Below are 120765 nucleotides of genomic sequence, written 5' to 3'. Positions count from 1 at the left end.
TTTATATTATTTTAACATGAAAATTAAAAAAATATTATTTTTATATATTTTTATATAAAAATTATTTTAAAAAATAATTGTTATTACATTCTCAAATGCTTTCGGACACTTAAAGGGATGATGTTATTTTTACCTTTTGAATTAGTTGTTTGTTATTCTCTATACTTAAATTAATTTTATTATAATTTTGTGATTTCATCTTTATTTAATATTATCATAAATGAAGGATTTTTCAGTGAACTATTTTAAAAAATAAGATCCAGAAACTAGACGTGGTAATGATACCAGCAGTATACATCTTCTAATACGTTAGGAAATATCCATAGCTGAAAAGAAGAAGAAAAGAGAGTAAGAAAACATAAAATATAAATAAAAGAATTTAGCAATCCATTTTAAGAAATTGAAATCTATTAGGTTTGAGAGAATATATTATAATATGAGATTTCATATATAATCTCTGAATTTACTATTTATTGTAGGCTAAACCCATAATTTGCCTTTTGTTTTATCCTAAGAGTGAAATATAAATTAGTCTCTTTAGTTTTTCAAATGAATTAAGTTGTTTTTCTAGTTTTAGAAATTAATTAATTAATCCCTTAACCAATACTGATCATTTGTAATTTTTTAGTTCGTTTTGCAAAACTAGAAATTAAGGTTAATTAATAATCTACTCTTATCCCTAAGCAGTCTCTATTCTGTTAATCCAATCAAACAAATCCATTGTTTAATGTTTACGAAAAATTAAAAAAACTGCATGGTCTCGAAATCTCTGTGAAAGTAGATTGGATTCTTATTGGCATATGTGCGATCATTAATTTATCAGCACTTTGAACTTTGAAGGCGAAGGAAAAGATAGGGTCAAGCTTTAGAGGTTCTTTTAAGAAGATCCTCGCCTTAAAAAAACAAAGAGACGGAAATGATTGATTGGCAAGGTTCCTAAAGGTGGTAACGACGTGGGAGGTGGATTACAGCCGAGTTTTGCACCTCTGGAGGTCCATGTGCTTTGTTTGGTTGGCAACCGGGGGCGGTGGCCCCGGGGAGAGACGGCTTGAATATATGCCCTCGCACATGCCGCCGTTCTATTTTTATTTCCCCTCTAAAATGGAGGAGATGCGAGGACGAGGGCTCCTGAGACTAATTCAAACTTCGAGTCTTATTTAGCCTTTAAATCTTTGTGTTAAAGATGGACAAGATTTTGAAATTAGTCTTGTCTGTGAAAATCATTCATTCCATTTATACGTAAGATTGTTGAAGGCACATGTTTTTGTATTCCCAGCACTATGTACGCCTGTCATCTCTGCGGTACTTTACCTGTTTCTAAACTTGCAGAATATCTAGTGGACTGTAGAAAATAATCGTAGTGCGCGCAAGCTGGTCCGGACACCCCATACAAATCAAAAAAAAAAAAGCCTAGTCTCCTGTAGATCTGGAAAGCCCATAGACACACACAAATAATAATCAATGTCCAAGGATGTAGCGGCGGCATCTCTCCTACAGCCATCCGTGAAATCATTTTGCTCAGAGAGGTTTCTTGTTAGAATCGTCAGAACGTAGAGAAGTACACATATAAGTGATCAAATCAGAGGAATTCTGGTTCAGCCGAAAATTAAAGACAACAATTAAATAAAAATACATAATATTTTAATGGGTGAAAGTAGCTTTATATAAATTCACAAATTTATTTTCTCTACAAGAATAACAATAAAATTTGCCTGTTTAGGAGGTTTATAAAACCTTAAATAAGCCAAACCCTACTTCAACTAGAAAAATAAAAAAACAAAAAAAATCTAAAATTAAAAAGAAAAAAAATATAAAATCCAAAAATAAAAAGAAATATCACAAAAATTATCAAAATCGATAAGCCTCGGCAAGATTTTCGATATACTAAAATTTGATGATCCATATAGCAATGCAGTAGCTATTATAGAAAAAACAACTTTTGAAAATTCCTGTAAATATTTGAGAGTGATCCAACAATCGGATTAAAAGTAACAGTCATTTTGAGTTGTTATTCTGATCTGACGCAACCATACTTCTTCTTGGATCTTGACATATTCTATTAGCCTATATATGCATCTGTTAGGCAATTCACATGATTAATATCAGGCAAATTCTCATTTAGTTATGGTACATTTATACCTGACTGCTCAAAACTACCCATTATTGCATACCTGACTGCATCATTCTTTATGGGTTGGAGAAAACTCGTCCTCGAGTTATGTTTCTTCTCCAAATAAGAAGTCAAGTGTTGGATATTAAAAACATCAAAAGTCTTTATATAATGAGGAAGACGAATCATGTAAGTATTATCATTTATCTTCTGCAACACCTCACAAGGACCTATCTTTATTTCCTTCAACTTGTTATACTCGCCTACTAGAAACCTATCACATGTAAGATCTTTCCATTACTAGGGTTTTATACTTAGATTGTTGTCATCGATAGTCTACTTAATCTACTCATGAATATATGTAAGAAATTTGTTATATTAGTAACTTTGATGCTTAATCATTCTATACGAGGAGTAGGAATTAGCTCAGTGAACCAACCGAGCTATTTTTTTTATTATTATTATTATTATCATGGTGTTGAGATCTGCTTCTTTTCTGGTTGTGTTTGTCATTATTATTCATTAAAAACTGATAATTTGGTTGATTGATAATGACTTGTGCTAGCTCCAAAAGAAAATAACACTTGTCTTTTGCTTAGTTGGAGTGTGTTCATCATTTATAATCAGAAAACTAACAGCGCTAGTGGATTTAAGATTTTTAGTGTTTTACACCTTTTCCTTTCTTTGTTTTTTTTTTAAAAAAAAAAGAGAAATGACAAAACAAACCATAGAATGATACAGGAGAAATTCGCAAGGATTATATATATTTGAAGCCAAGGGCTCTGATTATATTTAGTTTCAAGAAATCAAGTCCTATAGGCAGTAGTCTGATCATGCAGCTCATAAACCTGTTGTATTCGCTATTTCCTTCAATTCTAGCATTATGCGTCATCTTACGATATTATTCAAAAAACACACACAGACATTGCTCTGTTTTGGGCTTGGTAAATGCCATTTTCCTTATTCAATGTATTCTCTCCCTCAGAACAATGCTGTTTCTTGAGAACGTTCAACAAGATGAAGTGATCATCTCAAGGGTCTTTCTGGAAAAGAATGAAGATAATTCGGTGAGAACAATTAACACTAACTCACTCCATTTTAGGTAGCATTGATTGCATCTTTGTCACTGTTATGGCGTGGAACCCCAGGTTTCTTCTCTCCCTCTCCCTAATTCATGCGTGAATGTGAATGGAAGAAAAACGCTCGACACTTGACAGCATTCGGTAGACAAACGAAATGGTGAAGAAAGAACATACTCAGAAAACAGCCACTGATTTCCAATATTCCCTGCGGTCCCTCATAATAAGTGAGAGCATGAATCCTTCCATCTACCAAGGTTTTCTTTCCAAATGCATTTGCTCTCATTTCAGCTGCAATCCCTCTAACCGTTTCAGAACCAACCAAATTTTCCAATGTTAATCAATTAGTCCCAGACTCACGTATCGGCGTTGCAAATTAATAAGCAATAACTGCTGGCAAAAAAGTCAGTTACTGGTTTTTTTTTAATTCATTTTAAAAACAGACGGACGCTTTATTGGTTATTTTTTGGTTTCATTTTAAAAATAAATAGATATAAGATGAAATAAGATTAAATTCAGAATCCATTAAAAATGATAAAGAACATTCATTTCCCTTCCCAAGGTTGCCTAGTTTTTTTTCCAATTGATGCTATATATATCAAGTTCATTGTTGCTGTTCATCTTAAAAAACATTTTAATATTGTTGTTATTTTTTTTATTAACATGGGTGTCCAGGTCAGGTTACGCGCACGTCAACTAATCTCATGAGTCCTGAATCTAACAATCATGTAAGTCTTCAGTGACCCTGAGGTTTATGATATTTTAATTAATAATCTCTAGGAGATAAACCTAGAGCCTGACCAATTGAGTTACACCCTTCAGAATTGTATTATTGTTTCTCATTACACTAGACATTAAACTTGTGAACTTTAAATTTTTCATCTGAAATTTTAGGAAGAAGCTTGGTTTGATTTATTCACTATAAGGATGACAATAGGTATTTAAGAGTCTATTTTCAACTATATACATAAATGAGTAACGAAAATTCTCACTCGTACCTAATTCATAAAGATATCCATATAAGTATTTATTATTTAAAAACTATTTATTATTCAATATAAAATAAAATATAGTAATACACACACACTTAAGGTGTGTGTATTAAATGATAAAATTATAAATATAGTGTGTGTAAGAGAGAGAGAGAGAGTAAAATATTTATATATTAAATTAAACTAATACACAAACGATTACAAATCATTGCATGTATTACAAAAAAACTTAAAGAAAATGATAATTTTATTATTTTATTATTATACATGGATAGCATGTTGATAATAGATCTCAACAAAAATCGAGTTCAACAATTAAAGACATAATTGGTTGGAGAATTTAATATGAAAGACCTAAGACAATCAAACAAGATTCTAAAGATGCAAATTTACAAAAACAGAAGTAAAAAAAATATTTGGCTTTCAAAAAAGAATTATTGAAAAAAATCTTGCAACGCTTCAACATGTAAAATTGTAAGCCAATTCCAACCTCATTTCTTGTTAACTTCAAAATACCCTCATATATATATCTCCTAGCAATGAAACATAAAGGAAGGAAATGTCTCGAGCACTGTATTCATTAGGAGTGAGAAGTTTAATGCTTGTCATGATAAGTACAAGACTATATACATTGCACAAGTAGTGGGAATAGTTAGTTGATACATGACAAATCCTAGTAGAAAGCATTGAAACACCATTAAAAGGATTTTGAGACACATCAAGGATACCTCAGATGTTATATTATGTTATAGATAATTAAAATTCACTATTAGAGATTACATTGATTTATATTTTACAAGTGACCTTGAGAGAAGAAAATTCATTTAAAGTTATATGTTAATGACTGTAAGAGAAATTGTGAGCTGAGTTTCTAAATTAAAATTTTTTGCATTCATAATATAAGCTAACTACATGATAACTACCCAAGGTTGTAAAGAAGCAAAACAATGAAGAAGACTCATGGAGAAGCTTGGGCACAAATAAAAGAAGATTTTCTTGTATTGTGATAGAGAGTATCTTGCATATTATAAGAAATCCAACGTTTCAAGAAAAAAACACATAGATATCCAATATTATTTTGTTCATGTAATGATAGAAGATGGAAGTATGGGTTTTCAAAAAATTTACATCAAGAAAAACTTAATAGATGTTTAGACTAAACTAGCCAACACTAATAAGTATATATAGTGTAGATCCTTTTATGGCCTAGTAGAAACAGAAGTAGCAAGAAAATAAAAAGTATATAAAGAATAGAAAAATCATAAATAATCAAGTGTTAAGACATGATTAAAATCAAAAATTTGAAGTAGAAGAATATTGAGCGTGCATGCTTAGGCCTGTTCTTGGTTCGGTTCGGTTCGGTTTGAACCACAATAACCAACCAAATCGAATTTCGGTTCTGTTAAATTCGTTTTTATAGCAAAAGAAAACTGGAAAATCTAATCATCCCATCAATGAAGGAGACCTCTCCTAAATCAGCTTGTAAATTAACAAACTGTAGAGAAAAAAAAAAGAGAAAAGCAAACCCCTAAATCTTGTGGTTGATTGATTTCAGGAGGAGGTTAAGAACTTCAACATAGTAGAACCAAAAACCCATTCAAATCCCTGGCATCTAAACCCCTATAAGACTATAACTAACACCATTGAGTACTAATCTCCGATTTCTATCCCCAGCCCTTTTTTATATATAAATTTAACAAAACAACTAGTATTCAAAAATCATAGTTATCATCATCAAGCAACTGTTGGGTTCTCATCAGAGAAAAAAGCATCAAATTCAAAGAGGGAGCCCTTCTCATTGCAATCAGCAAAATCGTCATCACCATCAGGATCTCGAGCAGGATCAGACTTGTTTATGGCGGAAAGAGCCTTGTCGAGGAAGGGTTTAAAAGCCATCTCAATAGCTTGCCACCCAAATGCAAGAGCCCTAAATGCAATCACTGCCTGTAGTTGAAAACTTAAAAGGGAAAAAAAGAATGATTTTTGAGGTGAAAAGTTAGTTTGCATTGCAGTCTTTGCCACAGACGGCGGTTTTTTGTTAGGGAAGGGGAGTTTGTGAAGGTAGGGGAGAGGGGGGTTATGTTAGGTGGTTAGGTTAATTAACTATTTATACTCCTTAGCTACCAGCGGGTTTTTTATGATTTTTTGGTTGGTCTGGTCTGGTTTGTCGGTTTTATAATTAAAACTAAAATCAAACCAGATCTGTTAAAATTTATGGTTTTAAAAATCAGTTTAATTGATTTTTTATCTCAGTTCGATTTTTTCAATTAATTTTTTTTTAATTTTCTTGATTTTCTTGATTAATCGATTTTTTTAATCATACTTATGCATGCTGGTTGGCACTGAAAGTTCGATGCACCATTTGTTTGATGCCTTTTCATGAGGGCAAGATGGGAATCTGCCTTACATGCCTTTGATGCACAACATACAAGAGAGAAATACGAGTGAAGGAGAGAAATTTCATAAAATTATGAGATATTTGGGAGAATGTATGTGATATTTTTATTTTTATTGATTGAGAGATTTTTAATAATTGTTTTATTAATAAAAAGCGATTATAATTTCCACCCAGGAAAATTTTTTTATACTTACTCTTTAATATAGCTAAATTTAAATAAATTCTTCAACTTTTCTTTTTTTCTTTTCTTTTCAAAAGGTACATTCTGAGCTCCTAGCAAAAATCCTTGATCTTCGTAGCGCTGCCAGTCTACGATTGAAGGCATCGCTCAATTGTTTTACTGTATTTTTAGTGTATCAGCAGGTTACTGTCAAGTCTTTATATAGTAGCTCCTGCTATTAGATTGTTAGAATGTGCAAATCAAATAACAAAATTCAGTGTATTAAAAGTGTTTTAAAAGTATTTTTAAAATAAATTAAATTTTTTTATTTTTTTTCTTTGCTTCAATTTAATATTTTTTGGTGTTTTCGTATCATTTTGATATGGTGATATCAAAAATAATTTTTAAAAAATAAAAAAAAATATCATTGTAATGTATTTTTAAGTGAAAATAGTTTAAAAAGCAACCGCAGCCACACTTCCAAATAGATTTTTTCCGTGAGTGCATTTTTATAGACCAAACTATCCTTGCTTTTTTCAAGAAAAAACAATATTATTTCTTATTTTTTATAATAAAGACAAGTAGCAATATTTGTCAGGTGTTTACTGAAATCACCAAAAAAATAAAAAGATAATTTACCGGTGGCATGAAATTCCCTTGCATAATTTTATTTCATTAAACAGGATAGACATACCGTAATTAACAGAAGGGTTATCGGAGATCTTAGAATCAATTAAGATACAACAGGAATAATTAAGGGGAAATTAAATTTAAAAAAAGATAGATTGAACTATTTTCTTAAGAAAATATTCTATGATCCACGTCAATTATAGCAAACCAATCATATGATGGAAGGTCAAACCTTCAAATCTATGAAGCGGATTTTGTAGTACCAAACTATGAGGACATATAGTCAAAGTTGATAATATCTCTCAAGAATTAATGGGCATTTTGGTCTAGCTGAATGGATTTTAAAAGCATTTTGGTTCTATATCAATTTTTTCCGTCTAGCTTTCGGCACCCTTTTAACCACACTCGTCTAATTACCCAAAACCACGAAACGACAAGCACTAATACTATTAATTAAGGACAAATTAATAAGCCCTTAATTATGTGCTATTTGATGAATAAAATATTGTAAAGTGAAGAATCATTAATTTACGACATATAATTAATTGCAACAAGGCATGCATTAATTGGGTCAATTATTTATCCATTTTAGCATTTTAGTTGTTGGTTATTGTCTTATATTATTTTTAACTTGTTTATATGAATGGAATTATATCTTCACACAAACTCTACTAATAATATATATATATATATATAAACTCATTAATAAAAAGTTATCATAAATGTTTTTCCATATCTATATTTTTAATATTTTGTGCATGTATAATTGAAATAAATTCATTGAAATAAAAGAATTCAAACAAAAAACAGAATGCTATTATATCAAGTTTTTTTGATATTATATCAAGTTAAAAGTCCATGAAGACCTAATAAGATTTTTAGTCACTTATGTATTTGTGTTATATATGGACTTTGCTTTAACAAAGGACTAATTGAATAAAAATATAATTCACAAATTTGAGATATATTTTTATCATACAATCAAACCAATTTTTATTTTAAATAAAAATGACAAGATATTTTCTTAATTAAAATAGTTATTTACATGCATTTTTCTCTTTTTTTTCCCTTGAATGGACACAAAACTCTCTTGCGTGGTACAATATAAAGAATATTGTTTTAACAATGCTTATAAAATAAAATTATACTAAATTTCTAAAGCATATATTTTAGATTTTTCTTTAATTAACGTGAGTGTTCGAGTTAGCTTGTGCGCACCTCGACTAATCTCACTAGCTCTAAAGTTAACGACCATGTAAGCCTCCAGTGATCATCATATTAGCAACCATAGGGTTTGAACATAAGACAACAGGGAGTGCAACCCCTTGATTCCAAGTTCTTACCATTAAATCACCTACTAGATAGTTATATATTTTAGATTTTTTATAATATATATATATATATATATATATAGTATTTCAAATTAATAACTATTAAATTCATGAAAAAAGAGTAAAAATATATAGTTGGATGATATATTTGCAAATTACATGTCAAGAAAATTTAGCATATAATACTATTCGTTTCCGCAACACGTTGTATATCCATGGCAAGATCACAAGAACTTCTTGAATCCATACGTTTCTGAGTGTTCTGAGGTGGTGCCTAATAAAAGCACCATTCCTTTCAGTTTTTTCTTGGTTAATATCACGCACGTATGGTGGGTTGGTAGCTAGAGTCTCTGCGGTCATTTTTATGGCAGATGTGGACGGATGCTTGATTTTCTTTTTTCTTTTTTTATTTACGTGGGGTGTCCGGGCCAGCTTGCGTGTACCACGATTATTCCCCACGGTCCACTGGATATCCTGCAAGTCCAGGGACAGGTTAGGCACTGCGGGGGTGACAGGCGTGCACCGCGGATGCTTGATTTTCTGGTTGAGTGGGAGGGTGGAATTAATAGAATGTTTGTACTTGAGTGTGAAATTTAGTGGATTAATTCGGATTTTTGGTGGATCATACCCTCTTGAAACCTCGCCGTTATAGCTACAAGACACCTCGCATGGTCTAGCGAGGATAGTTTCTCCCCTTTCAGGGTGATTAAATTAAGAGTATTCCGATGAATGAAGGAGAAAACCAGTACCCAGATTGTATTGAAGTCTATTTCTACTGTTTTCGGATGTTCGTTCTAGTGATTTTTGTTCGGCTTCGCTGGCCCAAAGGATTATAAGTTTATTTCTAGGCATCTTGTTTGTAAGGCGGGAATCATGCTCGCCATTAGTGAAACTCCATTTTTATATATATAATGCACCTGGCTTCAATCTTTTATCATAAAGATTTTGGCAACTGGAGTTCCACCATGTACAGATACGATATCACGCAGCAAGATTTATGCTTCACGCAGCAAGATTTATGCTTCAATAATGTTCTGAGTAACGCTACTAAAAAAAAGATCATATAAAATCTTATTTAATTATTCATATATAATGTATAAAATCTCTTCAAAATTAACAATTTTCTCATAGTTTGTCTTCATGGAATTATAAGCATACCAGTGGTAAATTTATACTTTTGAACATGGTACTAATTAATAATTTCTAACATGATAAGCAAGTTTGCAAATTGCAGACCCTATCTTGTAATAACGACGAATTTTTTTCAATAGAGAATATGCTTTCAACTCTAACAGTCATTTAATAAATTATTTATTCAAAAAAAACTCATCAAAACAAGGAACATGTCTATGAAAAGAGTAAGCGTGAACTAAGTCCAGACATGTTTACAGTTTAGGTTGGTGCTAGCGCAAGCTAATCCAAAGAGGACCAGACACTTGTAGAACATGTTCACAAAATTTCAAATTAATTCAATAATTAATCAGATTAAAAAAAATTATACTTATTTAACTTATCCAGACTTTTTCTTAGAATTGGATTTTTGATATGCATCTCGTGCTAGATTAAAATATTTCAAGAGTTGAATAAGGCTAAAAAAAGATAAACTTGTTCTGTACTATTCAGTAAATAATTAGATTTCATTTTTGTCATTTGGGGTAAAAATAGGTATCATAAATATGTTAAATAATTTGACAACAATTCTGTCTTTCTAACACATTAAAAACTTTTTAAAAAAAAAGTACTGTTTGTTTTTATATTTTAAAAGTATTTTTAAAAAAAAAAAAAAAATTTTTAAATTAATTTTTTATATATATTTTTAAATTATTTTAATATACTAATATTAAAAATAATTTTTTAAAAATAAAAAATATATTATTTTAATATATTTTTAAATAAAAAATATTTTAAAACAAAACCTTAACCACAAATAAACACGTCTTTCTATTTATAGTTTGAACCAGTTTACTGGCTTTTCCTCGGTAAAGAAAGGCAGTGATATAGTTTTCACTTGCTATGTGGGATAAGACAGGGACCTCGAGGGAGCGTGGACAAGAACTGTTTACATTGACTGAATGGAGCTATAATCCAAGGGCCGGGATCTTCTGCTTCAGGCACGTGAGATGCACAGAGTCATTCAATGGATCGATAATACAGAGAGCGACAGCCTCATGAAATTCAGGTACGTATTAGCATCTTTCATTTATGAATCGCCACCCTTATCTTATATTACTGTATTTCATATTTATTTATTTTAATGGCTTCCACACCAATATAAGCATGGTGGGAGTTGTGGCTCAAAGCTTATGAGTCCAGATTTATCAACCTTCAACCACCCGCCGCACCCCTCTCTTTGCCCCTTAATTCTCCAGGATCAACTGCATAAAAACAAAACGGAACCAGAATAAATCAGAAACACACGCCCATATGGAAGGTATCTCTGCTAGCATGTACACGAAGATGAAAGGGTACTGGAGCAGGAGAGGGTACGAGAGGATAAATGGGTCGGGTCGGATTCGGAGGAAGCGGCCGGTGGAGCTAGGCTCGGGTAGCTCGACTTCAAGGGGGAGGGGGTTTAGTTTGCGGATCAAGATCAAGCCGAAGCTTAAAATCCTCAAAATGTCTTCTCCGAGGAAGTTCTTTGTTTGGCTGCGGGATGCCTACGTGAAGATGATGCTTGGGCTTGCTAATTCCAGGGCAATAGGTACTTCAGGGTACGGTGACGCGTTTGGTGCACGCCGCCCAGTCAAGGAGTATGATGAGAAGATGATCGTTCAGATCTACAAGTCGTTGGTGATGACACAGGGCCAGTTGGTGCCACGCGACGCAGCCAGGTTTGGCTCCATGTCTAAACTTACTGCTATTTCGGAATAGCTGGCAGTTGAGGGTTTTTTTTTTTTTTTTGTCTTTTTAATGGTCAAATAAATCAACCCAAAAGGAAATTGTTCATTATTCCATAAATCTCCCAGAGGAAAGAGGGAAAAGATTATTTTCGGGTTTATAATATAATGTCCTTGTAATTGCAACAAGTAGACTAATTCTTCAGGTAGCAATAAACCTAGTTTTTTAGTCACCCCTCACTCACTCAGATCAAGAACGCACGAAAGAGAAGATTTTATATTTCTTACTTTTTTACTAGTGGTTAGAGGGATCAGGCATTTTCCATGATGGTTGTATAATTAGTGAATAAAAAGATGAACTAAAAATATTGTGCAAGTCATGCGCATGAAGTGGGGCTCTAAAGAAAGACTAATTTCAATTCTAGAACAAGAAAAATGAAAATGAAAATGCCAATCCCACTTTCTTGATGTAGACCAGCTATCAATATTAAATGGCTTTGCTGCTCAGTGGTCCTCGGCAGGAGAGTGACCACTAAGCAGCAAAGCCATTTAATATTGATAGCTGTTCTACATCTTGTTTACGTACGCGACCAAAATAATAATGAAACATGAAAATTGTTTAAGCAAAAATCAAAATAAAATTGACCATTTGACGTGTCGCAAAATGGCTGTCAGAAATCTTGAAGATGGGAACCGGACATGTGCTGTGCACCGGTAAGCCGACTCCTGCCGGTGGCTTAGCTTACAGAGAGGAGGGCAATCTCTAAAGCCAAAGGATACAAGATTCATAGTCATGATGGCTTAAAAATATTTGAGCAGAATAAGAAAGATTAAGAATTTATAGCTGTTAAATGAGAATATCCAGGAATAATTCTATAGCATTGAAGATTAATGTTTAATGGGTTTCAAGAAATTATTAAGAATACATACCAAGAACTCGAAGCCCCATGATTCGGTAAAATCTTAAAGGATGCTTCATTTCAAGAACATGCAGGCTAGCTAGCTGGGGTGATCACACTGGTTAGGACGGAAGCAAATATTATTTCAACATTTGCATCTAAATTAGTTCCCACTTGCAGTCTCTTCTCCCAAAAAAACATTGTCCATTAAAATATTATTTCAATTTTGGGTATATACATGCCGACACAAATTCTTAATTTCCATGCTGGTTCCATTGCCCACGAAATTATGGTATTTTAATACACTCGCATTTTAACTCTATATACAAACCAGTCCAATTTGGACCAAACTATTTGATAGGAACTGGTAATTAACTAACTAACTATATACCAAGATGCTTTTTTATTGATCTGACCACATACCACACCGAAAAGGTTAAGAAAGACAAATTGCAATGGGATTGCTTTGTTGTCTTTATGTTTTTCATTGTTTCCTCGGCTGTCTCGAGTTCATTGGGTAGTCATCGTAATGCATAATAAGTGATGGCTGCAGCTCACCCATCGGGCTCAGAAAATTTTCTTGCAGGACTGCAGAGGACCCTTTTATGTTCATATCATATATTATGCAAATCAGCAAATGCTCTTTAGCCATTAAAAAATTAGGTCGATGTGAATTAGAATTGGGATTCACCAGCCATCCTCTTTAGCCATCACATATACAAAGTTACCAATGGTTTGCCCGGTCCAAGTTTAGGCCCGGCGGTTTGTTAGGGTATAGGTGAAAAGTTGTATACTTGTATCTATTAAGACTTTGCTTGAAATAGAATTGTGTCCTTTAATATTAGAAAGTTGTATTTTTTGTTTTAAAAGTTAGGTTAAAATTAACTGTTTGAATAGCCTATAAAAATAGATAATTTTGACATGGTTTTGACAATGAAAAAAACTTCTAGTCTTTCTAAAACTTTTCTCTATTTTTTCAGTCGAAATTCTTACAAAAAGTAACGTATAAGTTTTGGTTCAATGTTTATTCTTGGTTGTGCTACCAAGAATAAAAACTTAGGCAAGCTTGAATAATAATATTGCAATCACACTACTAGCTAGTAGAGAGCAATCAATAAATTGTTTTCAAGGCTAGTGGGTTGTTCAGTGCTTCAATTTACTTCTTTAAATTTATTTTTTATCAACAAGTATTGTAAGTTTTTTTTTTCGGTTGTTGGTTGTTGATTTATACGCATATTTTATGTTTTGAAGAAATCAGATCATAAAAAATGAACTACAATCTTATTCAACAATCTTAGAACAACTTATTTCCTAATATCTTTGTGGATGTGCATGATTATACATGGAATATATAATTTTTCCCAAAAAAATGATTATGTGTTGACATGGATAAAAGAAAATAATGATTCTAGTAGGAAAAGTAAAGTATATATCTTCTGTTAAATTCCATGACTATGTTAAATTCCCTGTTGTGTATTCCCTGCATTACCTGTTGTATTGATTCTGCGGGGAAAGAAATTTCGTGTTGCGTGATATTTTCCTTTTGTTGTTGTATTGATAGAAAAAGAAAGTTGCATATGTGGATAATAATTACTGGTGAAAGAATATCTTTTAAATGCATTTCTATTTAACTGAATTCTTTTGTTTAATTAGAAGTTTATTTGAAATTATATTGTTTCTGTTATAAGAAAAAATGTTTTCTGTTGGGAGGGAAAATCTGGTCTTGGATTGTTACTCTTGTTGTACTCCAAGAGGAATTCTTTGCATATATATATATATGCTGGGATTTGAACCCAGACAATTGGAGAAAACCCATCAGCCATTGCTGGGTGCTGCAAGGTGTTTGATGCCTTTGAAAAATTAATTTTGTGCATGAATCAAATAACAGTTTGCATTGTACAATTAGTGCTTTTGTTTTGCATAACCAGGGTGTTTATTAAATTGCCTAGCCCGTAACCTTTGGACTGCGATATGTTTTTTGAAATTTGCTGGCAGTATATTTATGGATAGATAACAAAAAAAAAGGTGTTTATTTAATTATTAAACACATTTTATTAAATTGTCTTTTGAAAAATTAGTGTGTTAATTTCTTATGGTTCATTTTAATTAATATTATGTGGATATATAATTGCAAAGTTAATCTTGTTATTGAGATAACATGTGGATAAAACTAGTGTTAATAATTTCAATGTACGATTAACCCGTTAATCTTTGTGGTCTCAATTGACCTGTTGGCTAACCCGATTCCTAAACAATCTCCACATAGGAGAAAACCTAAAATAATTTAAGTGGTATATATAGACTTAAATAGGAAGCATGACAAAGCAAGTTCTCCTAGACGTTCTAATGGTAGTAGCGGTGGCACAAGGAAGTTCAAAGAAAAGGGAAGAGTGCATAAAACAACATTATTGAGAAAGTTGACGGGGAAGCTACTAAGCTTATTGTAGCTATGTCAGAAGCAAACTTGGTAGACAATCCTAAAAGGTGGTATGTGTGTTTGATACGAATAATTTTCCAAGTATGCAACAATTGCTTATGGAGATGAGCAAAACAGTTGTTCATGTAAAATTCTTTTGTGCGAAAAATCCTTGGCCATGTGAAGGTAATGCTAAGGATGATATCTATAAGAAAAAAATATTTGTGTACAATGTGATTCATGCTTCTAATATTCAAAAGAATTTGGTTTCTTGTTTGCTACCAACTAAAAATGGGTTTAGTTTGATTCTTAAATCCAACAAGTTGGTCCTCACAAAGAGTGAGATTTTTATAAGCAATGGATATTTATGTGATGGGTTATTTAAGCTTAATGTGATGACTATTGTAGCAAAAAGCTAAGAAAACTAATAAAGATTTTTTTTTTGTTTAATTGGTTGGAGTCTTCTAATCTATTTCATGGACATAACTAGCGATTCTCTAGAATTGATTCACACCTATAGTTATAATTTAAAGTTTGTACAAACTAGAAGTGATAAAAGTACTTTTCAGTGATTACACAAGATGTTGTGTATGTCTATTTGCTAAGAAGCAAAGACAAGGTTTTAAAAATAGTTAACCATTTTAAAGTGACGTTGAAATCCAACTTAGCATGAAGATCAAGATGATAAGAAGAGATTTAGAATAGTGTTAAATGCAAGAACCGAACATTGAAAGGAATGGCACTGTTATGTTGATAATTCAGAATTACCTCAGAATTTATGAGTGGAGGATATTTTATTAGCAAATTATATTATGAATAAAATACATTATAAGAAATTGAACATAACACTGTGTGAGTTTTGGAATGGTCAATCATCATCCTATAAATACATGAAAGTGTGGGGGTTTCTAAAAAAAATTACGATTTCTCCACCCAAAAAAATTAAAATATAGATTGTATTATATGAGATATATAAGTTATACTTAAAGGGTATAGCGATGTTAATAAGATAATCGATATTAAAGATTCAAAATCCACAAAATGGGTTTATCTTTACTATTGAAGGAGTTATGGCCTATTGAAAATTCTCTAAATAAACATGAATATCCAAATCCATGAAGGAGTCTGAGTTTATAGCTTTAGATAAAGATGAAAAAGAAGTAGAGTAGCTTCTAAAACTTTTTTAAGGATATTTCAAGTTAGCCAAGATTTTATACCAACAATCTGTATACAATGCAATAACCAATTTGTAATTGGTAAGGCATAAAATATTATATATAACACTAAGTCTTGGTACAATTATCAAAGATACAATATCGTAGGATAGTTGCTTTTAAATATGATTATTTTTATTGACTATGTAAAGTTAAAGGATAATTAAAGCATATATCATCCTATATTCAAAGAATTTACATGATCGCAACCCAACTTAGTTGACGGGAGATCTCAAGATCTAAGTTTTAATGGACGATTAAATCATGTGTCAATTCAATGGTTACACTCTTACTCATTTCTATGACGAAAGTGATACATGTAGTGAAAATCATAAAAAACTAAGTTTTTAATGATTGATATAACTTGATATATTCAAGTGGAGTATTGTTGGATGTTACATATGTGAATGTGAAACAAGATCACTTTTATAAGAATTGAAAATGTTAAATTCTCTAAAGCATTCTCTAAAATCAGGACATGTTTAAGGTCAAAATAAACACAATTGTGAGAATCAAAATTGTAAGAAGAGGAATTGTGTGATTTCTATCACCCAAGTTTACATGAAAAACTTAACAATTCAAGATATCATATTCATTGGTTAGCCGAGTGAATCCAATAGTTTTCACTAAAAAAAGGTTTAAGACCAAAAGCTATCTTATCTAATATAACGATTTTTTGTTATTATTCTTTATTTTTGTGTATATTTTATATTTATTCTGATCAAATAATTTTTATTAATGTGAGTGAATGTTAGGATATAAATGAAAAATTATGTGTTAAAACTCATCTTGAAATAGAGTTGTGTATTTTTAAACTAAAAAGTAATATTATTTTGTTTTAAAAGTTATATTAAAATTAACTTTCGGAATTGCCAAAAAAAAAAAACAACTCTGGAATGATTTTGATTTTGACAATGAAGAAAACTTCTATGCTTTGTAAATCTCTTCTCTTTTACATTCATTCAAAATTCTTACATGTAATAATATATAAGCTCGTGTTCGTGGTTTATTATTGGTAAAGAATGAATAATTATAAGAAACAGTTCTTTTGAGGACAAAATGTTACATGGCACCGTCCAATCAAATTAGGTGGTGGAGTGGATCGTGATATGATATTGGTTTATACAGTGAACCTAAAGTAGGTGATTGTTCTCCTTTCCTTCCCTCGGCTTTTATGAAACGCAAGAGTGAAAATCTTGTGTGATTCCATTTGTGCCATGTCCCATCACCATTCTCCATTGCCCCTCCATTATTATTATTTTTTTTTTTTTGGCAATTATTGTTTTTTTATGTGTTTGTATATATTTTAATTAATTTTTTAATATTTTAAAATTAATAATCATCTAATGTTTTCAGTAGTCCTGATATTTATAATATTCAAACTGATAATCTTTAAGAAATAAACTCAAAAACTAATCAGTTAAACTACATATCTCCACTAAACTTATGTTTACTAGCTGCGGGTCTATGGTTTCCGTTGTTATTTTGCATTCATATTTAAAAAGGAACTATAATTTATTTATTTATTTGTGAATTTATTAGGATTATATAGATGGTTTGTCCAATTAAGATTTTATCAAGAAAGAGCTCAGCTGCAATAATAAAAACTAATTAATTGTATAATACCTTGATCTTTGCCGTTCCTCGTGGCGTGGAACCATTTTAACGAGAATAAACACATGCTTTGTCTTTATAGAAAATAAGTTTCTATTTTAATTCCTAAAAGAATACCATGCATGCGAATTGCAAATAAAATATAAATTTATTTATTTTAATCAAATTACCCCATACCTTAGAAAGTATAAGACACTCGAAATTATGATAATTTGTGCTCCTGCTTCATCTTTTGCGAATGCTTGCAAGCATACAGATATTTCCACTGCATATGATCATAACTTCGTCAGTCAATTACTTAAATTAAAATTATTTCGGGGAAATCTCTTTGTTTTGATACTTCTGTCACAGAAAAAAAAAACATGGCAAAGCTTTTGTATACTAGGTACTTGTTTATTTGATGAAAAATAATTTTTTTAATTAATTTTTTTGAAAATTAAATTTTTGAAAAATAAATTATTTTTTTATGTTTGGTAGTGTTATGAAAAATAAATTGAAAAATATTTTTCAATGTTTGGTTATGTCATGAAAATGACCTGAAAAATAATTTATTAATGTTTTATTTTTTTTCAAGTTTTTTAAAATAATAAGGAACAAATCTTACAAATTAAAAAGTTAAATGAAAATAAAATTGAAACAAATTCTAATTTTATAAATTATCTCAAATAAAATAAATAACAATCAAAATAATAGAGATCAAATCTAATAGATAAAAAAATTGAAAGATGATGAAATTAAAATAATTATAATTATAATTTCATAAATTATTTCAAATAAAATAAGTAACAATCAAAAGAATGAAGACTAAATTTGATAGATAAAAAATTTCAATTAAAAAAATAATAAGAGAAAAATAAATAACAATCATAAAAATGAGGACCAAAGTTTATATAAAAATCTAATTCTAAGGGATAAAATTAAAAAAATATTCAAAATAAAATATATAACAACTAAAAATTTGAGGATCAAATTTGATATAATCAGCAAATAATATGACGTTTCTAAATTTTTCACAACTTCTAAAAAATATTTTTCATTTAAAATAAAAGAAAAATACTTTTATGATAATCAAGCTAAATTTTTCATCGATTGAAAAATATTTTTTATTAACCAGTTTTTTAATAATAAATAAATAGAAAAAAGTTTTAAAAATAATTTATTAAAATTTACTTTCAATGGAACAAAAGAGCTAAAAGCAATTATCTCTTCGTGATAATGAGATTCCATTGATTATTATGAACTCAATGATTGAGTTTTTTTGCGCTCACTGTGTTGTTCTGGCTGTGACATATTTTTGCCTTTTGTTGATCTGACGTCATTGCTAGTACGTCATTGATCATGTTAACTTCAACAATCCGACGTCATTTTAATTATATTATTACAATTATATTATAATTACAATTACACTGTAAATCATCTTGATCATGTTAAGGTATATTTAAATGTTCATTGAAACAATGGAATGGAACTTTTGCTCTATCAAACAAAAAAATCGACAAAGCTTGTAATTGAGGATAAAATAGTCTTTCTAAAAAGATACATTAAACATTAAAAGATTAATTGAGGATAAATTAATATATATAGTGAAATGACTTTATTACTTTAAAAAACAAAAAAAAAAGTATAAGTCTTTAATGTAGGGGATTTTTTTGTCTTTTTAATATTATTTGCATAATTAAATTATGATGATACCCTTTATCATCCATGGTGACTGTTATAACGAGTCAAATCGTGTGAAAAATATAAAATTATGAGGGGAAAATTCACCATTTAATTTTATAATTACAAAAAACTCTAACTGGTTTTTTAAAGTTTCTAAATAAAAATCTGGTTATTCTAAAAGAAAAAAATTACTACCTCTAAATAATACTTTGACTATTCCAAAATTGAGGCTTCCTGGTCACAACTCTCGCTCTGGACAAATGGGAAATACTTTTCTCTCCTTTTGACTTGGACCCCCTCCTTCAATTAACGGTGCACCCATTATTTATATCACTTATTGCACTGGCAGTTGGGGAATTGCATTTAGCATGGTGCAATTACGCAATATCTGGGGGAGTGTGGTTTCACGGTATTTTTTTAATATTTTATTATTTTTTAAAAAAAGTTTTAAATTAATTTTTTTTTATATTTTTTTCTATTGTTTTGATTTCAAGGTTTCACAGTATTTTTTTAAGATTTTTTTTATTTTTTTAAAAAAGTTTTGAATTAATATTTTTTTCTATTGTTTTGATTTTTTTTTCCATAAAACCTTGTTTGTTTTTGCGTTTCAAAAGCGTTTTTAAAAAAAATTAAAATTTTTTAATTTTTTTCTTTGCTTCAAATTGCTATATTTTGTGTGTTTTCAAATCATTTTGATGCGCTGATATCAAAAATAATTTTTTAAAAATAAAAAAAATATTATTTTGATGCATTTTCAAGTAAAAAGTACTTTAAAAAGCAACCGTAACCACACTTCTACCAAATATTTTATACATATTTTTTGCTATACATAAACTTCAATTATAATTTTTACTAAACATGTATCTAAATCAAACTAACATCAGCTAGCCATATTTTTTTTAAATCACGACCACATAAGCTATTTTAAAAACAAACACGCACACTGCATTTAGTCCCCTTGTCCACCTTTACCTTTTTGGCTGGATTCAAATGGTTTTGAGTCGGTTTGACCACGCTCAAACAAAGTGTATTTTTGGACTCGGTTCTCTTCTCTTGGATCAGTTTTATTAGATCAAAACCAAACTCATTTTGAATTCAAGTTAACATTTTTTTATGTTTGGTATAGCCGTTGTCAAACCAAACTTAATCAGGCCTCCGTTAAGCTTGATTCTATTGAACAATCCTCTTCTTCTCTTTTTCATCTTTCTCTCTAGTGTGTTATTATTCACGTCAACATTTACGTAACACTTTTAGCCCATGCAGTATGGCTACAATTCGAAAAGCTAGCTGCATCTTAGAAGCTGCTCCTATATTTTTCTGAGGCTGCTTCTTATTTATATATAAAAAAAAAGGTAAAGCAGGAAGGAAGAGGATCTGGAACCATCTTCTTAATTCTCACTTGCTAGCTGCAATTAACATGAGCATCCTGCACTACCACGCATTGGTTCCGTACCCACTGCCTCCTGCAGTATGTAGCAATGCCCATAAACCAGAACATTGGTTCTAGCTCACGAGCACTATGACGCCAACGGGCTCGCCGGTACACCTTAATCCAGCATTGGAGACTGGAGACCCGACCCGTGTTTTCGACCGAGAGGCCAGGCTGGAGTTGGACCGGAGAGAGTAAATCGTACGGACTGTTAAAATGTGCTCATCGAGGGACACGCTTCACAAGGTATAATCATGTGGAGAAATGAACAGCTGTGCTGCCCAGAAGGCGCAGGTGCACCGTACACCTGCGTTCTATAAATGGGACTGTGACCTCACTGGCTCCACTTTTTATCAACGTGGACTGTTGTTACTGGATTGACCAATCCAGCTGGTCTACACTATCTTAAAACATCTTTTAAGAAGCCTGATACCTCTGCTGTTGCATCCGATGCCTGTCCCCTGGATTTCCTTCTTCATGTAATCCAGCATTTTCCCTTCCTCCCGCTCTTTTAACTGTCTCGATTCCTGTGCAATTGTTTTTTTTTTTTTTTACTTATACAATGGTTTGAAGAAAAGAAAAGAAAAATTCAAAAACTTATAAAAATAAGTTTCTAAACTAATTATATTAATTGTTTTTTAAGTATTTTTTTATTAGAAAATATATTAAAATAATATATTTTTATTTTTTAAAATTTATTTTTAATATAACTACATCAAAATAATTAAAAAGATCAGACGGTTACTTGGACAAACGGTGCCTGCATGCTAAATGTGAGCTAAATGACAAAAAAGTCCTAGGAGGTCCATAGATTCTGCGGGACCCGGCCCATCAGGGTTAGCCTGTCGATTTCTATATAATTGGTTCTCGTGTCCTGTCATTCGAACAGTCCACGATAGTAACTGTGCATCTCCATCTTACCACTTCAAATTGCATTTCTTGGAAGAAAAAAAAACATATATCACCAACAATTAATTCAAACCTAAACGACGTCGGAGAAGCGTTGTAGATATGCTTTAATTTATTAAAACAGTAAAATTGCTATTTTATCTTGGGAGTAATTAGTCTTTTTATTTTTTTTAACATATTATAATTACTTTATTGTTTTTAAAATCAAAACTTTAATCCCTGGCCTTCGGGGCTTCTTTATACCAACTTTTTTTTCTATGTTATTATCAATTTAATTTTAGGAGCAATTTAATATTTTAATAAAAATAAAAAGTTATTAACTTGCATAAAACAAGACAACAAGTTATCAAAAAATATTACTGTTCGTGAAACAAAATACATGGACTGCAGCTGGCACGGTGAATTTAACTAATGACTAAAATCCAAACCTTCTAGTTTTGTTAGAGGTAAATAAAAAAATTAAAAAATCAATTAAATTAAGAAAATTAAAAAATAATAACTGAAAAAATTGAATCATGAAAAAAAACCAATTAAAATTTTGAAAAAACTGACAAAATTAGTTTCGGTTTTATAAGTCTGAAACTTAAAAAAACGAGCTGAATCAGAAAAAACCGAGTCAAACTGAAAAAATAGCCAAACCGGTTTGAACTAGTTTTTCTTCTATAAAACCAAAACCAGCCGGTTTGAACTAATTTAAATTTTTTAAAAAAAATTTAAATTTTTTTAGTTATTTTTAAAAAACAAACGAATGAAAAATAATAACCCCTAACTTCCACTCAAGCTAGGCCCAAATCTACCATGAAGGAATTCACATTAGAAAAGAAGAAGAACCCTAATCCTAAAATTATTAAAATTATCAGAGGATTGCAATTCATGAGAAAAAAATTAAAATTGAAGATCCAATCTGGATAGGGCAGCATCCAATTGGGAGTATCTAGATTAGAATTTGGATTTGGATCTAAGCAAAGAGTGATGAACTGATAAAACAGGGAATTGTTTACGCTTATAAAAACTAATTTGTTTTTATCTGGAGAGAGAATATCATCAAGAGAAAGAAAAACGAGGGATGAAGAGTGGTTGTTTTGTGTTTATTTTGGGTTATAATATATTATATACGAGGGTAATATTGTTATTTCACATGGTTTGAAATTTTAGATTGATTAAGGATATAAAATGTAATTTTTTAATATATATATTAAAAAAAAACTATAAAAGGCTCAATGTATTTTTCTTACAAAAAAATTGTGCCAAAAAAATAGTATATTTGGCATGTGTAAATTGTAATTAAAAAAAAAAGAACCACTGGAGAAAGTTATCATTTTAATTAGTACGCGATAAACAATTGTGTTTTTATTGGAAAAAAAAAAAGTACACTGCTTTGTTTAAAAAACAAAGAAGTTTTCTTTAGAAGTGGTGCATGACTTGACTTTAAAAGAAAAGCAGGTATTAATCCAACCGTGCTTTTAGAGCATAATCAATTCAAAAGCAGGTACATTTTCTTTCCTGCACACTTGCCTAAAACTTTTCATAGAATAGCATAGGATAAATAAGTTTTTAAAAAATAATATAGTTTTATTAAAAATACAATTGATAATAATAACTTTAAGAAAGCTTTTAAAAATTTAAAATAAAATTTAAAATTAATTTTTATTTGGTATTTTTATATTATTTTGATGCGCTGATATTATAAATATTTTTTTAAAAATAAAAATAAATACTATTTTGATATATTTTTAAATGAAAAGCACTTTAAAAAATAACAGTAACCACATTTTTAAGCATGCTCTGATTAAAAATAAAAATGACAGCTTTAAAAAAATTAAATCATGAAATAACCCTAACTCCAACTCTAAACTAGTTTTAAATTCAAACTCTAAATAACATCCTAACTTTTAAACTATGACCCAGAATTTAAAAAACAAACCCTAAGAACAAACGTTAATTAATAACCCTGAAAACAAATCATTCTTAAATATAATAAGATCTTTAGGTTAGTTTAGGGTTTACAATAAATTTAATATTTAATGATAAAATTCAATAATAAATTAACACTATATAATAGAATTGAAAAACATAGAAAAAACCCCGACTTTTTTTTTATCATATTGAGTTAAGATAGAATTGAAAAAAAACAAAAAAAACAAAAAAAAACCCTGATTTTTTTATCATATTTAGTTAAGATATTATTTAGTGTTTGTATTTAGAGTTAATTTAGGATTAAAATAAAAATTAATTTATGGTTTGATTTTTTTATTCAAAATCATTGTGTTGAAGTCTGTATTTCCAATTGTGTTTTTATTAAAATCATGCTATTTCCTTGATATTTTTTTTGGCCTTTGCTGATTTGCCAGATTTTTGGTACCATGATTTTTCAAAGGGATTGTGTTGTATTGTGTGTTATGCCATGACGTGGCTATTATGCTGTAATGTGTTGTTTGGTGACGTGTTGTGAGGGTAAAAATAGTATCGGGTAACTAGGTGTCGTGTTGTGATTAAAAATGTTTAAAATAGCTAAATATTATTTGATTATATTATTTTGTTGTGTTTTTGAGATGTAAAATGACCAATAAGTACTATAATATATTAAAAACATTTTTTTTATTTATATTAAGTGATTTAAAACCGCTTAAAATCTTATGACATTTGTACATACATTTTACGAGAGTGGTTCTTAAGTTCAAAAAACTAAAAAAAAGGGATTAATTAGGATGATTATATACATTGACATGTCCTTTAAATAAAATCAATAACATAAAAAATTGAAATATAATTATGTAAAATACACTAACATCTATGGTTGTGTAATTAAAAGAATAACAAAGAAAGTTGTTATTTTAATAAAAAAAATCATCAGTACATAAAATAAGAGAAATTTTACGACGTCCATAGAATAATTAATGATTTTCTAGGCTCATTTTTTTTAAAAAAATAAAAATATGATAAATAAATTTTAGGCGGAGATATTTTTATTATTTTTTTGTAAATTATGAATTGTATTATTATTTTTTGTTTATTTATTTTTATAATACTAGTTTATAAGAATTTCCAACAAGACACTTGTGTTTTATTTTTTTCATAAAGTAAGATGTTTTTCTTATAAAAAGTGACACCAGTTTTGATTTCAAAATTAAAATATGTTTTAATAAAACACTATTTTGTGGACTGAACACAGTTACCCTTTAAAAAACATGTGAATGCAAAACAAGCACATCGATTTTACAACGTCCATGGGATAATTAATGATTTTCTAGGCTCATTTTTTTCAAAAAACATAAAAAATAGAATAAAAATTTTTTTAAACGGAGATATTCTTATTATTTTTTGTGAATTATGAATTTTATTATTTTTTCTTGTGTTTATTTGTTTTTAAATGAAGCACTAACTAATATGATACTAGTTTATAAGAATTCCCAACAAGACACTTGTGTTTTAATTTTTCATAAAGTAAGATGTTTTTTTTTTAAACTGACACCAGTTTTGATTTCAAAATTAAAACATGTTTTAATTACACACTATTGTGTGGACTAAACACAGTTACACTTGCAAAACAAGCACACTGATATGTCCTGTTTATATTTGTGTTTAAAGAGTATTTTAAAAAAATAAATTTTTTTTATTTTAAATGATTTTTTTAATAAAAATAATTTTTAAGAAATAAAAATAATATTATTTTAATATATTTTTAAATAAAAAACATTTTATTGAACAACTCAACAACAATGCTATCGAGAGGCCTGCAGCAACAGCGGCTCACATGATTTAACACCGGATCACCGCTCACAAGGAACAAGTCTTCTATCATTTTTATTGCAGTATGTGGTTTGGTAGTCGAAGCGTAGATACTTTAAGATAGTGATGTGCAATTGACAGAGTATTTAAAACAAAGTAAAAAAATTAATGGTTTTAAATTAACGATTAATTATGTTTAATTGATGTCGTGGCATATTGTGTGTGGGATTTGCATTGAAGATATTTTTAGATACCTATTTTTTTACAGGTGTGTTTGGTAGAGTGTCAAGACATGATTAAAATTATATTATATTTTAATTATAATTTTAAAAGTGTTTAGTTAATTAATATCTTTGCATCAATTTCATTAAAAATTCTATCTTAAAGTTTTTATTATGAAAAAACCATGATTTATATTTTTTATAAAAGAAATATCGTCTTTTTATGGAAAAAAAGCTTCGATAGCTCTCGTCTCTTTTGACGACAATAGGAAAATTTAAAACCCAAAAAAGATTTGTATGACTTTACAGAGAGACTAACGTCACATAACGCAAATAATGTGTATTTTATATTCTAAAAACATGTAAAAAAGCCGTTCTTATATTATATTCAAGGTTTACAATTTTTTTTAATATAACTAATTGAATATAAATATATTACTTCGTGTTGAATGGTTATTTTTATTTTTATTTTTCGTTGTTGTTGTTGTTGGACATTTAATAAGAATATAGAACCTAATTAGGTAGAAATACTCTCCAATTCACAGTAAAATATCAACTACATTTAAATAAAAGGTAGTTGAGAAATTAATCCCTTTATTAATCGTGGGCTAAGTCTCGGTAGCCTTGAATTCACATACATATAATTTCATGGTTGATTTTTATTAATTAAAATTAAAATAATAAAAGCTAATATAGCATATCTTTATAGAACATGAAATAACAGCACTAAGCCGAAAGATTTCAAGAATTTGTGCACACGGTTTATGCATTTATGTTTTTAGCCCTGTTTATTTTCACAGTAAAATATCAATTATTTTTTATTGTTTATACTAATAAAAAAATATTATTTAAATAAAAAAATATTTAAAAAACAATCAATATTACTTTAAAAATAATATAATACAATCAGTTATGATGGAATACCATCCTTTAAAAATAATATAATAATAATTGGACAAGGGGAAGGCACCTTTTATTAAGAAGTCAACATGATGTTGATACATTATCCATCCCTCCTTGAATTTCTTGTATAAAAAGAGTTTCGATAAATCTACGCGCTAAGGATTGGAAATGATGAACGAGGACTAATTCTAAGAAATAAGAATAATTAACTTGGTAGTTAAGACTAGTTCTAACCGAACCGAAGAGTAGTAATTCAGAGTTGAAACAATGGATGGGGTTGACTAATACAACAGTCCCAAGAACCGAACAAGAGTGGACCCAGCTGTTCTGGTTGTTACATATTTATCAATTATTTTTTATTTTAAAATATATTAAATTAATATTTTAAAAGTATTCTTAAATAATTTTGATATCATCATATAAAAATAAAAAATTGTTTTAATATAATTAAAATGGTAAAAAATGAAAAGACAAAAACATTTTGTTTTTTCATTTCAAAATTTAAAAGTATTTTTGAAAGAACTAAAATTATTTTTATTTTTTTATCTACTTTAAATTATTTTTTTAAATATTTTTAAATATTTATAATAAACCATAAGAGGATGGGTTTCGGGTAGCAAACAAGAAGGTCCGTGCAGGTCCGGGGACGCAATCGTAATTGTGGCAGACGACAAGGACAGCTGGAAGTTTCCTCCAAAGAAACCAAACCCAATCAATGCTATTCGTATTACTACTTTTTTTGTTTTTTTACATCCTGTAAATACAAACGCATAAATGTATATCCATTTAATAAAAAATGAAATCCTAAAATAATATATATTATCTCCTAAAGTTCGCTTCGCACCGTTTACTGCTGCATTTTATCGTATTCATTTACCAAAAATTAAAAAAATTAATAGCTAATATTATAGCTTGTTTGGCATTTCTATTCTACGGTGGAAAACACAAAGCAAAGCTGAAAAAAGAGAAGAAAAGCAAGCGCCTCTTGCTCTTCTCTACTGCTCTGTCTCTCTTTTCTGCTCCTCTCATCTTTTCCTTTTTTTCTTTGCGGGATAGGGTGGGTGCAAGTAAAAGAGGTGGAGGGGGGGTTAGAGTGCTCGGTGGCGCACGCTAGCACCAGGGGGCCTAATTGTACGCCCTGGTTCATCTCATGGATTCCTCTATTCGCTTCGGTCTCACGGCAATTCTACATTGAAAAGGGAAAGAGAGAGAGATCGAATCGAAACTTTACTTTCCTTTAATTCAATCTACCATTTGCTGTAGAGTCTTCAACAATTCTGGCGGACCTCAAAGGAACCCTAGCGTTCCTTCGATTGTCCTTTATCTCAATAGTGGCAGATCGGTTCGATTTTAAATCAAAGTACAAGAAGAAGAGAAGAGGGATTTATGGTGCAAAGATGCTTTGGATTCTACGATTCTCAGGCTTCTTCTCTGCCGCAGTTGTGATGATTATACTCTCTCCTTCTATCCAATCCTTCCCCCCAGCTGAGGCCATTCGCTCCTCCAATCTCGACGGCTACCTCCGTTTCCCCATCCTCCCCTCCCCTCCCGATTACCTCCCTCAACTATCCTTCCGAAGGTCGACCATATTCCGCAATGCTGATGAATGCCGCTTCTCTGCCCGCCAAATCAGGGGCAAAACCAGTGTCTGTGATCCTTCATTGGTTCACATAGCGATTACTCTCGATGTGGAGTATCTTCGTGGTTCAATCGCGGCTGTTCACTCAATTTTGCTTAACTCTTTGTGTCCAGAGAATGTTTTCTTCCATTTCTTAGTCTCTGAGACCAATCTGGAATCCCTAGTTCGATCCACTTTCCCTCAATTGAAGTTCAAAGTGTATTATTTCGATCCGGAGATTGTACGCAGCCTCATCTCGACTTCAGTTAGGCAAGCGCTTGAGCAGCCACTCAATTACGCCAGGAATTATTTGGCTGATTTGCTAGAGACCTGTGTTAAAAGAGTGATCTATTTGGACTCTGATCTTGTTGTCGTTGATGATATCGCAAAGTTGTGGGCTACTAATTTGGGTTCTAGAACAATCGGAGCTCCAGAATATTGTCATGCCAACTTCACAAAGTATTTCACTTCGGGTTTCTGGTCTGATAAGCGTTTTTCAGGGACATTTCGGGGGCGGAAACCCTGTTACTTTAACACTGGAGTGATGGTGATAGATCTGGTGAAATGGAGACATGCCCAATATACGAAGTGGATTGAGAGGTGGATGGAGGTCCAGAAGAGTGACCGGATCTACGATTTGGGTTCCTTGCCGCCGTATCTTTTGGTATTTGCGGGAAATGTGGCGCCGATTGAGCACCGGTGGAACCAGCATGGGTTAGGTGGTGATAATGTGAGAGGTAGTTGCCGGGACTTGCATCCGGGTCCGTATAGTCTATTGCATTGGTCAGGTAGCGGAAAGCCGTGGCTCAGGCTCGACTCAAAGCAACCGTGCCCTCTTGATTTCCTGTGGTCACCATACGATTTGTACGGACACTCGCGTTTATAAATTCTACTCGCCGGTAAATTTATTACCCGTCAGGATCTTTTTTTTGTTAATTTCTTTCTTCTTTTTTGTTCTTTAATTTCGTTCTTCCTATGACCTCATTTTTTTTCTTTGATTTTAATATCAAATCATTTCTGAGGCGATTTGTATTCTATTCTATTATTCCTGCCTTTGAAAAATAAAAATATATATATAAAAAATAAGGGAGACATTCAATTTGTTATGGTGGTGCTCGTTGGTATTTGGGATTTTAGTTAAAAGCTGCAGCAATTAGTGTAAAAACAGAACATCTCTGCAGAAGGAAGGAAGAAAGCTTGTCCTTCAATGGAGGGGTACAGTTGTTGATATTGAATGGAATAGACAAATTAGTGGGCATTGAAGTGGAGATATTTTTGAGATGGCCAAATTGTGCGTTTTAATGTCATTAAATTACTGGATCAGTTGCAAATTGCAATTGTAAATTATTAGCGTTTTGGTCGGTGTCGGTCTGGTCTTGTGCATTTTGTTTTGTTTTAGGCTCTTGGGAATTTCTTCTCTGTAATCAGTACCCGTGAGGTTAGTGGGGAGAGTCAGAAGGTGATAACATTGATTTTCTCGACAAAGTGATAGGGCATTTGGGAAAATGTGGCACACTGTGATTAGGAGGGAGGACATTACAGAGGGCAGCTTTGGTTTTCTTTTTGGACAAATGGGAGGCCATGTGAGTAATGTAGAACAGTGCTTAGGAAAGGGACTTGGAAAAGAGTTGTGCTAGGTTTCTTTTTCCTCGCGCATCCTTTAGCTTTTTTGTACTTCATTTCTTAGAATTTGTAAGCAACTCTTGTCAAAATGAAATGGTACTAATGAATTTAGCAAATGAAGAAGAAAAAATGTTTCGAACGATAAGCTGACATACTTGTAGGTGGAGTGCGATGAACAAAAAAGAGTAGAAGGGCTATGGACTTGGGGGCATGTGAGCTAAAGCTTAATTATCGTTCACGGCTGGAGGAGCTAAATCGGAAGAATCTCGGAGAAGTTCACGGGCTGTATTTTGTCTTGTCCTTGCCTTGGTGGCAGCGGCACAAGACTTGTGAACTATCTCTCGATTCCGTTCCTTTGCACACTTCGGTGGCAACCCCCCTATTCCTTGCTTGTTTGTATTTTGTGGTAAGTCTACTACTTGAAGTGATCGTAACAAGTATAATTATAATTTATCCAGCCAACAAATATAGCTAACAAGTGAACTAAGAAATGTATAAACAAAGCTTGGAAGCTGGGCAATCAAATTTATTTTGTGGCATGCCCAGATGGCGTTGTTGCGTAGCAAGTGTCCATAGTAGGGATAGGGGACCGATTCCTTTCGGCGTGGCATCACACACGTGGCCAGTTGCTTGGACTCTCCTGGAATCACCTGCTTAATCATTATTGAGTTGAGTTGTCTTTAAACAATCTTATCAAGAAAGAAAATAAAAGGATTATCCTGTGACCTGTATTATCAATGATGGTATTTCTTGGATTCTTTCATTGTAGGCTCTGCTCGTAAGCAGATAAATTATCGATCCGTTCTTCCTTGTATATTACTAATGCTGATTAAGACTTGGCATCAGCCTTGAGTGGTTATTGGAATCACAGAAAAAAGATCAATCTGACTTTGACAGCTTCGCTGTCACAAGTTATCTGTAATCATATGCTAGGAATCCATTGTTAGAGTATTTCAATTGAGATTCAATGAGGCCAGATGGTTCTAGAAGAGAGGAAGGAAGTACGAGTTCCGGAGCACGGAATACACGAGGCTTCTAGTATTTATTGGGGGGTGGGGGTACTGGAGAGAGTAGGTTGTTCATGTGGGCGGCGTCGATGGTAGATGTGTGATTTTGTGTGTGTTTTATATATTATTTGAAGTTAAAGGAAAAGGAGCAAGAAAAAACAACAATCTTACGTGCCCCAGTTGAGGTGTTGTCCTGTTGAAGACTGATAACATGTAAGATATGGCTTGATTCCGTACCTGATTCACCTGTTATGAACACCATATAAAACTCAGAATAAAACAAAGCAAAACCGGTCCCTTGGCATAAACTACAAACTTCGGCCGGATGTTATTTTGAACAAGATATGCATGTAAGGGTGACGTTGCTGCCGACACTGACCAAAGAAACTAGCAGTATTTTGAAGGAAACGCCACGTTTTAGAATGTCTATAATTTAGAAATCGCCAAAGCCAAGTTGCTTGATTCTCTTTTATACGATTTCTTCATCTCGGGGGCTAGAACTAACTTCGTTATTTGGAAATCATGACAGGTGGTGAGTGTTAACGAACCAGATCATGATCAATAGTTACACAAGGAATGAAAGAAACACCCAAAAATGGGCACTCCCAGAGGTTCCACTACTTTCACCTCAGCAGAGATGTTAACAATGCTTTACAAGCCAGACAATCGTCTTCATTTTGAGGCCAAAACCATTATCTGTGGCATGTGAAAAGCTCAAGAAAGAAACAAAAGAAGAAAAAGAGCAAGAGAGAATGAGATCTTTAAAAGAAACTCGTGGTCTTGATAACCTTTACAGCTATAGAGAGCAAATTCGGTTGATAAGCAAGGAAGGACCATCAACCATCCATGGTCCACCACCACATGTATTTGTACATATTAGGGAGCCACCACATTTAAACTCTGGCTAGCCAAAAACCACAAAGCAGCAGCTATCTGCTCCTTTCAAGTGGGTCATGTCACTTGTGAAGCATATTCAGAAATGAGTGAAGCCATCAATAAGGATGCTCTTTGGGGCATAAGAAATTGTAATTTTAGTCCATTCAGGAAACTACAATGGAACAAAGAGTAACTACATTACAGCAGTAAATCCACCCCAACTCCAAAAGTAGAGGAAAAATAGCAGCCAGCCCTATGCGATAAGTACTATAATTAGCCCGGCTGTAGCCTGGTAAGCAAGTCAAAATTCGTTCTTAGAGAGCCTTCAGAAGCTGATGATCAAGTTCCTTTCTTGGCAATTCTTGCGAGTACAGTTTACCCTAATATCCTCTATGAGGAGAAGAAATTAAGGTTCAGTTTTCTCCCGGCGGTTCCCTAATATCCCCTAAGATTTTGGAGGTTATGACTGCAAGCAGCTTCTTTCAACCTGGCACGCTCCTGAAATATTCATTAATGTTGCGGGGCATTAGTAATTGGCAACACATTGGATGCAAAATTCACACAAGAATAAGAAAGGTAGGAGCTTGATTAGCTGAGAGAGATTATAAAGAGAGTTTTGACAGGTGATGTATTTCATTTCTAGAATAAGATACCACTGTTCTTGTTACAAGCCAGCTCATGAATTGTTTTGTTATGCAGTGTGGATTCAACTACGAAAATGTAATTAAAATTCAAGAACATGCCACCACGCTTTTGGCATCCTGTTATTAGTCTCACTGCAACACAATAAACTTGCTGTAAATGGAGTTCAGCACACACCTTAAGTTATCTGCTTTCAAGTTTAAGAACCAACCAAGGCTGGCAGAAGCACACAGAAGCGCCAAATCTTGGAGAACTCTCAGTATGGATGCAAACCAGTGGGTTTTTGCAAGTTTAAAATGCCTGCTTTAAACCTAAGACAGCGGGCTGGATTTAAAATGGTAGCAAAGTATCTCTAGGAACTAATATACATTAATTGTTCAAGATCAATTGATTAAAATGGATAGAAAAGCGATGAAACTAGACAGTGATACAAAGATGAAGCAGAGAACTTCATCTGCTTACACAAAAGCTACACACCTACGATATACACATCAAGGGATCTGAAACTTCATGTAGTCTTGTGTTCCAGGAGGACTAATGTACACCCACAGCAAAGAAATGATGATGGAGAGCAATCCGGACCACACATAGACAATGGTTGGGACCCTTCCCCTCCTTCCCATCAAGCCTTTGGCAAAGGGGTAAAGATGGGACAAAACCCAGAAGCTGAAGAACACTCCTCCAACGAGCCTGCTCCACTGTGGAAATGGGCTATACAAAGTTCTTGCAACTCCTACTGCAATTGCAATCAGGTTCAGCATCATTATTGTAATAGGAGGGACCATTAAAAAGCTCCACTTAACCACATACAAGTCAGCAAATTCATCATCTACATCTTCAGGCGTGGCAGATTTAGATGTCAAAGTGAATGAGATGTCAACTCCTGCTATAACCTTCAGTAGTCCTTGTAAAACTGCTGCAGGATGGGCACTTGTTCCACCAATCAACCAAAACTGTTCGTTTCGCCACCAATCATGAAGTGTGATTCCTGACCATTTGATTTCTAGAATTGCAAGCAAGCATAGGGTGATGGTGATGGCCAACAAGAGGACTAGAAAGGTCACACTGAGGGATTGGACTATGAACTGGCCAGAAAAAAGAGAAATTGCAGGTAGGACGCAATAAACTATGAGAAACATGGATGTGAAAGGGTACATTCCGCAGTTGAAATATGCCACCCTCTGTAAGAATTTCATCCGGCGAGTAGCAAATAGAGCATTGTTCCGTGAAAAGAAGATTTCTACCGAGCCTGTTGCCCATCGAAGGACTTGGTGGAGCCTGTCTGTTAGATTAATGGGTGCTGTGCCTCGAAATGCATCCCTTTTGGTTACACAATAAATCGACCTCCATCCTCTATTGTGCATACGATAACCAGTCACCACATCCTCTGTTACCGAACCATATATCCATCCTACTCTCTTTCCCCACTCAGTTTTGTCCTCGTAGAAACAAGAGATAACACTAATTGCCTCTGCAACAGTTGCAGCATCTAAAGGCTCACGAGGCACCGCAAGGGAACCAGCTGGTCTTCCTTGTTTACCCGTTTCTTGCAAATCTTGAAGCAGCCTTCCCTGGTATTCTGCAACTGGGATGGATGCAGCTAGAGAAGTAGAGTTCCCAAACCTTTTAGGCAGAAGCAAAGACTCAATATCTGCATCATCATCATCGCTATTCTGCTCCCCATTGATTGGCAAAGCCATCTCATCCTCTTGCTTCTTTGCGGCCTTGGGTTTCCTCAAGAACAGTTTAATTTTCTTCCTACCAAACCATCCGTAGTGCTCTGTAGTTCTAGGAGGACTAAACCCATAAAGAGCAGTTCTGCGGAAAATACAACCTGTCCCAACATACATAGGACCCTGTAGGCCATCAAGAGCTCTCATGCTCACATCAAAGAATACTGTATTATGGTTAGCATACCGATCGCTTGGATCAATCCCTTCAAACCTTTGTGGGAACTGAACATAACAGATCCTATCACCACCCCTATCAAGCATAAAGCACATCCCTTCCCTCAAAGCCAAGGAGTTATAGATGTAGTGATCACAGTCCAGATTCAGAATGAATGGACCATTTGACATGATTGCGCTGGTTCTCACTAAAGCATTCATTGCCCCAGCTTTCTTGTTGTGATCATAATCTGGCCTTTTCTCTCGAGACACGTAGACCAACATTGGCAATCTGATATCAATTTCTGTGGTGTCAAGCAAGTTTTCACCATCTGCTTCTACACCATAAACAGGTTCTGCATTTGGAGGAGCTAGCATAGCCTGAAAAGAAAAGCGAAAAGCAAAAATGTTGAAGGACACTCCCATTCAACATCTCATTCTCTAGAAAATTTACAAAAAACTCATAAGCAAGAGAGTTACCTGGATTACACCTGCATGGTCTCCTTTTGAGTGGTCTGCTTCTCCAGAAGTCCAAGTTCCCGGCCAATGAGAACCATCTGACATCCAGGTAGCCTTTGGTACCTTCACAATTTCTGATGGATTGCCCCCCATTTCCATCTGATTCTTCCTCGCTCGAAGCTCTTCATGGGCATTATAGGCATCTGATCTTCTCCTAATTGACTCCGTCAGTGAATTGATCCTCACCTTAAATTCATCATATTCTCTCTTTACTCTTCTCCTCTCTCTAACAAAATCAAGTCTCACTTTGTTCTTAAGAAAATCGCGTTTCTGCCCAAAATAAGCCTCAGGGTTCCTGGGTTCTATATTGTGTTTCCTACAGAAAGGAACCCAAATTCTGGCAAAGCTAGCTGTCTCAGCCAGAGCTTCAAACGTCAAAAGTGATCCACCATCATCTGATAAGTAACAAGCCAGCTTTTCTACCGGATAATCAACTGCAAGGATCGAAAGGATGGTGTTTGCAGTGACCAAAGGAGGCTCTTTTTCAGGGTCAGCCGTGGAAACAAACACATCAATGCCTGGAAGGTCTGATCGGCCTTTTGGGTTTCGAAGACTGGGGGATTCAAAGCGCTGTTTCAGCACAGAGAGGTCAGTCACTCTGTTTACAGGGCAGAGCTTAGGGAGCTGATCAAGAATCCATGACACACCAAACCATAACTCACAAGTTATGGACATCCCCCATAACCACATTGCTTCGCGATTGGGGTGTCGGATTCTCCATGTTAGGAATAGACCAAGAGCCGCAAGACGTATCATGATGAGTAGTCTGCATTAGTAATCAGTAACTTCATATTTTAGACACTAATCAAAACACAGGCGGTGCAGCGCCTAAAAAATTCGTATTGAAATTGATTTTACAACACAAATTGAGTTGTTCATCATCCAGTTCCACTTAAAATCACATTATTTACACATAAAAAACTTCACTAATAATCACATAATCCATACAGATTACAAACAGAGTGATAAACTCCCACTTCCAAACGACAATTAGCATAAAACCTATCTTCTGAAACCGTAAGTAACCCAATAAATTGAGAATATCAAACCAGCACATAAGTGATCTAAAACATATAACCAAATACTAAACCATGAAAATCAAATGGCGAGTAGCATTAATGATTAAGTTTTTCTTTCTTTCCGGTTTATATCTAGCCATATAGCCAAAATCATAGATTCAAGTGTATGGGTTTTTTGTTACCTGTAAGGGCTGAGAATTGCAGCAGAAACCCCAACCTTCCTGGTCAAAGGCCTCCTACTTCTCTCTCCAAAATCTGGAGGAGGCTCAAATCCATTAGCACCTGATCCAGCACCATACCCATCTTTAGGCCACACAGCATTTCCATAACCATAAGTCCCCTTCGTCTCAAACAACCACCTAGTATGGTCAAAATCAGGAGGATGGCTCTGCGCCTTAAACGACTTCACAAGTGAAAGCCTCTTATCCAATTTAGGCAATGGTAGTGCCTGATCATCTGCTTCACTTTTAGCCTCATCATAATCATAATCATCGTCATCCTCAGCTTCATCATCAGCATCCTTGTATGGTTCCTTGCAACCAGGACAATGGCCCCCTCCATTAGACCCTACACAATCTAAATAACAATCCCTACAAATCTTGAACCCACATTCACATTTTCCCCTAATTGCTTTCTCATCACAACCTTTCATTCCACAAACAATCCCAGATTTCAGAGACTCGTTGTTTTCCATTGAGCAATCAATTACATGCCCGCGTGTGACAGAATTGAACCCACCAGTGAAAATAGTACCAGAAATGAAACTCCTCTCAGGTTTGGCAGCATTAGTGATGTCTTCAGCTAGGCTTGTCTGTGAAGCTGAGAAGCTCTGGTGATCTGGAGTGGGAGGTATATGGACAGTGTAGGAGACGAGCTCTGAATTAATCTCCTCCGTGGTATCATCTCTGGACATTGAACAGTATCTGCCTCCACTTGGGGTTCTGTTTCTACTGTTGCTAAGAGGGGAATTTGGGTTGTTTGAAATGGAAGCTCTTGGTACTGGACTAGTTAAGCCCATGCTTCTACTTCCTCCTCCTTTGCCTCCTGAGGAGACTGTTATGGTTACTGGAGATGAACATGGAGAACTAGCCCTTTTCACCATTTTCTTTGATGCTTGAGGGTTTTTTTTTGTTTGTTTTTTTTTAAAAAAACTCTCTCACGAGTGGCACATTCGAATGCTGAGGCTTGTATTGTATCTTTGGAAAGTAAGAGAATGTAAAATGAAGAGAACCCAAAGGAAGTTAAGTAGTTTCAAGTGAAGATGAAGATCTTCAACGGAGATGGCAACGGCTCGATTTGAATGTTTTTGAGGCTTTTGGAAAAGGGTTGGGGTTTAATCACAACAACGGTCGTTTAATCTGAACCGTAAATGGGAAGTGATCTGACGGTTAGATTTTGAATGAAACGGTCGGGTGTGGTCCCTGCTGGGAAGAAAGTCAAAAGGGTAGGCCCAATGGCTTTTCTCATTTTATATATTTTTAATGGATGGGTTTTCTTAAAGTAAAAGCCGTTGGGGTGCTCTTTGATTCCACAAGTTACCGTGGGCGCGTCGCCAGAGTATCTATTTGGAAACAATTGAGTTCTCCTCCTCCTTCCTTTTTCCAATTAAAAAAAAAATTATTAAAATTGACTCTGATTATAATTCTTTAAGGGTTAAGAAAATAAAATAAGATCGTAATGTAAAATGCTAAGATGTTACAAACTGCATGTGATATGTAATTCAAAGTTGCAACTGCTTGTTTTTTAGTTCTAAAAGTAATTTTTTAAAAAAAATTATTTTTTTTATTTTCAGATCATTTTAATATATTAAAGTCAAAAATAATTTTTAAAAAATAAAAAATATTATCTTAATATATTTCCAAACAAAATATACTTTAAAAAATAATCATTACCATACTTTTAAATACATATCAAATAATAATAACAAAGAACTATTATTATATGGGAAATTTATTTTTTAAAAGAGTTCAAAACACACAAAAAAAAATAAAATTAAAAAAAAACATATATTCTAGAACAAATCAAGTTTATGTGTATATAATTAAGGAGTAAAGAGTCATCTTAAGCTAAAACCACTAAAGAAAATGGCTGCTTTATTCAAAAGGGACATGTAAAAAGCTTTTCAAACTCATCCCTCGATGGTCTTGACTGTCGTTTTCTCGTGCAATTTTAGAACCTAGAGAATTCAAAGTTATCCGTTAGCTTTAGTGGGCCTTGGTCTGAAAGACAAGCCATGCAACAAAGTTGTTCGGTCAAGTTAGTCAGGCCTTGACCTAAGATAGAGGGCTTCGACCTAATGCAATAATCACGTGCTAGCATGCCCTTGCATGCTGCTCAAACTCTCTAATCCACGTGCTCTGGTGCGCACTTAATTATTTGAGGGCACGTGCCATGTCAGCACAACTTTGCAGCGTCGCTACACATAGCGCCACACACTTACTTCTCAATTGCAAAGATCATATATGGCTCCACAACCTCCTATACTTGCGAAAACACGAATTGTTATTGCGACCATGGATCTTACACGAGATTTTATAAGTTAACATGTATATAACATATATATAAAATCAGGTTAAAAACTCAAAATAGATCAAATTCACTCAAAATCAATTAAACTCGTTCAAAAAGGGTCAAACTCGGTAAAATTGATAAAACCAGACCGATTTCACGAGTTTGACAAAGGTTAAAAAATTTTGCTTACTCCATGTCCCTGAGTTCCCCAACACTCCACCCCCAGTCTCTCCTTTCTTCTTTGCTGAAATCTTAAATTCTTAACCTTAGCAAACTAACACCAGCCGCTGCTAAAAACTGAGAGATCATGAGACAAAGACGGAGTCGAAAAGAAGAGCAATGTCTTGGCCTTCTCGCTTCAGATCAACTGAAAAGGCATGTCATGTGATTTTCTCTTTTGTTTGCGACTACCGGTGTCTGCAACTGCAGTAGAGATCGTAGATCTATATGTTCCTGTTTAATCATAACAAGTAATTGCATCGAAGCTAGCCTTTTCTAAGATTATGTTTTAATTCTCTTAGAGTGATGTTACTTCCATCCCTACTCTGTATCAAAAGAAAAGGGTCAATCATAAATTAGGAGATCCATAAAGTTATGCATCATGGTTTTAATAAGAAAGATTAGGAGTTAGGACTCCATATATGTAATGAATATATTAAACTTAATTAGGATTAATAGATTAATATCTCTCTTTTCATGATTAACATTCAGTTTTGTGGCTACTACTAATACTAAGGCAGGGTTGCTATTTGCAACCCCGGCTTCCTTTTCTAATGTTCAAATGGAATCAACTTGTCTCGTTTGATGATTGATTACTACTATGGATCCATTTGGTTTCTCACTTTTACTGTTCACCTCAAGCTAGACATCTTTTTATCAATATTTCCTGGTGTTGGAGGAGATCTCTTTCTTGAAGTAGATTTAAAAACAACTTGCCACTGCCACCACTATTTCTTGATGACGACCCATTATTAGCACCCGATCGCTTTCTAGATTCCTGGTCATGGCCACGAAAGAAAAAAGAAGAAAGAGATGCAAACTTGCTAATGAGAAACGCTTTGGTTTGGTTCTGACTATAAGTGAAAGAAATGCTTGTTGATGAGATACAAACAAAAGTGGGTTTTTTTTCTAGACTAGAAGTGAATATAGATCAACGGTAGAAAATAGGAGAGCATAAAATTTAATACCCACCTAAAATAAGAAAAAGAAAAGAAAAGCATATAACCAATACCAAGTTAAGATTAAAATTGTGCCACCTAAAATAATATACATAACTATGTTCTAAGAACAAAAAAAGAAAAAGATATAAAACACATTTCACAAATATCACCAATACCAAGTTAAGATTAAAGTTGTGCCATGGACGACTTCTTCTTCCTAAATTGCAGTTTTAACTATGAACTGTGGTATTTTCTCCAACTCTCTACACTCTACATTATACATCTTTGTTGATGCATATATTGATTTTTAAACTGCAAGATACATCGCATCTAAAAAAATTATCAGTGACAATAGACTTGACGTGGAATGACAATATGATATAGATGCTGATATGAATTTAAGAAGAGTTCAGTGCAAGTATTGTCAGAAAATTTTTAATGGAGGCTATGTTTAGTTTACATGACACACCAATAGATTGTTTGATTTAGGTTTGTTAATTTTTAGTTAATGAAATTCCATGGACATAATTATATTATATTGTATTTTTAAGTTATTTAAACCATGTATGAATTTGTATTTGAATTATGTATTTTAAGATGTTTGAACATTTATATTGTTTATTTCACTTTTATTTTAATTGTGTTATATTATTATTTACTACTTGACTGAAATTATCAATATATAATTAGTTAAAATATTTTACTTGTAATTTTATGATTTTACGATTCGAGTTTATATTGTATATTCCATGTCGTGTCAAAAAATATTTTTGACAACCTTGATTGCAATGTTTACCCTTGTTTTTATTCTTGTTCTTTTTATTATATATTTTTTTTTATGATTTACAAAGTTAATTTTTCAGAGAGTCCACTATACTAATAAAAGATTTGTTTTCTAGGAGTTTAGGAACTAACCTAACCTAACTTAATTAAAATTCCTCTAGATCCCATTGTATCAATCATTGAAAGGCTTAATTTAATTTGAAGTTTTTTTTTTTATTTCATTAGTGAGACTGCTATATATGAGAACTAAACAAAAGTCAATTCATTTCTATTTTACACATCACTAAAAACTCTTTCTATAGTTGATGACTTGGAAACACTAGAACACGAAAGAGAGTAATTGACCTCCCCATAGTATGTACACTAACTCTTCCAAGTCTTTAATAAATCACTCATCAAATAAAAGTGCTCACCGAAATTGTTCTAACTATACAACAACATCTTTGAACTTTGCCACTCTCATTACACATGACACAATTAACTACATTACATAGATCACCAAATGCATGTAGACAACTTTATTTTCTTAAAGAGATAGGGTAGAATTGATCACTAGGAGGTTATGTCCAATATTTTATAAAGAAGAAAATGCAACTTAAACAATAAAAGAAAAGAGGTCAGTGTATCCCTCAATGCATTGTTTGAGATAAGATAGTTTTGAGGAATTGCATCTCCACTTATATAAGAATATTTTTTGATTTTTTTAATGAAAATAACAATATTATCTTTTTGAATAATCTCTATACATTTTTGTTCATGGTATTGCTTATCTCCATGTTTCTAAATAAAATCCTCATCTCTCCAACAAAATCTCAATATCTCTAAATAAAGTGTTCACGCAAAATCTCAATGTCTCCAATAAAAATCTATATATCGTCTGTGTAGTGATTTCCTAAGCATTTATTTTGGAAATTTTTTTCATTGATTCTCTATTATCATTTGCACAATCTTTATTACAATACAACTTTTGCTACCACAAAGCACTCTTCATTTTATTTGAAAATATTCTTCGTCTTAGATACATTTCTTATCTGGATCAAATCTTAAAACAACTTATGACAATTAGAAACTACGTGAAAATTCTCTATATTTTTCTCTTGGTAAGCTCTTAACAAAAAAAAAAGGTCTTGAAAAATAGGCAACACGCCGAGTAAAATCACAATACAGAACACAACACAATAAATGACAATCACAATTTACACTCTCATATGTTTTTTGTTCTTCTTTTCTTTACCGCACACTATTTTTCTTATACAATTTACAAACTTAAACATAAAAAGATCCCTTATCCTTACATAAAACTTGTTTTATAGAAGTATAGAAACTAGCCTGACCCAATTTAATAAAAATTCCTTCAAAGCCAATTGCTCTAGTCCTGTAAAGTTCAATTCAATTTGAAGGTTTTTTTTTTTTACATTATCATCATCATAGTATTTTCTATTGTTCAACATTAATAAGCCTTGTTATTGAGTCCGTTAAATTCATCCAATCTAGAAAAGAAAAAAATTTGTTAAGCATTAAAAATATTTAGTATCGTCTTAATTAATAACCTATAAATAGATGTCATATAAAAAATCCACAGTTAAATCTGTTAGTATCCAAATCATAAAAATTAAATACCATAAAATCTACAATTAATTTTTTAAAAAAATCTAAAGTGCTAGATATCAACAACGCCTCTGGGATTAAAATCAAACACAGATTAAAACAAGAAAAGCAAAAAAGAACCCTATTTCAAAGAGAAAACCCAAAAATATATGCTGATGTAAAATCGTAAAAAATCTCATGAGATCCCAATTTGATGACTTTTAGGGATTTTAATCATTCAGGGTTATTTGCATTGTTAAATTTACAATTTTCTATTCTTTTCTTTAGGAGGCAGTGGTTTAATTCGATTGTTTTACATACTCCATTTGAGATTGCATTGTTGGAGTAGCTACCCTTTTCATCATTGTGGAACGAGCATGGACGGCCTCTGTTTATTCCTTCTGCGTTAGCTGGTTTCATGGTGGACATGGTTGAATTGCAACAAACTGTGTGTGATTTTTTCCTGAGAATTTGAAAACAGTTGAATATCCTTTTGTTTTTATTAGGAGGGCATAGCCCTAAATCATCCTCTGAAAAATGAGCAACGCCAATCTCCAGAGAATGACCGTAATTAGTTAGGCAATCCACGCAGCTGTTAGCTTTTTTACAGACACGAGGAATCTGAACTTGCCTGGAACGCTTCAAATGGGAATAAGAGTTGTTCGACTTATCCCCCTGAGTAATATTCAACTCCACCGCAAGAGTAGAATCTACCTCCCACACCACCTGCTTAGACCTACCGTCCTTTCCAAGCTAAATCCGGTCCTATGAAGATACCTACAATTTTGAATTCTTTCATGCCACTGAAAGCTTATATAACTGTTAATTTTAAAATTTATAAAATTAATCAAGGTATGTGTAAGTTGGTATGAGCATCCATATTAATGAAAAAAAAAACAAGAAAAAAAATACCCCACAACTCTGCTTTTAGAACAGAGGCAAGCGCCAATATTGCCAGGCACCCACAGCATCCCTATGCAGACCCCCTCCTGAAGCCTTGCCTGAATGCATCAATACCAAACCATGAGTATTGATTTTAATCATGCATTTTGAAGGAAAGCACCAGGCAACAAGCTCTCCCCTCCCCGCTAGAGAACCCAGCTGAATAATGGCAGCTTCACTAGTGCATGGGATAGCATCGATCAGTAGCCAATCTTTCGAGACAAAGGAGGTAAAAATCCAGCATCAAATATAGCAGCATTTCTCCAATTCCATATCTGCCAACAGTTGATTCAAGATGCTCGATTGGTATTGGTATTTTTTTAAAAGGATCTAGCTTGAATTCGAGCCTTTCTTTTGTAAGAACAAAAACTAAAATGAGTGATTCTAGATCAAGTATATGCCTTGTCTCTTTCAAAAAGAAAAGTTCTATGCTTGACAGAGACTCGTGCAAATTCAAAAGGGCATGCAAATTGCTTTGTGAATTCAAATTGATTACATAAAAACATGGTATGTGCCATAACAAATAATTAAATTTAAATAAACTTAAAACTTCAAATCGGAAATAATATTTGAAAAATATTTAATGCTGGTGGGGATACACATACACCTTAAATCATGTTGAATATAGCTAGGAAATGAAGAAAATCATTAATGGCCGTTTGTTTGTTTGGTTGGAAAACAGTTTTTTTTTTTAAGTGAATTTGAGAAAAAAGAATTTCATAAAAGTAAATTATTTTCCGATATTTGGTAGTGTAATGAAAAATAAATTGGAAAATACTTTTGAATATTTGGTTATGTCATGGAAAATAAACTTGAAAATAACTTATTGATGTTTTATTTTTTTCAAGTTTATTAAAATAATAAGGAACAAATCTTACAAATTAAAAAGTTGAATGAGAATGAAATTGAAAAAAAATATAATTTTATAAATTATCTCAAATAAAATAATTAATAATCAAAATAATAGAGATCAAATCTAAAAAATAAAAAAAAATAAAAGATGAAGAAATTAAAATAATAATAATTAACATTTTATAAATTATTTCAAATAAAATAAGTAACAATCAAAAGAATGATGATCAAATTTGATAGATAAAAAATTTCAATTAAAAAATGATAAGGAAAAAGCAAATAATAATTATAAAAATAAGAACCAAAATTAATATAAAAATTAAATTCTAAGGGATGAAATTGAAAAACAAATATTCAAAATAAAAAAAATATATATATATATATATATATATATATATATATATATATATATATATATATAGCAATCAAAAGTTTGAGGATCAAATTTGATATAATCAGTAAATAATATGATATTTCTAAATTTTTCATAACTTTCAGAAAGTGTTTTCCACCCAGAATAAAAGAAAAACACTTTTCTAATAACCAAGTCAAATTTTTTTTGACTGAAAATTATTTTTTATTAATCAACTTTTCTAATAGTAAATAAATACAAGAAAGTTTAAAAATTAATTTTTTAAAAATCAATTTTTAAAATACAAACTCAGCCTTCAATACACGTAAAAATGAATATAATATTTATCTAGCAGTCATGGCATGATTTAGTTGACCAAGTATATTTTTATAGAAATAAATGCTATATATATATATATACACATCAGCATCACTTGAATATATATATATATATATACACATCAGCATCACTTGAATATATATATATATATATATATATATATATATATATATATATATATATATAGGCGATGAGATGAATGGTTTTTCTCCTAAAAAAATAAATAAATTAGATGGCTAGTAATTTAATCATATTATATGGAGAAATATCCTTATAATTCCATGCGAAATAGGTTGTCATGCATCATTAGAATATGGGATTTTTTTTTTTATCACTATCAGAATATTTCATGATAAAGAAACAATTGGTCTCGCAAGCATGGTAGAAAACGCATCCAAACCTTTGAAAAAGAAAGATTATATAAGGACAAGAGAAAGCTTCAAAGTTGTACTTGGTAAAAATATAATTAAGATTAAAAGACACGCTAATTTGCTGGAAGGGGAGATATAATTGCAGAGGAACTGGGAATAAGCGAAGCCTAAACAAGCACGAACTGACGAAATACTACGCTGTACATAACAACGACCCGCTGCCACGTGACGCGACCTGGTCTTTCCATCCATTTCCTTTCTCACACAAAAATAAGTTATTAACGGTTAGAATATTCAAAACTACACAGACCAGTTCCTCCCTCTATGATCTCATGCTCTCCTGATTGTTTGCCGGCACGCCACTTTGATTTACCAATTCCATGCCAAGCTTCTTTAGCTACTCCACTTCCTTCCTTCTTTCCCCACTACTGTCACCCTTCATTAATTCTTTCTTCTTGTTAACCCATAGCAATATTCTTCATCATCGAAGACCATGGCTATCAGAAATCTGTGTGTAATACTCGTTATAATCTCACTTTCTGCGTACAGTTCTCTCTCTCAGGCGCCGCCACCGCCACCGCCACCGAATTCCACTTGCAACGACGTGTTCGTCTCCTACACCTACAACAGAGGTCGTCCTATACCCCCCTTTGATCCCACAAACCAAGCGTACAGGTTCGAATCCACTGTCACGGTGCTCAACAACGGACGGGATGAGCTCAAGTCGTGGAGGGTCTATGTTGGGTTTCAATATAAAGAGCGCTTGACTTCCGCAACTAATGCTGTGTTGGCTGATGGGACCCCTCTGCCTGGTTTTGTTGGAAACGGTACAGAATTTGTTGGGTTTCCTGAGACTGACCTCAAGACTGCTATTGATACAGCAGGAGATTTGACCCAGATGGAGGTTCGGGTCGAGTTGGTGGGCACCCAATTTGGAGTTGGAGATCCTGGTATTCCTCTGCCAAATAATTTGACTCTTGTTAATGATGGCTATACTTGCCCTGCTGCCACAACGCAAGGTATGTCATTTCTAATATGTTAATGAAGAATAGTTCAGTATTAAGCTGTGTCTGCGCGTGACTATCAAAATTATTTATTTATTTCAGAGAAAAGGACTTGTTATAATTTCGAATTTGCGATAGACATTGCAAAGGATTGCTTAGAGGAGATTATTTCATAGAAATACCCTATGTGTATTGCTTTTGTGTTGAAATAGAAATTTATATATATACTACTGTTCAGTAGCTTAACAATGGTGTACTCTGATATTTGGGGCTTGTAGATGAGAAGCAAAATTCAGGATATTTATGTCCAAACTTCCTGTCAATCTTTTCACATTCTTTTTGTCATTGAAGAACAAATTTGAACTTGTTTGTCGTTGACGATGGGCTATTGTCTGACCTGTACAGGAAATGAGATGCACGTGTGCTGCATCAGGAATGTGAGTTCTAGACCAGACAACAATCTGGAAGATAATTTCCTGCCACGCCAAGATGGTGATGTTATCATCATGTATGATGTAACCAGAACATATAAGGATTATTATTTGGCACAGGTTAACATTTCAAATCATAATCCTCTTGGGCGTCTTGACAATTGGAAATTAAGCTGGGAGTGGATGAATGAAGAATTTATCTATGCCATGAAAGGAGCTTATCCTTCTGTTGTTGATACAAGAGATTGTATTTATGGCAGGCAAGGTCAGCACTACCCGGAAATGGATTTTTCTTTAGCATTGAGTTGCGAGAAATTGCCTACAATTATTGACCTTCCTCCAACAAGTGAAAATGATACAAACCTTGGCTTGTTCCCCTTGTGTTGTCGAAATGGAACAATTCTATCACCTACCATGGATCCGAGCAAATCTTTTTCAGTTTTCCAGATGCAAGTGTTCAAAATGCCACCAGATTTGAACAGGTCATTTCTCATTCCACCACAAAACTGGAAGATCAATGGGACATTTAATTCAGACTTTGAATGTGGGCCTCCAATACCAGTGAGTCCAAGCCATTTCTCTGAACCAAATGGTTTGCCTTCAAAAAGATCAGCAGTTGCCAGTTGGCAAGTGGTTTGCAACATAACACATTTCAAGGACCAGAGCCCAAAATGTTGTGTGTCATTCTCAGCCTTTTACAATGATTCTGTTGTTCCATGTAGTACCTGTGCTTGTGGCTGCAACACCAACCCAAGCCAAACCTGCAGTGCTAATGAAACAGCTCTTCTACTACCATATTCAACTCTTCTACTCCCATTTGAGAACCGGACTAGAGAAGCCTTGGAATGGGCAAGAATTAAAAGGATGACTGTGCCAAACCCACTTCCATGTGGAGATGGTTGTGGAGTTAGCATAAACTGGCATGTACTTTCAGATTACAGAGGTGGCTGGAATGCAAGGATCTCTCTTTTCAACTGGGATGATAATGCCTTTGCAGATTGGTTTGCTGCCGTGCAATTAGACAAAGCAGCACCAGGCTTTGAGAAGTTCTACTCTTTCAATGGAAGTGCCCTGCCTGAATCCAACAATACACTATTTATGCAAGGTTTCAAAAACTTGAATTATCTTCTGGCAGAAAGAGATGGAGACAACCCAAGAAAGGATCCTCGGGTTCCTGGCATGCAGCAATCAGTAATATCATTCACTAAGAAAAAAACCCCTGGCATTAACGTGGCTGGTGAGGATGGGTTTCCAACCAAAGTTATCTTTAACGGTGAGGAGTGTGCTCTCCCAGCAATACGTCCAAGCAGTGGTCATAAGACAAATGCAGCTCCTTTCGCCTTTGTTATAGTTTTGGCTCTATTGTTCATTCATTGATTGCCTATAATGCAGGCCTTACCACTTCTATTTTTCTTCAAAATTTATCAAGCAGCTGCAAATTTCTTGATTGTTGGATTGATTTATTGGCTCAGTTTAGTCTGCAGCGCCAAATTACACGTTTGGCAACTTGGATCGGGTTGTATTTAGAATTTAAACCATTATTAGTTTATTACAGATTGGAGGTTCTATTGGCTTCTGTGATAGACCACCATGGTGCTGTGACCACAAATTATGATGAGAAAAGACCTCGTTACTTGTTCTTATTGGCAATCAAGCGTGTAACTTTTCTGTTATTCCATTTTTTATGTGCTTTAGAGCCGCGATTTTGCCCCTTCCTTTTCTTTACTTGGTTAATTGGACGGTCTACGAACTAAACCTTGTGGGAGACAGGCAATGGAGTTGCCTTGTTCTGTTCCTTAATCTATATCCATCAAGTACTCGGTTTATCAGTTGGGCTGTATTTTACATACAATTTACACCATGTCTAGAGAGGATGAGAGAGAGGAAAATAGAGAATAATTATCCACTGCAATTTACACCAGTGCTTCTCTTGTTTGGTTGGAAGAAGATTTGAGAGGAAAGAAACAAGGGGGAAATGGCAAAATGTCCAACAGTCTATTTCTTCCTTCTCAATCTTTCATGTTCAGAGAAGTTAAAGAACGAGTTGAGCGCCTAATTCATCCCATCTTGTTCATCCATTCTACCTCCTTATTGCTTAAGAATAATTTCCACCAGAAACAAACACGATATAAGATTTAAAAGTGCACAGATTAACAATGAAGAAACTATAAGCTTTGTCTAAACGCAACTCATAAGCTATCAAACGGCATTTATGCAAGCCCACAGGCAACATTGAGTTTGTTCTGGTTGGTAATTCAGCTCGCATCAAAGATTATCAATTCGCACACTAGCCCTTCAGTCTAAATATGTACAATGTCGATCAAAATGAGAAATCAGATATAACCAGCTTGATGAGAGAGAGGGATCCAGGCTAGTTAAAAGATCAATGAATGCCTGCCCAAAATAGAAACATTAAACCAAGTTTCGAATATGAATAAGATGGTATCTAATCTTGGTTTTCCTTAAAGGAGGAAGCATCGCACGAGAAATATTACAGGTCAAAGAGGAATAGGATCTCTCCTCACTGAAGAATCATTATCAGATTGCCAAGCAGTGGGGTTATAACCTATCAAGTGGTTCGGTGCGCTGTTGAGGACAAAAGAACCTTAATTAGTTCCTACCCTACTCTTGTTTAAGAAATGGTGAATATTGAACTGTATGACCTTCAAAAAGCTTGGAAAATGAGTGAATTCCCAGAAAACTAACCTCCAAGAATGGTTCCTGCAAGATCTCACTTTGATCTAATTGTTGGAGGAAAAATAAAGAATCACAGTTCAACTGAGGCATAGTGTCAGCCTAGATCTCACAAAAATTACAAACTAAAAGGCTTTGAGAATGAAGAGCAAAATTTCCTTGGGCCCTATAATCTTCAATAAGCGATGGATGGCCGATAGAACATTTTGGCTGGATGCATCTAATAGAGATGTACAGTTGAGAAGAAAATCAAGTGAAGAGGATCTTGTTAATGAGTAATGACTTCATTCTGGTATTCTGGAGTTAAGAAGGTTCTTATGATCATCATATGAAAGCATGGAGCTGCTAGAGTTTAGCATCAGATGTCTACTGGATTGTGGAGTTACAGCCACAATGGATCAGAGGTCCATTGGTGAGATGCTGCGCTGGAAACTGGCATGAAGAATGGTGTTGGGGGTTATAGCCACCTGAAGAAGGGAATTGCTAGAAAATTGAAGTTCCAGGAACACTTTGAATCTGCATAATGATATTCGCGCTGGCGCTGTGGAGTGTCAGCTTGTTTTCTAAGATACAACCTGTACTTTGTTTTTTTATGTAGTTGTTGCTTTAGTCATTATCCTTTGCCAAAAAAAAAAAAAAGCACACCACACATACACATACAAACTTCCATGATATTGTAGATAGTGATGAGTGCAGACCTTTTTAAAAAGGAAAAAAATAAAGACCAAGACAATGGAGGTGGAATTAGTAAAGAAATTCTTACTTCCAGGGCCGAGATGGTTCAATGCTCTAACAAACTTTTCATGGAGTTCACTAGTCCAAGCCATTCATTTCTTCCCCCGTAGACAAACCATTGCCTTCATCTTCATCATCTATTTTCCTTTTCAAGGTCATAGGATGTCCTGCATTTCCAGAGACTGTACAGCTAACAATACAAGAATTCTCCAAATGCAATTTATCTTCTTCCTTTCCTCTTGGCTGTTCTAATCGTTCTAAAGTGTTGCTAATTTTCTTGCGAACCACGTGCTGCCACAAGACTTTAAGAGCTTCCATCTTAACAGACTTGATCAAACAATCACAAGCACCCTGAAGAACACCCTTCAAAACAAGTTCTTGTTCATCATCTGATGATATGACTAGGTTACATAACAATATATAATAAATGTTAGTTTCATATAAAAACGTATATATATGGTGGCCATCAAGTTAATAATCAGATAGAAGACTAAATGAGAACTTACTGACGACAGGCAAATCCATTTCTGATCGGATGATCTTAAGGAGCTGAATTCCATCCATTTCAGGCATGTGCAGATCATTTCCAAGAACGTCAAACCTGTTCTTATCCTCTCGAAGCATTGACAAAACCTCCTTTCCTCTTCCACATTTGGTGACTGAACATGTTAAAAAGTAGAATTATATATTCACAAAAGGATGTGGGAACCAACCCCAAATTCGTTCATGAATTCGCCATCAGGATGTGCGAAAACAGTACTTGAATTGATTGGTTAAGACTTGTGGAATAAGCTCTAATTAAAATGAACATGGCCATTAAATAATTTGAGAACGAATTTGATATGTATCTATGCATCATCACCTGTGAAGGGGTGAAAATGAATGATGTTTAAAGAGAGATGAATCTGGCGCATTTGATCAAGCCAATCACAATGTCTTGATTTACTGCATGAACCTAGAATTAGCTGTACCTACCGATTTAAATTATTTTGGTTTAGCAAGGATTTTGGAAAGTGGAGCCCGCTCTAAACAAGATCCGAAGATCGTTCAAATCCAGTTCCAATATGGATATAAAAGTGAAAAAGTGATCTCTGGGCAGTGTTTCTCTGTGTGGCTGTATTGTAGTTTTTAATTTTTTTAGTTTTAAAATATTTTTTAGTATTTTTAAATTATTTTGATACGGGAAAACAAAAATAAAAAATAACAATATTATGTTGATTTATTTTTAAATAAAAAATATTTTAAAAAACATATAATCTCATTTATAATTTTAAATATGCTTAGTCCGTCTGCTTTTCTCATTTGAGTGAGGTTCTTAAGATAAATCAGATTTTCTGAATAATCTTTATTCAACTTATTAAATAAAGTAGGTAAGTTAGAGATTGAAAATGGACATTATTTTTATTTTTTTTTGTATTCAAAGAATAAGTAGACAAGACTTCTAGTAGTAATAGTAGTTGAGGAGAGTTGTTAACAAGCAGCAGTTACTTGTTCTTTTTGTTTGGGTTAATTACAAAAGATACCCTCTAGTTTACTTAATTTTTTCACCTATCTCCATCATTCTAGAAATTACACTTTATGTTTTAAAAATTTATAACAATTTATATCCTTATGCCATGCTAGCATACTAAAAAATAAATAAATAATATTATACTATTTATTAAATTCTCATTATATTTCTTATATTAAATATTATAAAGTATCTATAAAATTAAAAAAAAAACATGGATGTCATTCTCGTAAGTATGTTTGGTATTGTGATAGCTTTTGTGATTGTGATTTAAAAAAAGTTGTTTTATAAAAAGTACTTATAGTTGAGGTTGGTTTAGTATTTATATATATATATGATTAAAACTGGAATGTTTGGTCAACACAAAAATTAATAAGACTCATGCACAATGAATTAAGTTTTCAGCTGTTACCAAACATTTGTTTTTTGTGATTGATTTTAAATATAGAAGCAATCATGAAAACAAACGGTCCCATCTCCTCATTCAACCCAGAAACTTACAATCAACACCTACAATAATATACTAAAACCCAATTGATATTGTACCATCATCAACAAATTCATTATTGGTTCTCCTCGGAGAACAAGTGCAAGTAACATAGTTCTTTCCACTCGTGCTTTGATTTCGGGCTCTCAAGAAAAGAAAATCTGGAACTCTTATGTCCTTGACAAATGCTATCATAAACTAAACAAGAGGAGCCTAATAATAGCAAATAAAAGCAACCCAGAAAAGGATTCCAAGGTTTGGATCAAGAGCTGGTCGTGTGGCGCTGAGCCTTTAAGCTTTGCTGCTATTTCAATGCCGTCTCCAAACACTGACCTAATTTGTGTAAAACATCATTAAAGCTCCAGAAGTTAGAGCTTTCACAGGATAAAGCATGCATACTAGAAAGAACCAGATGATCCCATTTAATCAAGCATAAAAAACAACTATTCAACAATGGTGGAGGGGGAAGAGAGAAGGAAGTCACTGAACACAAAGTTGATTCCTTGTGTATTGAAATTCCATAGGCGTTCTAGCTTGATGAGCGCTATCCTTCTTGAAAAATCCCTCCCTTCTTATTTGCCATAATCAACAGAGAGTACAAGACTTCTCTCATCCCACTACGTACCCTATTATCCAAGTCTTAGATGGCTGGAAGACAGAGGCAATATCATGATAGGAACAACAGATTCAGTAGCGATCACATCACAATAGGATGGCAATGGATAGTAAATTGAGTCCTGACTCCATATTCTTAGACCATTATACCTTCTCGTTGGATGTGAAAGAGGAGGCTTTGAAGCAGAGCATCATTGAAGGTAAAAAACTATATATTCCCCCATCCGATCCAATCTAGAGGCTGGGTCATCACATCAAAATCAGGTATTGAGAGCTTCACGCTACAAGTCTCCGCTATAGTCTTTTTTTTTTTTTTTAATTAACATGGATGTTCAGGTCAAGCTTACTTACATTTTGATTAATTTTATGAATCCTAAAATTAATGATCATGCAAACTTCTGGTGATTATCATATTAGCAACCATATAGCTTGAACCTGAAATTATATGAAAAATAAATTTTTTAATTCTAAATTCATATAATTGAATTATCTACTATATGGTTGTTATACTCTCCATTTATTTAGCTGGCTTGAGTGTGGAATAAAGTATATATTCTTCTTGCTGACTTTTTATATACATGAACAGTAATGTATACATAACAAAGCTTAGAAAGTATAAGTAAAATAAACAAAAAGCATAATTGTATCGGTAATATAGCATAAACTATTATGAAAAATAATTAAATGATTCCTTAATTGAAAAATAGATCAATCCAGTAAGATATATGATATTTATTAAATTATTCAAATTATATATAAAAAAATAATTTTAAAAGATAAAATATAACTTTAAACTATCTTGAATTTTAAAAATGCTAAAATCCTATTTCACAATTAATTTATATTATTATTTTCATTGTTAATTTTCTTTCTCACAAGATAAACTAGTCAAAGTACAATATATATATATATATATATATATATATATATATATATCTAAAGCCTTTCAATTTTAAATCAAAGTTTATAAATATATATATTAAACTAATGAGTAAATATATTTAATTTATCATTACAAAAACATGCTGATACAACAAAAATCTAAAGTTTATACATATTTAAAATTATAAACATATAAAATCATATAAAGTCAATATATTCCTCAGTAGACTCCCATGCATAATTTTTCTTTAACTTGTCACGGAATTTCTCAATAAATCCGTAATCTCTCGAGTAAGAACTTCAATCATTCGATTGGCATCAACGCTCTCGCGTGCGCCTTAACTAACTCGCCCATTTTGGTTCGAATTCTTTGAAATTTTACAGATACTTCCTCATAGTCATCCACCCAGACCGGCGGCAGACCTATAGTAAAAGCATCGCTACTGCACTGAAATTCAATTTTTTATAGAAATCGATCAAATTGAATTTATTAGAAAGAGATGAGATAGTTACCTGGAAGTGGAAGGAACTGGAAAGAGGAGTCTTTTTGGGTAACGACGGAGGAGCTTTGAATTGCTTTCTCAACCAATCAAAGCTAGCTTTGGGTGGGCTTTGCTCGTTTTTCTGGATCACGACTGGGCTGGTGTTTGGGTGGGCTTTGCTCGTGATTTAGGCTTATCTGAGCCCCCAATCCCCCTCTTCTTCTTCTTTTTTTTTTTTTTTAATTTAAGCCATGTTTATTTACTGGAAAGTAGTTTTCTTTTGAAAAGTAAATTTAAAAAAAGTAAATTATTTTTTGATGTTTGGTAGCGTAATGAAAAATATATTGAAAAATACTTTCCAGTGTTTGCTTATATTATGAAAAATAAGCTAGAAAATAACTTATTAATATTTTATTTTTTTCAAGTGTATTAAAATAATGAGAAACAAATCTTACAAATTAAAAATTTGAATGGGAATAAAATTGAAAAAATAATAATTTCATAAATTATCTCAAATAAAATAAATAATAATCAAAATAATAAAGATAAAATTTAAAAAATAAAAAAAATAAAAGATGAAGAAATTAAAATAATAATAATTAACATTTCATAAATTATTTTAAATAAAATAAGTAACAATCAAAAGAATGAGGACCAAATTTGATAGATAAAAAATTTCAATTAAAAAATAATAAGGAAAAAACAAATAACAATTATAAAAATAAAGACCAAAATTAATATAAAAATTAAATTCTAATGAATGAAATTGAAAAAAAAATATTCAAAACAAAATATATATAGCAATTAAAAGTTTGAAGACCAAATTTGATATAATCAGCAAATAACATGACATTTCTAAATTTTTCATAACTTTCAGAAAGTGTTTTCCGTCTAAAATAAAAGAAAAATATTTTCCTGAAAACCAAGCCAAATTTTCTTTTGACTGGAAAGTATTTTTCGTTGATTATTTTTTCTAATAGCAAATAAACACAAAAAAATTTAAAAAATAATTTCCCTAAAACCAGTTTTCAAAAAACAAATACAGCTTTAGCTAGCCTTCACGTGCTTTGCTCCATTCATTTTCTTCTTCGACAGTAACAGTAAAACTAGAACCTAAATTATACGCTTATTTTCAATTTGGTCTTGAATGTAAAAACAATTCTTGAACTTCGATGTTATCCAAATTCACCAATCAGAGCGGAGAGGATTAAAAAGCATGTGTGCTCTACATATGCTCCTTTATCTTCAATTAAAAAATTAGTTTGGCAGGTACCAAAACTTAAAATGCCTTTAAGATTTAGAAAAAATAACATTATTTTAGTAATAAAATAAAATAAAAAACAAGTTCTTTTTATTAACATTGTCCAAGTTAGATCTCAATCGATGAATCATCTAATTAACACACCATGTTAAACCATGTTATGCATAGTCTTATAAATATATTGTGAAGTTGATTATAAATAAATCCTAAACAAACCTCGAAGTAATCCTTTAAATATAAAATAATTATCGTTTTTTTTTTTCAATTTTATCTCAACATGTCAAAAATCCTCAATCAAACTATCGTTTAATGTCCAACAAATCTATCACATTTGGGGTTAATTTACTAGTATGTCATATAGTTGAGGAATGATTTCAGATTTGTTTTAAAATCAATTTGGAGATGAAACCAGCAGATTTTTAACCACTTCAATTAGTTATTCTTAACAAACTTGATGAAGGGATATGATTTAGAATTTCTGTATACGTTTTGAGATGTTCTAAAAAAATATAGAGAAGAAAATCCAATACTTGAAGGAATGTCTCAATTCATAGTTTTTAGACCAGCTTGGTCTAAGTCTCGGGTTTTAGATTTTGACCAGCTTGTCCGGGTTAATTTTTTTCTAAAATTAAAATGATGTTGTTTTAGTAAAAAAATAAAAGTCAACGGGTTAGAACAGGGTCAACCTACCAGGTCATATCAGGATTTTTTTTTATTTTTTTTTCAACTTAATTTTATTTTAGCTTTGAATTGGCTGAATCCTGAATCAATATGTTATACCAGACTGAATTTTAAAACTATTTTCCAATCCATTTCGAATAGACTAATGTATGCATGGAAACCCCTATCAAATCAATCAAGCTCAACAAATCAGAAGGGTCTTAACTCTAAATTGTAATTGATGAAGTATTTTACTAATTTAAAAGATAATATTTTTAGATTGTGTTTATTTTTGTATTTAAAAAATATTTTTTATTTTTTTTTCAAAAAACCTACTTTAATTTTTTTATATAATTTTACATCATTTTAATATATTAATATCAAAAAAAAATTTAAAAATAAAATAAATATTAATTTAATATATTTTCAAATAAAAAAACATTTAAAAATCAAACATAATCACTGTAAAAAAAATAGAAGGCAGAGGTAATAAAATAAAAAACCGAAGAAGACCAGACAACCTAGGTCGGTTAGCACAGGCCCACAAGACAGAACTTAATTAACAAGTAAATTTTTCGAAACATAGCATCAAACCTTTTAGGGACTAGAAAGTCATATAATATACCAGCGTGGAAGAAGTCCACTGTCTTGTCGGTCTAAACGACCTCAACAAGATAAATAGGTGGTTGAGGGCTGAGCGTAGTTTTTTGTGATAATAAACGGAAGGCCGAGGGTAATTTGATAAATCGGAATTCGTGTCCTTGAGAATCTATTTATTAATCAGCATCACCTCCGTCTTTTCTCTGAAACTTTCACTTGCCTTCTTCGTCTTCATCTTCTTCTTAGGCTGCTGCTCGCTGCTCCTGCTCTACTGATCTACTGCTCTACTGCTACTCTTTTTTTCCACAGATAGAAAATCAAGAAATCTGCAATAAAAAGAAAGACAGAAAGTTAATTGATTTTTATTCAACTGATTATTAAATTAAAATGGAAGATGATACATGGAGCTTTGGTCTCTCCACTTCTTCTTCAAGAAGCTATCAATCTGCTCTCAAGTCTCTTTCTGGTATGTTTAAGATCCATTTTTTCTTCTATCATTTTTATATCTGTTTGGTTTTTTCCTCTTGTTGTCTTCTTCTTTTTTTCTCTTTTAGGGTTTTTTTTTTACTTTTGTTAATTATAAAAGGTGGGTTGTTGTTGAAACAGATCTTTGTATTGATTTTGAAGATATAGAAGAAGAAGATGATGATTTAAGGACGGAGTATCCGTGTCCTTATTGTACAGATGATTTTGATTTAGTTGAATTGTGCTTCCATATCGATGAAGAACATTATTTAGAAGCCAAGTCAGGGGTATTTTACTTTACATTTCTACTCTTTAAAAATATCACGTTCCTTTTATTTATTGTGTAGCTGCCTTATATTGACTGCTTGCGCTGGGTAACCATTTAATGCTTTTCGTTGCTCTATATTGACTGCTGAGTAGAACCTATTGAATCAAGAGGGATCGGTTTACGGTTTCATTAATTGGCCATCTTTCTCTTTTTAACAGTAGCTACGGGTGAAAAAGTTTGGTTTATATCTATTCAATGCCTTTCGTACTTAGCTTTTAAGCGTTTGTAATCTGGGCCATGTGCTTTTTATTAAAGAGTTGTTGAACTAGTTTGATATTGAATCCTATTTCTACTTTTGTTTTTGTGGATAAAAACGGAAAGGGTTATTGTAAAGAATCATAATACCTATTTCTACTAGTTTGATATTGAATCCTATTTCTTCTTGGAAGTCTTTCCGTCTTATATACCATAAGCTCATGAACTGTAAGTGTTGACATTAATCTTCCTTGAAAATTGCATTTTTATTCAACAGGGTCTCAAGCTTCTTACTAATGCATGATTTGTTATTCAAGTTTCTGCACATGAACATTCTCATTTGGATTAGGCTATCTCCTTTCACTTCATTTCTATTGCACTGATATAATGGATCGCGTTTTTTTGAATTACGAATTTATCTTGATTCTGTTGAGGTAATACCCGAAATGAGAAAATACATCTGGATGAATCTGTTGAACTGATATCAATTTGTTTTGTTAAGAGAAAAGAGGGGGAGTAAGTGATCTGTTATGCATGTATGAGGTTCATTTAATACGTACTACCATCTGTAAAATGAGGATCTTTTCGCATTGGCCTAGTCAAGCTTGATATACAAGTCTTGAAGTACAATTTGCTCATAATCACCAATATGTGTTTGCAGGTATGCCCTGTTTGTTTCACCAAGGTGGGAATGGATATGGTTGATCACATAACAACAGAACATCGAACCATTCACAAGATATCCTTTTTGTTTGATTATTATAAATTATTCATCTTCTCACCTCATTTACTTGATATCTACTTTCCATTTTGCTTACTGCATCTTGTCCTTTTACAGTCAGTTGAATTGCTCTTAGTTCTTTTATTTAGACTTGAGGCCATGTCTACATCCTTGATTATAAATTACAGTTTGCAAAAATTGAAACTTGGGAGAGTAGAATCACACTCAAATTATTCTTTTCTGAAGAAGGACTTAGAGGATGGGTATTTGCAATCATTACTTAGCGGATCATCCTCGGTGGTTTCTTCCTCCAACTTGGCACCTGATCCATTATTGTCATTTCTTTGCAATGTATCCCCTGCTGAGAAGTATGATAGTGTACAGCCTAGTTGTTCAAGTAAAGCAACCATAGAAGAGAAAAGTTCAGATGAGAAACTGTTGGAAAGGTTAGTTGTTTGGTTATGCTTTATGACATCAGTCACATGTGTGCTAATGTTTGTTCCTATTATTATTTTGTCTTTGGAAAAAAAAAATCAAAGTACTTGTTATTTGGTAAGGTAAAAAAAAATGCATGGCAGTTCACGGATGGTTGAAAGAATATACACAAGGTTAGCTTAAATAGTGAAGTCAAAGTGTGGAAAGAGAGAATTTGAAAATGGTGAAAAAAATGTGTCCCGCTCTCTGTTTGGGGCCATGATGTTAGGATCCGCAAAGCTTTTCTTAAGTTTTTAGCTGAATTAATTTTGATGTGATATGAATAGGTTGTTTGGAACCAAATTCAACTATAGTGTTTGACTTAAATTCAATTGATAAATAAGTTGAATTTATATTTTCGGAAAAGATAAAATTTAACTCATTTTGTTTCCTATATTACCCTCATTATCTTCATCTTATTTCTTCATGGGTATTTTGGAAAAGTTAGATGTAATATTAAATTTTTTCTTTTTGGAATTATAAATCATAGGGGTTGACCTCTAATTTACTTTTGTAGTATTTTTAGAGATTGAGTTCCATTTGGAATTTAATTCTTAACACTTAAAGGATTCTAAACATGAGATTTCATTAAAATTTTTGAATTCAATTCAATTCAATTAAGAGGGTTTCATTCATGTTGGAAAGGGTGATATAAGTGATTGGTGGGTCACAGCATTTCCAATGTTACAAGTGCAAATTAGTGCTAATTTGTTAGTGAACAATGATGAGAAGAAGAGTTGGATGCATATGACATTTTAAAAATGATGGGAGAGCCATATGATAGGGTCGCACCACCATCATTATAGCAAGCGCATGGATTTTCTGTAGAATAAAACTGAACTCTTGTGAGGTTGTAATCAAACATTCCAAAATAGGAAGGGGGGGGACATTATCCAAGTGGCCATCATGATGAACAAGAAAGCCCTACGCCTGATTCCAAGCTCAATGCAATCTTGAAGTTCCTGTTGCTTGATTTATTGTCTTATGCTGTATGATATTTTGCACGTTTTCATACTTTCTTGTAAGATAGAATAGGATGAGGATCATGATTCAGCAAAGGTCGTCCATATCAATACTGCTACTCTATCGTTTTCTTGCAATACCAACTCCGTTAGTATTTTTATGATTGCAGGAATGATCACATATCACCTTTGTCGGATGAGGAACACATGGAGAAGGCAAAGAGAAGTGAGTTCGTACAGGGACTGTTATTGTCCACCATATTCGATGATGGCCTATGATGAAACATGATATAAGCGTTGTTGATGTCAACTTGAGATTATAACAAAACAAGTCTATTTTCAATGCTGTCTATGTTGAATATACCTTGACCAAGAGAGCTAGATTAGATGCAGCACTGAATTGTATCCCACAATTGTATGGAATCCGTAAGGCCAGATCGGAGCCAGAATTTTATGTACTTTAATTTTCAAAGCTCCTTGTGCTTAATTGAAATTTAGGGTTATTCTTCTAGCAACGTTTCAAATTCAAATATTGTGCACTTTAGCCTACATGGGTTTGAATTTGCTGGGTATGGGTATTTTGTTTGTTTTTGTGTTATAAAACTGATTTTGAAAAAAATTGATGTTTTTTATTTTTATTTTAAATTAATATGTTTTTAAGTGTTTTTAGATAATTTTGATATGCTAATATTAAAAATAATTTTTTTAAAATAAAAAAATATATATTATTTTAAGGAGATTAGTGAGGAAGAAGCCGGTAAAAGCTCAGAGACGGCCTGATGGAGCACCCAAGCGATTACTCCATTTCAGCAAACACCCATTTAGTTAGAAAATAACTCATTCCCCTCAAACGAAGAAAAAAATAAAACACTTCTACTTTAGAATGGAGAGGTTCAAAATACTGAGAAACTGAAGCGAGTACTTGCTTTGCTGCATTCACCCAGTCTGCTGGCTGAGGGGTCTTTGCCCCTCCTCCTGTAAACTGCGGCCAAAAGACCTTCCAATTTCAAACTTTATACGATGCTTTTAGGTTCATCCTCCCCCACACAGAAAATGAGTAATTGCCATACCTTCCTCATCACCACGAGACTTTTTGTGGGGAGCAGAATTTGATTACTTTTTATAATTGCCGCTTGTTCTTCAGTTTAGGCACACCAGGTCTTGAAGCTCTATGAGCAGACTCCAAGATATCACCCCCTTTATCTTCACTGGAATTTGATGCAGCGGGAGCCGAGAGCTCTGTGGCATTCCACAAGAGCTGGCAATCAGCTCTGCATATTGCGCAGAGAAGCAGTGTCTTTCATCACTCTCTTGATCACTGCATACCGTACAAAAATCTTTTAATAATATGGGACAGGCCGGGTCATGAAATGCCGTGTATCGATCTGTATGTACCTGCATGTTATGATATCATAGTCTTTTTATGATATTCTCGCTTCGACGCCATTCAACGACTATTCATTTTGACTGCCTATTCGACCGCAATTCGTAATGGGCCGGATTTTGTTTTTCCAAGTAAAAAAATTGAATATTCAGGTTTATTTGACGCCTTTTGTTAAGAGAAGAATTAAAAAAAAAATAGTAAAAAAATAAATATGTAAGTTCTTCAAAGTACTTTTTGGTATAAAAATTTTTTAATTATAAATTAAATGTTTATACATATATTTAATTAAATTAATTAATATTTAATAAATAATAATTATTACTTAAATTTTTTAATTTAATAACTAGTTTATAAAATTTAGGAGAACTTGGATTGTATTATGATGTTTTTTTAAAATTATAATAATACTATGTAAAGAAATAAAATATATAAAAAATTTAATTCCCGAAAAAATAAAAAAGAAAACAGATATTAACCAGCAGCCAAAAACTTTTTCTCCTTTTCTTATTTTTTATTATTTTTGACGAGGTCAGTGCAAAGCTATATATAATGACGAGTATGAAAATTATAACCTAGTTTAAATAAAAAATAAAAACAGTCAGAGAAAGTGGGACCCAGGTGCGGCGAAACGTCCGGCTGAGAGATGATAGGCCAATCAAATAGAGCTTAGACCACAGAAACAGATTTCTTTATTAGTCCATAAAATAAAAATCACACAGACACACACACAGTGAATTGAATCTCTCGCTATCTCTTCCTCCAATACAAGGGAGATGTTCTTCCCTCAACCCTATCGACACCTACCCTCTACTTCGATTTCTTAGCTCCTTTAAAGAGGAGAGAGCTGAAGCGAGTTTTTGTCAAAATTATTAGGCAAAACTCTAACAGAGCCGGACGGATTCGAGAAGCAAACAAAACAGAGGATCATCTTCTGGCCATGCGACTCTGCCTGTCTGCAAACTCCCTCTCGAGAGAGGATTCTTTGTTTTCTTTCTGTTTCTCAAGTCTCTGCTTTTTTCTTCTTTTTACAAGAAATGCCCGCCACCGATTCTCATGCTCATGCCCCTACTAATCCCAAGCAATGTCTTCTCTGCAACGCCGGCGCTGGTGCTGCTGCAGGTACTATCCCTTTTTTCTTTATTTTTTTTCTCCAGCTTAGATCAATTACTTGAAACATTGATGTTCTTCTTTTTATTATTATTCTTTAATTTGGGTGCAGGAGTTATTGCTGCTACATTTGTGTGTCCTTTAGATGTTATCAAGACCAGGTTCCAGGTCCATGGTCTGCCTAAGTACGATGTTGCTACTAGTAGTATTAAAGGTTAGATTTTTTTTTAAGAAAAAAAAAATTAGCTTCTTTGCAGGTTCCGTGTAATTTGCTTATGAATTACAGAGTGTTTTTAATTTTGGTCAGGGAGTCTTATAGTTGGTAGTTTGGAACAAATATTTCGGAGGGAGGGGCTGCGCGGCATGTACCGGGGGCTTGCTCCAACTGTGCTAGCATTGCTTCCTAATTGGGCTGTAAGTTGTAGTATTACGTGCTCAATTTAGTTGCCTGCTCATTTCTTATAAACATAAATTTCAAGAATAGTGATTTTGTTTCTGACTTTTGCTTTGTACATTACAACATTTATTTATCGGTGTAAAACTAAAGCACTTGACTTGAATTTACATTTTAGTTTGTGCGGAGTGTGTGATAATGTTTGCAAGTGTAGTTCAGAGCTTGCTTATGAGAATATGGGGGCAAAAAACACCTATAAACTCTGTTATTATGCAATTAACTTTGTTTGCCTTCTTGTAAGATGCTTGAATTGTAGAAACATATTGAGCGAAAATGATGAAAGAAGAAAATAATCCACTCACAAGATTGAATAAACAATGATTAACTTGTCGTTCTCCTCAATCCATAAATCATTTGGTGAATTCAGTGCTATAGCACAAGCTATTTTTAGTGCCACCATGTGTTGGATCTTTTAGGTCCTTCATTGACTTGGTTCTCTATCCTCAGAATAAGTAATCACTAGTGAGAACTGAGGCCGCAGGTTGAGTTTTTAATATAATGAAATGTACTTGGTCAAATTTATAATCTTTGATTCTCTTTTCTCATTTCCCCCAGCTTTTGAAGACTTCCTTTTTTTGCAGAGCATGCTTCTTTGAATTTTCTTCTGCTGAATGACATAATTTTATAATTTTTGCAGGTTTATTTTACTATATATGAACAGTTCAAAAGCTTTCTTTGTTCCAGTGGTTAGTGCTGATTTGCTACCTTTACGGGTGGTAAAGCAAAACTTGATTGTTGCTTTCTTTTTTCCCTGTGGCATAGTTTTTTGTTAAGTTACCTTTTTTTAGTGTTAATGAGCTCGTGATTGTGTTGTTTGTGTAGATGAAAGTCATCACCTTTCAATAGGTGCTAACATGATAGCTGCTTCTGGTGCTGGAGCGGCAACAACTATTTTCACAAATCCTCTTTGGGTTGTAAAGACAAGACTTCAAGTGCGTTTGTTTAGTTCATGTCTTATTTTGTCTGTAATTGTAAAAAAGATACTAATTAACCTAGCACTCACCAATTGAAGCATCTAAAGAATATTTAGACCAGGTTTCCTTTTTTTACACCTTGTATCATTAGCATGATGCATATAGCTCATTTGAGTCAAGCTTTTTGTTTGTTTACATGATGAACATGCCATGCCCACAGCCATGATGCACATTCGAGGATGGGCCAAGTGTGAGCTCACATGATGGAGAGGGGAGGACCTCCTCTCGAGTTCACATTTGTTATTATTTTCCGAGAGTAAGATATCCTACTTGTCCAGTCAACAACAATGCATTTGCCTTTGTGAAACCAGGTAGCATTAGCTAGATTGATGTGCTTAGGAGTTCCTTTTCTTCTTCTTGTTAATTTAGTTGCTTGTGATTATTATTATATTTTTTATTTATTTTATATGATATGTTTATGCAATGTGTACTTAAGTCATGACCTTGAAATTTGTGCATTGTACAAGGTAATGATAATTAAATCTTCTATACATGTAAATGGCTTGTTCTGGTGTGGAAAGTGGAAAGATAGGAGAAGAAATAAATTGAACATAGAATCCTTTAGTAGGCCACTAGCTGGGAAGATGAGTGGATGCATGCGTATTTCAAGGAGCTGAGGAGGTCAGCATTCACAGTATTGTTTGCTTTTGCTCTGCAGACTCAAGGAATGAGAGCAGGTATCGTTCCATATAGGAGTACACTGTCTGCTTTGAGAAGAATAGCTCATGAGGAAGGCATGCGTGGGTTGTACAGGTATTGAATTCTACAAAGAATATCATTGGATTGTGTTAGATATTTATGTCTTTAGTTTGAAGGTGAGATTTAATATCTTGTGTGGCAATCAGTGGTCTTGTGCCTGCATTGGCTGGTGTTAGTCATGTTGCCATCCAATTTCCAGCATATGAGAAGATCAAAATGTACTTGGCCACCCGAGGTAATTTATAACCAGTTTTACTCTCTTTGTAATTTCAAAGAGGATAGAATTTTTTTCAAGTTAATTTCTTGTTCCAGGTAATACCACAATGGATAAACTAGGTGCACGTGATGTTGCTGTTGCCTCATCAGTCTCCAAAATATTTGCTTCGACATTGACATATCCACATGAGGTATGTTCTTGAAAAAATAATCTGATTTCATTAGTTAATATATCGGTGTTCACTAATCAGCATGAAAAATATAAAGGTCCTTGATGCTCAACTGCTCCCCACCTTCTCTAAGGTTCAGGCAGCTCTATAATATTTCGATGGTCTTCTTTTGGGTTGTATGTGTTTTTAAAGTGCAAAAATTTGGATAATGAAACACTTCTTGCTTGTAATTGGAAGTTCCATGTCATTTTTTAGCAATCAGAATCAAATTTTAAATGTATTTTCGAAGCTGCCTGTGATTGTAGAATTGTTATTGAGATTGTTTTGTTTATAGGCATGTTATAAAATTCAAACTTATTATGTAATGAGGAGTGCAGTCACTTTTATCTTTAAAATAAAAATCTTATGATGCTGTTTCTTACCCTCGGAAGCTTTTGCGGGTAGTAAGAATCACTTAGCATTTAAGTTTTAGTTTTATGAGCTTGTGACATAGTTTAAAAAGATACCTGAAATAGGTAAATATGAGAATTGTGCTCACTGACAAAAAAACAATACCCTGAATGCCAATGCTTAAGGACTTCCGTTGGAAATCCTGTGAAGTGATGGGATACAGCTTTAAAAAATTCCCTTATTTCATTTCGCCACCAAAAAAGAATTGCTGAGAAAAAGCTATCCCAAATAACTCTATTGCCCATATAGAAATCACATCCTCTTCAGGCCATTAACTTTGTACCAACTTTCTTGGATCTCTATAAACCCACAGCTCCACGCACCAACTCCTGTAAGCTTCTTGCTTGCTTACTTTCTATGTGACACTAAATGCTTGACTAGGATTAGTAGCTAGTTGTCTTGGTTGACAGGAAACTCTTACAGATTAATTTATTCTCTCATGATTTTGTAGGTAGTACGCTCAAGGCTTCAAGAACAAGGCTTCCACTCAGAAAAGCGTTACTCTGGTGTGGTTGATTGCATAAATAAAGTATTTCAACAAGAGGGTCTCCCTGGATTTTACCGTGGTTGTGCCACCAACCTTATTAGAACAACCCCCGCTGCTGTTATTACATTCACTAGCTTTGAGATGATTCACAGGTTTCTTGTCACCCTTTTCCTTCCTGATCCACAGCCTCACACATTGTGAAGATGGATCTTATTTGAGAATATTGCATGGATAGATATGGCTCGCATTGCCTTGAACTGCAACATGGAAGAGCAGATGAGGTCAGTCAGTGTCATGATGTCTTTGTGATAATCCTTTCTCTAGATTATATTTATGTATTCTTGATTGTCTCAGGTAGTTCTTAGAAAAACTGGATGCATTGATGCCCACATCCCTCATTGAAATTCTGCAACAAGAAGTTGTCAGAGGGGGAGTGAATATCAATTTACACTGACAGTGATAATGATGATAAAAACGAGATGCTCTGTGAAATTTTCATATCAGAACATTCTTTTATGAATAATAATCAAAAATCATTTAACATCGTCTACTAAAGATTTCACACGCTGCATCCCCTTAGTTATAACCTGTGACCAAAGAACATGCTGCATGAAGATTGTTCATTGTGTGTGCATGATGGCAACAAACCTTGAAACAACTTCCTGCATCATGCTGAAATATCGATAACAGTGATTGGTATTGTGAACTCGCTGTCTTTATTGAGGAGCCCTCGGACTTTGCAATGACATGCCAATCTATTCAGTGATTACCAAGCAATCGAATGGGTGTGTGCCAGATGAAAATTGGCCATAATTAATGCCACTCGAGGGCTGTGAACAATAGCGATCCTGGATCAAGTCTTGTTTCTGATAAAAATATTTATTTTGGTATTCAGTAGCTTTGTACATTAACTGCGAGAAACCCAGTTAGCTCTTACATCTTATGGTGCGTAGCATGGATTGATATTCAATTATTGTATTTGATTCGAATTTAATTGATAAATAAATTGAATTTATATATTTGAAAGAGATAAAATTTAATTGAAATTCAATTATATATTTGAATTTAATTGATAAATAAAATAAAATAGAAAGTCCCAAGTAATGGGCCTGTGTGTTGTTGTAAGCCGAAAGTCCCAAGTAATAGGCCTCTGTGTTGTTGTAAGCCGAAAGTAAAGCCCTCTCACAAATCATGGTTTTGTATTTTATTAATTTCAATTAAATTTTCAAAGAATTAAAATTAAAATTCACAAATCTTCGATTTCCCCACATTTTTCGAGAAAAAAAAAAGTACCTCAAACTTATCCTCACAACCTCCATAAAACCCGTTTCCAACTTCAAAATTCTATTACAAACCAGAGGCTTAAATTGAATGTAAAGTCTTGAAATGAATACATATTTCGGCTTCCATCTCCACTTTTCGGCCATGAATAAGTATTTCGTACGTACCAATCTATTCAACTCACTCGTACGACCTCTTTGACATTTTTTTACTATGATAATTTTCAAAAGAACCACTGTTGTTATCTTCTCTCTTTCCTTGCTTCTCCTCAGTTTTTTCCTCTCTCCTACATAAATAGAATCAAAAGTCAACAAAATAAGCACCGGGGCTTCTAGCCCAGCGGCAGAGGCAAGTTTCCTTGTCTCTGTCACTTGGGATCGAGCCCTAGCGTGCACGCCTGTCATCCCCGCGGTGTCTTACATGCCTACTGGGCTTGCAGGGTGTTCAGTGGGTCCGGGGATTAGTTGTGGTGCGCGTAAGCTGGCCCGGACACCCCGGGTTACCAAAAAAAAAAAAAGTTAACAAAATAAGCTCGAGAGGTATAGTTCAACTGATCAAATTCTAGGTTTATTTTTTTAAAGATTATCAATTCAAGTCTCACAAATTTCACGCCCACTGTAAACTTACATGGTTGTTAACTTCAAAACTCATGGGATTAGTCGAGGTGCACACAAGCTGACCTGGACACCGACGTTAATAAAAAAACATTAACAAAAAAAATGTTAGGAAATGGTCCTTACAAACATGAATTAACAAGTGGGAAGATACTATAGACACAGATTTATAGACACTGTTCACTAGAAAATTGATGATGATTTTATCCTTCTCACTAAATACCCTGTTTGAGATTGTAGTAGCGGTTCTGATTCAAAGTACTTTTTGTTTAAAAATACATTAAAATAATTTTTTTAAAAAAATTATTTTTGATATCAGCATATCAAAACGATTTGAAAATATAAATTTTTTTAAAAAAATAGCAAAAAAAAATATTAAAATTTAAGGGAACACGGTTTGCACCACGTTCCCAAACAAGCCTTAAAAATCCTTGTATTGGCTATTGGAACCATTCAAATTTTTTCAAAAAGTTCAATGGTTACTACCAAAATAAACCAGGATAAGTAATCTTTCTTCATTTTAAATGTATAGTGAAACAATTAAAATATCATTGGAAAAAAAAATTAATTGACATTAAGGGTTAGTTTCGTATTTTTACATTGTTTTTTTTTTCAATTATCACTTCAGCTAAGAAAAAATTTGTTATTTGACCAGATATTAAAAAAACAAAAACAAAAGGCACAATAAAATAGTAAAATATCTATAAAAAAAGATTAAAATTGTTGTTAAGGGGATTTTTTTTTGTCTTTTCAGAATGGTTTTTTCATTATTATTGTATCAACTTAAAGGTAATTTGATATTTAACCAAATATAAAGAATAGAAAAGATTGGAGCATATGTTGCACACTTTTCGATGCGTGGGAGGTGCCTGAGCCATTCAGGCGACGCATGTAATGCCTCCCAGCATCAAACATTGTCCTTCTACTATGTCATTAGAAGCATTGTCGTATTCCCTTCTTGGTGGTGTAGCGTGTGTTGGCATTGGTGGTCCAGTTTGTTATAGGAGACCTTGATTTTTCTTTTCAATTTCATCTTTTCATAAAAAAAAAAAATTATTGTAATTTTGATCCTTATTTTTTGATTGTTTTTTTGGTCTTTTTGTTCAATTAATTCCTCTTTCCAACTTCACACTTCAATTAAAAATAAAATTTATTTTATATTTCAATTTCAATCCTAATTCTTTTAATTATTATTTTTTGTTTTGGATCCTGTCGTGCAGTTAATGTTCTTTTTCTAAGTTAATCCTTCAATATTTAATTGGTTAAAAATTGAATTTTGTGATTTTTTCATATAGAGTGCTTATGGTCTAATGCTTCTGGTCCCAGTTTGAAAAACCAACGCGCATTAACATCGTTTTTTGTTTTTTTTACTTATTTTCTTTTCAGTTTTGTGATTTTTTTACATTTTATTTTCTATTAAATTATCATGATCCCATGCCCTGAACTGCGGGTTTAGAGGATTAACCTGAATTGACTTACCCTTTATTCTCTGAGTCACAAGTTTGTCATACCACCTCAAAATGACTCTAGCTAGGTTTTTTTTTTTGTCTTTTTAGCCAATTTCATCATTATATGTTTAATAGGCTGAGAATTGAGTTATATTATTTGTATATTTTTATAAAAATATTTTTCTCCAGGATATTGTTATTGTTATTTATTTATTTATTCTGGTCAATTTGTTATTATTATCTATTTTTTATCATTTAATTAAAATAAAATCATATTTGATATAATCTTATTTTTTTTCCTTCTTAAAAAAGCATTTGTGCTATTTGAACATTATTTTTAACCCATTAAAAAAAAAACCATGCGGCGCAGCGTGTATACACGACTAGTGTGAAGGACTAGATCGAATATAGATTTTAAAAAATCACTTAAAATGTTTAATAAAACCATGATGTTTCATGCCAAACAATCCAAAATGATTTCGTTTTGACCACAATAAACAATATATAAGAATGTCTAATCCACTATGATACTCGGTCTAGAGCAACAGTACAGGACTTTCTTTTGTTATTGTTATGTTGATTGTTAGTAAAAAATGTAGGCCTGCCTTTGTAAATGGGCAGAATCTTGACTGTGAGGGCTACTAGCATCCATAGGCTTAAGTTGTGAAACCCAACACAGAATTTGGATATCTGTGTGAGCTGCAAAAGGATCCGTTGTTAGCGGGCTTTACACTAATTAACAGAGACCAAGCTGGGTCTGGGAATTAGGTTCAATTGCACTCTTGAATTTTCTTTGAGCAAGCCTTGCAGGCATGGATTCTTCCCAGTTTACCAGTCGCAGGGCAAATAACGAAGGAATGTACAGCAGGGTATTAGTGCTGGTTGCTGGAAGAGCCAAAGAAACCTTTAGCTTTGGTATTGTATGCTGCCTGAATCAAGGGATCTCTGTATATTTTCTCAGTACAAAGAAAGAAAGAAGGGGGGAACAGGAAAGGATCGCCTAGCTTGGTTGGACAACTCAAGTGTCTAATCACTCAAAAGTTTCTATTCCTGATACGATAGCCCGTTTAAAGGTTTATCTAAAAAGCTTACTTGCAAATTAAAGCTTCATTATTCAGATTAGGAGGGAAAATCCTTATCCCAGCGAGAGAACTGAATTATTTGCCCCTTAAAAAGTTATACCCCACTGAAAAGCTCGAGGACTTGAAACAAAGAACGTGATTTGAAAAATCTTCTCCTCATTTCTATTCCTTGGTGCCAGTTATTAGTGTAATAATAAAGGGAATAGTACCCACAATTTGACAACTCATTATCTGAAAAAGGGAATCCTATGAGCCTCATCTCCTCATTGGAACATTAAGGCAACAGGGTTAGAGCCCGGAGGTCAAGTCGGTTAATCAAGAAATCCTTGTTTGACATTCTACGTGCAAGGGAACTCTCTTGTTTTTCCCATTTTGTTGGAAAAACAGAATTTAAGTTATTGATCGAAGCAGGAAAGCTGAGCCATTAAATGTGATCAAAAGCTGGTCAAGACACTCTTGACAAATGAGGCGGCTAAGCTCAATAAAAGACATTCCATGAAGCAGATCACGTAGAAGAACGGGCAGAATTAAGCCTTAATTTCACCTTGGAATTCTATGTGGGTGGGTGGCCAGTCTTTGATATTGCAAAGAACTGCCCTCTCATCACTCATCATAGTTTGGTCGGTTCAAAAGTATAGAGCCCTGAAAAAAAGAAACAGAGAATAAGGAGTGCAATGGTTTCATGATTCATTGGGAATGCTGGATGGCCCACCCATAATTATAAAACAAGAAAAAAGGAGGAACAGTCTATGATGCTCCTCCTGTGCTCTTCCTTTCTTAATACCTTCCACTTTCGTTGTATTTGATTAAGGCTAACCCCAAAAGCTTAAACAAGAAGCGCTCTGTTGCAGACTCCTTAACAAACCGCCATTTCTTGGGTGTAAAGGCTTGTTTTATATATGTATATCCTTAATCTTATTACATGACATTCGCTCAGTAGTTTTTAACTGTGTTTTGTCGTTAGATTTCGCTGGTGCTTGCTTTCCAGATGGACCTGCGATAAATATTTTCATTTTTTGACCTTCTGGCCAGCAAAGAATAATAATTGTAATGATTGCTAGGTGCCTTTAACTTTGCCATGACATGGCTACTGTTTGTTCTTTTTACTGTGCTCATTCCCTCCATGGAAAGCCTAAAGTTACCCTTGAAAAGCCACTGTTTCTGTTTAGTGCACACAGGTGGGAGTTATTTAGCCTTCCAGACTGGGCCCCTGTTTCCCCTGTGGAGGCTGGAGCCCCCATGAAAATAAAAATATTACGAGGATGCCAAAGCATTCTTAACAAATCCCTTTGGCCAAACTAAAAAAAGAAGAAAAAAGGGCACCAAATGGTAGGCAATTGAGGTTGGTGGTTCTTCTTTCTATTATATATCTTGCTTGTATATTGCTCAAATTGGGTACACCTTTGTGCCTTTATTAGTTACACAGCATTCGGTATGCATATAATCATACATTTGGCCAAATCCGGTTTCTTAACTGTTATAAAAAAAATTATAGCAATTATTAATGAATTTTATAATAAAAAAGAAACTAGAAAAAAAATACAAGATTCAACGTGGTTCGATAATATATATATATTATTAATGTGGGTGTTCGGGTTAGCTTATGCATACCTCGACTAATCCCGTGAGTTCTGAAGTTAACGACCATGTAAACTTTCAATAATTTTAAAATTTATGAGACTCGAACTAGTGATATCTAGAGAATAAATTTAAAATTTGACTAATTAAACTAAATCCATCAGAATTCAATAATATATTTTAATTCATAGGAGCAAGGAATTGTAGGCCAAGAAAATGTATACACCTTGTAAAATGTAAATGACAACACGAAACCTACGAGAAAATAAAATGGAAATGAATAAAAAGATGGGCATTTTATTAAGTTGTGTGGATAAGATGATGCATGTGCTCCCATTATATGATGTGGCTCACCATCTTCACGGCATGAATCTGCACATTCCTGCACCAGAAAGTGATGTGCACCTTCATTGTAATTCATGAATATAATCATTTTAAGAAGCCAGGGGTCGAATTTGTGGGTTCACCAAACATGTGAAGCTGATAATTAAGGCAAATTAAGGAAAGATGATTACTTCTTTGATGCTTTAATTAGCAATTGATAATCTTATTGTAAGTCCTCAAGCTTAACTACAACATTTGCAATAACAGTCCAACAATTAACCATCTTTTGTGTACAATACAGGACTATGATTATGGAAATAAAATTAATTTCCATTTAATAAATTTTTTTATACATAAAAAAAAGGAGGTTTGGCGCTTGCACAATTATGCGTTGGCCAAAAGGGCATTTGGGATCCTAGATAGCATGGAGTATGGACCATCTGTATATCTTTCCGATGAGATCACGGTGGCTTCAAACTGATTTTTTACTATAATATGATGTGAACATGAGAGAAAATCTGTGAAAATCCGGCTTGATTTGGTTCCATATTTTGCCAATATAGACATTCTTTTGGGATTATGGTCTCAACAGAAATTTGCTAAAATTTAATTTTTTTAAAATAAAAAAATATTTTAAAAATCAACTACCAGTAAACTCTTAAATATCCGTAAAGCTACCTTTCAGTTCTGGCGGAGACATTTCTATACAAGGCATTTTATTAGCACATACATGGACATGGGAGCTGCTTCTTTCCCATACCAAGAATGTATGAAGTTTTCAAATCCATCCATCCATCCATCCATCCTTATTGGATATCTGCCAATTGCCTTTTTGTCATCCATTTTAAAACATTAATTTGCCTTTATCTTCAACTTTTTTTAAAATATTATTCCTAGGATGAAGAATCAAAATCTTCCTCATATTCAGAGAGTAAAGTTTAAGAAAATAGAAAAAAAAATTCTCCATTTTAGATACTTTTAAAAATACTCTGGCTAAAAGTATTTTTTTTTCATTGGCTAGAATTTGCAGCTTGTATCATGCACACAAACATTCCATTGAACTTGTGCCCCAGAGGATGATATTTTAAACGGGTTTTGCTAGATATTTTTTATGTTTCAAAAGTATTTTTAAAAAATTTAATTTTTTTTTTATTTTTTTGTTTCAAATTAATATTTTTTTTATGTTTTCAAATTATTTTAACATGTTGATGTCAAAAATAATATTTTAAAAATAAAAAAAATATTATTTTAATATATTTTTGAGTAAAAAATACTTTGAAAAGCAATCGCAACCACACTTCCAAACATGCTAGTCTAATAAGTTTTTTTTTAATAAATATTTTGTTAGAGTTTTTTTCAATTATTCTATCCATTTTTTAACTATAAATCCCTATTCAAGATAATATTTTATTTATTTAAAATGACAAAGTTTTCTCCTTTTCTTTTCCAAATTCAAATAACAGGAGGAGAAAGGCCTATCGTTCTATAATTTATTTATCATAATTGTTTGCCCCTTACGGTAAAAGTCACGGGCTTAGGTTGCAGCTGGCGGAACATATTTTTAAAAGCATCCAATAGAGATGTGCCACCTAACGGAAGCACTGTGTTTATATTGACGTGGCTGTTTCTAATTCGCCAGTTCAAGTGTTTTCTAATTACACGACCATAACTTTGTTAGAATAGAATACTTTATGATCAAATGCTGGTCGATCGCTCGTGAAGTGGGACCTAGTAAAGCCGCGCCCCGTGGGCCTCAACCAGAAATCCAAAGCTGGCTGGTTCGGTGCCGAGCCATCCATTTGAATTTTTTGAACGTTGAAGCCACCCGGTTTCTAGTAGGTCACCTGGCAAGGCAGGACGCACGATGCCATGCTGCGTTTTTTGAAATTTAATTTTATTTGATTTTATGATAATTAAAATAAATAAAAACTTTATCATCATCTATAAAAAAAGCTTCAATGAAGAGTCATGACTCGGTAATATTTGCAGCTTCGTCTTTGCATCGTTACAGTCTTGATGGAAGAATTCAAATAAAAGAGATAACAAAATTAAACATGATATGTAACACTTTTTATTTCTCTTTTATTCTTTTTTATTTTTGAGGAAAAAAAAAACAAAGCTATCAGCGTGCTTAATTTTAGCCGAAGTAATGAGTAATATCATTAGGTGATCTGAACTGATAAGAGCTACAGAATTCCGATCCAAATACAGTAAACGTGATGACATGTCAGGCGGCGTTTGGTTAATTCGATCATGATGAAATGAAACTCCACATAAACTGGTTGGCAACCGTTTTCAACCACCATTCCGCTATCTGAAAATTACCCGCCGCCTAACAATTGGGGGCCGTTTTCCATTTGGCTGTATTACACGCATGGAATATATATATATATATGGTTGCTTTTCAACTTTGTACTTGCTTAAAGATTGTGATTGTGGTGAATGATTTTTATTTTTATTTTTATTTTTATTTTTATTTTTTTAAAGCTGGTTTGTTTTAGTGTTTTATAAAAATATTTTTAATTTAAAAAAATATTTTTTAATGTTTTACAATAATTTTTATGTATTGATGTTAATTTTTTTTCCCATAGTGTTTTAATTTTTTTTAACATATTTGTAGATTAATTTTTTTTTATTAAAAAAATTCAAAAGTAGCCAAATGTTACTTTTGAATGTTTTTTTTTTTAAAAAAAATTGAGTGTCATTTTCATGTAACATTTGGCTGCATTAGACGCATGGAATATATATGGTTGCTTTTCAACCTTTTACTTTCTTAAAGATTATGCTGGAGCTCTTTTTTCTTTTTTTTTTCCCGGGAGAGCTTGTTTTGTTTTTTATATTTTTTTAAAATATTTTTAGCTTGAAAAAATATTAAATTAATATCTTTTAGTGTTTTACAATAATTTTTTTGATGTATTAATAAAAAAATCCAAAAAATGTATTTTAATATATTTTTAAATAAAAAATATTAAAAAATAAAAGCCACCGACTAACCTAGACGAGCAGATAAATTTCTTTTAATTAGTTATCTGTTTACTTTTACTTTGATTCCAAAGAAAAATCTGTGGTCGGAGGAGGAGCTCTCTATTTTTATTCAAGCTTCAGTCACAAAAAAATCATAAAAAGGCGCCAGATTCACAAATGTAGGAATAGTTAGGGTCCAAGTATACTGGACTAGCTAGCCTCTCTCTTTTTTCTCGGTGCTGAATTAGAAAATGGAAGCTGAGTTCAAGCTGAGAGTGACCTTGGATTTATTTGTCAAGACTCACCTCTTTTCCAATCTAAAGAGTTCCCGACTAGCCCCATTTCCCTAAATTCAGGAGCATGACTCGGTGGACGGAGCTTCTGCTAGTCGCATGGGAATATATTGCATTTGGGATTTCAGTAAGCTTAGGACAAACTTATGAGCGTGGCACAATTATGTGTGAGAGAGTCATTGAGATGGACCGACACACCGCCCACCTACTTTCATAGCAATGAGGTTTTGAATTTTTGAACGGTTTTTTCCTTTTTAAATTTTGAACTCCGATCCAGTGGAAGGAAGGGAGGAAGGATCTCTATTTTATTCTTTTCCATTATTCAGTCGATATTTCATTTATCTTAAAAATCTTGCAATTTAATTACACTTGTAATTGGAAAGATTCAATCGATAATATAATTGTAATTCTAAACTTTTATATTATATATAATAAAATATAAAACAACCTAGTAATTATTTGTTTAAATATAATAAAACAAATAAGAAGATAAGACTTTATCTTATGGAGAACGTTTGCACCGTATTTTTAAAAAATTTAATTTTTTTTATTAAAAATTAATTTTTTATGTATTTTAAATTGCTTTTTATACGCTGATCTCAAAAATAATTTTTTAAAAATAAAAAAACATCATTTTGATATATTTCAACATAGAAAACAATTTAAAAAACAACCGTAACTACACTTTTAAATAGACCTAATTACAAAAGGTTATAGTTAAATTTTCTTCAGGTGCTAAATAGTTGTAGTAGTAGTTATTTTTTAAGTAATTTTTACTTAAAAAAATATAAAAGTATTTTTTTAATTTTCTAAATTAAAATAATAATAATAATTTAATCTTAAATAAAGAAATTTAAATTTTTAATAAACTCGCAGCTACGTTGCCATGCAAGATCTAAAAATATGGAGTCACAAAATAACTCTCTAGCCTATTATTCAAAGGAGAGCTAGTTCTCACGCCACTCGAATTGACTGGGTCTATAACCCAAGCTAAAAAGAGCGTGAAAAACACACTCCAATCCTTTTATCAGAAAGTTAACAACCTTGATCATGCACGCGCTGCTAAAATCACCTGAAGCACGATGGCAGTGATCGTGTTTAGAAGCCAAGAGGTTCGGAGACAGGTACGGGAGAAGCAGCTTATGAGGAGTGAAGTGGGCAGGGGAGGGAGAGAGAGAGAGAGAGAGAGAGAGAGAGAGAGAGAGAGTCCACTACTGATACCATCCATCTATAAAGCAAAGTCATAAAAAGAGAGAGAGGAGGGTAGCTCTCTTTGTTTGTAGAAGAAGGAAGAAAAAAGAAAAATAAAAACTGAAAAGCAGAAAAAAAAAGCTAATGGAGAATGTGATATCTCTCTCTCTAGAGGTTTTAGCATCAAACTAACCTCTTAAAAAATATACATCGAACGTCCTCCTCATCCTCCCGTCCTTTTCTATATCTCTCTTCTCCGATCTATCTCTGTTTTTTTTAAAATTTGTTTCAGCTCCAACAGACTAAAATAGAGACCGGTTTAATAGTAAGAAGGAGGGAAATATATAGCAGCATACGTAACATTAATTTGCGACAGAATGGCTGGTGAAGGAGGAACATTGTCTTTTTCGGTGGCGTCCGTAGTGGAGGATGTACTGCAGCAACATGGTAATAGACTCGGAGATCTCGATTTGGAGTCCAGGAAAGCTGAAGAAGCCGGTAGTTTTTTTTCCTTTTTCTTTCCATTGCAATAGAACAATTCATTTTCTCGGAATTGTCTATGAGAAGTGTTAATTTTGTTGAGATTTCTTGCTGTTAGCATCAAGAAGGTATGAAGCTGCGGGGTGGTTGAGAAAGATGGTAGGAGTGGTTGCAGCTAAAGATTTGCCAGCAGAGCCATCTGAAGAAGAGTTTAGGCTTGGATTGAGAAGCGGAATCATTCTTTGCAATGCTCTCAATAAGATACAACCTGGGGGTGTGCCTAAGGTAATGCCAATTTTCCTTCTGTCTGTTTTTTTTTATTCTTACAAGTAATAATTGTTGGACATTAGTGATTAATTAATTTTAATTATTTTAGGTCGTGGAGAGTCCATGCGATGCTGCTCCTATACCCGATGGAGCAGCATTATCTGCATTTCAGTACTTTGAAAATGTAAGAAATTTCCTTGTAGCTGTACAGGAGATGGGGATTCCTAATTTTGAGGCATCTGATCTGGAACAAGTATGTATTGCTTTTACTATATGCAAGTGATGCTTTGCTTGGAATTAGATATGGAGAGCTTGATTTGTCTAACTCTGATTCATTTTATTGTATTTCCTAGGGAGGAAAATCGGCAAGGGTTGTGAATACTGTTTTGGCACTTAAATCATACAGTGAGTGGAAACAAACTGGTGGAAATGGGATTTGGAAATTTGGTGGAAATGTAAAACCGACAGTGTCAGCCAAGTCTTTTGTAAGAAAAAATTCGGAACCATTCATGAACTCATTATCCAGGAACTTGTCAATAAATGGAAAATCTTTCAACTCTCTGTCCAGTGATCTTGAGTACTCTAATAAAATGGTTGGTAAGCTTAACTGATTTTAAATTCAAGCACTTGCTTGCTCAATCAGCTTCAGATTTTTGTCTTATTTTTTTTTTTCATTTCCCCCCTCATTTCTAGTCTGGGTCTGGTTCCTTGAGCATGCTTGTTCGTGCTGTTTTGTTGGATAAGAAGCCAGAAGAAGTTCCAATGGTAAGAATCTATGCGCTCATTGCTACTGCATTATATTAACATTTTGAGGAACACACCCGCGTCTTGAGGCTGCCAATCTGCCTCGGTATAGAATACTTGCTGATGTGTTGATTGTTGATCGCATTTCCTCAATTTCAAAAACTTAAAACCCAAATTTGCTGACCTCAGATACTACCAACCCTTAGAATTTGCAAGTACCTCTAACGTTGATTTTACATGTTCTCTGCTTGCAATAGTTGGTGGAATCAGTGCTCAGTAAGGTTGTGGAGGAATTTGAGAATCGCATTGCAAGCCAATATGATATGGTATGCCAGCTGATCATTCAAAACTAATGAGTTTGCAGAAGATAATTATTTGTCTAACTATTTGTTTATGCAACTCTATTGTATGTTATAGGTAAAGGAAGCTCCTAAAGAAATAGCCATCTCTCAGGGAAACAAGTTTTTGCTGAAATCTACTTGTGATAATATACGGGTAATCTCTTAATTTTCATCTACTGAATAGCGAAAGGCCTCCTAAGTTCGAGAATGTTATCAAGACAATGAGAAAGTACTACCAGTGTGAAGCCTATGATGCTTTTAATTGTAGGATAAATTCTAAGGGGTTCATGTCTGTTGTTGAAATCATGTAGACTGAAGACAAAAATGTCAGATTGATAAAGAAAGAGGAATGCTTTCATAAAAACCAAATTGCAGAGGAGGAATTAAAAAATAAAACCCAGAAACAGCAAATAATCTTTGATAAACAACAAAGAGATATTCAGGTACGACTGGTCGTAATTCTTATCCACCATTTTCTTTTTCGGATTAATAAACTAGAGTGCTCCTCCTAATTATTCCTTGCTGCAGGAATTAAAAAACACGCTTAGTACAACAAAAGCTGGTATGCAGTTTATGCAAATGAAATTTCATGAGGAGTTTAACAGTCTTGGTAGGTACTCAGGAAGAAATTTGATTTTACTTTTGGTTATTTAGGAATGTTCCTTTTTGGTGGATGAGCATGACCGTTGTAGGGGGCAACGTTGATTAAGCATTCTTTCTATCTAAGTTTGGAGTACTTGTCTTTCAACGTAGGGATGCACATCCATGGTCTAGCTCATGCTGCTTCTGGCTACCATAAGGTTCTCGAGGAAAATCGAAAGCTATACAATCAAGTGCAGGACCTAAAGGGTCAGTTACACTTTCCCACAAGAGATTAGGAATCATGTTTTTCTTTACAATGTATCTAAGCCCTAATATTTGTTTTGACCAGGGAGTATTCGGGTTTATTGTCGAGTGAGACCATTTTTGTCTGGACAATCAAACGATTTGAGCACCGTGCATAACATAGAAGATGGGAATATTACTATTAGCACCGCGTCAAAACATGGGAAAGGATGCAAGTCCTTTAGCTTCAATAAAGTCTTTGAACCATGTGCTACCCAAGGTCGGTTAGCTCTTAATTTAGAATTTATTCTGATTAATGCAAATCAACACTCCTTTTTACACTTTTACTTACACTGCATTGCAGCGGAGGTCTTCTCTGATATGCAGCCATTAATCCGGTCTGTTCTTGATGGCTACAATGTTTGCATATTTGCATATGGTCAAACAGGATCAGGAAAAACATACACCATGGTAAAAAGAGAAACCGGGCATGTCTTGGATGTAGAAAATTTGTTTTCGTTGATGTTTATTTGTAAAATATGCAAAATTTCCTAACTTCATAATTCATGTTTGCAGACAGGGCCCAAAGATCTCAGTGAGAAAAACAAAGGTGTAAATTATAGGGCATTGGGTGATTTGTTTCTTCTAGCAGAGCAAAGGAAGGACATCTTCTGCTACAACGTTGCTGTACAAATGATAGAGATTTACAATGAGCAAGTCAGGGATCTCCTTGTTACTGATGGAAGTAACAAAAGATATCCTTTACGAAGTGTTGTTTCCTGGTTAAGCACTAGTTATGAACTGGATTGCATGAGCAGCTACCGCTATTACCAAAACTACCTAAATAAAAAATTAAAGACATGAGAAGTCATTCAGACATTGGTATTCTATACAGTTAAGAGTAGATTGTGTAATCCTTAATTTATTGACACATTAGAAATTCGTAACAGTTCTCAAACAGGTCTGAATGTACCGGATGCAAACATCATTCCTGTATCATCAACACATGATGTTATTGATCTAATGAACCTTGGACACAGGAATCGTGCAGTAGGTGCAACAGCCCTTAATGATCGTAGTAGTCGCTCGCATAGGTGACTACTTGTTCTTTTATATATTTCTGTTTGCAATGACTCTTAGCAGTGACTTCTGGTGTGGGTGACTTATATTTTTATATTTTTGTGAATTGTAGTTGCCTGACTGTCCATGTTCAAGGAAGAGACTTAGCATCCGGAACTATTCTCCGTGGCTGTATGCATCTGGTTGATTTGGCAGGGAGCGAAAGAGTAAACAAATCTGAAGTGACCGGAGACAGACTAAAAGAAGCACAACACATTAACAAATCCCTATCAGCTTTGGGTGATGTCATCGCTTCCCTTGCCCAGAAGAATCAACATGTACCTTATAGAAATAGCAAACTTACACAACTGCTCCAAGACTCACTTGGTACGGTCGAAGTAAACACATTTTTCAATCTAGTGTTTTTCTGTTTCTTTCTCTCCATGGAAATGATTATGGCTTTGGAATGAAATTCTTCTTTCAGGAGGGCAAGCCAAGACACTGATGTTTGTTCACATAAGCCCTGAGCCTGATGCTTTAGGAGAAACAATTAGTACATTGAAGTTTGCTGAGAGGGTAGCCACTGTGGAACTTGGTGCAGCTCAGGTGAACAAGGGCAGTACAGATGTTAAAGAACTCAAAGAACAAGTATTGCATTCTCTGTCCCCTTTCTGATTTTTCCTTAACATTTATCTTAACCATTCAGCACAATTTAATGATCTATATTAAAACTTTTCATCCCCACAGATTGCTAATCAAAAGGGAGCATTAGCAAAAAAAGAGAGAGAAACGGAACACAGAAGAAAAGGAAGTGAATCATCACCATCCAATTCTAACCATCGGCTCAGAAATGCAAATGATAGCAATCTCTTCCGGCAACCAATGGGTGATGTGGGCAACATAGAGGTGAGCCTCACTTTCCGATCATTGTTGGTTGACATAGTTCTTAAATAAAGCCGATCAAAATTGTAGTTGGTGGTAAGTGCTGAAACCATGGACAACAGCTACATGTTTCACTTTGTTTTATTTGGCATAAAATCTATGACAGTATCAAATATTTGAGTATCTAGAATTTATGCATTTATGAATAGGATTAGGCGTTAAAATGTGTAGAAGATTGTTGACCATTGATAGTCAGGTTTCCTTTACATTTCTAAAGGGTCGATTCCTTTCTTCTTCCTTATCTTTATACCCGTTCCTATAAATTGTGATGTGCTGCTGCTTCTTCAGGTTCACAAATCTACTCTGAGGCAGAAGAGACAAAGCTTTGATCTTGATGAGATATTAGCAAATTCACCTCCGTGGCCTCCAGTCATTAGCCCTAGTCTAAATTATGCTGAGGATGAGAAGGAAATGGCCTCGGGTGAGTGGATAGATAAAGTCATGGTAAACAAACAGGATGCAGTAAACATGGTTGAAAAATCTCTAGGATGTTGGGAAGCCGAAAATGGCAATTTGCCGGATGCCTTTTACCACAAGTATCTTTCAGACTCTTCAAAAATTTACCCAGAACAATCCTTTAATATGTTAGTGGGTAACAGCCAGCTCAATCTTGCTAATAATGACGACATGGATGATATTGATGCTGCCACCAGTGATTCATCAGAACCTGATTTTCTATGGCAATTCAATCAGTCCAAGTTTACCAGTATGACAAATGGGATTGAGTCAAAAACTAGCAAAGCAATTTCAAAAGCAGCAAAGAATCCAGAGTTAAGGTACTGTAGATGTGATCTATAATTGCGTCTCAAATTCATTCATTTAATTCATTTAGCAGGTTTCTCTTACAAGTTTCAGCTTTTGCAGCAAGAACTTGAATCCCTCGCTAGGCCCTTCACCATCACGAAAGTTAGCAAATGGAGGTGGAGTTCCCTTGCAACGGAACAGAAGGCATGCTGCTCCAGTTGACGGGAAACGCAAGATTGCAAATAGGAAGTAGGAAAGTTACCCCTGCTGGGGGGATTGCAGATTATTTATATACTTTGATTTTTTTTTTCCCTTCTGAGCGAAGAAGGAAAGTTTTACACTGTTCCCTTTTTTTAGCCATTGTATTGTTTATAATATAGTTAATGCAGCAATAATTCCAGTTGCTTGTTGTCATCCTTCGGCGAGCTCACCAGATGTGTCCTGACTTGCTTGGATTTGACGAGAGAGAATATTTTTTTTTCAGATTCCATATTACCACTTGTCTTTATGTGAAACATTGTAAACTCGAAATTGATTTCAATGACTAAAATTTTAATTCTAAGATCAAGGGTTTTAGTTCAACTGGATTTTAGTTGTGATTTTGATTGCATGTATGGAGTCAAACTAGACCTTTGAAGTTGACTCCATAGCTTAAGACACTTGACAAATTGCTCTCCCCTAATCCTCTTGTATTGTACGAGCACACTACCGGTAAAACAAATGGATGAAGGATGGTTCATAAAAGAAAACAAGATGGTGAAAAGACAGAACTGGAATGGTTGTGTTAAACCATCTGCTTTAAACCTTCTAAGAGCAACATCAAATTAAAGAAAAAAAAACACAGGGGAGATGAAGATGGTGCCATCAGAGAACAATAATCAATTGTATTTTTCATTGCTTACTAGAAATAATGATTAAGAGAACTACAATCTGAACAGGTATTGACAACATGTAAAGCCTATAATTTCTGCAACTCCGGGGAAAAATGAAAGATTTTCTCACCATTAACTTCTGGCTACTCCTATTTGACAAGAAAAATTGGATTTATGTCACTCCTGTGAGCCAGCAGGGATGGTGTTGATTAGTGGGCGCTGCCACGAAGAAACCTGTGATATTGGTTCCAATACAAGAATATCTCTGGTGATAACAGTAGAACCTGCAGCACTGAAACTCTCTTCTGCATCATCCGCAAGAAGAGAAAGAACCCTTCTGAACAGGAGGAAGCCCTGAATTCATTGTCTGTTCCGAATGATGTGACTGTTGAGTCCATTCCTGCATCCGAGAAGTCCACCAATGTGCAGCTGCTTAATCCTACCACAAGAGGATGATACAGTAACATCTCAGCAGTCATCCGAACACAGGTTTCCTCACTAGACATCCCTTCAAGAAATCTTTCCCATCCTTCGAGGGATTTTAGGCAATTCGTCGCCAGTCTTTCTCAGGAGTTCTTCAATAGTGGTTTCAGGCTTCAAATCCCAAACTGGCTTCCCTGTAAGCATCTCGAAAACTATGCATCCAAGAGCCCAGGTGTCAGAGGGAGCCTCCTGGACATGATCAACCACTGACTCCGGGGTCATATACAAATCTGTCCCTCTGAAATAAGGATCGGACTTCCTTTTCTCGTTCTTCTCTGCTTTCTTCGCCTAACCAAAATCCCCTATCTTTGCCGCAAATTCAGTGTCAGTGCCGCCCCTTTTAGTTGACACAAGTAGGATATTCTCAGGCTTTACCCTGTCTATTCGAGCGTGTTTCTCAGTGTGGTTGCTAGTGCTTTTCAAATAATTTTTCATGTTAAAATACATGTCAACGATATTTTTTCATTTTTTAAAAATTATTTTTGACATCAGCACATCAAAACGATCCAAAACGTACAAATTATATTAAATTTTAATAAAAAAACAAATTTTAAATTTTTTAGGAACGCGAGTGCAGCCGCGTTCTCAAAAGGTGCCTATAGATATCTTGTGTACCTCTTCACATCCAATTCAGGCAACCCATTACCAACCGGTTAATACTGATCAAATTATTTGTAAAGAGTTTGATTCGGCTAAATCTCAAAAGTAGAAGGACCGCCTTGATTTTTACCCAATATCCTTCACTTTTATACAAAACTGTTTAGTTTTTTTAAATAAAAAAAAATTATATACCGAAGCAATTTTATTCAATAAACAATCAAATTTATATATTTGCTAAAAGGTATTTATCGAAAAATATAATAAAAATATTCAGTGATATAATAATCCACGTTGATTGTTTAAACTTAAATCACTTTCAGTGATAAAATAAAAGGAAAATTATTTAGATAGTAATCCAGTGGTAAGAATTCAGGACCAAAAAATTTACTCTCTCTGTGGTCTCAGGTTTGAGCCTTGTGGTTACTCATATGATGGCCACTGGAGACTTATATGGTCATTAATTTCAGGGCCCGTGAGATTAGTTGAGGTGAGCGCAAGCTGGTCCGAACACCCACGTTAAACTAAAAAAAACTAAAAAAATAAAAAATAAAAAATAAAAAGTAAAAAGTAAAAAGGAGAAGAGAATATAAAACTTATAATTTAAATTATTTTCCTTTTAATTTTCTCAAATACTCAAGTAACATAATTAAAGGCAGAACTGTAGCGGAGGTGGCCTGCCTATGCTTGAAATGAGACCTTTCCACCTCCAAGTGAACGTAAGCCACAGACCCATCCTCTGCCTCGGACCACCACACACAATTCCACCATGAATTGATGATAAATTTGTGGCCATCATCTCCTGTCCAAAACCAGCAAATTGGTGGGACCGCATTCCAAATATCAAGTAAACTTCATTAAAGAAGAAGTTTCCCGAACCTTCTATGATCTCTCGGTTCTCTTCCCTTATAAAAAATGAAAAACTCCATGGAAGAAACTACCCATGTCGCGTGCTCTTTAATGTCAAGCACTCTAACCATCTCTGAGGTAGCTCTCAGTCAATCTCCCTTTCTATCGCTATCTTTATAGCTCCAGAGGCCAAAAATAAATCCAAAAGTCACTAAATTAAAGCCGAGAAAACCATTACTACTGCTGCTTATGCCTGTGAAAATGTCTGAAGTAGGGCCTTGTTATTATTCAGTACTTGGATTATGTAAACAAGCTTCTGATTCAGAGATACGTGATGCTTATAGAAAACTCGCTTTGGTGCGTATTTATGTCTGTGATGTTTTTGTTCGCTGACTTATTGCGGTTCTTTACACAGTGCATGTTTTGATTTCTATGGGATTTTTGTGTGTGGAAGAAATGGCATCCAGACCGGTGGCTGAAAGACCAAGTAGCTGCTGGACAAGCCAAAAGGCAGTTTCAGCAAATTCAAGAGGCTTATTCAGGTCCTGGCATTACCCAAAATAAAAAAGAAACCGTGCGATTTAGTAATTTTTTTCTTAAAGACGTATAAATGTTGGTGGATATGTAGCTGATAATGGATTCATGTGTTTTCAGTGCTATCTGATAAAGGAAAGAAGAGAATTTACGATGCTGGAATGTTGGGTTTTCTTGGAGACGACGATGATAAAGTGAGCCTTTTTTTAAATCATGTTTTTCTTCAAATATTCACTTCGTTTTAGAAAAATATTTCATGTATTACAATATGGATGTTGAATTGACTATTGGGATTTGGAAACAGGGGTTCTGTGATTTCATGCAAGAAATGGTATTGATGATGGAAAACGTGAGATCAAAGGTAATCTCACATTTTTTTTTATGACAGATCATCAATGTCTTTGCTGAATGAGTTATACATTTATGGTGAAATTTTGTTGGTGCTGTCTTGCTAGGAGGAGGGTAGCACTCTGGAGGATCTTCAAGCTCTGTTAATGGGGATGATGACAGAGGATGAAAGGGTGAAATCTGGGCTCAACTGGGACAATTTTCAACGTGCTAGAAAAAGGACACGATTGGCTGGTTCATGATTCTCCCCTGCTTCATTTGATTCATGGAGTATTACGAGTAGCAAGTTTATTTGCTTTTTGGCAACTATCCAGTACTATAGTTCATTTTTCCACCTTAGTTTTCAGGTTGCCCGCTTTTGGATGTTCATGATCTTCCTTCCAGTTCTCCAGTCTCAAATTTCTGCACCATCAACGAATGTACCATAAAAAATTTTAGAAATAAAAAATTATTATTATTTTAATATATTTTTAAATAATTTTTATTTTTGAAAAAACAACTGTGATATCTCAATGCAAAACAAAACAAGGTCGAAGCAAGAAACCAGAGAGAACTGTAAACAACAGTTAATTGTTGATCATTTCACTCCTACCAAGGCAAACTTGGTTTTTTTATAATTTTTTTATAATATTTTAATATTGTTTTGATGCGCAATATTATAAATAAATTTTAAAAAATATTATTCTAATATATTTTTAAATAAAAAATGAGTTAGAAAACCAACTATCACAGCACTATCTTAGCATAAAATATTATTCACATTTATGATCAGAAACATGAGCTTGCTATTTGCCTACCTTGCTTGAATTTCAAGATTGGGACTTCCTTTCTAACAATGCCATTGTTTACAATGGCGGAATGCAAAAGGAAATGCTTTCATACATGAGAAAGATAATTAAACTGAAACATGAACCTTTCAAAGAGCACGTGTCCCATTTTTACAAGTCCAGTAGCATTTGAGATGATTCCATGTTTTCATTCAAGTCACTGATCGATTCAGCTAACATTCTCTCTGAGTTTATGTTCAGAAAATGTATGGAGACTAGAGTTTTTTTTTTTTTTTTTTGAAAAAAATAGAGTGCTACTGCTAACATACTCTCCAGGCATTTGTGGCCATAGCCGAGATTCAAATTTGGAACTTTATTGAGAAGAAACAAAATTCAAGTATGAATTAAAACAATCAGAGAATTACATTGGGTAATTTATTTGCACCAGCTTAATTTTTGACTCCTAAAACCCTAACCCCTTCTCTCACACTGAGCACGAAAGAAGAGGCAGAGTAGTTTGCCTGAAAACTGTACATTTGAGATACGCAAGAACTGATAAGGAAACAATGCCTAAGGCAACGAGCGTGAAGGGAGATTCTACAGAAAAGCTCAAGGGAATCCAAATTCGATCACTTGATGACGACGATGAGGTTGAAGAAGTTGTTGAAGAAGAAGAAGACGATAGTGAAGAAGAAGAACCCGTAACACTAGGTTTTTTGGAAAAGCCAAAGGATCGTCGGTCTCTTTTGCGTCAAGTATTTCCTAGCAAGGCTGGTGGCGCGCCGGTACTTATATTTCAACTCTTTAAAACTCCTTTCCTTTTGTTTTTGAATTTTTTTTCTGCCAATTATTATTATTCTTGTAAGAAAACACCTAGTATTTAGTATGTAAACTGATGTTATTAATGTCTATGTTGTAGGCGTGGCTGGATCCTGTTAATTTACCATCTGGAAGGTCCTGTGTTTGTGATATATGTGAAGAACCTATACAGTTTTTGCTTCAGGTTTTTTTGCTTCAGGTCCTGTGTTATGGACAGGGCAATAGTCACAGAAAGTTCTGGGCATCTTTCCAACAGCGCATAGCCAAAGCCCCCGAAAATATATTGTGAAATCGACTGTTGTACTTAACAGTCTAGAAAACTTAGATACAATTTGAACTTTGAAGTCTATATGTGTGATTGCTTCAACCATCATAAGCATTTCATTTAGTGTGGCACGGGTCCCTCTCATGGGATGATTTTATGGACATTCTGGCTCCATGTTTACTGAACAACTGAACAATTTTTTCTAGGAAACGTGTAAGATTTAGACGTTAAGGGGCTACAAACACAAGTGTGGAAAGTACTGATCCTCATCGGACATTGCTAATCATTGAGACTCGTGTTTGTAGAGAATTGGCATTTCCATAGCTGCAATTTATTCTACATATCTGTCAACACTGCGCTTTATGCCAGAGTTATCATTTGTGTTGGAAATGATCAAATGAAAATTGCAGTACATCTAGAAATGCTTGGCAGTTTGCATGTGGATGTTATTTATCTTGCTACACCGGACGCCATACTTATCTGTTGTCAGTTACATTACATTTTGAGAAGTTGGTAGGGTTTTGTATAAGATTTTAAAGATTATATCTAAGTAGTTTTTTAGTTTAACCATTGATTTCTTGTACCCATTATTTGTTGCATTTTATTACTTAAATCTTTTTGCCTGTTTAATTTGCTACAGAATACTTATTAATTAGCAGGTATTGTAGGAATGCTAGTGCAGAACCCCTCTGGCCCATGTCCTAACTGCAATTACCGTGGTAGTCCTTCAGATTTTGAATTTCAGGTATAGTTTGTTCTTCCTTGAACAATTTCAGATTTTGAATTTCAGGTATAGTTTGTTCTTCCTTGAACAATTTCTTATCTCTATTTTTCAATGTATTTATTTGTTTATTCTATATTTTGATTGAAGCCCTTGTTAGCCCGCTTGGTTTTTTCTTTTTTCGTGTGTTGTGCTGTTCTACTATTCAGTTTTCCTCGTGGATCTCAAACATTAACTCCAATTAAAGTGGTAACTAAGGTAACAGTTCCTGTATTTGGTGCCTCGGATCTTACCTCGGTTGCTTTGCTACTTCGGTGTAAAGAATGATGTGGAGTCTCTCGAGGCAACCATTGTCGTGTACATAAAAACCTGTCATATAAAAATAAAAACATATTATTTTAATATATTTTTAAAATAAAAAATATTTTAAAAAATAATTATTATTATACTTCCAAACATTTTAAATAGCATCAAAACAACATATCATATCTTAAGAGAGTAACTCAATTTTGGATTCGAGAAAGAGTTGAAAATTGGTATATTATTATATGTTTATTCTTAGAAAACAGTGGTTAAGAAAAAAAAATATAAGTTGTAGTTTTTTCATAATCAAATTTTAAAAGAGAATTTTCAATAATATTTATGCAAAACCATATTGTATTGTTTAACTAAATATTTTTAAATCTATAATTAAAATAAAACATAATTTCAACCATATCACATATGCTAAATGAAAACTTAGTTAGTGTTTGGTATTATTTTGATAATAATTACTTTTCAAAATATTTTTTGCTTGGAAATATATCAATATAATATTTTTTAACATCAATATATCAATCAAAAAATATTAAAAAATAATAATTTAAAATAAAAAAATTCAAATTTTAACAAGACCAATCATGTAGCTAAATATGCTATTAATATCTAACCGCAACCACTTTGCCCTCAAATTCACCTCATATTAAATGAATTCAATTCTCAAATTGAACTCATATTAAATTAATTCAATTCCAAATGAGAATAGAGTAAGTATGATTTTTCTCTTACCAAAAAAATTGATTAAGCCTTGGGGCATAAATGTTTTTTTCATGTAATACATTTGTCTTTGTAAAATTGATTGGATAAAATGGTTTAGACATGTTTTTTTTACAATATAATATTTATTTTTCCCTCAGAAGCCAAAAAAAATTAGGTGAAGGGTTTTTTTGTCTTTTTCAAAAATTGAGCAGTAGAGTTACAGTTATGTTCTTGGAAGAGAAAAAAAAGATACATGCATAGAGGGGCTTCTCCTTTTTATTTTCTTTTTTAAAAAAAAGTAAAATGACATAACTAACCTTGCAATTAAAAAAAAAAACAAAGGCTATTTGTGAGGGTGTTTTGGTATTTTTTGACTGGTTTTGTTGTTATATTTAGGTTTTCTTAAGGGAGGCTTATCAATTTTAAGTTTTTAAATATTATTAAAAAAGAATTATCGATGCGTGCACCGCACAAGTCAACATGTCTTGGCCTCTGCGCCATTCAAGTGACATGTGAAGGACCATGCGGTGGCCAAAGTACTGCTTTTACCGTAGTGTGGGGAGCAACGCGTTGCCTAATTATTTTTTTTATGGTGTGGTGCATGCTCACAAAGGAGATACAACTGGGTTGTAGTGAAAGTTTTTTATTTCTTCTCTCTTTGCTCTCTCATTTCCTAAAACACACACGCCTAAACTTCCAAAAGAATATTTGTGTCATTCGGTTTGTAATCTTATCAATTTTAGTCCTTCTTTTAATTAATGTTTATTTGGCTTTTGATGCTTGTTGAAGTTTGGATTTTTTTCAATTTTATCCTTAGATATTTTATTCAATTTGATTTTTTTATCTAATTTCGTCCCTCTACTTTTAATTACTCTATTTCTATGCTTTATACTTTTCTTGATTATTATTTTTTTTGCAATTTTGTCCCTTTTAATTTTATTGCATTTGTTTTTTAAATCCATTTTTAGTCCTTATTGTTTTGATTGCTATATTTTTGTCCTTTTATTGATTTATATATTTTTTTAATTTTATCCCCCAACATTTAATTTCATTTAGTTTTTTATCCAGTTTTGGTCCTCATTCTTTCAATAACTTTTTGTAATCATTTTATTATTTTTTTTATATTTTCTAATTTAGCCATTTATTATTTTCTTTCATTTTTTTATATCATGTTTGGAATGCATTGTTTAGTTTTTAAATTGTTTTAGGTTTGAATATTTTACTTTGTTATTTTCTTCATGATTGCCTTTCAACAAGGCAGTTCTTTATTGAAAATTAATTTTTTTTTTCAAATTCATTACTTGACATTTTGTTATTAAACCTGGGTGATAGGTTATTCAAGTTAACTATGGTTGCCTTAGATTTGTTTCCCTTATTTTTTTATGAGATTGATTTTTTTTAACAATTTCATATTTTGACATTAAATTATTGACCCCTAAGCTATGTGATTTTTTTTATTTTTATTTATGTTGAGTTATCTTGAGTGCAGGTTAATTAAGTTAACTCGGGTTAGCTTGCATTTTTTTACTCAATGTTTTTTTTTAATTTGATCTTTTTTGTTAGATTTTTCTTTTGAAAGTCTATTTTTTTTTATTTCAATCTCATGTCGTGAGTGGCGGATCAATCGAGTTAATCTGAGTTGATTTAATTTTGTTTCCTCATTTTTTATGACTTTATTATTTTTTTTTCAATTTTATTATTTTGCATTAAATTATTTGCCATTGAACTTTGTTATTTTTTCTCTTCTCTTTCTGTTTTTTATTTCGAGAGCGAGTTAGTCAAGCTAACCCAGGTCAATGTGCATTTTCACTCACAATGTTTTCTATTTAAACTTGGGTCTTTTTTGTTAGGCCCCTATTTAGGAGGTCTATTTTTTTTTATCCCGATTTCATATCGCATGTGGCGGGTTAGTCGAGTTAGCCTAGATTGACTCATAATTTTTTTCCCTCAATTATTTTATGATTTTTTTTTAATTTCATCATTTTGCATTAAATTATTTGCTCTCAAGCTTTGTCATTTTTTTTTTACTTTTCTTACAGTTTGGTTATTTGAAGAGTGGGTTGATAAAGGTAACCCGAATTGGCTCAAGGTTTTTATGATGTTTTTTATATTGAGCTCTGGTTTTTTATTAGGTCACCCTTTTGAATTTTTTTTAATCACAATCTCATATTGTGGGTTGTTGGTTCATTAAGATATCCTAAGTTGACTCGGGTTTTATTATTTGGCATTGTATTTTTTGAAGTTTTTTTTCTAATTTTTGACATTTTATTATTAGGCCTTGAGCAGAGAAGTGATTGCTAATTCACTATGCGCGCGGAAAGACTGTTTATTACGAATCATGTGCAAATGCAATCAGGCATTCCATAAAGAGCTTTATAATTTTCTTTTGTTTTTCTTTTTGTGGGTTTTTTCAGTTTTATATTCCAAGCCGTGTTTTAGTTAATTTAACTTGAATTGTCTCGAATTATTGTTACTTGAATATTTTTTTAGCATTGGAAAAAGTTTTGCCAAACTTGCGACGTAGTGCCTGCCATTTATCTAGTGTTTTATAAATTAAGGTTCTACCTTGCTGTTTAGATTTTTTTTGTATTTTTAAATTATTTTAATGTATAGATTTTTAAATTTTTAAAAATATAAAAAATTATTTTAATATATTTTCAATTTTTTTAAAAAAGTAATTTTTATTATAATTTCAAAAAAACTAGAACTAGGATTTAAAAAAAAACTAGCACAGTGATTAAAAAGTTTAAACAAAATAATATGCCTAATTGTTTTTTTTTTTTTTAATGAAAAACGCGGGTTTTGCATGTATGACTATCAAACAAATAAGTTTTCATGACTAATTTTTTAGTCACTGTGCTAAATCTTTTCTTAAAGAATAGCGTGGCATGGCATCCCCGTCCTGACCGAGTTTTATTCCATTTTTCTCTTCTCACCTCTCCAGATAAAAAAGCTTGCTGCTATCTCCTCGATCTTCGCATTCTCCAAATCTTTTCTTCCTTCCTTCTTCCCTTGATCGACTAAATTAGAATGAAGATGTATATGGTGGCTCGGCGACTCTCTAATGGATCCACGACCTCGCAATTTCCAGCTTCCTTGCGTCATGGGAACTGGTTTAGGGCTTATTCAACTGCCTTCAGAGAGGAGAGGGACACGTTTGGTCCCATTGTTGTCCCTGCTGATAAGTTCGTTATTCTATCTCTCACTCAATTTTTCACTTCACTTCGCTTCATTTCCCTTTTTTATTTTATTTATTTCTTGCTCTGTTGTTTTCAATAATAATAATAATAATAATAATAATAATAATAATAATAATAATAATAATAATAATTCAGGCTATGGGGTGCACAAACGCAAAGATCATTGCAGAATTTTGATATTGGCGGCGAGCGCGATCGAATGCCGAACCAATCATTCGAGCCTTTGGCATCCTCAAGACATGCGCAGCTAAGGTCCATTTTTGGTTGATTTCTTTTGCGATTTTTCTATTGTTTCAAGTGCTAATGTAGACTAATTAATCAGCTTATACTTTTAAGAAACCTAAATCTTTATTCCTTATTTGAATTTTTCATTTTGTCTTGAGATATTTCTAGTTACTGACAGTAGTACTTAATTAAATCTTGAAGTTAATTAAATGTTATTTCAGATTAACATCTGCACATCTTGTTGATTTTGTTATGATTATTTTTAGGATTGTGACATGTCAATCCTAGTGCAATACAGTGCAGATTTGTTATCATGAAGATTTCATTGGGTTAAATATAACATAGGTGATTTATTTTATGGCAGCTGAATATGGAGTATGGGCTTGATCAATCGATAGGGAAAGCAATAATGCAAGCCGCCCAGGAGGTAGCTGAGGGAAAGCTAAATGATCATTTCCCACTAGTTGTGTGGCAGACTGGCAGTGGCACTCAAAGTAACATGAATGCTAATGAGGTCAGCACCTTCACATCTTTCTTTCTGTTTCTTTAACCGTTTGCTGAATTCATCCTATAAAAAGACGGGGGATGGGGAAGCTATGACCCCTTTGTTATTTGATATGAACAATAGACCAAGTAATATCCTCTGGGAAAAAGGTTTGATTGGGTTTTGACTTTACTCTCATCCTGTGATTTATAGCTTCCTCATTTGGCTCAAGGTTAAATTGTAGGATTTGAAGAGGCTTGGTTCTTTGAGACATTCCAATAAATTTGATATCAAAAACCATTAGTGAATATTGTGCCACTTGGCTATGGTAATAGTGCCGATTGATTTGGCTTTTGATAAACAAAAACAAACCTCATATGCTTTATATTGATGATTGTCCTGTCTGCCACGTGTTTAACTGATGTAATTTTGTATTTTGACTCTTTAAACTGTAGTCGTCAATGGTGAAGAACATAAAAAAAATCTGATGGAGGTCTTTCAATTTACCTACTTATCCCTTGGAAGTTTTCCTGATATGTGCACGCTACCCCGCATGTATCAGGTTGGCAACACATGTATTATATAAACTTTGTTCTACTATTCTTTTCTCCTTTTCTTTTCTTATCTTCAGATATGACATACTGGAGATTTTATTTGAGCAGCTTGCACAAGGTGGAACTGCTGTGGGGACTGGATTGAACACCAAGAAAGGGTATGTAAGGCCTCAAGGGTGAAGAGTTTAGTTTCTAAGGCCCTGTTTTTCTAAAAGGAAATTTGGCCTCTTCAATGTTTGTGATTCTTATCACCCCAAAGACATGAATCGCAGTTTGTTTGCTTCCTTCTAGCTTTGTTTTGAAGGTTCCTCTCCCATCTTACCCCCAAGGGGAAAGAAACCGTCTTTTTATAGCAACATTTCCCATGCTCAAATAATGCTATTAATTCTATGTCTTATCTTTTATTATCTGTAAGAAAATAGTGAATTGGAGAGATCCAGTTTTCTTGAAATCTCATGGAATTTATACATGAATATTTACGAACCATTTCAATGAATTATTTTTTACATTTTTTTATTCACTGGAATATTTAGTTTCAAGGCATGTCTGTTCTTTGACAGTCATCATTCTTTTCCTCCCATCTAGGTTTGATGTAAAGATAGCTTCAGCAGTGGCTGAAGAAACAAACCTGCCATTTGTCCCCGCAGAAAACAAGTTTGAAGCTTTGGTTGGTTTCTAAGTTCCTCATAACTTTAGCTTCTTCTTTTTCTTCCAATTTCATTAAAGTTGTAACAGTGCAATTATATCTGTCACTTCAAAAAGTAGCACATTTATATCTATCACTACAAAAAATACTTCTGCATGCTAAAGCAGTGCCTTTCTTTTCCAGGCTGCACATGATACCTTCGTTGAAACTAGTGGAGCACTCAATACAGTCGCTACTTCTCTGATGAAAATTGCAAATGACATACACTTATTAGGAAGGTCTGTGCAGATTGCATAATCCACTTCTTCCTGCTCCCACTTGTGTGCTTTACTTTTGTGGCTAACAATGTTTTCCTCTTGCAGCGGTCCATGATGTGGCCTTGGTGAACTCATTCTTCCTGAAAATGAGCTAGGAAGTAGTATAATGCCGGTAAATCTCACACCATCTTGTTTGTTCGTGACTTAAAATTTGGGATTCACAGCAGCACATTTTAAGATTTTATTGCAATGCAATGTTGTCATGTTTGAGTTTTTCTTTTTCAGGGAAAGGTTAATCCCACTCAATGCGAGGCTCTCACAATGGTCTTTGCTCAGGTAAATTTCTAGTGTTTTCAGTTCCATCTCATTAAATATCATATGATCCACTATAGAACTTGTCTGACCTTGAAGGTAGATACAGAGATTACATATTCACATTTTTAATAGGTATGCTGCAAGCTTGCTCTAAACCAATCAAGCTGTTAATGCATTTTTTCTTAATGTTGCAGGTTATGGGAAATCACGTTGCTATTACAATTGGTGGATCAAATGGTCAATTTGAACTAAATGTATTCAAGCCAATGATCGCTAGTGGCCTCCTAAATGTATGTTAATGGATCTGTGATGTCCTTGTTATTTTGATATTGAAGTTTCAAATATTGCTTTGCTTAAGAGTGCTTTAACGTTCGATGTTCCACCATGAGCTCATTTTGCTTCAGCAGGCAAAATCAGTTTGATATGATGGTTCTTTCATCTCCTTAAAGTAGTTCAGTTTGTTAGTTTTGACTTTGTGAACCTTTGATAGCTAGGTTAGGTAATGGGTTCTGTTTGAAGTCACTGGTAATTAGTAAACATGGGAAAAAAAACACATATTTCTTGCTCAAGGTTTTATCATAATCAATCAAGGATTTTGAATGCAATCAGATTTTGCGAGAAATTTCTCTAGAATTTCATTTTTCAATGCTGCTGGTGCATAATGCTGCATGAGTTTGTTCTCATCTGGCATATCTGAATGCATGCAATAAAATCTTATGGTGATGGACCCTTGATAGCATGTGAAATCAAATAGCATTTTCTTAGCTGATATTAGGATGCTGATTATTCTGCTGTGCTGTATTACTGATTGGTGATGTTTTACTCAACTTTTGTGTTTTACTCTTAGTTGAGAAAACTAAATATGTGGTCCATTTTACTCAACAAGTGTGTTTGACCTTTTTCTGGCAGTCACTAAGATTGCTTGGGGATGCATCTGCTTCCTTTGAAAAGAACTGTGTGAGGGGAATTCAAGCCAATAGGGAAAGAATTTCAAAATTACTGCACGAGGTCAGTTCTCAACAACTACAGAACATTTAAACTTATTTTGCATTTTTATATTCTGAAGCTCTCTGATCATGTTTCATTGCTTTTGGCAATTTGCGTGGCCTTGCAGTCGCTGATGCTTGTCACATCATTGAACCCTGTAAGTTTCTAAACCATGTCCATTTTTTATTTTCTCATGATTTTACGTGTGGAATATTAACTCATGGTTCCGCCTTTATTCCAGAAAATTGGGTATGACAATGCTGCAGCAGTTGCCAAGCTAGCCCACAAGGAGGGAAGTACTTTGAAGGTGATGATTTCTACCCATCTTAGTTATTCCGCTATATATTTTGGGTACATGCCTTGTGATGTGCATGTATTGTAGGGGTAATGATTTCTGCCTTGTTAGATGCATGAAACTGATTCTTACGAAATCAATTCTATTGGTGCTTAATCCATTTGTCTTTTTTGGTGATCAAATATATATCTTACAATAAATACCTCTGCAGGATGCTGCACTGAAACTTGGAGTGCTCACCAGTGAAGAATTTGATAACCTTGTGGTCCCTGAAAAAATGATCGGGCCATCCGATTGACAAACTAGTTAAAAGTTTCCAGTTTCTGAGAATTGATTCCCAAGACTTCGAGCATCAAACAACAAGGTTTTATGTTTTAACTCTGCAACATGTTAAATCACTTGGTACAAACTATTGTGGTCAATAGTGGCACTCTTTTGTTAAACAATATTCTTAGAGGTTTCCCACCAGCGGGCTTCTTTCATTTTTCAGAAAAGCAGCCATAGCCACTGATGAGGTTAATAATGGGAATCCTCTCTCGTTTGTAGCCGATAGAACTAGTTATACCAGAAAAACTTACATGCTGCGGTGAAAGAAATAATATTTTTGCGGCGAGTAATTTAGTGGCTTTTATGGTTTAGAAATACAATGCTCTAGTGTATCCGTGCACATGTATGTTTGAGTAGCATGTCACTCTTCTGTCAGCTTCACGATAGAATGTTTTACATCTCTGTAGTCTCGCATATTTAGCCCTCCTGTTTGCTTTATTATAAGCAAGGTATGGCATGTGCGGGTACCAGGTTTTTGACATCTGCATATCATTACACATCGCAAGTTCTGCAGCTATGGAAATCAAAATAGGTCCATGTCAGCAAATTGCTGCAATGAGAAGACTGAAAGAATTGCTGAGTCATCTTTTAGTCGATGTGACATCTCTAGGAAAACAATCTTAGCCACGCTACTCAAATGTGATATATTATCGCTATTTTTATTTCCTTGTAGTAATGACATTTTTTTGGGCATTTAGTTCCCTTAGAAAAGAAAATAAAAGGCGTTCATATTGATATTGACCTTGTGCGTCTCTGTAATACAGTAGAGTCTGGCTACTTTTTTCGACTCTGTAATACCTTTTTTTTCTTCAGTTTCTGTATAACATGGCCTTGAAAATCACAATTAAATTAAATTCAATTTCAAACAACCTTGCAGGTCAAGCCCACTAAGTCCCAAACCGCAGGAAGGAGAAATTTCTCACCATTCGCACCATAAACGTTATAACTTGCCTTGCAAAATTTATCCACCATCAAATTTCCTGGATATCCTGGATAAGCTCCAGCACCAAATATTCCAGGACATGCTGAGACAGCCTCCAGCGGTGCCAAGATATCACCTTGGAAGTACCCGGTCTTGAAAGGGTTGGTGGCAGCTCCTGCAAGAATAGTTGCAATATTGATAACCATGCCGTCGGCCCCAACACCATTAGGTGCAACCAGGGCCTGGCCTGGAGGACCATAAGCTGGAAGTGCATAAGGCCATGCACAGAAACCAGGACACTGCACCGCGTCCCCTACATGTGCATATACTATCACGCTTCCCTTAGGGGTCACCAAAACGCTATCATGGAAACCACAGGAATCCATGCAGAACTTCTCCACGCTCACATCTTTAGCAGTCAAAACCAAGTAGATGGCATTTGAGTCTACTGGTAATTTGTTGCTAATTACTATGTTGTTGTTGACTAGGTTGCCTATTTGGGCACGCTTGAGGTTCTTTCCTAAAGAATATGGATCGCCAACTTGTTTAACGAGTCTAACAATCCTGGAAACTGGGGTATGAGCCTTGTCCTTGTAAGAAGTGACAGTTCTCCACCATGTTGAGACACTGGGTTCTTGGTGGGGAACAAGGCCCTTGGGACTGAAGGAAGCAAAGAAATCGGTAATTGTGGTTCTGTCCTTCAAAGAGAAAGCCCCGTACCATATAAGGTAGATGTTAATGCCACTCGGTCGGGTCAAGAGAGGGCCTCCATGGTACGCGACTGTGGTGGATGTGGTGGCTAAGGAAGAGGGTTGGTTTCGGCTTTGGTTCAGCCCATACGACCATGCTGCTAGGGCCAGGGTATTGACAATGATGAAGGGGCAGAAGAGAGATCTGACTAACATTTTGGCCATTCTCGGTTTAAGATTCTGTGTTTTTGTGGATGAACAAGTTTGTGTCTTGAAAAGAGTTTGATGATGGCCCTTTATAAAGACCAGAGAGCTGCTAGCACTAATCATAGGTTTGATGAGTTTAGGGTTAATTTGTATGCATTATGGTAAAAGGGGTTGCCTAACCCGACCTTAATGTAGTGAAAAGTCAAAGAATCAGTATAACTTGGAAGGTTTTTCTTTAATTTTCTTTGTTTTTCTTCAGAGTGATGGACATTATATTAATGTGTAATTTAAGCAGAGTAATTAGCTCGTCAAGATCTCATGGCCATTCAAGCAGAAGAGGTCACTTGCAATTGTGGATTGGCTTGTGTGTCAAGGGTCCCTTGTCCGTCCGTGTGACACGTCGCTAAATTCCCTGTTGTAATAATCCATTCTTCTCGTATCCCATCATGATCGACCCTACAAAGATTTGGCTTTATACATGTTTCAATATAGGCAAAGTTTCCTTTTCAAAGTAATGTATGATAGAGTGAGAATAATGATACTAATAGTAATGGCAAAGTTTAATCACTCAGGTTTTTGGCTTCTTAGTGGTAAGTTCGAGGACAAAAACCAATGTGTTTGTAGCTGTTAAATGGTATGTTGGAGTCAATAAACAAACTGTGTCAATAAGTACTTTAGTTCATTTACCAACATGCCAAGCCTAATTTGCTAGCAAAATTAATAAAAATATGAAAACACATAGCAAACTATATATATTTAAACTTATTATGTACATAACAACTTAGTTGACCGATCATTATAGATATTATTATCGATTCTAGTCACATATATAATTAATTTATGATCGATTATAATTGATTAATCATGATTTATTTAATTAAAAAAATAATATTGTAGCATTTTATGTCAATAAATATAAAAAATACGTGAATAACAAATGTTTTTACTAGTTCAAGAATTGCTCAAGAACAAAAGATGCATAATAATACAAATTATTTATAAAGATTTCAACATCATCATCTTGATAGTTTACATGATTGATTAATGTGTGCCAACTAATTTGAAAACAATCTCAAGTTCCTCCAATAATAAGAACTTAAAGCTCTAGAATATTATACTGTGAACTGAAATGAAAACCAAAAAAATAAAAGGAAAAGTAGAAGGAATAAAGTAGCTATGAACTTTAATGTGAGAGGATGAACATGAGGTGAATATAGAGTAAAACACCCCATTTTTTTTAAGTGTATAAAATTGAAAAGAAATAAAGTTAATTAAGAAGCAAAGTAAAAAAAATAACGAATAATTAGAAAATGTGAGAGCATGGAGAGTGAAATACTCACATCTTTTCGTTTACTAGTAACTAGTAATAACTATTATTATAAAAAAAAAAAAAGAAGGAAAAAGAACCGTAGTGAAGAGGTGGACAGAAACCTTCAACTTTGACCCCGGGAGGGTGCGCCGCTTTCGCAGTGGTAAAAGAACGGCGTGGCAGCTTGTGCTACACGTTATGAATCTCCCTCTGAGTCTGTCTCCTCGTGAAAAAATCCCATAGCCTCCGCCCTTGTAGGCTTCACCCAGGTCCATGCATGGATCTCATCACTTGGTACGTAGTAATGTCTCGCTGACGACAACCCACCCATGATTTACCCATTTCACACAGCAAGGATTTAAGCTCACTAATTATTAACAAAGAAACAAGAAAACATAGATAGCTTTGAACTTGTTAGCAGGAATTAACACGAGGGAAGATAAACATGTGCATTAGAATATTTGCTCCTTAATGTGCTCCGTTATTGATCAATGATCATTATATTCTCATTATTTTTTCGATATCCAATTGTGAATCGAAGAAAGAGATTTTGCATGGATCGACTGCTGGCTCGAATCTAGATGGCCTCAGCTGTAATTCGTTCTCGAACAAACTCATTTGTTATCCGAACCAATATCTCAAAAATCTTATAATGATTTTAATTTTGATACTTGCAGGATAAGTAATCCTTTTTAGGATCAGAAAGCAACTACAATTGTTGATTTTTTTCCTTTCTGATTTGATGACTCAGTAGAACGCAGGCATATATTGTTAAATTTACGCCTCTTACCTTCGATCACGGGTCAACATATGTAATCTAGCTGCATTCATCCCTACTGAGTATATAAATATATATATTGCAGTTGATTTGAACATCATCGGACTGTTTCTTACCACATACACGTCTCATGGGCTGACAATTGACAAAGAACTAACCGACTGTCCAATCTTCTATCTTAACTGTGTGGATTTCTATTGAATGAACACAATTCATAATCCAACCACAATTATTGGTCAATAGATGCAATTGTTTTGACGTCGCCGTGCCCATTCATACAGAGTCTAATTAATAAGCAAAACATGTCAAACTGCGTGGGCTCCGTCTAATTAATGTTAAAGATAAGCATGGTTAGCTGCATGATTATGTATTGATAAGATGAACTGAGATCAACATCCAATGATTTAACCTGGGTACATGCACGGAATAATGTGTTGATCTGCACGTTTTATCTGTAGTGTACTGAAAAGGATGATTTTACCTGCTCGCTCTTTTCAGGCTCTAGTTATACACCGCCACACAGGCAGGCAAATAGTCGTGGATTGCTGTCATGCATGACACTTCAACAACCATCAGATTGAATAGGATTGGCCGACATGACAATTTCCTTCCAAGGTTTTACGAGGGTACATCAGTAAAAGGGGATCATATATGGTTCGCTACCTCCTTGCTTTGTGAAAATAGAGTATCAAAAGATTCAAAACCGATATGTATGATTGCCGACAGATTCACCATCTACCTAAATTCTCATCATTGTTCTTACAGTTATTTACAGCACGTGCCCTTTGTGCCTATGCGGTGAGAATTTCGGGGCATCCGTTTAATTTATTTATCATGCACGGTTCTTTTAGTTCTTTCCTGGTACATGTATATAGGTTGTCGGGTCTAAATTCGTTACCTGATACAACTTGTCTCATTTTTTGTTCACCTAGCCCGATTCGCAAGATGGGTTTGCTTTTTATATTGTTTGTATCCTTTTTCTCAATATATCAATTCGAGTGTGAATAGTATGTTTAAAATCTAATTGAGAAAAATATTGATTTTAATATACAAGAATATCCTAAATTTAAAGATTAAAATAAACATTTCACTCGACGGTTGAAACGGTAAACATTTTTCTTATAACATATGGACAATAAAATTTATTATTGGTGAAGTTGTGAAAACTTCAAAATCAGATTGAGTTTTCGATCATCGCATCTTGGATTGGGTTTGGATATAGATTTTGTCTATAAACTTGGTTGTTCCAACAAAAACAAGTCCCTCTGTTGATATATGTAAGATGATAAATTAATGTACAAAAAAAAGAAATAATGTAAGGAGCAACTGAAAAATGTGTGGAGAGGGGAGCACAATATGTGTTGTGAATGAACAAGTTGTTCTTGAATTGTTGAATGGTTTGAATCTCTCTGGCTTACCTAGTTTACTAAAGCTATTTATAGACCTTGGTCACACTTATCTTATTAGGAGTAGTGTTGCAAATACCTTATGTTGTATGGAGCTGCAAGTGTCTCACGGTGAATGATGCAAAACGACCTCGTAGTGAGTGGAGAAAATAAATACTATTAATGAAGAGATTGATACATGTCATTGGTTTGTAGTGCTTATTATATCATTAGTGAAGAGGTTGGTATTTCTACTATGCATAAAGAATTTTTATGCGCGGAGGTGCCCATGTGGTGGTGCTCTTGTGCTTGCATAAATAATTTATATGTGTGAAGGTGTGCGTGTACCAGTGAGCAGCGCACAAATTCTTAAAAATTAAAAAATACATTGAGATGCGTGTTCAATTAAGTATTTAACAATCCAAGACAGGCTGGAATCAAATTGAGTTTTCGATCATTGCATCTTGGATTGAAGTGTGTGGGTTTGGATATAGATTTTATCTATAGGCTTGGTTGTTCCAACAAAAACAAGTCCCTCTGTTAATATATATATATAGGATGATAAAATAATATACAATGAAGAGAAATAATGTAAGGAGCAAGTGAAAAGTGTGTGGAGAGGGGAGCACAATATGTGTTGTGAATGAACAAGTTGTTCTTGAATTGTTGAATGGTTTGAATCTCTTTGACTTAAAAAAATTAAGATGATTTTTTTTTAATATTGAGATGACAACATATTGAATTGACTTGAGATTCGAAAGTTAACCCATAAAGTCCTTGATCTAGATTATGAACTCTGCCGAGCTTAATATTTTTTTTAAAAAAACCATTTTTTTTTACATGATTACATAATAAAAAAAATAAACGCTCATATAATTGAGCATGCACCAAATGCCATGGCATTTATTTGAGACTACAATAACTTCATAAAGAGCCAATCAGAATAATTTATGAAGAAAAATTTAGAATCAAGCAAATATTAAAAAATAAAAATAAATAAATAAAAAATAAATAAATAAAAGACAATCTCTTTCACTATTTATATGAACCATGAAGGAGGTGAGTTGACACCCAATTATTTTAGATGTATCAAGTAATATAGCTAATAATGTAAATGAGTAATAATATAATATAAATTATTATATAAAATTGTGCTATTTTCTCTCGAATAAAAATAAGATTTATAAAGAGTTCTTATAATGCAATTTATGTTTATGTAAAAGAATTAACATGTTTAATAAACTTTTCATATCTGTTAAATTCGTGTACGGGTGGATCTAGTAAATTAATTATTCGAAATCCGAGCAAGATTTATAGTTAAATCGGCCAAGATTTCGACTCAATAAAACTCATTTAACACAAATGAGTTCTTAATAACTCAAACTAAACTTGATTTAAACCCAGCTGGATAGTTAAAGAAGAAGAAAAAGAAAAAAGAACGAAATTTTTTTCCTTTCCCTTCTCAACTAAACATTTGCTCGCTTACTAGGGACTTTACTCTGTTGTCATTTAAATTAGACTAACTAGGCCTATTAAATATAGGCCCAATAACTCCATGAGATGGGCCTTCCTACAGGACCGTATCTGATTTCACAGCTGGTCCCCCTCAGAGTCTCTAAACAAAATAGGTCTAGTAACCACCACTAACAGGCTTCTCTTTAGAGAAAGAAGATCGCAATCGCACTTTATCACCGTTCCGTCATCGTATATCTGCAACCGGTAGATCTCGTCGCCGAGGGTTGCATCATGATCAGAATTTCTGACAAAAGTAACAAAACGCACAAAGAATTATTGAACGAAGTAGCCTCAATCCAAAGAATCTCTTAATTAAGCATCTATCACAAGGACTAAGGTTTAGAGTGTTCTTCCAATCATTTTATCTAAATCATGGATTTGATGGGGTATTTTAGATTAACTTGATCTTAATTAACATGATTAAAAATTTATAAAGATTAATTTTTTTATTTAATTTTAAAATTTTAAAATTATTTTTTATATAAAAAATAGTTTATTCTACGGTAAAGCACAAACATCAAACCTAGTAAATATTGATTAAAACCCACCCCCATACAAATTAAAATTTTTATCGTCTGATTTTACACTGACACGATTGGATGATTAGAGGAAAACTGATCACTTAGCGAAAACCTAAATTACCCTCTGTCCATTATTATTATTATTTTTACCTAAAATTCAAATGAAATTACTACTAACCAGCCAACACTAGGTATAAGGAATGTTTCGATTAACTAGAATTAGGCCCCAAATAATTTTGTTTCTCCATATTCTTATGATATGCTAGTAGGAAAGTGTGGGAGAAGCAACAACAAAATTTTTTTATCATATTTATTTTTAACTTAATCTTGTTATCATATATATCATAAGAAATTATGAAATCTAATTGAAACACATTATTAACTTATATATGAAATTAAGACAACATTGGTAAGCAAAATTAAATTTTATCTAACTATTTTTTAGGTATTGCTCGTTCTCTAATTTTGAAAAGAAAATTTACTTCAATAATCTTTTTAATTTTAAAAATTACACTTTATATATCATGTTAAGTAAGATTTAAATTTTAATATAAAATGATGAAAATCAAAAAGAAAAAAGACAAACATTTTAAATTTTAGACTTCACCATTAAAATTGTGAAACATGTGTTATTATATGTTTTTCACCGAATAAGGATTAAGTGGAAGGAAATTACGAGTCGCTTAAAGGAATGTGTCTATACGACTATTAGTGCTAAACATCATTGTTATTAAAATCACTAGTTAACTCATAAAATCATATGATTTTATGAATCAACATGTATCTAACATACTAAATCAAACTAAAACTTAAAAACTAGTAAAATCAAACTTAACTCGTGCAAAATCAATAAAATCGGTAAAATCTGTTTGATTTTTCGAGTTTACTAAATTTGTGATATAAATCAAGTCAGGTTCAAATTTGACCTTAAAATATTTGCTGACCAGTTTTGAAAGGATTGAGCATATCTTTCAAACCATACATTGGATAGAACTGAAATTTTACAGGGAAATATTAGACACATGAAAATATATTTTGGTAAATTTTCAGGTCATATGGAGTTCGGGAAAATAATATTTTAGAGGGTCAAAGTTAGTAAACGAATCTTGTCAAGTATGTCAACCTAAACCTTTGTATACTGTTTGGGACATATCTAGAGCTATCAGTAGAATTTTGCTGCGATTGAAGTTGGGCTAAAAACTAGACATATGAAGCTTTCCAACCATATATTGTAGGACCCGTAATTCATCCAGATGGTAGAGAACGATTTGTTTGAAATCAAAACTCAAATATGTCAAGAATATGCGAAAATTAGAGATTCGAGCTACATGAAAGAATTTTAACATAAAAACTTTTTTATTATTTTATTTTATTTATTTTTAAATAATTATTTTTAATTTGAATTTTTTTCTAGCGTATTAGATATTGTTTAAGAGTTTATTTTATTATTAAATTTATATTAGTTAATTATTAGTTTAAATTTATTAGCTTGCAACCCAAAAGAGATCTTTTAGGACTTATTGTAATGGGAACAACCAAGTTGTCACTAGTTTCACATGTATTTATTACAATTCAGTGATTTTTTTGTATTGAGTAATTTTATTCTGAGACTTTTTATTTTTCTATGTTATTAATTTATATTATCTATCTCTTTTATTTTATTTAGATCATTATAAAATTATTGACTCATTTTATTAGATTTTAATGTAATTTAATTTTTTAACTAGAATTTTCAATATATAATTAGTCAAACACAATTACTTATAATTTTATAATTTTACAATTTAAATTTATATTATATTTTTAAAAAACATTCTTGATAACCTTGCTGAGCATTGCTTTTGCACTCTCATTTATTTTTCTTTCAGGAGTTTTTCGTCATCTGCCTTTCGGATTCTTTATTATTATTTTTTTTGTTTGGTTTTGCAACAACTTAGTTATACACAAGTATTCGCAGCAGCTAGTTCAGTCAATAATCTGACACGCTTTTTGTTAATGTGCTTGTCTTTTCTGTAATTATAGATAACTTAATGAAACAGAATTAATATATTTTGAATTAAGAATATTCTACGTGACACGAAAGGGTCACATCATTCAAGGCTAACACGTGGGCAATTTGCGGAGCGAAGAGTACATTTGCGGTGGGAGCTTGTACTGCGTTGGTTCTTCGTACGAAGAGAGGAATAAAAGGAGTACAAGTTTACGAGGCAGCATAAGCAAGGGGCGCCCACTGTCACACTCTTAGTTGACCAACGAAGAAAGCAATCCAAAACCATCAGCGCAGCTGGAAGTTCCAAATTTTGTGTTGGCTTTGTCTCGCTTCCAGCTGCCACTTCACCGCGTTTGACTTCCCCAACCTCAACCTCCCCTTTGACCCCTGCTTTCCGAGCACTTGCACTAATTATTTAAGTATTCATTTCCTGGTATTTGTTTTTTGAAGGTTTTTTCAAAAACCCTTTTAAAACATAAAAACAAATAATATCTCATATCTAAACCATAACATCATGGAATTTAGAAGGGAATTTTACGAATTATTCATCCCAGACCACCTTGCTTGTGTCGAGGGGAATGGCGGAGGTGTGCACTGTGCAAGTCAGCAGATGCTCACGGTTTCAAAATATTTTGTGGCGCTCGGAGCTTGTCAGAGGGTCCTCAAATTTGCCTCAGCATATGACTCCATCATTGTTGATATAATAATTAGGTAAATGTTTGGAAACGCCAATGTCAAATCATGTTTTATGTTAAAAATATATATAAAAAAATATTATTTTAATATATTACCACAGTAAAGTAACGGCTCATATTATAGCAGTAAAGTAACGCGCGCACATCACGTATGCACATGTGCTATATATGTTTATTTTTTTGTACTGTCCAATTATTTTAGTAAAATTGTAAATGAATTAAAATCTTTCACCTGAATTATGCGGATTCAACTAGTCCTTGTTCCGTTAACATTATTATTGATCTAAACTGATTGGATCATCAAATTAAAACTCCTTTTTAAGTCTAAATAAAAAGAGAATCATAGGATTTACATTAGAATAATCTTATGTCACAGTAAAAACTTGAATGCGTGTTAGAATGATTGGAGTACAATTGATACAATGGAAGGGTTTGAAACAGAACTGAGATTCATAACATAAACACGAAATTGACGGATAGAAATTTCATCAGATGACAGTTAACTTGTAAAAATTACATTTTGACAGCGAACTCAAGAAGTTCAATTCCTCTTAATTAAAACAACACAATCCTTAAAAACCATAATTAATCATCAATTTCCCAATCTACAAAACCAGCAAGATACTGCGCCGTCGCCATTACAGAGGTGCAGAAGTGACAGGAGCATCAACACCATCATCAAAAAAGCTCCAAAGATTACCCACAAGGCTTTCCTGGGTTGTCCCATTTGGTGCCGTTGATTGCCCATCCAGATACGGAATCTGATAAAACTTCATGAAATTCTCATACGCCATTAACTCCTCAGTCAGCTTCTGCACCTCGCTTTCTTCCTCCCCAGTTTCCAAATCCACCACCACGACCTCCTTGTTCATCACTCTCTTCTCCTCCAGTTTCTCCTCTTCCACCTTCACTTGACCCAAATAATTATTGCTCTCCACATTCTGATTACAGCCCAACAGTCCTGTCACCTCCTCTGAACCTGACCTAGAATCATCCTCCCCAGAACTAACAATTGGTTCGTTAATTAAACCATTTGAATGGAAGGTTTCGATCTGATATGCATCATAAACGTTCCCAGAATCATAACCTTTTGAGAAATGACAAGTGGGGGCTTGGTACAGGAAAGGCTTGGTGTTCGAGTTTTGGGACGTGTAGTAATGGTCATCTTCGTTAGGAAAATTGACTTTGGCTTTCTTGCCGCGAATCTTGCGAGCCTCTCTGTCGTAGGCTCGAGCTGCTTCCTCAGCCGTGTTAAATGTACCGAGCCAAACGCGGACTCCTTTTCTTGGGTCACGAATCTCAGCTGCCCATTTACCCCAAGGTCGTTGCCTTATACCTCTGTATAGATTCTTCCTCTGCCTCTTGGCATTCGGCTTCTCCACTTGTTCATGATCCCCTGTTTTTGCATAAATTCCACATTCAAAATCAACTTTAAAAAAAAAAAACAAATTTAACAAGAAATGAAATGAGAGAAACTGGTACCTGAAGTGGGCTGGGCTCGTTTGAGAGTGAATGGCTCCTGATTGCGGAGAGGACTCGGATAGGTGTCGAAGGGACTGGGTTTATTGAAGGATGAGTTGGGCCAGAACTCAGAAGCCGCGACGCGGTGGCCAGGGTTACGAGGGATGAGGCGAGCCAAAATAGCACCGCCACACATCTTTCTTCAATTAGATAAAAAAATAAAGAAATAATAAGAGAAATCTGTTGATAGTAAAGGAAAGTGGACAACGGAAGAGGGAGTAATGAAGACGACTTCGAATAGGATTTTAAGAGAAGGGTTCTAAAATGGAAGGATTATATGTAGCGTGAGGTGGGTGGGTGACAGCAGTACGAACAAGTGGAGAGGCTTTGGAACTTTCTTTCCACCAGCATCGCCTTCCTATTTTGCTTGGGTCTTTCGTGGACGTCAATTCTGGTTAAATTCGAGGCTTATCTTTCAAGGTCCTGAAAGCCGTAATGAAGGAAATAAGAAATATCTAAAAAAGCCAAGGACAAGGTGATTCCTTCACAGACAGAGGGAGGAGAAAGGAGTCATTGCACTTAGTTAGTTAATTAATTAATTAATTAAGCTTCGCGACTTTTGTTCTTTTCTAGGATTTCGGTTTTGTTATTTTAGTATTTCGTTTGTTTTTTAAATTGATTTTTATTTAAAAATATATTAATATAATATATATTTTTATTTTTTTAATATTAATACGTTAAAATGATATGAAAACATTTAAAATAAAAATATATTCTTTTTATTTTTTTTAAATATTTTTGAAATGCAAAAATATTAGAAATAATTATTTCAAGCTAATGAAGATAGATGAAAGGATCTAATTGATAAATTATTGAAATGTCAGGGATATGATTGATTGAGAACAAATATTTAGATAGAAATGGATAAAAACCATAAAATGAAATTAACTCATCAACAAATTAAAGACTAGAAATTGTTCCTGGAATAAAAAAAATAAAAAGAAAGAGAAAAGCTTAATAGTCATGGAAGGGAGAAGTAAATATTATTTGACTGTGTTCTCTTTGGTAAAAAGAAAAGGGAAAAGAGAGTGTAAAGAAAAATTATTCGAATTCTTATCTATTACATTACAATTACAATTTTAATATATACTTAAAGAATGAGGCTTTTAACATATATATATTTTTTAATTGTTGTTTTCTATGTCCAAATTAATAATTAATTTCAAAATATTTGTTGAGGAAAGAAACATTCCAGAACAAGAGGACCAAAATGTAAAATGAAGAGAAGTCTCATGTCCAAACTCAAATTCATGAAGAAGTACTTTTTAGTCCATTTATTTTCTTTCTTTTTTCTTTTGTAGCCCCTATGGTTTTTGGAATTTCAATTATTGGTGCAAATATTTATTTATTTATTATTATTTTTTTAATTTCTGAACGCGGGAGAGAAAGTTATCAGATACAGGGTAGCCTTCACCATCCAACATCATTTACACAATAAGTCTCTTTTTTTTTCTTCCAGAAATCGTTTAACCTCAACTCTGGTCCGACCAGGGAGAGTTTAACCACCAACTATAATAATGCCAGTGAAAGCATTTAATCTGAATTAGCGACGCCACAAAACTCAAAATTAGTGTACCATGCCATAAACACACAATTTTCTTCTCTTTAAAACACACATTCTACCACGAACACCAACCATTTAAGTGCATAAAAACCACCAAATTCATCAAAAAATCTCCAGAAACATAATTGCAACCTAAACTCCCAAAATCTCTTCTCAATAAACTGTCATTAATTCTTTAACTTCTTCAATAAACTGCCAAAAAAACTCCATAAACCATCATCTAACAGTAAGTATTCACAATTTATGAACTTGGATTTTACCAAAAGTTTTTATATCAACTGCCAAAGACACAATCCTAATTTTCACTGGTGAATACATTTCAGACACCCTTTAAATTTTATAGATGAATACATTTCAGAGTTGTAGTTAGGGTCTATAGACACACCAGACCCTAGGATATACTATTTCAAAAGCTAGATATACCTGCAGTTTTTTATACAACTCCTCATCATGACTTTTTTCCATGAAATTTTTATCCTTATTCCTAGCTCTTCAAAGCTGCATTAGCTCTTCATTTTAATCTTAAACTTATCATCCAATATTATATCAAGTGTTTCACCGTATATGCTTTAGTTTGCATTAGTAATTGAAAGGAACTTCTTTACTGTCCAAGTAGAATTAACTGGTTTTACATTTCTGGGCCTAATACAACTATGCTAGTCTGACAAAGACTTGGTCGTGTTTGGAAACGCGATTGGAACCACGTTTCCTCAAAATTTAATTTTTTTTTGCTAATTTTTTTTAATATTTTCATATCGTTTTGATATATTGATCTAAAAAATAATTTTAAAAAGATAAAAAAAATATTATTTTAATATATTTTTAAGTGAAAAACAATTTGAACCGCAACCGCTATTTTAATGTATTTTTAATCATGAAATATTTGCTACTAGAAAGCAAAAAAAGCATAAATTTGCCATATATAATTGTTACCCATGCATTTAGCTCCAATATTTTCCTTCTAATTATTGTACCTTTTTAGATGGTATCCATGTTTCAATTTATATTCTATAAGAACATTTCTAAAGTGAGAGATATTATTGAAAACCTAACATTTAATAAACTTAATTGATTCTTCAACAGCTACTTTAAATATTTTATCCTTAAAGTGAAATGTAGGATCAACAATCATCATTTTCTTTTTCTTTCCATCCCTTCCACTTTCATCCCCATTGCCTTCATAACTACTACTAGAAGTTTCACCATCTTCAACATTATCTTTATCATTGCTTAACTTTTATTAATTTTCTAAGTCTGTTGCACCATCCAATATTTGACCAAAACAAGCATCTTTTTATAAATTATCAATCCATTCATCTTCATTTATATTCAAGAATTAAATCCTTCTCATTTGAAATAATATAATCCTTGTCATCTTTACTAGAATCCATATCTTAGTAATCTTTCTCATATTCCTCACTTCCTGTATTATAATTTGAACTACCTACAATTTTATTATAATTACCAACACCCTATTATAATAATTAATAACTCTGAGGAGTGCAACTTAACTGGTTAGGTTCTAAGTTTGCTTTCCTAAAAATCACCAGTTCGAATTTCACAAACCTCAGGGTCACTGGAGATTTATATAGTCGTTAACTTCAGAGCCTATAAAATTCGTCGAGGTGTGCGTAAGATAACCTAAACACCCACATTAATTTAAAAAAAAAAGAATTAGTACCATAATTTCTGTCATCCTTACCGATATCCACAATTATAGTTCCACCATGTCCAGAAGCCAAACTAGCACCATCATCATCTTCATTAAAATCCAAACCTTCTTAAATAATCAATATAACTTTATTACCATCATCGTTGAAAGAACATTTTATTCCAGCATAGACCTACCAGCAATATTTGGTTTGTCTATATAACACTTGGGCGATTTTGGAACGAAGATTGGTAAAGCGAGGAAATCGAGCTGCAACTCAGATCTTCAATCATTGGAAGAGTCAATCTCCTGCTGATGCCACTTGGGAGTTTGCTGAGGACTTTAATCTCGGGTTTCCATAATTTGACCTCGAGGAATAGGCTGAAAATGAAGGGGAAAAATGTTATGAATTGAAATTGATAGGAGGGAAATCCACGTAGCTCAGCTGGTACTCTTGAATCAAAGATAGTTTACTGTGACTCTACAAAACGCAGCAGGTTACTTATTGTCCAACGCAACGTTTTGATGTTAGTTAATTTAGTTATTTACAGTTGTTTTAAGTACACGTGTTGTAGGAGAAAGAGCCTAGAATATTGTAGCTCTTCTTAAAAGGCTGGTTTTGTAATAGAATTTGGATTATGCAAAAACAGAATGAATGAATGAGGCACCAGATGTTTTCTCTCTCACTTGATTTCTCCTCCTCTTCTTCTTCGTCTTCTCTACTCTAATCTACATTCAATATTCTTCCATTGTCATTGCTTAGCTCAACGTCCCTGGATTATCTGTTAGTAGGAACCATTCCACTAGTCACCGCACCGACTAGTATGTTGCAACAAACATAGCAAGTGATGGCATGCTGTCACAGATCACGCACAAATTCAGCAAGAAGAATCCACTCAATCGACATTTATTTCATCCAAGAATCATGCAAATGAAAACTCAATCATATCTCCAGAAGATAACATTAAAAGCTGAAAGTAGTTTCCATAGCTGTACCTCGTGCAATGTTACTGTGTTTCAAAATTCAAAATGTATACCATGTATAGAATATATGTGCAAAAGCTTAACCTATAAATAATAACACTTCATGCATACAGAAGGATTGAAGTTATTTCCAAATATTCATTCTCTGTAAGAATTACTTTAGTCTTTGTTTAGGTCCTTTTGCACATTCATTTAATGATCTCTTTTATTAGCCTATCTAAAGGAAGATTCTATTTGTTATTTTCCCATATAAAGCAATAAGCATATCCTAAGCTGTCATGTCTATTCAAATATTGAATTGTATTTTATCCAGAAATTAACTGTTAATTACAAGTATACAAATTTCAAGATATATAGCAAATTAAGGCACGTCCTGAATAAAAATGCCGAATATAATACTGTCCAAGTCCAAGCCATCATGCTGGATTGCAATGTGTCCTGGGTGCAGCAGTATTGCTCACCACGTTGCTCACCCCTCCTCTCCTACTGTGCATACAATTAGTCTCCCTTTCCTTTCTATATTTTATTTCTCAGATTAGTAACCCAGTCGGGCAACCAGTCCTATAAAAGGGCATGATGATGGTAGCGTCCCATATCAACAATCTAAAGTTCTATCCCTGTCGTCTTTGCAATGGCTCTAACCCATTCCTCCTCCGCCACCTTATTCCTCCTCTTGTCATTGTCAGTCATTGCCTCTGCTGGCGGTTACGGCTATGACCAAAAGCCAGATACAGCCAAGCCAAATTATACTTACAACTCAAAATCAAAGCCAGACACTTCCAAACCCAAGTATAGTTATGACCCAAAACCACAGCCAGACGTTGTCAAACCAGACCTCCACAAACCATATTACGACTCCAATCCGAAGCCAACCCTCCCCAAACCAAAGTTCACAGAACCAAAACCAGACAACGGGTATGACTCAAAACCATACCTTGGCCAGCCAACCATCCCCAAACAAGACACTGCCAAGCCAAATTATGGTTACAACCCAAAACCAGAAGTTCCCAAACCGAAATTGACAATGCCAAAACCCAACTATGGTAATGACCCGAAACCAAAGTTGATCGTACCCAAACCAGACACTGCCAAGCCAAATTATGGTTACAACCCAAAACCAGATGTTCCCAAACCAAATGATGAATATGTTCCAAAACCAAAGATGACTGTACCGAAACCCGATCATGGTTATGTCGACCCAAAAGAAAAGGTTTATGAACAACCAAAGTCAACTACACCAAAGCCAGAGATTATCACGCCACATGATGGGTATGCCCAGAAACCAAATCTCCCGGAACCAAAGTTATACATACCAAAACCACGTAATGACAAACTGGACTATGACTATGAGTATAGCCCAATCGGCATAGAAGGTTTTGTCCTCTGCAAACAAGGCTCTAACTATACCCCTATTGAAGGTAATTTCTACACCCTCTTTATTCTTCCTCGGATTCAATGTAATAATTTGTTTCGCTTGTATTATTATTCTTACAGATGCTGCTGATCAATGATATTCTTTCGTTATGTTTTCCTCACAAAAACTATTTTTTGTGTGTGTAGGAGCTGTGATAAGAATAGCCTGTACTGCTGTGGACCAGTATGGTTACAAGAAAGTCCCTTTCTCCTGCTTGACAGAAGCAACTAATGCAAAGGGCTACTACTTCAAAACATTGCCAGCTTTAAAGCTCACAGAATGCAAGGCTTACCTTGAAAGCTCTCCATTGAAAACCTGCAACGTTCCAACAGATATGAACTATGGGATTACGGGTGCTCCCCTTTCAGCTTATCACATTCTCCATGACAAGAAAATAAAACTGTACTCCATGAGGACTTTCTTCTACACCTCGACGGCACCTACATCAACCCCTGCTGGTTATTAAATTGTCTTCTCTCCATGACTACAATTCATCTATTTTTTACGTTAATGTTTAAAGCTGTTGTAACGGCTTGATTTCCTTCATGTTGTAACTTGTATGGGCTTTTTGTCTTGATGATCAGTTTCATTATCGAGAGAGTTTTGTGATAAACATTCTTCAGTTAAGATATTTCTTTCTTTTCTCTTTGAGAGATTAATGATGTATCAGTATCACCAAATATTAATTAATGAACCACAAGGTCATTGGTTTTTTTTTTTTAAAAAATAAGTTAAAGACTCGTCTTTTTTGCATTTTGTCCTCTGGTTTTATCATGTTTCCATTTCAATGTGTGCGTTTATAAATACTAAGTTACTTGGCATGTGCTTCGTAAATTTATTGTTTAAATTAATTTATAGTATTTATTTTCTATTTTTTAATAAGTTGTTTAGAATTATTTACAAATGAATAAATTTAAATGTTTATTGAATATAAATGTCCTTGATTTTCAAATAATTATATATAAATTTTGATAATATTATAATAAATTAATTATCACATAATTTTGATATAATTTAAGGGTTTTTGTATTTTAAGACTTTAAATTTCTTCTCGGCTTATTTTAAGTCTTTTAGATTTTTAATAGTTAAAATACAATATTAATATAATATTATATAGTTGAGGAGGGATTTAAGTAGATTATTTTTAAGGTTGACGATGTTTTTCAATGAATAATAATAATAATAATAATAATAATAATAATAATAATAATAATAATACAAAGGTAAAAATGTTTGGGTTTTTTATTTATTAGAAGGAACTTAAGCAAGATTTGATTCATAACAAGTAAAAGAAATTTTATTACATTTCTTTTCAAACCAAGCTTTATATTGTTTGTTGTAGTCCATTTTTACATGTCCTTTCTTATTATAAAAATAACATTTGATAGTAAAATTATCTTTTTATTTCTCATTAACTTAATTTTCTAGGTGCATTTTGTTTCTTTAATTTGGTGGGATTTGTTTTCCATTCCCTTCTTACTAACTTTGAGGTACTAGCAATGTTGTATGTTTCTTTCATGTTTTAAACATACTTGCACTTAAATACACATGTTTATCAATTTAATTACTTATGCTTCATTGATCCTTCATTATTGGTGTTGTGATTAATTTTGAACGGACCAAACTGAGAAGGAAGTGAATTCAGAATGAATTGAAACAGAAAACTATCATTTACATGCATTCTTAAAGCATTTAGCTATGCAACTTTATCTGCCTTGTCGAGAATATGATGTTGAACTCCTCTAGTACCATCATACTTCATGCATGGTAGTTAATTCTTCTATAAAAGGGCTTGCTAGTGACTTGTCAACTGATCCTTCACTGAATTCATAAATTCCTTGGGATTTTTCATCTATAATTGAGAGGTTTTGATGTTGTTCGCCGGAATTATCCTCATTAACGTCAAACTAAGCATATTTGACCTCTCTCCGGCTTTCATTTCAAAGACTTGTTCATCAGTATTGTCATCGGTAATAGCTTGGGTTTTATTCGTCAAAAGTGAAAAGTCCAAATCCAAAGTGTTAATCAGACTTGCCCGTACCAAAATACTTGAAGTATATGATTGCAACACAGTGGGGATTAAGGCTAAAACTTCAAAAAACATTCTGACAATGAAGCTTAAGTCTATAATATAGAATTTTATAATTCTAAATTAATAGACCTTTGAAGAATATATAATATCGTTGTCTTTAAGATCATAATTTATGAGTAATCTTTTATTTGATTTAATTATATCTATAAGGTTTAGCAATCTAGGTCACTTTGGCGACAATTACACTAAAAAATCTCACAGTGCAAGATTAATCAACAATATTATCTAACTCTTTTATTAAGTAAACTTTAATGTGATCATAAAAAAAAAAACTTAGGATATTATGGCTACTCCTAATAGACTTCACAATTCACCTTTCTCTACTACCCATATTTTTCTATGTTCTTAATATATATATATATATATAGCAAGAACCACGCTCCACTACCAATTGAAAGAATACATTATGTCATGAATATTAATGACTGGAACAATAAAATGAATTCTGTGGTAGCCACACTCATAGAATATTATTCACCATAATAATTTTTATATATTTTGTTTATGTGTTTTTAATTTCATAATTTAACAACTCAATTTTTTTATTTAGTTTTTTTTATCCTTTAACATTAAGATGTTTTGTAAATTATGCTTTATATTTTATGTTTTTATATTGGGTTATATATTAGTCTTATAGGTTTAGTTTTCTCTTTTTCTCTTTTTCTTGATTTCAACCTTCAACATTTTATCTGTTAGAAGTTAGGCTTCATTATTTTTTTTATTTACTTTTTATGAATTTATCTTGAACTCATGACTCAAATCGCGAGTTTAATAGATTAACTCGATTTAACTCAGGTCAATTTTTTTGATTGCTCTTTCTATTTTTTTATTTTATTCTTTAATATTGGGTTGGTTGAATTTTGAGCTTTCTAATTTTTTTTTATTTCTTTTCTATAAAGTTATTAGAATCTCATGATCTGTATCATAAATTTAGTAAATTGACTCTATTTATTTTTTTCGGGTCCTTTTTTAATTGAGCTCTCCGCTACCAATTGAAAGAATAATTTGTCATAAATATTAATGACTAGAACAATGAAATGAATTCAATTGGGCTATTATACCAATTGAAAGAATATTAGTTATTAGAAATAAATATAAAGATCATTGTGATAGGTTGTTATGGATTATTTTCCCATATAAAGCAATAAGCATATCCTAAGCAGTCATCATGTCTATTCAAATATTGAATTATATATATTTTATCCAGAAAGAAACTGTTAATTACAAGTGTACAAATTACAAGATATATAGCAAATTAAGGCACGTCCTGAATAAAAATGCCGAATATATATAATACTGTCCAAGTCCAAGCCATCATGCTGGATTGCAATGTGTCCTTGGTGCAGCAGTATTGCTCACCACGTTGCTCACCCCTCCTCTCCTACTGTGCATACAATTAGTCTCCCCCTTTCCTTTCTATATTTTATTTCTCAGATTAGTAACCCAGTCGGGCAACCAGTCCTATAAAAGGCCATGATGATGGTAGCGTCCCATATCAACAATCTAAAGTTCTATCCCTGTCCTCTTTGCAATGGCTCTAACCCATTCCTCCTCCGCCACCTTATTCCTCCTCTTGTCATTGTCAGTCATTGCCTCTGCTGGCGGTTACGGCTATGACCAAAAGCCAGATACAGCCAAGCCAAATTATACTTACAACTCAAAATCAAAGCCAGGCACTTCCAAACCCAAGTATAGTTATGACCCAAAACCACAGCCAGACGTTGTCAAACCAGACCTCCACAAACCATATTACGACTCCAATCCGAAGCCAACCCTCCCCAAACCAAAGTTCACAGAACCAAAACCAGACAACGGGTATGACTCAAAACCATACCTTGGCCAGCCAGCCATTCCCAAACAAGACACTGCCAAGCCAAATTATGGTTACAACCCAAAACCAGAAGTTCCCAAACCGAAATTGACAATGCCAAAACCCAACTATGGTAATGACCCGAAACCAAAGTTGATCGTACCCAAACCAGACACTGCCAAGCCAAATTATGGTTACAACCCAAAACCAGAAGTTCCCAAACCGAAATTGACAATGCCAAAACCCAACTATGGTAATGACCCGAAACCAAAGTTGATCGTACCCAAACCAGACACTGCCAAGCCAAATTATGGTTACAACCCAAAACCAGATGTTCCCAAACCAAATGATGAATATGTTCCAAAACCAAAGATGACTGTACCGAAACCCGATCATGGTTATGTCGACCCAAAAGAAAAGGTTTATGAACAACCAAAGTCAACTACACCAAAGCCAGAGATTATCACGCCACATGATGGGTATGCCCAGAAACCAAATCTCCCGGAACCAAAGTTATACATACCAAAACCAGGTAATGACAAACTGGACTATGAGTATAGCCCAATCGGCATAGAAGGTTTTGTCCTCTGCAAACAAGGCTCTAACTATACCCCTATTGAAGGTAATTTCTACACCCTCTTTATTCTTCCTCGGATTCAATGTAATAATTTGTTTCGCTTGTATTATTATTCTTACAGACGCTGCTGATCAATGATATTCTTTCGTTATGTTTTCCTCACAAAAACTATTTTTTGTGTGTGTAGGAGCTGTGATAAGAATAGCCTGTACCGCTGTGGACCAGTATGGTTACAAGAAAGTCCCTTTCTCCTGCTTGACAGAAGCAACTAATGCAAAGGGTTACTACTTCAAAACATTGCCAGCTTTAAAGCTCACAGAATGCAAGGCTTACCTTGAAAGCTCTCCATTGAAAACCTGCAACGTTCCAACAGATATGAACTATGGGATTACCGGTGCTCCCCTTTCAGCTTATCACATTCTCCATGACAAGAAAATAAAACTGTACTCCATGAGGACTTTCTTCTACACCTCGACGGCACCTACATCAACCCCTGCTGGTTATTAAATTGTCTTCTCTCCATGACTACAATTCATCTATTTTTTACGTTAATGTTTAAAGCTGTTGTAACGGCTTGATTTCCTTCATGTTGTAACTTGTATGGGCTTTTGTCTTGATGATCAGTTTCATTATCGGGAGAGTTTTGTGATAAACATTCTTCAGTTAAGATATTTCTTTCTTTTCTCTTTGAGAGATTAATGATGTATCAGTATCACCAAATATTAATTAATGAACCACAAGGTCATTGATTTTTTTTTTTAAAAAAAATAAGTTAAAGACTCGTCTTTTTTGCATTTTGTCCTGTGGTTTTATCATGTTTCCATTTCAATGTGTGCGTTTATAAATACTAAGTTACTTGGCATATATGTGCTTCGTAAATTTATTGTTTAAATTAATTTATAGTATTTATTTTCTATTTTTTAATAAGTTGTTTATAATTATTTACAAATGAATAAATTTAAATGTTTATTGAATATAAATGTCCTTGATTTTCAAATAAATATATATAAATTTTGATAATATTATAATAAATTAATTATCACATAATTTTGATATAATTTAAGGGTTTTTGTATTTTAAGACTTTAAATTTCTTCTCGGCTTATTTTAAGTCTTTTAGATTTTTAATAGTTAAAATACAATATTAATATAATATTATATAGTTGAGGAGGGATTTAAGTAGATTATTTTTAAGGTTGACGATGTTTTTCAATGAATAATAATAATAATAATAATACAAAGGTAACTCTATTCTACTGTGGCATCCCTGGCATTGTATATTATGCCCGTTTGCTTTGCTTTTTTAAGAACTTAGCAAATGTACCAAGATTTTATCTTGACTTATCATATCTACCATAGTACTTATCATATCTATCTAGTTGTCTCTTGACTTTATTAATGTACATCACTTTTATCCGGATGATAAATTTAATAGATTAATTCTATTTATTTTTTAGAATTCTTTTTTAATTGAGCTTTGTAAATTTTTTTTTGATTTTTTTATAGGGTTATCCTAATTTTATAAATCAGGTCACGGGTATGGCATATTGACTTGGGTTAACTCGATTAATTTTTTAAATATTTTTTTAATTGAATATTTTTTCAAGATCTCCCACCAAGAACTCAATCTTCTTATTTTTTATTTAGTTTTTTTATTCATTTTCATCCTAAAATATTAGGTTATTTAGGAACTAGGTTTCATAATTTTTTTTAATTTGTTTTATGTGGAGTTTCTTGGTTCTTGTATTTAGTCTTTTTTTTTCAATTTGAAAATTTAATATTAGATCTATCGGAAATGTAGCTTTATAGTTTTTTTTATTTGTTTTTTATAAAGTTATATCGATCTTATAATCTACGTTATGAGTTTAACAAGTTAGCCTATATTGACTTGAGTTATTTTTTTTTTGTTTTTTTAAGTGATTTCTTTTTCTTATCTTATTCGTCAACATTGAGTTAGTTGAAAATTAAGTTTCATAGTTTTTTTTATTTGCTTTATATGGGGTTATCTTGATCGCATGACCAGAGTTGTGGGTTGACAAGTTAACCCCGGTTGATGCCGGTCATTTTTTAATTTAATATGTTTTTTTTACAATTTTATCCTTCAACATTGGATTGATTAGGAACTGACTTTCATAATTTATTTTGATTTGCTTTTTATAGGGTTATCTCGGTCTCATGATCCAATTGCAGATTTATCAAGTTAACACAAATCTATCCAATATGCCACAACCTTAATATTTGAAAAAAAATATCATCCAATATGTTGTTATATTAATATTTAAAAAAGATATCATTCAATATGCATTGTATTTTGAGTTAATAAATAATTGTTTTTATAACATATTAGCGATGCTTGAAAATTTATTTATGTTAAAAAAATTGATCTCACCCATAGCGCAATGCAAACCAATAACCTAATAATATTCTATAACATAATGTGGAAATAAAATAGTGAGATTGAATACTTACCATTATTATTCATGATATCTAATGAAGAAATCTTAGTTTATATATATTCAGTTACTTATTATAATTTATTTGGTGCCTTTCTATAAAGGAGAGTAATGGGTAAAAAAGATAATCACGGGATAATTATTTATTATGATCCCTTAAATTTCTTTTATAGACTGTTTAAACTTATGAATTAAATTTATTCATATGGTTAACTAAATTCTTGTGGTTGAATTCATATAGTAAAAGGAAAAAATGTTTTGAACTAGAACAATCACTTCAGATGATTGCATGGTTTGGACAGAAAAGTATTGTAAGACAACTAGCACAGAAGGCAAAACAAGATATGCCACGGTATCTGACCATCAAGGGTTCTGTGTCCATCTTGAGAAAAAAATCAATTAATAAACAAGAAGCAAGATCCACATGAAGGAAATAAAGGCCTCTATTTTATGTCATTTTCAATGAATTATATTTTATCCAGAAAGAAACTGTTAATTACAAGTAAACAAATTTCAAGACATATAGCAAATTAAGGCACGTCCTGAATAAAAATGCCGAATATATATAATACTGTCCAAGTTCAAGCCATCATGCTGGATTGCAATGTGTCCTTGGTGCAGCAGTATTGCTCACCACGTTGCTCACCCCTCCTCTCCTACTGTGCATACAATTAGTCTCCCCCTTTCCTTTCTATATTTTATTTCTCAGATTAGAAACCCAGTCGGGCAACCAGTCCTATAAAAGGCCATGATGATGGTAGCGTCCCATATCAACAATCTGCAGTTCTATCCCTGTCCTCTTTGCAATGGCTCTAACCCATTCCTCCTCCGCCGCCTTCCTCCTGCTCTTGTCATTGTCAGTGATTGCCTCCGCTGGCGGTTA

The 120765-nt window shown here is 33.3% G+C and overlaps 14 protein-coding genes, 1 long non-coding RNA gene and 1 pseudogene across 17 annotated transcripts; 11 read left to right on the top strand and 5 right to left on the bottom strand.

Moving 5' to 3' along the window:
• Positions 1 to 10758: 10758 nt before the first annotated feature.
• Positions 10759 to 11770, top strand: LOC133681883 (uncharacterized). The gene has a single exon (XM_062105067.1). The coding sequence runs from the start codon at positions 11125 to 11127 to the stop codon at positions 11569 to 11571; it is 447 nt and encodes a 148-aa protein (XP_061961051.1). The 5' UTR covers positions 10759 to 11124; the 3' UTR covers positions 11572 to 11770.
• Positions 11771 to 27454: 15684 nt separating this feature from the next.
• On the top strand, positions 27455 to 29257 carry LOC133682817 (probable galacturonosyltransferase-like 7). The gene has a single exon (XM_062106347.1). It carries the CDS (start codon positions 27931 to 27933, stop codon positions 29035 to 29037), a length of 1107 nt encoding a protein of 368 aa, XP_061962331.1. The 5' UTR covers positions 27455 to 27930; the 3' UTR covers positions 29038 to 29257.
• Positions 29258 to 32624: 3367 nt separating this feature from the next.
• On the bottom strand, positions 32625 to 37010 carry LOC133682816 (cellulose synthase-like protein D5). Its single transcript, XM_062106346.1, has 3 exons — positions 35906 to 37010; positions 34666 to 35470; positions 32625 to 34566 (listed from the first exon to the last, which is right to left on the bottom strand). Exons 1-3 carry the CDS (start codon positions 36823 to 36825, stop codon positions 32791 to 32793), a joined length of 3501 nt encoding a protein of 1166 aa, XP_061962330.1. The 5' UTR covers positions 36826 to 37010; the 3' UTR covers positions 32625 to 32790.
• A 7826-nt stretch (positions 37011 to 44836) lies between these two features.
• On the top strand, positions 44837 to 47733 carry LOC133682195 (COBRA-like protein 7). Its single transcript, XM_062105477.1, has 2 exons — positions 44837 to 45639; positions 46030 to 47733. The coding sequence occupies exons 1-2, from the start codon at positions 45114 to 45116 to the stop codon at positions 47430 to 47432; spliced, it is 1929 nt and encodes a 642-aa protein (XP_061961461.1). The 5' UTR covers positions 44837 to 45113; the 3' UTR covers positions 47433 to 47733.
• A 196-nt stretch (positions 47734 to 47929) lies between these two features.
• Positions 47930 to 50535, bottom strand: LOC133683168 (two-component response regulator ARR2-like). 2 transcript variants are annotated; one of them, XR_009836762.1, is made up of 4 exons: positions 50347 to 50535; positions 49991 to 50143; positions 48762 to 49885; positions 47930 to 48641 (listed from the first exon to the last, which is right to left on the bottom strand). XR_009836762.1 is itself a non-coding variant. In XM_062106706.1 (3 exons), the coding sequence occupies exons 1-3, from the start codon at positions 50396 to 50398 to the stop codon at positions 49563 to 49565; spliced, it is 528 nt and encodes a 175-aa protein (XP_061962690.1). In that variant the 5' UTR covers positions 50399 to 50535; the 3' UTR covers positions 47930 to 49562. The 2 variants fall into 2 exon arrangements, 1 of the variants encoding a protein (XP_061962690.1); XM_062106706.1 differs by having other exon boundaries at positions 47930 to 49885.
• A 2549-nt stretch (positions 50536 to 53084) lies between these two features.
• LOC133681580 (uncharacterized) lies at positions 53085 to 53528 on the bottom strand. Its single transcript, XR_009836536.1, has 2 exons — positions 53492 to 53528; positions 53085 to 53426 (listed from the first exon to the last, which is right to left on the bottom strand). It is a non-coding gene; the product is annotated as an uncharacterized LOC133681580 (long non-coding RNA).
• Positions 53529 to 56115: 2587 nt separating this feature from the next.
• LOC133681755 (protein DEHYDRATION-INDUCED 19 homolog 6-like) lies at positions 56116 to 59637 on the top strand. The gene is made up of 5 exons (XM_062104881.1): positions 56116 to 56447; positions 56588 to 56733; positions 57631 to 57709; positions 57878 to 58136; positions 59297 to 59637. The coding sequence occupies exons 1-5, from the start codon at positions 56369 to 56371 to the stop codon at positions 59403 to 59405; spliced, it is 672 nt and encodes a 223-aa protein (XP_061960865.1). The 5' UTR covers positions 56116 to 56368; the 3' UTR covers positions 59406 to 59637.
• Positions 59638 to 61213: 1576 nt separating this feature from the next.
• LOC133683123 (nicotinamide adenine dinucleotide transporter 1, chloroplastic-like) lies at positions 61214 to 65622 on the top strand. 2 transcript variants are annotated; one of them, XR_009836753.1, is made up of 10 exons: positions 61214 to 61629; positions 61730 to 61831; positions 61925 to 62031; positions 62709 to 62757; positions 62894 to 63003; positions 63704 to 63798; positions 63891 to 63979; positions 64057 to 64151; positions 65032 to 65348; positions 65422 to 65622. XR_009836753.1 is itself a non-coding variant. In XM_062106651.1 (9 exons), the coding sequence occupies exons 1-9, from the start codon at positions 61545 to 61547 to the stop codon at positions 65266 to 65268; spliced, it is 969 nt and encodes a 322-aa protein (XP_061962635.1). In that variant the 5' UTR covers positions 61214 to 61544; the 3' UTR covers positions 65269 to 65622. The 2 variants fall into 2 exon arrangements, 1 of the variants encoding a protein (XP_061962635.1); XM_062106651.1 differs by having other exon boundaries at positions 65032 to 65622.
• A 10275-nt stretch (positions 65623 to 75897) lies between these two features.
• On the top strand, positions 75898 to 81806 carry LOC133682408 (kinesin-like protein KIN-14I). The gene is made up of 19 exons (XM_062105747.1): positions 75898 to 76340; positions 76441 to 76607; positions 76699 to 76842; positions 76943 to 77182; positions 77283 to 77354; positions 77591 to 77659; positions 77751 to 77828; positions 77986 to 78117; positions 78203 to 78284; positions 78428 to 78523; positions 78606 to 78779; positions 78864 to 78970; positions 79076 to 79256; positions 79434 to 79593; positions 79692 to 79945; positions 80043 to 80206; positions 80306 to 80464; positions 80789 to 81276; positions 81365 to 81806. The coding sequence occupies exons 1-19, from the start codon at positions 76220 to 76222 to the stop codon at positions 81495 to 81497; spliced, it is 3021 nt and encodes a 1006-aa protein (XP_061961731.1). The 5' UTR covers positions 75898 to 76219; the 3' UTR covers positions 81498 to 81806.
• A 2272-nt stretch (positions 81807 to 84078) lies between these two features.
• On the top strand, positions 84079 to 85390 carry LOC133682165 (uncharacterized). The gene is made up of 5 exons (XM_062105440.1): positions 84079 to 84402; positions 84500 to 84587; positions 84700 to 84773; positions 84884 to 84940; positions 85035 to 85390. The coding sequence occupies exons 1-5, from the start codon at positions 84295 to 84297 to the stop codon at positions 85167 to 85169; spliced, it is 462 nt and encodes a 153-aa protein (XP_061961424.1). The 5' UTR covers positions 84079 to 84294; the 3' UTR covers positions 85170 to 85390.
• Positions 85391 to 85516: 126 nt separating this feature from the next.
• On the top strand, positions 85517 to 86964 carry LOC133682166 (uncharacterized). The gene is made up of 2 exons (XM_062105441.1): positions 85517 to 86479; positions 86614 to 86964. The coding sequence occupies exons 1-2, from the start codon at positions 86261 to 86263 to the stop codon at positions 86800 to 86802; spliced, it is 408 nt and encodes a 135-aa protein (XP_061961425.1). The 5' UTR covers positions 85517 to 86260; the 3' UTR covers positions 86803 to 86964.
• A 4423-nt stretch (positions 86965 to 91387) lies between these two features.
• LOC133681690 (fumarate hydratase 1, mitochondrial-like) lies at positions 91388 to 96096 on the top strand (annotated as a pseudogene).
• A 348-nt stretch (positions 96097 to 96444) lies between these two features.
• Positions 96445 to 97809, bottom strand: LOC133681691 (protein EXORDIUM-like 2). Its single transcript, XM_062104796.1, has one exon. It carries the CDS (start codon positions 97745 to 97747, stop codon positions 96668 to 96670), a length of 1080 nt encoding a protein of 359 aa, XP_061960780.1. The 5' UTR covers positions 97748 to 97809; the 3' UTR covers positions 96445 to 96667.
• An 8466-nt stretch (positions 97810 to 106275) lies between these two features.
• LOC133681465 (ethylene-responsive transcription factor ERF071-like) lies at positions 106276 to 107727 on the bottom strand. Its single transcript, XM_062104518.1, has 2 exons — positions 107300 to 107727; positions 106276 to 107213 (listed from the first exon to the last, which is right to left on the bottom strand). The coding sequence occupies exons 1-2, from the start codon at positions 107472 to 107474 to the stop codon at positions 106456 to 106458; spliced, it is 933 nt and encodes a 310-aa protein (XP_061960502.1). The 5' UTR covers positions 107475 to 107727; the 3' UTR covers positions 106276 to 106455.
• Positions 107728 to 112148: 4421 nt separating this feature from the next.
• LOC133683068 (proline-rich protein 3-like) lies at positions 112149 to 113610 on the top strand. The gene is made up of 2 exons (XM_062106579.1): positions 112149 to 112955; positions 113098 to 113610. The coding sequence occupies exons 1-2, from the start codon at positions 112169 to 112171 to the stop codon at positions 113415 to 113417; spliced, it is 1107 nt and encodes a 368-aa protein (XP_061962563.1). The 5' UTR covers positions 112149 to 112168; the 3' UTR covers positions 113418 to 113610.
• A 2942-nt stretch (positions 113611 to 116552) lies between these two features.
• On the top strand, positions 116553 to 118224 carry LOC133683069 (pollen-specific leucine-rich repeat extensin-like protein 1). Its single transcript, XM_062106580.1, has 2 exons — positions 116553 to 117475; positions 117618 to 118224. The coding sequence occupies exons 1-2, from the start codon at positions 116575 to 116577 to the stop codon at positions 117935 to 117937; spliced, it is 1221 nt and encodes a 406-aa protein (XP_061962564.1). The 5' UTR covers positions 116553 to 116574; the 3' UTR covers positions 117938 to 118224.
• The last annotated feature ends 2541 nt before the right edge of the window (positions 118225 to 120765 follow it).

Source organism: Populus nigra, chromosome 2 (genome assembly GCF_951802175.1).
Source record: "Populus nigra chromosome 2, ddPopNigr1.1, whole genome shotgun sequence".
In the NCBI taxonomy this organism is placed as follows: Eukaryota; Viridiplantae; Streptophyta; class Magnoliopsida; order Malpighiales; family Salicaceae; genus Populus; species Populus nigra.
The sequence above is the reverse complement of the archived record's forward strand: the minus strand, read 5'-3'. Positions and strand labels throughout refer to the sequence as shown.

What these genes read in the sequence shown, in the direction of transcription:
- LOC133681755 (XM_062104881.1), top strand. Translation starts at nt 56,369, where the DNA reads ATGGAAGATGATACATGGAGCTTTGGTCTCTCCACTTCTTCTTCAAGA. An exon ending in TGCTCTCAAGTCTCTTTCTG is followed by an intron (nt 56,448 to 56,587) that starts GTATGTTTAAGA and finishes TTGTTGAAACAG; the next exon opens with ATCTTTGTATTGATTTTGAA. An exon ending in ATTTAGAAGCCAAGTCAGGG is followed by an intron (nt 56,734 to 57,630) that starts GTATTTTACTTT and finishes ATGTGTTTGCAG; the next exon opens with GTATGCCCTGTTTGTTTCAC.
- LOC133682817 (XM_062106347.1), top strand. Translation starts at nt 27,931, where the DNA reads ATGCTTTGGATTCTACGATTCTCAGGCTTCTTCTCTGCCGCAGTTGTG.
- LOC133683069 (XM_062106580.1), top strand. Translation starts at nt 116,575, where the DNA reads ATGGCTCTAACCCATTCCTCCTCCGCCACCTTATTCCTCCTCTTGTCA. An exon ending in TAACTATACCCCTATTGAAG is followed by an intron (nt 117,476 to 117,617) that starts GTAATTTCTACA and finishes TTGTGTGTGTAG; the next exon opens with GAGCTGTGATAAGAATAGCC.
- LOC133683068 (XM_062106579.1), top strand. Translation starts at nt 112,169, where the DNA reads ATGGCTCTAACCCATTCCTCCTCCGCCACCTTATTCCTCCTCTTGTCA. An exon ending in TAACTATACCCCTATTGAAG is followed by an intron (nt 112,956 to 113,097) that starts GTAATTTCTACA and finishes TTGTGTGTGTAG; the next exon opens with GAGCTGTGATAAGAATAGCC.
- LOC133682408 (XM_062105747.1), top strand. Translation starts at nt 76,220, where the DNA reads ATGGCTGGTGAAGGAGGAACATTGTCTTTTTCGGTGGCGTCCGTAGTG. An exon ending in AACCTGGGGGTGTGCCTAAG is followed by an intron (nt 76,608 to 76,698) that starts GTAATGCCAATT and finishes TAATTATTTTAG; the next exon opens with GTCGTGGAGAGTCCATGCGA. An exon ending in TGATGGAAGTAACAAAAGAT is followed by an intron (nt 79,257 to 79,433) that starts ATCCTTTACGAA and finishes TTATTGACACAT; the next exon opens with TAGAAATTCGTAACAGTTCT.
- LOC133682166 (XM_062105441.1), top strand. Translation starts at nt 86,261, where the DNA reads ATGCCTAAGGCAACGAGCGTGAAGGGAGATTCTACAGAAAAGCTCAAG. An exon ending in GCAAGGCTGGTGGCGCGCCG is followed by an intron (nt 86,480 to 86,613) that starts GTACTTATATTT and finishes TCTATGTTGTAG; the next exon opens with GCGTGGCTGGATCCTGTTAA.
- LOC133682816 (XM_062106346.1), bottom strand. Translation starts at nt 36,825, where the DNA reads ATGGTGAAAAGGGCTAGTTCTCCATGTTCATCTCCAGTAACCATAACA. An exon ending in GCAATTCTCAGCCCTTACAG is followed by an intron (nt 35,471 to 35,905) that starts GTAACAAAAAAC and finishes TTACTAATGCAG; the next exon opens with ACTACTCATCATGATACGTC. An exon ending in ACCATGCAGGTGTAATCCAG is followed by an intron (nt 34,567 to 34,665) that starts GTAACTCTCTTG and finishes TTTTCTTTTCAG; the next exon opens with GCTATGCTAGCTCCTCCAAA.
- LOC133681883 (XM_062105067.1), top strand. Translation starts at nt 11,125, where the DNA reads ATGGAAGGTATCTCTGCTAGCATGTACACGAAGATGAAAGGGTACTGG.
- LOC133681691 (XM_062104796.1), bottom strand. Translation starts at nt 97,747, where the DNA reads ATGATTAGTGCTAGCAGCTCTCTGGTCTTTATAAAGGGCCATCATCAA.
- LOC133683168 (XM_062106706.1), bottom strand. Translation starts at nt 50,398, where the DNA reads ATGCGCCAGATTCATCTCTCTTTAAACATCATTCATTTTCACCCCTTC. An exon ending in TCATTTTCACCCCTTCACAG is followed by an intron (nt 50,144 to 50,346) that starts GTGATGATGCAT and finishes TAACATGTTCAG; the next exon opens with TCACCAAATGTGGAAGAGGA. An exon ending in AATGGATTTGCCTGTCGTCA is followed by an intron (nt 49,886 to 49,990) that starts GTAAGTTCTCAT and finishes TATGTAACCTAG; the next exon opens with TCATATCATCAGATGATGAA.
- LOC133683123 (XM_062106651.1), top strand. Translation starts at nt 61,545, where the DNA reads ATGCCCGCCACCGATTCTCATGCTCATGCCCCTACTAATCCCAAGCAA. An exon ending in CATTGCTTCCTAATTGGGCT is followed by an intron (nt 62,032 to 62,708) that starts GTAAGTTGTAGT and finishes TAATTTTTGCAG; the next exon opens with GTTTATTTTACTATATATGA. An exon ending in TTGTAAAGACAAGACTTCAA is followed by an intron (nt 63,004 to 63,703) that starts GTGCGTTTGTTT and finishes TTTGCTCTGCAG; the next exon opens with ACTCAAGGAATGAGAGCAGG.
- LOC133682165 (XM_062105440.1), top strand. Translation starts at nt 84,295, where the DNA reads ATGCCTGTGAAAATGTCTGAAGTAGGGCCTTGTTATTATTCAGTACTT. An exon ending in AATTCAAGAGGCTTATTCAG is followed by an intron (nt 84,588 to 84,699) that starts GTCCTGGCATTA and finishes ATGTGTTTTCAG; the next exon opens with TGCTATCTGATAAAGGAAAG. An exon ending in TGGAAAACGTGAGATCAAAG is followed by an intron (nt 84,941 to 85,034) that starts GTAATCTCACAT and finishes CTGTCTTGCTAG; the next exon opens with GAGGAGGGTAGCACTCTGGA.
- LOC133681465 (XM_062104518.1), bottom strand. Translation starts at nt 107,474, where the DNA reads ATGTGTGGCGGTGCTATTTTGGCTCGCCTCATCCCTCGTAACCCTGGC. An exon ending in ACGAGCCCAGCCCACTTCAG is followed by an intron (nt 107,214 to 107,299) that starts GTACCAGTTTCT and finishes ATGCAAAAACAG; the next exon opens with GGGATCATGAACAAGTGGAG.
- LOC133682195 (XM_062105477.1), top strand. Translation starts at nt 45,114, where the DNA reads ATGGCTATCAGAAATCTGTGTGTAATACTCGTTATAATCTCACTTTCT. An exon ending in CCCTGCTGCCACAACGCAAG is followed by an intron (nt 45,640 to 46,029) that starts GTATGTCATTTC and finishes TGACCTGTACAG; the next exon opens with GAAATGAGATGCACGTGTGC.